The 107,189-nt window shown below is 39.2% G+C and overlaps 3 protein-coding genes and 1 long non-coding RNA gene across 4 annotated transcripts; 2 read left to right on the top strand and 2 right to left on the bottom strand.

The window, feature by feature from the left end:
• The first annotated feature begins 30,335 nt into the window (after positions 1-30,335).
• LOC135468774 (uncharacterized) lies at positions 30,336-40,692 on the top strand. The gene is made up of 4 exons (XM_064747194.1): positions 30,336-30,452; positions 36,988-37,243; positions 38,242-38,388; positions 39,202-40,692. Exons 2-4 carry the CDS (start codon positions 37,006-37,008, stop codon positions 39,351-39,353), a joined length of 537 nt encoding a protein of 178 aa, XP_064603264.1. The 5' UTR covers positions 30,336-30,452; positions 36,988-37,005; the 3' UTR covers positions 39,354-40,692.
• A 1,087-nt stretch (positions 40,693-41,779) lies between these two features.
• LOC135466869 (centromere/kinetochore protein zw10 homolog) lies at positions 41,780-52,295 on the bottom strand. The gene is made up of 7 exons (XM_064744621.1): positions 52,119-52,295; positions 50,456-50,658; positions 48,612-49,765; positions 46,916-47,091; positions 45,826-46,035; positions 45,062-45,196; positions 41,780-43,440 (listed from the first exon to the last, which is right to left on the bottom strand). Exons 1-7 carry the CDS (start codon positions 52,156-52,158, stop codon positions 43,070-43,072), a joined length of 2,289 nt encoding a protein of 762 aa, XP_064600691.1. The 5' UTR covers positions 52,159-52,295; the 3' UTR covers positions 41,780-43,069.
• A 338-nt stretch (positions 52,296-52,633) lies between these two features.
• Positions 52,634-101,382, top strand: LOC135466330 (sec1 family domain-containing protein 1-like). Its single transcript, XM_064743763.1, has 24 exons — positions 52,634-52,664; positions 54,249-54,319; positions 54,921-55,009; positions 55,637-55,727; positions 56,070-56,192; positions 56,658-56,745; positions 57,296-57,385; positions 58,419-58,560; positions 58,888-58,987; positions 61,287-61,423; positions 61,964-62,054; positions 62,335-62,408; positions 62,848-62,929; positions 63,220-63,279; positions 68,072-68,108; positions 73,447-73,514; positions 92,557-92,636; positions 92,927-92,989; positions 93,429-93,504; positions 95,047-95,150; positions 95,735-95,771; positions 98,297-98,362; positions 100,208-100,285; positions 100,876-101,382. Exons 1-24 carry the CDS (start codon positions 52,634-52,636, stop codon positions 100,900-100,902), a joined length of 1,905 nt encoding a protein of 634 aa, XP_064599833.1. The 3' UTR covers positions 100,903-101,382.
• LOC135468151 (uncharacterized) lies at positions 75,614-83,786 on the bottom strand. The gene is made up of 3 exons (XR_010444206.1): positions 83,578-83,786; positions 82,149-82,812; positions 75,614-77,700 (listed from the first exon to the last, which is right to left on the bottom strand). It is a non-coding gene; the product is annotated as an uncharacterized LOC135468151 (long non-coding RNA).
• Positions 101,383-107,189: the final 5,807 nt, after the last annotated feature.

Consider the following 107,189-nt stretch of genomic DNA (forward strand, 5'->3'; position numbering starts at 1 on the left):
ATGTGTTGCGTTTCGCTCTCAAGACAGAACTGGTCAACCCCACATGAGCTTTGGTACAATCGCGTTCTTTAAATTTTTTTCTATGATACCAACGCTTTTTCTTAACCGTTGCATTATATTCGTGATATGGTCACGTCTTTCCTGAAAGTATATGTACACCAATAAGGATTTGCTCAAGACTTTGAAATAAGGTGATTGTGTGAGTGAGTGAGTGAACTTCGGGTGAACTTCATGCTCAACAAGTTTTTCAGTCATGTGACGACGAAGGAATCTTTAGGGTGTATGGAATCCCGCAGGACGGATTTCCACCACTCTTTTATCTAGTGCTGTGCTGCTTCACTGAAATGCGGGGCGGGTCAACCAGTCGTTGCATTATCCCCTTCAAGCTGAAACGTGTGACTCGACCCAGGATTGATCCCGTATCTACCGCTCCCGAAGCGGGACGGTCTACCAACCGTGCTATCCGGGATGGCTGGTCCCTTTGAACTAACATTGTGTGCATGGTCAGCCGAGTGCCAGTAAACACCAATCGGTAGTTGTCACCATGAATGCATCTTCATAGTTTTACTGGTGCCCACCAGTATATAGATATTCATAAATTCACACATATTTGTGCTCGTTCATCTGTGAATTTTTATTCTACATTTTAAATTTTATTGTTAAAAAGATAATTATTGTTTATATTTCGGTTTTTTGCAGAATTCACCCGCAATTGCCCTGTGTCTGAAATGTTAGATGTAGTAAGTTAAAATCGTGAAGAATTCATCAAGATCAGTCTCAAGGGCTAAGCACGTGTGCTGGTATCCCACTTGTCGTCCTGAAACCTAGCACTCGCGTTCTTATTTGGTCAGGTGGACTAGTCACGAGATCATCGCAGTTACGCCGCGAGAATACTCCTAGTCACGTGGTCACTGAGGAATCCAAGTGAAAATTGTATGTGATGACGCCATAGCTCCTGGGTATGTCTGAACTTTTGTGTGTCAACGAGTATAAAGTTTACAATAAAAAACACAAATTTGAACCGTGTGAGAGATTTCTCAATGACTCAGTGACTGTGTTGCCATTGTGTTTGTCATGACCCAGTATATGTGTGCGACACCTGAAGGCTGCTGCAATCACTAATGAGACAGACCGTTGCACGGCCCGCTGTGTAGTTTCGTCTGGCTGGATGTTACCGTGACACAAATGCGATTGTATGTTTGTTCGTTTGGATGAGGTTTAACATAACTTTTCAGATCACTTCTATATGTAAATATCACGACGTCCGTACAGTCTAATGCGTTAGTAACGTCCACACCCGGTCAAAAATATACTGACATCGGGCGGTTTAGCGATTGGTCAGATAAAGCAGCGGCAGGCATACTGTAGGCAAAGGTTCAATATCCGGTCGTGGACAAGACATTTTTACATTCCCCCGCTCTCATTGTTGGCGACAATATAAAGTACTCGGCGGTGCTCCTATAGCTATTGGATCAGTTGTACGTTCGTTCATGAACACTTATGTTTTGTCTGAAAACATCCATCAATATATACAGCTGAAATCGGAAAATACACATATTTTCTCTCAAGGCACTCGTTCATGCATTGTCGTCTATACTTAATGTTCCACTGAAACAATATGTCTCTGTTGTCATTTTAAGGGTTAACCGTATATCATATAAACGTTGAAAACAAAGGACAAGATACATCATATGTTTCTCAGCTTCGCCGAAAAGTGAGCTAAAAACCACAGAAAAGGAAACTGACCAATAGATTGAGACTGAATGTACAGAGCAGTAGAATAGAGCGAATAAATTCTGTTATCGGACGTGGTTAATCCCCGTTCACCGGCACACGGATTGAATCATTGTCTTGGACAAGGGCTTTTTATATTCCCCCCGGCCTGTAATTGTTCTTGGACGTTGCTGACAAAAGGCGGTCGACTACGAACTTATCACCATCATAATAAATCAAATAATTAAATATAGACAAATAAAGAATTATTTTTTTTTAACAAAATAATCTAGCCGTAGTCGAAAGAAACACAAGAAATGTATCCGTTTAAAATAAAAATGAATAACCGCATTCATACTCACATATGGACAGTAACTAAGATGTATAGCTACGTACATGCCGATTTAGAGAAATTATTAGATATTTTTAGATGCATTGTTTCCTTATGTAAGTTGTCAAGACATAAGAAACCGTACCAACGTCACTGAAGCTCATTAGGCCTGTTTGAATGAATGAATGAAAGATTATGGCTTAACGCCACATCGGCAGTATCTCAGCCATATCGTGGCGAAGCCTGTTTGACAACAGGTGAATCAGTCATTCAATAACCCAGTTAGGCGAGCATGTAACTTGTCATCCAATCATCCAGCGCACACACAAATCATACATCTAACTTGGCATATCCCCATCCAATCTTCAGTGCACGCAGAACCATATGTCTAACTTGACATATAGCCATCCAATCATCCAGCGCACACACAAACGAGACGCCTAATTTGGCATATAGCTACCCGATCATCTAGCGCACACACAAACGAGACGCCTAATTTGGCACATACCCAACCGATCATCCAGTCTACTCACAAACTAGAGGTCTAACTTGGCATATGACATCCAATCATCCAGCGCACGCACAAACCTTGGCACATAACCACCCAATCATCCAGCGTATTCACAAATTAGAGGTCTAACTTGGCATATGACATCCAATCATCCAGCGCACACACAAATCAGACGTCTAACTTGCCATATCAAATCAAACCATCCAGCGCACACACAAACCACACGTCTAGCTGAATTTAATTGGCATATAACCTTCCAATCATCTAGCAAACGCACAAACCAGACGTCAAACCTGTCATATAACCTTCCAAACATCCAGCGCACGCACAAACCAGACATTTAACCTGGAATATAACCATCCAAACATCCAGCGCACGCACAAACCAGACATCTAACCTGGCATATAACCACCGAAACATCCACCGCACGCACAAACTAAACGTTTAACTTGTCATATATCCATCTAATAATCCAGGGCACACAAAAGTCAAACGTCTAATTTGACATATAATCGTCCAATCACCCAGCGCATGCAGTAACCAGCGCGTCTAAAGCTTGTCACGTAGCTATCGAATGCATGTAGAATCCAGTCGTCTAACTGGTCACATATCATCCATTCATAGTACAACGACCCCAGCCGTCAAACATGCCATGTCGCAATCCAATCATCCAGCGCACAGCGACACCAGCCGTCTAGTATGTTATGTCGCCATCCAATCATCCAGCACACACTGAAACCAGACGTCACATAGCCATTCACATTACTCAGCGCATACAGTCAGCCGTCTAGCTTGTCACATATCCATCTCCTCATCCGGCACACACAGAAGCAATGCGTCTAACCTGTTATCTATGGAGCCATTCAGTCATCCAGCGGTTTAAATTGCTTAATGTTTGGATCGAATAAATGAGATACATAGAAACTTATATTATGTATTTTTTGCTTTGTATCTTTGTACAGCTGTATGCATCGATCAGTGTTTCACCATCGCATGAACTTCTGTATAGCTACACTCGAAGCAGTTTAGCTAACAAACCAAATGAGAATGCCTGTCGACCGAGTGATCAAGTGTGTGTCAATTGACAAACCCATCCTATGATCACATCCATCCTATGATCACATCTATCCTATGATCACATCTATCCTATGATCACATCCATCCTATGATCACATCTATCCTATGATCACATTTATCCTATGATCACATCCATCCTATGATCACATCTATCCTATGATCACATTTATCCTATGATCACATCCATCCTATGATCACATCCATCCTATGATCAAACGGGAATTTGTTCGTGAAATTCATCAGGTATTTGATGGAGGTACGCTCCACGTCCCCGTTTCATTTTCCGGATGGTTTGGTCTCCTTCGGATGATTTGGTGGCGTCAATGCACAGCCTTTTGATGCCGCCACCATTCCACCGATACATAACAAAGAACACGTTAGTTTGAACACGCATCACCGCATAATCCATAATAACTAATTATGGACTGAGAACATCCTTGTTTGGCTTTGACAGTGGTGCCATGTGATAGCATGCAAACACCGGCTTTTTTTATATTGACTTTATAGTATTCATTTGCCTTTCCATATAATTGCTTTCCTTCATCCACTTAAACTTGTAAAGGCATTGTGTGAATGCAGGATGCAGTTAAAAGTTGTGATAGCGGTGTAAACTATCATCAGTTGATTAAATTACACTTTCATACCACTAGTTTTATTTCAAAGTTAACGCGGAAGATACAAACCGGGGTAGTTTACGTGTTGACGAAGTGTGGAGGTTTTCTCCAATGTCTGATCTACCAGGATTCATCCGAACATAAACCTAACCGCCAACATATCAGTGATATATTCTTGAGAACGGCGTAAAACACAAATCAAATAGAGAAACAAAGCAATGAATGGAGTAATAAGCACGTTTACTTTCAGGACAGATAGATTGAATTTTCCGCCTTGTTACATAGGCAGATGTTTCGCTCCGATATCACTGATATTGTTATGTCGCAAAACACGTACTGGTGTGACCTTTCTATCATCTCAATATTGTTGAAACTGGTGTTAAATTGTGAAATATAATGAATTATTGGCGCCAAAGAATGTTATTTTCGTCATTAAATAGAAAGGAAGGAGGGCCATTAAGCACAATGCTGTGTGGGATACCGTGCAAGCTGTGTTCAGTAGCCAGGACAATATTGCTTGCATCCGGAGCTCGTCGAGCTAAATTGGCTAGAAATGCAATTACCAGAATTACATGCACACTCAATATGCGGTTCGCTATACAGCCTCACAAATGTTCCCTGTTTGTCCTTTTCCATCAGTATGTTATGCAACCAAACCCAGTTAAAGAACAGGATATCAAAGGACATGTTTCCACAAAAACCAAAAATAAATAAAAAGACATTTTTAATGCTATCCATTTTATTGTCATCGAATCGGATGTGTTTTCCTGTTCAAAATATTGCTGCTGGTGCTTCCTCATTACTGCCCGTCTCTTTAACCCAAACAGAGACAAAATGCTCAACCCATATTGTGGCCATGATGTTCAAAACACAGAAAAATGTCCAACTCACTTTAGGGCCGTGTTGCTGGAACATGCAAAATACTCAATAAACACTGGGGCCATGTTGCTAAAACAGACACAAAATGCTAAATCCACATTGTGGGCATGTTGCTGGAACAGAGACAAAATGCTAAATCCATATTGTGGGCATGTTGCTGGAACAGAGACAAAATGCTAAATCCACATTGTGGGCATGTTGCTGGAACAGAGACAAAATGCTAAATCCACCATTGTGGCATGTTGCTGGAACAGAGACAAAATGCTCAACTCATATATGGCCATCTTGCTAGAACAGACACAAAATGTCCAACTCACATTGTGACCATGTTGCTAGAACACAGTTTTAAGATAAACATCACCATGTGTTGATGTTGCTCGAACGAAGGATTAATATTCAACCCACATTTTGGTTTATGTTGCTCAAACAGAGGCTTTGTACTCAACCCATACTTGGTTCATGTTGCTCGAACGAAGGATTTATACTCAACCCACATTTTGGTTTATGTTGCTCAAACAGAGAGTTTATACTCAACCCATATTTGGTTCATGTTGCTCGAACGAAGGATTTATGCTCAACCCACATTTTGGTATATGTTGCTCAAACAGAGAGTTTATACTCAACCCATATTTGGTTCATGTTGCTCGAACAGAGGTTTTATGCTCAACCCGCATTTTGGTTCATGCCGTGACATTGGATGAACGAATGGTCGTTTTCTTTTACCTGTCCACTAAAGGTAAGTGGTCTCAAATTTGCGAACTGGACACTTTTTGCTTCTGCATTTTATGTAGTTTCCTGGCCCTATCAATTGCTCGTTTTACATAGATATTTGTCATTGTAACACAGTTATCAACGCACGAGAGGAAAGTTATAGAAAATCAATTCCTTATTATAGGCGATTGTAGCATCATACCAAAGAATGCATTTTTTTTGTTCATTTTGATCATTAATAAATAGCTCGTGTCGTGTGATTTTATAGGAATTGTTATTCAGCTTATTCAACTTGGTTGTGAAATGTACGTTTCATAAGAGGCTTTATCGCACATGTATGTCATATTACCAATATTAAAGCACAGCTGTAAACATATAGGCTATACTAATAGTCTGCATAGCCCATGGACCCGAAGCTACACGCAATATGAAAATATGAAAAAAATTATTTGACTGATGAAAGATTGTGAATAAATCCAATTGTGGCAGCTGCACTACTTATCTTTTCAGTCTAAAAGAACGCAGAGCATATGACACTATGCCAATTTGGCATTTCTATACGTAGTACTTTTATTCAATTTCCAGCCACTTTTTCACCTGTTGGCTGCTTCTGTGAAAACTCAAACCTTGTGACCATGTGTTGTTGCAACCTTCAACGAAACATAGTAGAGGTATTTAGGCAAAACCTCACTAAAAGGTTTAATTATCATGAAAGCCATACCATATGCTTTCTTACTTTTTGGTGTTTTACATTAAAAGTTGCTTCGGAAATTGGTCTTACGATTATTGACGCACTATGTCTGACGGCTGGTATACGAGTGTCTGATTTGACGCCTAAATTCAGGAATATGATTGTTATATTTTCCATGTTACTGAATGGAGTACTAAAATGCAGCGGATAGCAGCGTTGTCCTGATTATACACGTTCATACCACACATGGGATGGTATAAACATGCTCATTATTAAATCTACATACCCCAGGAACCATCTTGTTCTTGTCTCCCTGAAAAGAGTCATTTAACGCGTAAGTATATGCAATATTCGTTGTCCGAACACAGTATTAATGCCAACCCACATTATGTCCCTGTTTCCCAAGCACAATTTTAATGCCAACGCACATTATGTCCCTATTTCCCGAACACAATTTTAATGCCAACCCACATTATGTCCCTATTTCCCGAACACAGTTTTGATGCCAACACACATTATGTCCCTGTTTCCCAAGCACAATTTTAATGCCAACCCACATTATGTCCCTATTTCCCGAACACAGTTTTGATGCCAACACACATTATGTCCCTGTTTCCCAAGCACAATTTTAATGCCAACGCACATTATGCCCCTATTTCCCGAACACAGTTTTGATGCCAACACACATTATGTCCCTGTTTCCCGAACACAGTTTTAATGTCAACCCACATTATCTCCCTCTTTCCCGAGCACAGGTTTAATGCCAACCCACATTATGTCCCAGTTTCACGAGCACAGGTTTAATGCCAACCCATATTATGTCCCTATTTCCCAAACACTGTTTAAATGTTAACTCACAGTATGTTCCTGTTTCACGAACACAGGTATATTGGATAACTTTAATCTACGTCAAAAGTGTTCGACTCAGAAAACTGCTTGTCGTGGATGTTCCATCAAATGCCTTCAGTTAACTGCCTTAACTTTTACAATTAGTAGAACACAATCTTTTGGAAATAAATAAATAAATAAATAAAAGTGTTGTAAGGGTATTTTCGTTCTTCTTCAAGTATTCTAATTTAATCATATCTAATACAGTTATGTACCTGATTAAAATGGGAACACGAAGTTATTAAAGCATCACTGAATTTTGCACGCTTTTTACGATTAATGTATTTATGGGAGCAGTTGCACGTATGGTTGGAATCTATTTTCGATATCGTGACAAAAAGATCCATCCACAAGTCATTTCTAGCATCGTTTAAAGCCCATGAATGCTTCTGAATCAGTATGCATTTATAGCTTAATTTTAACTGATATTTGATGGGCTGTGAGTCTTTAGATTATTGATTTTAAACGGTATTTAACGGCTCAGACGTGGTGCAGGATTTTCGAATTTGACATTTAAATGTAATGTAGACTAAAACTGTCCCTATACAAAGGCTGTGGGGTCGATTCTTTCTATAGACATTATGTGTTCTTAACGTTTAGTTCTGAAAAAGTCATGGCAATAAGTACACGGTTTGGATACTGATTTAATTTATTCGCCTAATGTCTTACTTTATATACGTCTTTAGTTCTTACCTGCTTTACGTTGAATATTGTTTTGGAAAATGGTCTGGCGATTGTTGACCAGGAACGTCAAAATTAATATATTGATGTCCGCTTCAACGCCAAGATGGCTACTGGTAAATTTATGTTTTCTGTGTTCTGTGAAGGCCGTGGTACTCGGTTTTACTATACACATTTTGTGTTTCTCTTCGCTTGGTTCAACAAAGGTCGTGGTATTGGGTTTTACTATACACATTTTGTGTTTCTCTTCGCTTGGTTCAACAAAGGTCGTGGTATTGGGTTTTACTATACACATTTTGTGTTTCTCTACGCTTGGTTCTGCGAAGGTCGTGGTATTGGGTTTTACTATACACGTTTTGTGTTTCTCAACGCTTGGTTCTGCGAAGGTCGTGGTATTGGGTTTTACCATACACGTTTTGTGTTTCTCAACGCTTGGTTCTACGAAGGTCGTGGAATAGGTGTTCACAATACACATTTTGTGTTTCTGTACGCTTATTTTTGTGAAGGTCGTGGTATTGGGTTTTACTATACACATTTTGTGTTTCTCTACGCTTGGTTCTGCAATGGTCGTGGTATTGGGTTTTACTATACACAATTTTTGTTTCTCTACGATTGGTTCTGCGAAGGTCGTGGAATAGGGGTTTACAATACACATTTTGTGTTTCTCTACGCTTATTTTTGTGAAGGTCGTGGTATTGGGTTTTATTATATACATTTTGTGTTTCTCTACGCTTGCTTCTGTGAACGTCGTGGCATTGTGACAATAAACATTTTGTTTCACTACGTTTTTTCCTAGAAAAGTCGATTTTCCTGTCATCGGATGTTTTCGCATGTTCTTTTTACATGGTTTTACTTCAGCTGAATCAATACTATGTTAATTTACCGGTACAAAAACTTGGCTTTTCTTTGTTTTGGCGTGTTCAAATTGCATAATCTGTAGTACTCTCGCTACAAAAGGACAACAGCTCATAGGCTGATAAACTAACAAATAGCCTTTGACACCAGCGTTTTCAAATGTACCCAGTGTCAGGTGACCATCGAGGTGCGCTGATTTCCATTACCTATCAAGTTGATCTTTTCACCCAGCAAATAGATCAATTTTAAATATTCTTTGGTTCTGTGGTACACTTGGTATAGAGACGTAGCTATGGATGATGGTCTTAAATTTACGGTAGGCCTACTTGCTAATCAGTGCACCTGAATTGTTAGCTGGAGTAGGCCTAAACGACTTCTTTGTGTTTTTCTCCGTCTAATTTTAAACACAGATACTTGTGATTGTATACATTTCACGCCGCGATGGGTTCACATTTAAACATATAATATTGATGTATTGTGTTTCTGTCAGTTTTATCCTTTTTATTTCACGGCAGAGTAATTGGTGAATTAATGGAAGAGCAGAGAGCGCTTTTGGCACACCTGTTACCTTAAATGGACGCATGTTGTACATGAAATGTAATGTCTTCAAACGCTGCTTGCCTGTTCTCAGTGCTGCACAGATACTCATGTGTATACTAGCCGTAGTTATCAGCTGATATTTACCGTTAACCGTAACAAGTAACTGATTATGAACAAACCCTTCTAACTGATGACGGTTAATAGGTGACACCCAGGACGCTGCCAGGGTGCGTGAGTTATTGTGGTCTCCTGGGGAAGCGAAGCTACAGGGCTGCCCCCGGCGTTAATATCAATCAGTTTCCGAACCAACACGGAAGACACCCAGTAGCACCGTGTTCCACTCAATTCCGACAACTCACGATGTTGTAACTCGGCATTGCGCCTGCTGACACTGTCGTGAAACTATTAGCATATCTGCTCGCCTTCTGCACGGCCCGTCACTCTCTGGGATACCGGAACCAGCAACAGACTCTCGTATACAACCTCTAAGATGGCCCGAATCACGGCCGTTATCGCCTTGTGTCTTCTTGTCGTCGCGTTTGTGGTCTTCCTGGTAGGATTCGTCACCCCTCTGTGGCTGTGGTCACGCACTCACACTAACGTCCGCCTGGGACTGTGGCAGGCTTGTACCATTGATTGCTTTGGTTTACCTCTGGATTATGGTAAGTTGCAATTCATTATAAACCTCATTAAACCTCTTTATAAAAGTATAACTTTAAAATATTTCATTGTATCAGATTGCATTTTTCCTAAAAGGCCTTTATAATAACCATTTTCATATTCCACCATGATAATATAAAATGTATTAAAGCTTAAGGATTAACCTGTGAATAATAAATAATTGTAATAAATAATTAGTAATAAATATATATATATATTCACATTTGCATTTTGCATATATATATATATATATATATATATATATATATATATATATATATATATATATATATATATATATATATATATATATATGGCCTTTGTTAACTTAAACGCGTGTGAGATATTGTCTTTAGTGTGGCAATGTCTAGAGCTGACTATTTGATATGGAAAAGTTGCTGTGTTCTGAGAACCTCATATACAAGCATTAAGACAAGATCTAGGGATGTAGGCAGCTTCCGCTGCAGCTCGTATGGTAGCAGCAACCTGATACGCACAATGTTATAGTGGGAACACCTGGCTTGTCCTCAGACTGGCCTAGTATACCTCAAACTGGCCTAGTATACAGGCTCGGTATAAAAATAAAACAACAATTGCAAATCAGTGCAATTTTTATAGGTATTCATAAAATCAATGTCGGTATGTGTGACACCTGGCGGCAACATCAAACTACAACGGTGTGTACAGATCGTATTTTTGCGTTCCGGCGGTATTAACATAGGGCTGTTCATCTCGGCAGAATATAGGCCTACATATGCCTTCGTGTATAGCCCTCTGGCGCATAATTTACGATCACGGCAAAACGAAACCTTCCATTATGATGTTACGCAACGGTTATATGCATGAAACATTATTTGCCTCACGAACTGATATTTCTGTGCGCATATCGATTAAGTAACTGTAGCGTAACACTTTGCTGTGACCGTCTGTCAGTTATGTGTAGTGACCCAGACTAAGAAGACTCGTGGAACAAGCAGAAGTGTTCTGAATGGATGACTATGCTCAAACTTTTCTCAGATCTAGAAATCACACTTACTCTTCTTCGCTTATCGACATGAGCGCCAATTATTAAAACTTTAGGTTTGACTGATTCATTGCCTAGAGTTGAACGTCGCTTTCAGCATCATTTCGTTCACACCTGTCTCATTACCGACATGTAGGCATGTTATGTTCTTAAGAAGTAAATATCTACTGTCTTGTGCACGTGTACTTTTAAAGAGTAGGTACACAAATGTGGTTATGCAAGATGCACTTTATAACGTGTGTATGCAAATTTGTTACAGTGAATGTGTAACTGTTGTACACAGCTTGCGTATGTTTTCTCTAACTGCCTTTGGAGAGTTTAAGACACCAAACCCAGGTCTTACCCAGTGGAAGTATAACTGGTGGCCCGCTCCCTTACAGTTTATGAAGTCTTCGGTATGGTTCGAGTCAGTTTTGAACTTGCGTCTCCAGCCTCGGGAGCTCTAACTCAGATAACAGACCCCGGACAAACTATATACATATAATGCCAGACAGAGAATTTCGGCGGAGGCAAATGTTTGTGGTCGCTGTTACCCGCATCGCAACCTTGGCATATCACGAGCTGAACCTATCTATGTAATTTTTTCAAGTGGTGTATGGTTGCGAATTTTAGCTTTATTACTTGCATGCATGCACATGTATTCGCATGTGATTGTATGGTTAGTGTATAAGCGAGATCACGATATGGTCATTTGAGTGGTTCCGTCTCCATTAGATGTACATCTTTTATATTTCACTTAAATCTGGACATCGTGACAGATGATCGTAGATATGAATCAGAAGCTTTTATAGAGACGTTTTAGGTTATTAATCACAAGACAAATTTCTAAAACAACATTTAAAAAAAAACCACCAGTGAGCTAAGAAAGTATATAAAATAAGTAAAGAAATTAGAACGGAGTCATGTGAAGAGAAGCTGTCAACAGTTTACAATGATGCTGAGAAAACTTAAGGAATGTTCTAATCGCATGGATTTAACCATATCTAAACCATGCACCAACCTAGTTTATCAGTTGTCCTTAACTGAAAACATGTATCTCACTTGCACTTTGATTGCAAATGTTTACATGTCCAGCGTGGATGTTTTATTCAACACGATGCATAGACACCTCCTATCCCGCAGAATTAAACACAGCATTATGGTTAAAGGACAATTATTTAGCATTCATTCATGAATATTAACTCTGGCATTGGAAATGGATTTAGAATTTCTTATTCACCATTTATTGACACATTTGACGTGTATTGCTCCTCTTTCCATGAATCCATCCTAAAGTCTTATTGTCAACACTTACACTTTTTTAGCCTTTGGAGGTTTGTCTTGAACGTTGTTTTTGAAGCTGGTCTTGTGATTACTGACTTGCGTGGAACGTTCATTATTATTGATGATTAGCATATGAATGGCCGTGTTCACGCATAGTGTCTTGATGAATGCCACTATAAATGAGATCAACTGCATTATAAAAATGCAGTATAGAGAGTGAAACCAGAACAGCCACAACTGTAATAGCAAATGGTCACAGTTAACGGGGCATATATCGGCATATGCGTTTTGGTAACTTATCAATCAGTAAATCAAACATTCCCTCATAATGGTAACTTATCAATCAGTAAATCAAACATTCCCTCGTAATGGTAACTAATCAATCAGTAAATCAAACATTCCCTCATAATGGTAACTTATCAATCAGTAAATCAAACATTCCCTCATAATGGTAACTTATCAATCAGTAAATCAAACATTCCCTCGTAATGGTAACTAATGGATCAGTAAATCAATCATTCCCTCATAATGGTAACTAATCAATCAGTAAATCAAACATTCCCTCATAATGGTAACTAATCAATCAGTAAATCAAACATTCCCTCATAATGGTAACTTATCAATCAGTAAATCAAACATTCCCTCGTAATGGTAACTAATGGATCAGTAAATCAATCATTCCCTCATAATGGTAACTTATCAATCAGTAAATCAATCATTCCCTCATAATGGTAACTAATCAATCAGTAAATCAAACAATCCCTCGTAATGGTAACTAATCAATCAGTAAATTAAACATTCCCTCGTAATGGTAACTAATCAATCAGTAAATCAAACATTCCCTCACCGCCCCGGATAGCACAGTTGGTAGAGCGTCCGCTTCGGGACCGGTAGATCCAGGATCAATCCTTGGTCGAGTCACACGTAAGACTTTAAAAGAGGAAGTTGTAACTTCCTCGCTTGGCGTTCAGCATGAAGGGGATAGTGCAACGACTGGTTGACCCGTATCAGTATAATGGCTGGGGCGGGGCGGCTTACTTGCCTTCGGTAAGTCGTCTCAGTGATGCAGCACTAAATAAAAGAGCGGTGGAAATCCGTCCTGCTACAAAGGAGGCACATTACACGTGCATGCACCCTAATGATTCCTTCGTCGTCATATGACTGAAAAATTGTTGAGTACGACGTTAAACCCCACTCACTCACTCACTCAAACATTCCCTCATAAGTATTATTGTATACCTCTTTCTCTCCCTCAGGTTTTTACAAGGCCACCCAGGCCATGGAGACCCTGGGCCTGCTGTGTGTGTTCGGAGCTATCCCTAGTTTCATTCTCTACCTGTATTATTCCAATAAAGAAGAGAAGAGGGCGAATCGCAACCTCACCTGGCTGTTTAGCTTCCTCTTCACACTAATCTCATGTAAGTCTCTACGATCATCTCACACCGTGTGTAACATTTATGTCAAATAAATTTGCACACTTATTCGATGTTCTTTGTAACATGTACCTCAGGTAAATTTGCACACTAATACCATGGCCACTGTAACATTTATCTCATGTGAATCTGCACACTTATTCTATGCCATGTGCCTATCTCTTTTATACCTGCGCGTATATGCTTTTACAGGTATATTGCTGGCTGAATACAGGTTTAGTGTATCTCACTACAGTTATTAGAAGCGCATGTCATGCAGGTGTGTTGTTTGTTGTTACAGGCGTGTTTATCATTATCGGTGTGATCTCGTTCGGTGCTCGCTATCACGAGGTGGTGTTTTCCACAGAGGACAGTTCCGGCCCGTACGTCGCTACAGACTTCCAGCTTTCCTGGTCGTTTGGTCTTACTACAGGCGCTGGCATTCTCTTCCTCTGCTCCGGCATTCTGCTTACCGCCGATAGGTTTTTCAATTAAATAGACAAACACAATCGTTGGTTCATGTGGACAATTATGAAAATTGACTATAGTAATTAAGTAAAACAGACATGAGAATTTAGCCATTGCGTGTACGTCGGATGGGATATGTGTGTCTAACACTAATCAATACAATACATTCCAACCCCTGGGGATACGAGAGTGTCACGACAGCACAGTGATAACGTTATGATATCCTGCGGCCTATCTGCACGACACACGGCTGGAGTTATCTCCCTTACTGCGCAAAGACTAAATGGCTCCAAAAACGAGACTAAATCAACGAAGTTATAAAACAAAACCAGCAGACAGAAGATGCGTTTTGTGTGGAAAAGATGTCAAAGATGTAACATCAAATACTGGATATGAAAATTTTTGTATTGCCTTTTTGGTGTAGCTAATAAACAGAACTCCGTTCTTTGTACACAAGAATAAGAAGTGTAATCTCATATTTTGGAGTTTGGCTGAATTGTATAAAAACAACTGTTCGCCCAAATAGTCGAAATTGTATACGTTTGAGGAAAGTAATGAGTCTACGTTTATCACATCTTTATATTATAATTATGTAAATTTTAAGTAGTAATGTAATTATTACACTGCAGTAAATGATTTGTAATTTAGGGGTGAATCTGTCATATAACCAGGGTTTTATTTGTAAACTAACGATCCCTCAAACATATTTACTGAGCTCATACATATTTAAAGTGGACTGATCACACCTAAGATTATGTAATTGTCACTATAGACGCCTTTTTGTGCCCTCCTCAGCAATAACATCAACACAGATGTAGCTGTCGGTATCGTCTCATGCGTTTTGCACATTTCCCCACCAGTTGTTGCTTATTTTATACTGTTTCCAGTGAATCAGTGTTATTATTATGTAAGGTTTTGGGTCTCACAAATTCCCCGTTATCCACTACGTACCTCTGGGGGGTCGTACCATACGTCCTACACACTTCTCCATTAAGTGTTACTTATTAAGATGTTTTCTCTACAATAAATGTCATTATTTTAAACGACGTTTGTGTCCAACTGGTCCTTATCCAATATATTTATGGTTCCATGCATTGTGTACTGTGTATGCTCTATAGACTTCACTATTACTTTTTTGCTTATTTATATTTAGTGTACAACTCGGCACCAGCTACAGGATGACCATCTGCCCCTCCCATGGGTCGTACTCTGTAATCTGCACACTTCTTTATTACAACGCACTGCTTCTATTTGGCCACGATATGGCTGACAAATCTACTGACGTAAAGCCAGCGCGAGCTGGATTCGAGCACTCGACCTCACTCGTAAAGAAATGGTCGTCTTTCAGTTGAGATGTATTTATTCATTTATTTATTTATTTATTTGAATGGTGTTTTATGCCCTACTCAAGAATATTTCACTTATACGACAGCGGGCAGCATTATGATTGGAGGAAGTCGAGCAGAGCACGGAGGAAACCCACGACCATCTGCTGGTTGCTGCCAGGCCTCAGTAGAGACTGTAGCGAGTGTCGTCATGTGTTCAGAATGGATTCTGTTTGATCAGTCTCACAATGTGTAGCGTTTTTAGCTGACTCTTCGTGAACTTCAGTGTACACGTAGCTCTTTTCACTATTGCTATATATTAAGTGTTTTAGATTTTAACTTCAATAACAATATTCAATCTATACTACAAGAACTGAGCAATGTCACAGAGCAAAGTTACAGCAACAAATCAATCCAAATTAGAGTAGAGAATTCCGCGTTGTTGACTGAATCTTGCGTCTCCATTGGAATCTTGCGTCTTTGCACGAAAAAACTGGGTCGAATCTCGACGAAATTCTTTTCGAAAATGCTAAGGGTTTATTTTGTTAACCACACCAGAATATTGTTTTTCCAAATAAATACCCAACTTTAACACTGACCATAGCGTAAATCTCGAACTTCAAGATGGGGAGGACAAAACAAGATCAGTATTCTTCTATTGAACATCGTTGCAATTTTGTTAGAATTTCTGTAAAAGTCAGAAGCCAGACCGTGACCAAATCTTGTTTTCACAACCAAACATCACCATAACTACCAAAGAAGATTTTGAGTTTGCTTTCAAATTACACCGCTTCAAACATAAACAGCTACTGACTGCAGTTGATATATCTGGCTCACTTCGATAGATATACAGGCATAAATTGAGAAATCTCTGTGAGCGGAAAAAACGCCTTAGGCTCTGTAATCAAAAGAATTACAATTCGGAGCTTACTGGAGACAATATTGGACAGATAAACATATCAATCCAACGGCTCATACGGTTTTATTGTTATCTAGTCCGACTCAAGATTGGAAAACATGATCCTTCGTTAACATCTAACAATCGACCAAATGTGACGAGTCTATCCAATACATAGACAGTCAAACAGGTGAACCCATGATGGGTGAAATTCAAATGCCCACTGGGACAATCAAATTTGTGGGAAGGATGAGGCGACTTGCGATTTTCAAGGTAATTTGTTGGATGGCTCAGATCACATGCGATTTTCAATGTCATTTATCTGTCATCATTTTTGCCGCACAACGCCGTATAAAGTCTTTTATATATCAGAATCATATATTCTGTAGCACTTTATTAGTGTTGTTTTGCTGCTAACAGTATCTGCTGCTACCATAAGTACTTAATATCAGACTTTTATCTAATTTATGGAAAGACTTTGCGTCTCTGGACAGGCTTATACAGCCAATGATAGTAAGGTTCAATGCGTCAGCACTTCAGTTGCTGCTCCATAAACGTGATATGTATAGCGATGCGATACAGCAACATGTGCGCTTAAAATGAACGTGTAGATTGTAATACAACGGAGAATATGCTTGTAGTTTTTATACTTCATTCCGTGTTCTCTGAACAAGAAGCTCATATAGCACGCATATGGCACCTCTATACATACAGCTGTTACCTGCCATAATGGCATTCTGTAGAATGGATATACGATGTTAGATATGTCATGTTTGATATCGTGCATAGCGGTAGCCCAAGTGCAGCCTTTTTTCCTTCACGAAGACATGCATACATTCGGTAATGTAATGTTACTACATACTGTGTCGCTGTGAGTTCAAGTCCGGTTCATGTTGGCGTCCTCTCCGGTCATATGTGGGAAGGTCGCGCAACAACCTGCGGATGGTCGTGGGCTTCATGCAGACTTTGCTTGGTTTGAACGGATGTCAGCTATCTGGACGGAGGAAAGCTCTTGACTTAAAGCCATGTTTTTAGCATTAATATAATATAAGCCAAAAAGCCTATAGGCTAGGGGAGAGAATTTGAAAAGAGATCGCTCATGAATTTGGAAAGTAAATATTTACGTTGACTATACTTTCCTAAGGATATCTGGATGGAGATAGGCCTGTACACAATACAGACAGAAAACGACGACACGGCAAACAGAGGTATTTCTCAGCTTTCTCCACGCCGTGATCCATCTAGTAGTTTACGAACAATAGGCTATGTTTACCACAAATTTGCTATATTCAACATATATATTAACATATAGACCGTTTCAGACGCCTAAAAGTTAGATCGTCCGCTTCGAAATCGGAATGAGAGAGAGGTGGGGGGCCCGTGGTCGAGGTGGTTAGCGTGCCAGAGCGGCGCAATGACCCAGGGGTCCCTCATCAACTCAGGCTGGCTTCCTCTCCGGCGGTATTCTTGCGGTGGTGGGTTTCCCCCTGGCTTTGCCCGGTTTCCTCCCACCATAAAACTGGCCGCCGTCGTATAAGTGAAATATAGCAAAGACTTTAAAAATGGCACTTGTTGCCGCCTCGTTTGGCGCTCAGCACTGACAGATTAGAGCAAGGAAATAGGACTGTTTGGCCTGGTGTCAGTATATGTGACTGGACAGGGTGTCTGGTGTTTTCGGCAGGATACTTCAGTGACAGCAGCAATTTGACGGCACACATTCGCACTGCCACAAAAAGACACAATATATGTGTACACACCTAACGTCATATGATTTATATAATTGTTAAGTACGACGTGAAACCCCGATCACACACACATATATGTGAACATGCAAACATTTCCAGTTATATAACAATTCCTTATTACCTCCATACGTACATTGGGTATGATTAAACTTATATTTTAATATAAGTATAGCGTAATGACCCAGCAGCCTCCCACCAATGCGGTTGCTGTGAGTTCAAGTTCAGCCGTACATGGGAAGGTCTCGCGGCAACCTGCGGATGGTCATGGCTCTACCCGGTTTCTTCCATCATAATGCTTGCCGCCATGGTATGAGGGTAACATTCCTGAGTTCCGCGTAAAACACCAATCAAATCAATAAATGAAATAAATAATATGAGCATCGATATAAAAAGACTACTGCATGTAGAACAACTAGGGTAACCAGAGCAACCGGTTGTGATAGTGTGATAGTTTGTCACATGTGTTAAATGGTCACATGTAACCGGTAATTTATTTATTTACTTGGTGTTTTACGCCGTACTCACGCATATTTCACTTATACGACGGGCAGAGCCCGGAGGAAACCCACCATCATCCGCAGGTTGCTAGCAGACCTTCCCATTTACGGCCGGAGAGGAAGTCAGAATGAGCTGGACCTGAGCTCACAGCGACCGCATTGGTGAGAGGCTCCTGGGTCATGACGCTGCGCTAGCGCGCTAACCAACTGAGAGCCCCCTGTAACCAATGATATTCTTGGTTATCAGTTATCAGTTTATTTCAACTGGAGTTTTATTGTAACTGTTCATGTAAATACTTAAATAATAAAAACTTGCATGGCTTAATCACAAAAAGGTCAAAAAATGCATTGGCGTTGATTACAATTCATTGTTCTTCACTGTTCCAAAATGACTCAGATTTTGTGTTAAGACATTTAATAAACAATAACATGAAATGCGGAACGTGAATGCGAGAGGTGGAGGAACCAAGAAAAAACGTGGGGGAGGAGAATAATTCTTTCGCCTCCTCACCATCACTGAAGAAATAGTGGAATATTACATCGGATTATCGGTCTGTAAATATTAGACCTTAAGGTCAACCTTCTGAATGTTCAGTAGTAGGCCTATATCGTCAGTCCTTAGAGAGCATGTAATGTGCCTCCTTGATGCAGGACGGATTTTCCGCTCTTTTATCTTGTGCTGCTTCACTTACACGACTTACCCAAGGTAAGTAAGGCGCCCCGCCAGAGCCATTATACTGACCCGGGTTAACCAGTCGTTGCACTATCCCCTAGTTACTAGTTACAACTTTCTCTTTTTTAAGGTCTTAGGTGTGACACGACCCGGGGTTGGCCCTGGATCTACCGCTCCCAAAGCGGACGCTCTGTCAACTGTGCTATCCGAGCCGATTATTGAGGTATATACATGCTACAGTGTACAGCCAAAATCCAGTGTCTCATCCTTTGAAGAATACCTTCAGATGTAGATTTTCATTAGTAACAGTACCGTCGAAACTTGTATATAGAATATTTGCCACATTAAAGAAAGCAAGTCATTTCAGAAGTTAAAATAAAATTTTAACGTTATTTTCACTCCAAAAATTGAATTTATTTATTAAAATGTTATCTTAGGTCAAATATGTATCAATTTCCAGTATCAAATATTGAGCATTAAAATAATAGATTTTACGATCTAAAATATTATCGTTCAAAGGCCCGGATAATTTTTTGAAATCTGCCCAAGTGTGAGAACAATACATGATTTCTTTTATATATAAAAATACAATGAAAGATACAATGTTACATTTATCCAAATAACATTTCACTTTTATATAATCGGAACTGTAAAATACAGGTACTTTATGGCAGTAGAAAATGTATACAGACAGTACTTAATATCACGCAAGCAAGACTAGATTTTTCCATTTTCTGTACACTCGAACACTCGACCTTAACTGAGCACCGTGAATGAAGTACAAGGTCATATGCAAATACAGGTGTATGGCCGTGCACACAGCACCATTGTGAGAATGATAAAATAAACAGTCTTGTCTGCCCTGGAATAGGGATAGAAACGCTCGCTTTTGCCAAATATATTTCTGTCGGGTAAATCGATCAGCCATCCTGATAGGCAGATACACACGCATCTGTTTTACATATATATACTTGTGTATTTCTAAATTTTAGTCATGTATATTTTACATCTATAAAATGAATTATCTACCTCGTGCCTAATATTGTGTAGAACATCTGCCCTCTTGCACAGCTGGGCGATTTCATTTCCATACAAAGTAATCATATACCAAAATACACTCTAAACTATAACAGAATTACAGTTATAATAAGTGCAAAATTTAATGACATTCTTATTAAATTCTCTATTTAAGAGAAATTTAATTCTCTTAAAGAAAGGGTATTTTGCAGAATTAGGAATAATGCATATAGATAGCCAGCGCCAGAAGACCGGCTACTAATCCCCCTCCCGAAATACACGTGACAACATAGCACCAGTCCAGATCATACCGAATAGTGTTACCGAAGATGTCTTTTTTTCCGCCCAGCGTGTGGTAACTGGCCCCAAGAATGATGACACCAGTGATTATAAAAATAACTGAAAAGCAAGCCAAAACCATTACGTTAAACTTTGCGCACTTCCCCACATCCATTTGCTTGGTTTACGGTCATAAAAGTAACGTTTAGCATTTTACCAAAACTACACGTGTCTCGCCAAGATGCAAGGATAGGCGTGAAATACGGAAACCCGGGCAGATCCACCATCTTATCAGGTACGTGACAAACCTCTGAACTGAGCCTTGCGGCAGAGGCGATGGTGCTGGATTCGAAGCCGCAACCTTAAGGGCTACATAGTGGTCTGAGATAAAAATGACATCCTGATATTTCTTATCTACTTTCCGTATGAGGATCAAGAAAGCAACGTCCTGATGTTCCTTATCTACTTTCTGTATGAGGATCAAGAAAAATTACCACCTGATATCACTTATCTATTTTCTGTATGAGGACCAAGAAAGCAACGTCCTGATATTCCGTATCCACTTTCTGTATGAGGATCAAGAAAAATTACCACCTGATATCACTTATCTGTTTTCTGTATGAGGACCAAGAAGGCAACGTCCTGATATTCCTTATCTATTTTCTGTATAAGGGCAAAGAAAAACGACATCCTGATATCTCTTATCTATTTTCTGTATGAGGGCAAAGAAAAACGACATCCTGATATCTCTTATCTATTTTCTGTATGAGGGCAAAGAAAATAACGTCCTGATATTCCTTATCTGTTTTCTGTATGAGGGCAAAGAAAACAACGTCCTGATATTCCTTATCTGTTTTCTGTATGAGGGCAAAGAAAACAACGTCCTGATATTCCTTATCTGTTTTCTGTATGAGGGCAAAGAAAACAACGTCCTGATATTCCTTATCTGTTTTCTGTATGAGGGCAAAGAAAATAACGTCCTGATATTCCTTATCTGTTTTCTGTATGACGGCAAAGAAAAACGACATCCTGATATCTCTTATCTGTTTTCTGTATGAGGGCAAAGAAAACAACGTCCTGATATTCCTTATCTGTTTTCTGTATGAGGGCAAAGAAAACAACGTCCTGATATTCCTTATCTGTTTTCTGTATGAGGGCAAAGAAAACAACGTCCTGATATTCCTTATCTGTTTTCTGTATGAGGGCAAAGAAAACAACGTCCTGATATTCCTAATCTACTGTGTTTATAGGAAAAAGACAACACCATGCACAGCGGTGAGGATTCTTCACGGCGAGAATGTATGTACAGATGACGAGAATGTATGAACAGGCATGTATGAACAGGTGTTGTATGAACAGGTATGTATGAACAGGCGTTCGAGGAACAGGTATGTGTGAACAGGCTTTGCAGGAGTAGAAGATTCATGTATGGGTGTTGTATCAAATATCAGTATATTCATCAGTAAATTATTAAAGGTACACCCAACTGAGATGAGTACAGTGTTACACAATAAAATCAATTAATCAATCAGTCTCTTAATCGATAGTTAAATCAAGATTGAAAACCAAATATATAACTACACGAATATATTTTCATGAAAGGAAGAGATTTTCGTGAGAGAAATATTTTGCAATAATCTGCAATACCTTTAAACTTCTCTGTCAGTCGTATCTTACCTGAGGCTATAGCAGACACCACAGAAGCTAGCAGCACCCACCGTTTGACATAGTCAGGAATTGTTCTGGCGAAGACATACGTCAAGAATATCATCACGTTTAGAGCACAACAGGCAAAGGCCAGTGTCTCGAATACCACGAAGGCAACGTACCAGTCTGTGAAACCAAAAAAAAAAAAAAAAAAAAAAAAAAAAAAAAAAAAGAGAGAGAAACAACTATACACCAGCTAGTAATATTTAGCGATACCGATGACATGTTTAAACCTGAAGCTTGTAATTTGGACATATTTATTTACTTTATTTGTCTTTAACGCCGTACTCCAGAAGTTTTCATTTGTGTGGCATTGGTCATCTTTAAGGGCGAAGGAACCAGAGTGCCTGTAGTAAACCACAGCCCTCAATGACAAATCTCCTGACGTAAAGCTGCAGTGGAACCAGCCAGATGTAGATTCGAACAAGCGATCTCGTTCAATGGTCTGACAGCGAGTCTATTAAGTTTGAGGCGAATTTCGTTTGAAAATGAACAGTAAATGTAAAATGTATACATAATATGTAAACATTTTTGGTTCAAAACAATAACCATGAGTCATGGGGAACCATTCGTGTTCAGATAATAACAGTTTTCGCCGGTGTTTCTAAAGCTCCAACATGACTCAACTTTTGTTGACTCAACAAGAGTCAACATCAAGTTGAATGCTGTTGATGTAAGTTGAGTGTCCCATCCACACTACAAATCAGATGGGTCAACTTTGTCCAACACTACTGACGTGAGTTGAACGGTGTTGAGCTGTGCTTTTTTTTTCGATAAATTGGACGGAAATCTCCATATTTTCTCTCCAATGCATGAGACACAAAGGCGAGCAGCCGGAAGAATCGTGTCGTGGGTTTATAGGCTGTGCTTATTGCCACGGCTGTTCGGCGTAGACGTCCCATCATGAGACCAGTTTCTCTCTTTTGTCGCCCTTTTCCCCAGGTCGTGTGCTTTACGACGGTCACGTTATGTCTACACGCCCGCTGAATGGCTACTTTCACTCAACTTCACTCAACTTGTTGACAAAAAATACACATACACATTTCCGATTCAACCGTCATGGATAGTGTTGAGTGTTGTTGAACGAAATTGAGAAACCCGTCCAGACTACTCAACACGTCTCAACTTGTTCACTCTTGTTGAGTCAACAAAAGTTGAGTGATGTTGGATAGTCTGGACGGGGCTTTACACTACCATCATGTACAAATAGATGTGTAAGTATGTATGCTTGAGGTTTAACGTCGTACTTAACACTTTTTCAGTCACATCGCGACGGGAAGTCATTAGGTGTGTACATATACTGTGTCTTCTTGTGACATGGCGAGTTCATGCCGTCCAAGTGGTGTTGCCTTTGAAGTATCATTCCGAAGACACCAGATATGGCACCCTACCCAGTCAGGTTATACTGACACCGGGTGAACAAGTAATGTTTCCCTGTTCTAACCTCTCAGTGCTGAGCGTCAATAGAAAGTATCATTTTTTGCGATGACCCGACCAGGGTTTGATCTCGGTGTCTCCGGACTTCGAGTGAATGAGTGAGTGCTTTGGGTTTAACCTCGTACTTAAGAATTTTTCAGTCATATGACGACGAAGGAATCATTAGAGTGGATGTAAAGTGCCTCCTTGATGCAGGGCGGATTTCCACCGCTCTTTTATCTAGTGCTGCTTCACTGAGACGACTTACCGAAGGCAAGTAAGCCGCCCCGCCCGGGCAATTATACTCATACGGGTAAACCAGTCGTTGCACTATCCCTTTCATGCTGAACGCCGAGAGAGGAAGTTACAACTTCCTCTTTTAAAGTCTTAGGTGTGACTCCACCCAGGATTGACCCTGGATCTACCGCTCCCAAAACGGGCGAACTGTGCTATCGGGGTCGGTCTGTCCCGACTTCGAGGCAGACGCTCGACAAATTGATGTGGAATGGTTGCAAAAACTACTGCGTCTCTATAGAACAATATTTGAAAATATTGATGGTATGCATCAGCACTTGCAAAACAAAATTTGTCTGTAGAGAACTATAACATTAACAATTGTCTGTAGAGAACTATAACATTAACAATTGTCTGTAGAGAACTATAACATTAACAATTGTCTTTAGAGAACTATAACATTAACAATTGTCTGTAGAGAACTATAACATTAACAATTGTCTGTGGAGAACTATAACATTAACAATTGTCTGTAGAGAACTATAACAGTAACAATTGTCTGTGTAGAACTATAAAATTAGCAATTGTCTGTAGAGAACTATAATGTTAACAAATGTCTATAGAGAACTAAAACATTAACAATTCTCTGTGGAGAACTATAACATTAACAATTATCCGTGGAGAATTATAACAGTAACAATTGTCTGTGGAGAACTAAAACATTAACAATTATCTGTGGAGAACTATAACAGTAACAATTGTCTGTGGAGAACTATAACATTAACAATTATCCGTGGAGAACTATAACAGTAACAATTCTCTGTGGAGAACTATAACATTAACAATTGTTTGTAGAGAACTATAACATTAACAATTATCTGTGGAGAACTATAACAGTAACAATTGTCTGTGAATAACTATAACATTAACAACTGTATGAGAGAAATGACCTAGGATGAAAAATACTCATGTGGTATACGTCATACAAAACGACCATTTTATGAATTTTACAGCCTTCACATTCACCTCGTAGGCCTACCCGTCCCTTATTACCTGCATGGTATGCTTATACCTGAATGGTGTGTTTATACCTGCACTTACCTTTCTGCGGGTTAACCCGCGTACAAAGGCTAAACTCACATTCCTGCCACAGTCCCCAGGTATCATCATCATGACGACTGCGTACCCAGTTCGGGGAAACGAACGCCGTTAACAACAAAAGAAATGACGAACAGAACAAAATATTAGCTACTTTCAAAGGCAGTTCTTTCGCTGCCATGACATTTGCATGCCGTTTCAATAATCACAGTTGAGGAGTCAAAGACGACTTACAGACGACTCCGATGTCATCTGAGTTCGCCTTATGTGACTTATCCCGTCCCATGCAGCATGTGCAGCTCGGTAAAGCACATGGCGACTTCCTGATGGAACTCGGTCATTCGCCTGAGTGTTTGGCATGGCATGACACAGCTGGGTCGTGTTTTCATTTGGCAACATCTTTTCAGCTTTAGCTTCCGCGGTTCTGTTTCAAACATTGGAGAAGTGAAATCTGTGTTACCTTACTGAACCGATCAGTATGGCCCTTTGAAAAACACAATAAGTTAACCTAGAACCGTGGCACACATTTTACAGCATCGTATATCTGTCGTCTGCTCTAAGTACATGTACCAGCTGTCGCCTCGCGCTGTCTTGCCATATTTTATATAACAGGAATGTATAGGTAACACAAGAGTGTTAGGATCCTTCGAAATTTCCACAAAAATGTATGTCTGTTCAGTTAAACTTTGCTTTTTTATTAATTTTTTTGTTTGCTTGTTTGATGGAGGTTAAGTTTCAGTCAAATCAAGCAGGCAGGTCCCAATGACATTATTAAACTTTTAAGTTCTAAATAGAAATAATGATCGTTTGAATTTCGTTCCTGGCGATTCAATTGGAATTCTTCACAGCATCAAAAAGGCTGGATGAGAATTTACATTTTACATCAGGCTTTCGTTCAAAAACACGTGTTTGTTACGGGTATACATTAAGACATTTGTAAAGTACTATATTCGTCTTTTAAAACGGGTCTCCGAAATGTTGATAATTTGACAGCTCTCTCAGTCTCATCACATATATTTGTCAGCTACCTGACAGCCAGTTTAAAAAGATACTGATAAATTTACCGCATACATGCCACTGAACGCCACTATCTTTTCGGCAATTTCTTTTTATCAAATAATGTCGGCCGCCGTCGTATGTGAAATATTCCGGAGTATGGCGTAAAACACCAACCAAACAAATAAATATTTTTATCAAATTTACTCCCCTTAATCAGAGGACCAGGGCCTTAATTGGGGCTACTTAGAGTGGAACTCGAATGGCCTGTCGTGGAGAGAGTGTGACACATTGCCCAAGCGTGAAGGTTTTGGAAGAGGCATGTTTAAATCCACGATAACTTTATCAATTACAAACGTCATGGCGGTTCAGTGCACGTGATTATATTCAACACTATCCTGAATGGTAATTCAATTCTGCACGTGCAAGACAAATCCGTCCAATGATGTTTGAGACAAAATACGAGAGGAAAAAAATTCTCAGCCCACACCAGGTACGTGACAAACCATTTGACGTAAAATTATACGTCCTATCATGGGAGAAATCTTTACTTGAGCGAGTGTCTATAGGGTTAGTGGTCGCTTGTGAGGCAGCGTTGACAACTGTTAGGCCTATGCCTTGATTTTATTGCAGCTATTTAACTGCTTGAATCCGTCCTAATTTCTCAGTTTTAACATTGTTTTGGAAATTCATCTTGAAATTATTGGCCTAAAACGTTCATAAACATCCCATTCTGAAGTGTGTTAGGTATCATCGTTAAATCAAATCTCAACAGACATATATAACGGAAGACTGAGTCAAAATACATTCATTTACTCTAGTTTACATTTTGAAGACAGTTAAATAGACTTGTATTGTTGGAATTCTGTCGTGGACTTTATCCACCATACATAGCCAGTGTGTAGGCAATCTGATTTCGAAAAAGTTTTTTTCCCAGTTTTAGCACAAATGTAAATATTTGAATAGCTCATATAACCCACAAGTAAAATGTGACTGTGATAATGCTCAAAAAAATTCATCAGTATAGGTTAATATGAAGAAAACTAATGTTATGTGACGTCATAGGCTGGTAGGACGGTCCATAAATCCCACATTAAAATTCAAACATTTGAATGTTTTCAATCATTTTAACACGTCTATTTGAATATGAGTAAAAGTTAGATTTAGTCTTCAACAATCTATTCGGTGCTGCTTACTTCACTTTTGGGTTTTCCATCAGCCTGCGGATGGTCGTGGGGACCGCCCTCTTACAAGTGAAATATTCTCGAGTGCGGCGTAAAGCACCGATCAAATAAATAAATACTTCAATTTTGAGCTGCATTTCCTTTAAAGCTACTCGCAGGATTGTGGGAGTTATGCTTATCGAAGTGTGCTGTATGAGGCCCATTTTACACTATACAGCTCTTCTCCCTGTGATGTTACAGCCTGTGTGAAGCGAAACAAATCCAAACTCTTATATAACACGTGCAGACCTTCAGGCTGGTTGAGCGGTGCTCTGTTAACGCCTGAAGAGGTAATATAAATAGACGACCTGTGCAAGGACTCCAATTACTGAGTTGAGGGCGATGCGACTGCTGTCTGCGGTCTTCTGCATAAGGTATTTGACTGTAAACATAAATCAGTTTAGTACATAGCATATTGAAAGGAAATGTTATAGTATACTTATCCATCAAGCATCGCTCTGGCCATCATATCACTAAGTTATGCTCGGTAAACTGGGGACCACACTACCGGCTGGGGTGGAGTAGCGGATAAAGTGTCTATCGGAAGACGCGGGGTTCAGTCCAGAGTCGAGTATTACCTTAAATATCGGTAATCTTAGTACTACCTCTCTTGTCGCTTAGCATAAGAGGAATCAGTTAAGTACTGGTCGGCCCGGCATTGATATAATGTGACTGAGTTGGGTGTCCTGGTGTCTACGCCTTGCGTTCCAGTGAGGTAGCACTTTAAATATATCCCGCTTGCTGAAAGTAGACACCGTCGTGATATTACCGAAATGTTGTTAAAAGCGATGTAAAACCCCAATCAAAGAAACGGAGAACCACATCGACAGTTTTATTTTATTCTTATTTCTTGATAAATTGTGACGATACGGTCGATGCGGCATCAAAATTAGGTATCTGTTATTTCTACACCTACCAACCAAGACCATGAAATGACTTCGTCTGAATGATTTCAAAGGCATAGATCTGTTACGTCGTTTGCTAAATTGAATGGGATTTCTCATGCACGCCCACCACGAAACATAATACATAAGATTAAAGCGTGGGAAGTAGAAAAGTATCGCAATGTGATATGGCTGGCAAACGATCACACGTATGAAACCGGTGAAATCTCTTGTTAATTTAACTAAGTTACGGGTAATTTTATTCCCGTTGTTGTTTAAATACATGTAGTAGCATCATAAATGCCCTTTATCACCACGCCAGGAGAAGGATTAGAGGAAACAAAATGTTGTGATGTTAAGTGCTGTTTGTTACACGTCACTAGCTTATGATCATCGCTCAAGTCGCTTTGATGTCATCTCGTTTACTATATACTTACATACAAAAAACAATGCATAGACCAGGCCACATGGATGCTTATACAGTCCACAAGAAGAATTATTATTTATGTAGGAATATAAAATAAAAAATTATAGTATGTAGAGAGTAAAATCATGCAGAGAAGCGCCGACAGTGTGATACTTGGCAAATCATTTATAATGAAAGTTACACGGTACCTGTTGAAACAAATATTATTATTTATTTATTATTATTAAACCATTTTAAAAAGATTGGTATTGCTTTCGAGCATACAACTATACGACACTGTCTATACGGACTATTGTACATCTGTGTCACAAAAGATTGTCCATGCTTCACACACGAACAACAACAGCACAGGTAGTATAGCCAGCATAGCGACGACAGTGTGATAGTTGAGAAATGGTGACGTCTAAGTAGTGACATAATTAGGGTTTTATTCTAACGCGTGTGTGCATGTATTAATAAACATAGTAGCAACTTATACATCCCCGAAACGTTTGGTGGGGGCTAGCTGTGTATCAGCTTAGAGTCAGTTTCAGTTTCTTCATCTGTCCATGTATATAAAACGGGTCCAATGAGTAAATGACATTGGGCGCGAAAAAAAGAAGAAATATCTGCAGGTTTATTATAAGAAGTATAAATCGGAAATGTGTCGTGAAATTAAACAAATATTGGAATGCAGAAACTTTCAATTGATGTTGGAAAAGACAGTGATAGGGAAAGTGTGTAGCAAAAGTTTAACTAGAATCCTGTCAGTGTGACGATTTGTATACGGGGCATAATTAGACAGCCTTTATCTACGTGCCATTGTTGACAAACGGCACGGATAGAGGAAAACGTGGGAAACAACTTCGTGTAAAGCTTAGATAAATCTATAGACACAGGAGCATTGTCAGTTTTCACTTTTACAAATAGTGCACCTTTCAATCAGTATAGCAGGAAACTTTGCAGTTCGTTCAAGATGTATCCGGAGGGAAGATGCGGCATCTCAAGCCAGTCTGTGTTCCTGCATGTACCGTGAAATAAGCAGAAATACGTGCATCGGTGCGAATGTGCTAACCATATAGTGTTGAATGCGGCGTGCCTCAAAATACAGATCACTGGCGGGATATACACAGGCCCCTCGCACATCGGACTTTAGGTCAGGGCAGATGGGGAAAGACTAAAATCATGTCTGCTAAATTACTGATGTGTGGTTTTCTTAAGCCTGTTGTAGTAATACTAGGACCTACGATCGCATCTCACAAGGAACTGTCTCTACTGTAGAGCCGATCTCAAGTTTTACAGCGGATTCACTTGTGGCAAATTCAACTTAATCGTAACATACTGGCTATACATTTTCCGGGGTTTTCACTAATTTTAGGACATTGGGGCTAGGCTATCGTTTTATTATACGCTTCATTCAACTAAATTTAGTACCAGTATATGGATTGGAAGTCTCATGGACTAAATCACATCTTTTGGAGACATGATATCGACGTATTCTACTTGAACCCTATCACCCCCCATCAACTGTAATGTACCCTACAGAAAACTAGCTCTCGTTTCCATGGTGACCTGGTTAACATTCCTGTAGTTGTGGTGCTGAGGCCCTGGCGCGGAGTGTAGGAACATCACTAGTTGGCCTGCCTTTCGGACAGTCGTAGGTTCTCAGAGCCAGACCGGACAGCCGCGAGAAGTTATTCACCGTCTAACCTCAACGTCGTCGCTCAAACTGACCGGTAAGTTTGTAGCTCGACGAGACCCAAGGCTTTTGGGGCGAGACAAGAACAACCATTTCCAAATATGTGCTGGTAACCGTTATTGCTGTGATAGACATACAGGTTGGGTGTTCATTAAATCCTAGAATGCATACTGAAAAGTAACTTGTACTTATAATGTATCCGGTATGAGTCAGTATAATGCTAGCCAAGAGTTCATAAATTCCTCACCGTTGTAGGCTAAATACTGGTAGCTTATTACTTAAAAAGATAGTTTAAGATGGCGCACATCTTTACAGTGTTGAGTGCCTATGATTGTTTGTGCGTGGTAAAGTAACAGAACACCCCAGCCGACCCATCCACTCTAGTTCCCACCCCTGAGTATCCCTTGCCCCTCAACAGGTGACCCGCTGACTAACCCAGAGTGTACAGCCCACGCCCCATCCTGTTGAGGAAGCTCTCGTAAGAGTTCTCGTAAGCAGTAGTTGGCTTCGTTTCTCTTCAACTGACGGTGGCATCAGGTTTAAGCGAAGTCGCCCACTCTGCATCCGTTATAGGTAGGCTTATACTTTGTGCCGTGTACAAATAACTTGTACGCTGCGAGCGTGGGACCACAAGGTATTGCAAGTGTTGCAAGAGTGCAAATTGTCGATGAGTTGGAGATATACCTGGGTATCTCTAAATGGGACACTTAAAATTCCACTGTTTTTTTGTTGAATATTATCACGGTGCTGGTGCACTGTAGACACCACAGCCTGTATATAGGTCTCTCAGTGCAGGCCTATTCCAAATATATGACAATAAATATTTGTACCTCATATAACACACAGAAGGAAAATTCACGAGAATAGTCCAACATAATACTTAATTTTTGCTTTGCTGATGATTCTGGCAGCATTTATAAGTATCAACTAATTACAGCCGTAATTACAAAAAAAAGCGGTGCCTGTTTTCTGCAGTAACCTATGGAATACCTCTTATACAGAAGCCACAATGACGAGTTCAAAATCCACTGTGAGGTTGGGTTAGGTCGGAAGAATAGAAAACGTTCGTGCTCTAACCGTTTTTTCATGGACACAGCCAGGTGCTTAAGCTGATCGCAGAAATACAACAGCGCTTAATTGACAGATTATCCTATCAGTAACTTGGATTTGTTTTCAACAGTGATAATACAGAAACAGTAACTTCCCTTGGTTAAGTCAGTTTTGTCCTATAGATAATTTAACAGCATGGTCAACTGCAATTGACTGGCAGCTCCAGGAGACCCGTCTTCTCGCATTTTGGACAGGTAATTTCTAAGTTAGGCAGGCTTCGACGATCCTATTTTACTATTCGGCTTTAGTGGAATGTCATTTTTTGCAACCACTACCTTTTCCACCGTCGATCTAACGAAGTAGCGTGAAGTCTCAAAAGATGTGACAATGGTGTATGCTAGTTCAGAGAGGATTAGGTTTAGAATCGAGAAAGAAAGTTCCTCGGAGGCACAGCAACTGATGTGAAAATGGATAGCAGGTAGGGCGTATATAGTGGAAAAATCTTCTAGCGACTGTAAAAAGTGAAAAGATTATTATATTTTCCCTAAAACACAAGATCAGAAAGAATTATAATTTTCCTGTCCACTTCACTTGGGATCAGTTCATTGGATAGTTGATGCTTAAATTGTGCCAGGATAACTGCAATGTCATAATTAGCATTACGATTCGACGTCCATGATAATTAAACAAACTTAATTTTTTACCTCAGGCTCTCTTTCGGAAAACTAACTTTTTTCGGATTGACCAATTGCCTGATACAGTTTATGTAAGCACGAGAAAAACGATAAGTTACAAAACTATCCACAACGAAGAACCGTTTTAAATGCAGTTGAACCATAGTGTTGTTTGTGTCGATGCCAGGGCACAGCTCTTACAGATTCGAGGATTGTGTATCACCTGTAACGGTACCGGTGTAGGAGCTAATCAGCACCTTAACCACCATGCGCTATTTCTCGTGGCTGACTAGTCAAAAACGCCCCAGCCACCTAGTAGCACCGGAGTTGTTGTGAAGGATTGTTTTTCTTCCACTCTTTACCCTTATTTCCTCAAAGTCTTCTGGAAGATATAAATCTGTTGCCATGGAAACGCACCATGTTTTTTCCCTGCACCATTAGACAGCCTGTGTATTTCAGCATGATGAACTTCGGAAACACCCGCCCCATGCATCATCTGCCAAACATGACTGAGTGCTTGGCTCTTGAGATCGCTTATATAAATGCTGTGTTGGCAGAATACAGATATGGCTCTCATTTTCCTTAATATAAAATCTCGCTAAGGAAACTAATTATTTACAATATACAAACTGGCTTAATTTGTTTTAGTTTTATTTTCCCGGTAAGAATATTAGCTCTTGTGTAAAGGACTTTAGTATTAAGAAGACTGTCGACACTATTTATAGAATATGTGGTGTGTATATATAAATAGCTTTCTTCATAAAGGAACGGCATGGTTTAATACTGGAAGGAACGGCATGGTTTTATGTTGGAAGGAACGGCATGGTTTTGTGTGTAAAAGAACGGCATGGTTTTACGTAAAAAGGAATGGCGTGCTTTTATGTAAAAGGAATGGCGTGCTTTTCTGCATAAACGAACAGTTTGTATTTGTGTGTAAAGGATCGCCGAGTGTTTTTTGTATGTAAAGGAACGGCTTTCTTTCCTGTATATAGAAACGAAGGTTACAGCAAAGGCTCATGTACCACTACCCGCAGTCGTGGAGAATGACTACTGCGATATTTGTATTTGTGACATTCCCAAGTGTTTGCAATGAAGAAGATGTGGCAAGGGCTAAAAAATGGTCATTTGGCTTACTATACAACAAGTTCTGCTACTGTACTGCTTTAAATCATCATAATATCGCTCCCAACGTATGGTTTTAATTCTCCAACGTGTATATGTATCGGTAATTTCTGAGGAGAGAAGCTAATGCAATGAAATACAACTATCACGACAACAACTAGTCTTCAGAAATACTTTAGATTTATACCATATACTGTCAATAAATAAAGTACAAATAATTAGTTTTGTCTTCTAATGTAGCATTTAGATTTAACGTAACAAGCGTATCATGTTTTGATCCCAAAGCAGCAGTTGTTCGTGTATACAGAAATGTTTAGGCAGGTAAAAAAAATTTACCAGTCGGATTTAGGCAAGTTACCATAGAATGAAATAATACTGCTACCCCTGCTATCAAAACAAATTGAAAGAGTAAAATTGTCAGTGAGTGAGTTATTGGAATAAACCCAGTAGGCCTACAGGTTGTGGTGTAACAAATAACTGTAGAACTATATGAGAGATTCAGATTCCTTCCTCGTGAGGAGGCGTTGAAGTAATTAATTTATTCTAGAATGTTATGACAAGTCGTAATTCTGGGCAGTCGACATGTACATACATATACTTGTAGTCCTAAATATAACTGCAAGAATCTCTGTACTGGTAGGTCTATGTGGGCTTATGTAGGCCTATACATGTATGCACATGTACGCACATGTATGTCTTTCGATTTTCTCAATCCCACTTCAGTCAACTTCACACTTTCCAGGTGTATTGCTGGGGACCAAAAATAGTGAAGTGTTGAGTATTTTCAAAAAATGTGTACTGCGGTAGGCTTACTCAGTACTCCCTTTCTTGGAAAAGTAGAGAGTACCGCACTACATCTGAAAATTAACTGTAGAAGTGCTTGACCCCTTGGGATACTGCCCAGTAGTTATTTCGTCAATGCCAACAAACTAATTATACGAAGTTTTCATGGTCCATTGAAGAAGTTATATATTAAATTGTGGAATGAGCTGTTAATTATGTTTGCTATATGTGATGAACATTTGGATATAATCCTGAAAATATCGAAAGAAAGGTTGACAGATTGTACATGTATTTTATGTGTCCTTGCCATACTTGTACTGTTGACATACAACTATACAATGTAAGGACCAAAACATGTATTGTATTACGATATGTTGTCTTCATACGTTGCCTTGATCTGTTGCCACGTAGGGCAGTGGGACAGATATTGAAGATTTTCATGCCCACACTAACCGAACAAACAGAAATGGTAACGACTTGGTTGCAAAACAAATTTCGGGAAAATGGCTACAATCTTACAATATATCATAATATGACGTTCTTCTGTAATACATTCTCTTTAAAGTCATGTCATAATGAGGTGGGCCGGGTCCTCCATTACAGAGAGAATAACTGGTAAGCCCTTTGTGGGTGGAGGAAACCAATGAATTGTACTAGAAGGGTGAGTGAGTGAGTACTAGAGGTTTAACGTCGTACTTAACAATTTTTCAGTCATATGACAACGAAGGAATCCTTAGAGTGCATGTAATATGCCTCCTTGTTGCAAGATGTGCTGGAAGACAACTGGTCATTAGTTACAAGAAAAACAAAAACAGAAGAGGAGCAATAGACCCATTTCACAGTCCTTGGGCTCTAGTCATTAAACAGGAATATTTTGTCTTTTTGCAGATTCTAGTGGAATTTCGTTGAAACTTCATTCATTGAGATTTTAAGTAAAAAGCGATTTCAATTCAACTCAATTCAATTTCAATTTCAATTTCAACTAAAATTCGCCAAATTCCTTTCTACCGATATAAAACTATGAATCTTTACAGAGCCAACACTTTTCAATTAGAAAACATGCCTGTGTTTTCTTTACAGCAAAGTAGCACAGTTTCCAGAGAATTTCCACGCAGATTTCTCTAAGTAAGAATGACGACTGTCTAGAAAGATGAACATTAATTTTTTTCAATCGTTTCTTCTACCAAGAACTTTAGCGTGACTTTCATAGCTACAACGGAATTTTCGAGTCTTGTAGAACATATATCTGCACCCAGCATCACTTGAGCTTTGGAACTCTTCCTTTGTAAATTTGTAGACAAAGTTCATCTGGGGCCCGAGTCCACAAAGCCATTTCAGACATACTCAAACTTTAAAATGCAATCTTAAAGCTTACCTTTCAGCTTTAGAAATTAAAATTTTGTCGACCTCATCATTGTTACCTTAAGACAAATGTGTCTAAGTTTTAACTTCAAGTTTTTATTTTGAAGAGGTTTTAAATTTTGACTGAACTTAAAATCGGTTTTGCGGAATCGGCCCCTGGTTTGCATAAGTATCGGACCAAAATGTGGAATGCACCGAATGCACAATTTTGCGATATTTCTGTTGTGGTTGACGTATATAGTTCATCAACAAAAACGCCACGCACATATATAATGTCACGCACGTCATTAAGGTATTATCTATTTATTTATTTATTTGTTTGTTTGTTTTCGTTGGATTTACGTCTTCTGTCCGTGCATAATGCTTTTAGCTTTTCGTCGGTGAAGTTTTGCGTTTTATATGTATATATAGAAAACATGTTAACATGTATCTGCTTTGTTCTCGGAGGAATAGGAAGGACATGTCATTAACCCTACACGTATTGCGGGAGAAATCACGACCATCCGCAGGTTGCTAGCAGACATTCCTCCACGGATGGTCAGAGAGGAATATTTCCTTTAAAGATGACAATTAATGACATGATATGTGTATGTATATATACTGTCAGAGTGTTAAAACTCGTTCAACCACATAAGCAAACACCAAAGGTGCAAAGCTTTAAACGTCAAGCTTTTGACCTATGTCGTATCAGCGATCAATATGTGAGTTGTTGCATTTTTCCTGATGTTTACAAGTGAGGAGACAGAGAAGCACGTCTGGTTTAAAACTGAAATTAGTGGAAAGATAGACGTGTGTGTGTAATGTCTGAGCGATAAATATCGTGGAACTATATCAATAAACATTAATCAAACAGGGCTTTGAACACCTTCCCACTTAAGATTGTCGGAAAAATTGTCGTTGCATGGAAACCGGAATCACTTCTACTTTCATATGTTTTATCCGTAATTTGCAAACATGTGGGTAGGGTGCCCTGGAGGGATTCATAAGGCTTGTTTTGTGCCATAGTCTGGATCATTAAGTTGAAAATTTAAACTCCTAAGCGTGTTCTAGTCCATATGCCATTGTCTTGCAAGATAATGACATATAGTTAAAACAGATTTATTTAGTGCATAGTTTTGATATGGCCTGTATATTCTTTGTTGATTATTTTGATCGGTCGGTTGTTGTGCTGTGTAAAATAGGGTCAAAGATACAGTCAAATAAAGATATACACATTTTCTAATAAATGTCACATCAGGAGAGCCTTAAGGGCCTTGGTTTGTCAAGTACTTGGCTTGGTGCGTTGGTTTCGTATAAGGGCAATATTATTATGTTTAAAATATATTAGAATAAATTGAGTTGTATTTTTATATATGTATATTTTTTGCTTATGTTTTTACCAGGTATAAGTGTTCTTTGTGTTTAAAATTTAAATAAATAAATCAAGAAAATAAGGTAAACATATGAATTGCACCTTTTAGCAACCATGTATCAGATAAATTACAAACGTAAAGTACATTGTGTTTTAAATAAATAATCGCACTTTTTACAAAGCTTGTACCAGGTACAACACAAATGTACGGTACTTTTAATGTTTTGAAGATCTGACCAGTTGATAAGATGGCGGGACTACGCACAGCGTCTACGTGGCTGCGGATCTCGCTGGTGATGTTAATACTCGCCATTATCCTGTTTGTCGTCGGCTTCGCCACCGTCTATTGGATCGAGGCGGAATGGTACAAGCACGACCCCAGGCTACGGGGCAAGAGCTTTTGGTCGTACGGCCTCTGGGAACAGAGAATTTGCATGAAGCAAAACTTCATCGGTTGCTATAATGCCAAAAATTCTAATCAACCCGGTAAGTATATATGGACTCCAGTTATCCAACAAAGGGTAACCAACACTGTAAGAAGTGTCCAGGATATGTTGTCTACAATGGAGAAATGATGGTGAGACAAAGGTGGAATTTAAATGGTATTTGATCAGATAAAGATGGTGAACGGTGACATTTACCTGTCATGTGACCATGAAAACTGCATGATAACGTTGACTAAAGACAGAGACAACCTTAACACTAGTGTTAAATTCATTTTATTTGATTGTATTTTCAGCCGATTAAATTGCATTTATATGGTGACATTTTCCGACAAGATTTATTTGTTTATTTGACTGGTGTTTTATGCCATACTCAAGAATGTTTCACTTGTACACGGCGGCCTGCATTATGGTGGGAGGAAAACGTGCAAATTCTGCGAGAAATCCGATCAGGGTTTTGCCACTAAACCCAAATAGACTGCTAGCTAGACTTCTGCATTCAAGCTGCTTATGTATCACAGAGATATATGAATGAATTCACCAAAAGAATCTAGAACTATTTCAGGTAAAGAATATATGGATATGGCGTGATTGATACCCATTTGGTCCCAAAGAACAATGTAGAATTCGATGTTTAAAAAATATCTATACCGGTACTGAACTGAAAATTTTAGAGAACTAAATCAGACTAATTTATTGGATAGTGTTTAATGTCTTTTCTCTGGCATACTTCATCTTCATACTTTCCTGGTACGGCCGGAGAGGAAGCCAGCATGAGCTGGACTTGAACTCACAGCGACCGCATTGCTGAGTTGCTCCTGGGTCATTGCGCCGCGCTGGCACGCTAACCACCTCGGTGCTGTGTTTGTAATCGAGAGACACGTGACATCATAGCAATATAGTCAGTCATACTGGAGCACTGTGACTATACGAGCCCATATTAACAGGTCTGCCAGGAGTAGGTCGCGCCACAACTGGATTGTATAATCTTCAAAACGGTAATTGATAATAACTGACTCTTTCCCTCCATTCTCTCTGCAGCTTGGTTCCATGCCGCTCAGGCCATGGAGTGTCTTGGACTGATCTGTTTGGTCCTCGCCTTCATTATCTTGATCCTCTACACCTGTGTGACATCCATGAGGCGACGAAACCCGCTCATCCTGGCTATCATCCTCACCTTCTTAGCGGGTAACAAAACATTCTTCAGTTGCGATTTTAGTTGTCTTTTATTTATTTATTGAATTTCTTACTTGATTAATAGTCAAGACTTTTTTTACCCCTATGACGGCTATCGGATTTGTCACTGAAGAAAGCTACAGCACCCTTCATCAAGTACCTGTCAAACCTTTTAACAAGCCGCAGCCGAACCATAGCTGGATTCGAACAGGCGACCTCATTCGTCGTTTGACAGTGGTAGCGAACGAGGGTTTTAACCGTCGGAGCGTTTTATCTTATCTAGAACAGTCTTTAATGTGTGCGTTTTCATATGGTTATAATGAAAATTTATTATGTATTTGTTTATTTGATTGGTGCTTATTGCCGTTCTCAAGAATTTATCACTTATATAACGGTAGTCTGTTTTATAAGGTGACAGAACCGTACCTTCGCGAAGTGGCAAAATTCCCTGACTTACAGCCGCATTCCAAACGGCGAGAGCTGGATTTTTTTTTTACCTCATTGTGAACGTTTTCATTTAGGCAATTCATTTATTAATTTTATTGGTATTTAACGCCGTGCTCAGTACTGTTTCACTTGTACAACGGCGGAGCAGGTCTTTGAGTCGAAGAACCGGAGAGACCCACGTCGTGGCTTGAGGCCGGAGTCAAGGCCCCCTTATAACAACAAAACCAACCCGTTGTACCGTGAATGTATATCATGATGTAGTTTGCGATTAACGCTCATGCTATGGGACATAATGTCAGCATATCAGGGTCAGCATTCAAACAATTTTCATTTTTATTGATGTTCATTTTTATTAAGTCAGATTTTTTTATTTTTCAGTTGCGTTTATCGTGATCGGTGTGGCTATCTTCGTCACTAAGTTCGACACGATTTACTTTGACGTGGGCTGGTCTCTCGCCTTAGCAATCGCTGCCGCCGTCTGTACCTTCGTCTCTGGAATTTTGTCCCTTCTGGAACTCTGCACAAAATAAGCCAATTGTCTCAATAACTAGCAGGCTGACAGAAATGCAAAATCGTCGCTTGGAGAAAACATGCTTTTCAGGTCATGATAACTGGCCGATTGCATGATTCCCTCATCCCGCTGGGGATTGTGGGTTTTGAAGTGGATTGTAGGTTTTAAAGTGGGGTATAGGAGACCTGATTAGAGATGTGAGATACTGCTAGGAAGATAGGGGTACTGCAAGCAAGAGGTCATTCTGAAGTTATTCTCTGAGCCACTGTCCTGTTTGAGAATTAGATTGATCAACGGGTGCTCACCTAATTCCCAGACGTACACATGGACTGATATCTTCGTGATTGTGTTCTACTTAAGAAATGCAAAGTGCGCATGACATAGCTATAACTCTCTCAGTCTAACTTTTGAACTCCTGGTACTCAGTAATGCACGGTTTTCTAACCTTTATAGCGCTGAACGTTTCATGGAAGTCTGAATTAAGTAGGCCTCCAAAAATAACTACCAAAGAGGCTCTTCATATATGTCAAATCTGTTTACATAATGTATTATACTCCACTTCAAATCCCGAAATGCTTTGCAAATCCTATAATACATTGCAAATCCCACAATGCATGGCGTGGGTTCAAGCGCTTAAACCATCAAGCTGCTTGGTATGGGATAGCGGTTGGGACAGAAGGCCCTACGTCAGATTCTTGGTCAGGTACTGTGGCGTTGTTATCAGGGATACCCACAGTCACTGAAGTATATGTGACTGTGCGTATGCTCTTCACAAGTCTGAAGCACTGGTACGTGGACGTCATCCCCAGAGACCAGACACGACCCACAGGCCGATACGATCGTTCTACCCACCTGTGGATCATCTACACTATACGGGATACACTCTATCTACTTTCTCATTCTTACTTTCTCATTTCATTCCCTTAAAATACCGCTAAAGCACTCTAAATAAGATTGGGTCTTCATTTACAGTACCTATATACTTCAGGAAACGGAATATACTTTACGGACGGATAACGGGATATTGTTACGAGAAATGAGTCTATAAATATATTGTTTTTGTCAATGTCGAATATATAGTAGAACATACAGTATTTAAACGTGGCAGTGAAGCAGACAGTTCGTATTAATTAGATTTGTAGTGAAATAGGTAACTGAAGTTGATTTTATTCTAGCGTGTTAATAGATGTCTCCATGTTGCTTTAACTTTCTAGAGTGAGCCAGCAGGTGTTTGTAGCAATACGTATGAGATTTTTAGCAGCAGTTTTGTTTACTAAGCTTGGAGGCCTATACCTTACACGTTTATATAGGATTTCTTGCTCAAGTACATTTGTAACAATGATCGGAATGAAATAAAGGAGAGTTTCTAATATGGTTTGGTTATAGTATTATTATTTGGTTAAACGCCACAGGCAAGAAGTTTCACATATTTTAGTTTTGCAGTGATGTTCTGAGCCAATCATCAGCACACTTTTTGGTCATGTGGTTACAGTACTGGAGGCGAAAACAAATTGAATTTAATCCATGAGACAGGCGTTGAACAACTTTTTAGCATAAAAAAATGATAGCTTTTGGGTAAGAAATTCTCTCTCGAAATGAAATCCGAATTATGTATCTAGCCATAAGATATGATAGTTTCAATGTCCTGTAGTACTTTAAACGTTAAGAATCGTCAAATATCAGCATTTCGCCCATTTAGCTCTATCCTGTTTATCTCATCCTGCTCCTTGCGAGGAACTCGGGTGCTTTAAAATATGAATACCATTCAAGGTGTGTTGGCGAGTATTTCCAGGTCAAACTGATAGAAGGTAAGTGACCTCCAGCGATATGTAATTAACAATCAATGTCCACCATACTTTAACTGTGATGCAAATGGTAACCGAGGAAATCTCGGCATCTGGCCTCTTGTCTGTTTACCTTGGTTACGGTTTTTTTATCACTGTTCGAGTAAATGCTTAAATACATGCAGCAGCATCTTACACACCCTCTAGCACCTTAAATTAAGTACAACGAGGTACAAAAAATTTTGGTGATGTTAACTGCATTTCATAGACTTCACTGGTCTACAATTGCTCAAAGATGTCATCACATTTAATAAACACTTGAAATCAATAAGTCACTTCACATACACTGTATTTACAAAGTTTCCAACAGAGGGAGAAATTTAAATTTCTATAGTAAATTTGCTTTCTGTCACATTTTGGCTGAAATGGTCACAAAATGTTACAAGGTTTTAATGCCACAAGGAAATACAGTTACCTAAGACAACGAAACATGTGACAAAAATTATAAATGCTTGTATAACATTAAGACTATTCACTAGAATCAAGGCAACAAAATAGAAACACAAATGAACAAGACAAATAGATATTAAGTTTTGTTAGAACTTTACTTTCATAATAGCACAAGGAAGCACTTTAATATCCCGGTAATCCAATGTATGGTTGATCCGTATGCGTCATACAGAAACATTTTTTTGCAAATTAAAATAATCTAAACACTGAATCAAACCCAATAAATTCATTGTATTTTGTAACTCCAGAAGATTAAGGGTAGTAGAGGGCAATGTGAAAGAAATGTGGGTCTCACTCATAATGCACTGACAGGATTTAATGTTGATTGACAGGATTTAAAGTTGATTGACAGGATTTAATGTTGACTGACAGGATTTAATGTTGATTGAGTGATCTGCACTTTACGTCATACCAAGAATTGTGGCTGGACAATTTCAGAGGACTTGAAGTTAACTTTTATCTCATGTATACTCAATGTTTATGACATGTTGCTGGAAGGCAAGTGATTTGAGAAAAAAAATAGCTAATTGTCACCATGGATACAGAATTCCTCATCCAAAGTTTGGATTGATTCAACACCTTGTATGTCTGGTGACAGAAACACCAGCATCTTAACCCTGTGATGAAGAAAACCACTTTGAGCGTTTATGAGATTTATGTGAGACAAGCAAACTTCTTCATTCTATACGAGACAACTGATCAAGCAAACACCACAGATCTACAATTTGTTACTGATCACACTAGTGTTGGAAAAGCAGTGAGACATTGTAGTGATAAGGTTAGTGTTTTACAGTATACAATGTGTGTACATGTACCTGCCGTCAAAGATAAACAGCCGTTCATCAAGAATGCCACCTGGGTGCATCACAAAGCCACTTTGTTCTGATGTCCGAAACTTAATATCTTTACAAAACAAAATATATGAAGCTGGATGTTCACATCTTCACTGAAACTGCACTACCACAGAACAGAATTGTACCACCACAGCACAGAATTAGCAGTCAAAATTTAATAAATTAAATTTTTTTAAGTTATATAATTAAGAGTTTAATTTTCATTACAATTTTAGGCTAATGTCTGAAAGATCTTTGTTAAACGGCCCACAGTGAGGGTTATTCAAGTCAGCAGGGAAGACAAAGTATTTAAATTTCTGGTACTAGAGAGAAAAGGATTCGGCATTTTGGCACTGAATAAAATTGATTTTATAAAATGCATAGTATCAAATGTACAGTATTACACATTACATTAACCAGCTTATTGGTCAACACATTACTATTCTAGATCAGAAGATATACTGTAATCAAGAGGTGTCCTGTACACAATAAATAAGGATGAAGACTTCAAATATCCAGATACCAGTTACCTGTGAAAAGATGCACAATACCACACCTTACCATGTACTGTTTCTTGTGACAAATAGCAAAATAAAACCAACAACAATTTAGTGGATCCTGGCTAAGACAGCTGCCCGACGATCAGTGTTCTGGAACAGTGCCCTTATTAAAGACTTCACCTCGTTACTGTTGAACTCGGCAGCAAGGGGTCCTTTACCGTCCACCCAGCGGTCAGCAATGTCCTGCAGGCCAGCGTTCAACATGAGCAGCAGCTCCTTGAACTTCCTCCACTTGCTGACATTCTTCAGTAGCTGGACTTCTGTGTTCACTTTGTTGTCTTGTACCTTGAAGAGCAGGGCCAGACTGGAGCTAAACTCGGACAGGAGGCCATGCAACTGCTTGGCGTCATCAGCTGAGATGTCTTCCAGGGCCACAATGTTACTTATGATTTCCACCACAACCGAATTCACCAGGGTTCCTGAAACAGAGATGTATTTTACCTGTTAGATACAGGAGTACAAGTGGGTAATTTTAATAAATGAACATTCATTACTGCAACCATGCTATGGGCTACATAAACATGTATAGCTTAAATTTCATAAATTCAGCTATAAATCTTTGACTGGCTTTTAGAACCTGGTTGTTGTCTCTGAATTGATTTTGAAACGTTGTTGAAACTAATAACTATAAAAGTTATTAAGCAATGTGTTATTCCCCAGGGGTTCAAAGAAGTCATTTTTCCACATACCAACCACCACTTTCTGGGCAAAACTGAGTTTTACTTTCAACTGAAATTGATTTTTTTTTTATGCTTCAACCCACCATTTGAGATACTGAAACTGAATATTTTTGTACTTTACTATTCTTCATAGATAGAAGTAATTATCAGTGCCTATATATGAACTCAAGCTGGTCTCCTGGTTGATACTGCAAACTGATAATCAGTCTACATTGCAGTTATTGTTACATGTATTTCAGGATACCAGTACAGCGAAGCATAAGACCTGCACAGTAAGCTTACAACCTTTGGCATCTGAAGTCTTGTCTCCTTGTTCAGTCTTCGAACAAAAAAACAATCTTTATAGTGAATTGATGTCGCTGGTAAACGTTCATATCTGGCAAAGTAGGTTTTAATTTCGCTGCTGTATGTTATTTATCAAACTTCAGGCTCCTGAAAACAAAACCTGGAGGCAAACTGCGTGCTTGCCTAGAAAGGAGCTGAAGATATTATCGCCACTGACGCCAAGGGGCGGAAACCAGTCAGACAGAGTGCGCTCTGATGCAGTCTCCTACCCTAAGCTAAAGTCAAAAACAGAACGATCGGAAGACGAAGTAGTTGAAATTATTCACTAGGCCCGATTTGGTAGCGACACGGAAGCTTACTATGTCATTTCATACGCCCTTTCGCTTCCAAAAATTGCCTCCTTAAACCTAATCAACGCAGAGGGTCATGGAGATTTCCGTAGAAGGGAGATAACTTGTAACATGAACCAGTTGCTTTGCTGAACTCTGAATATCTCCAAACTGAATTTATGTAAAATTTTTAATATTTCTTTCTAAAAACAACCTCAAATTGAATAAATACAACCTGAGTTTTTATTCAATCGACGGATCAAATACCAGCTCGTCCAGATGACTTCTATGAACCCCTGTTCCTCTAAATCTTTGGAGTTTCATATGACTAATTTTTCTTTTATTTTTAAGTAAGAAACCATGGTGAAGTTTCCAGCAACACTGCTTGACAAAGGTACTCATGTACTTTTATATACTGAGACTCTCAGCCATACCAAGTAATAAATTTTGACAGGGCTCAAGTCAAAAAATTGTTTACAAGACAAAACATTTTAAGCTGGAAGCCTAAACTTGCTTGAAAATCTACCACCACAATATGGGAATTTGTCAATTTGATGCATAAATGCAAGAGTTTATTATGCATTACAACTTTAGGAAAACGCCTGAAATCACCATGTGAAACAGGTCCATGATCTAACTATATCAGTTGGACCCCTGGTTCATATTTGACACATTCCAAAGTGCATATAGTGTTAAGTTTTGATCAGCTATGTCCTAGCCAGGACAAGTAAGCCGCTGTGACTGACCCATGGCTTTGCTGTAGATGTTCGGAGGCAACACTTCCTGCCACACCCTTTGCAGATGTCCCAGCTGATGGAGAACCTGTTTGACAGCCTTCTGGGTGGACAGGTAGTTCTCTTCCTCAGAGACACTAGAAAATCCTACAAAATGCCCAAGTCAAGAATAACGTCATCTTGTAATTATCACTGAATGATGACCTGACAAGTCAGGTAGCACTTTATGCAGTGTTTTATTGGGGGAAGGTGGCCGTTTACTTCGGCCAATCTACTTTTCCATCCATGAAATTGATCATCATGGTATAGTGAAAAATTCTGAAGCACAACACTAAATACCACCCAAAAATAAATCAGGTAGTGATTATGAGCATATTTATTTATTTTATTTATTTGATTGATGTTTTATGCCGTACTCAAGGATATATCACTTATATGACAGTGACCAGCATTATGATGGGAGAAAACCACACGGAAACCGCAAACATCCGCAACTTGCTGGCAGACCATCCCATGTACAGCCGGAAAGGAAGCCAGCATGAGCTGGAATTGAACTATATTTAAATACAAATACATTATGAGATTATTATTTGACTGGTGTTGTAGATTATACTTAAGGTTATTCCCCTTAACCTTTAGGATTTAATGGAGAAGTGAAAATGTTCCACAAGAAGGTTGTCACTGCATCAGGATCTCATATCTGATCCACTTGCCTTTCTGGCCTCACAAAAATTATGCTGCTAAAAACTCAATATGAAAAGATGACTTCCTCTCACCTTGGGCGCCCTGTAGGTATTCCAGCAGCTGAGACTTCTGTATGCTTATCTGCTCCAGGAAGCAGTCTGTGCCTAGTCTGCGAATATGACTGACCATGTCCACAAATGTGCCACTGCCATCTTTGAGTGGGGAGGGCAGCTTCTGAGAGAATTGGTGGCCCAATGTCATCAGGTGGTGGGCGATGAAGAAACAGTTATTGTGGTGAATAGCTGAAAGACAAAGCTCAGTATCCTGTTACATGTATCCTGGACACGCCCTAGTTTGTAGGAGAATGTTTGATAGGCCCACACTACTTGTTCTAAAGAAAAAGAATTATTAATATGATTCATAAAATAATGAAGACATTTACAATCTGAAATTACTCAATGAGAGCTTTGGAATATTATCAGAACCTCCCATTTGGCACGTGGGTGATAGTCGGTGAGCCAGGACTCTCAAGGTAAAACAGAAACAATTTTTTCAGTTTCGCTCATAATTCAGTTTGCAACTATAAAGAAATTTCCTGTCCCTAAGAACTGCTGAATTCCAATCCCGATACTGCAAATAAACATCAAACATACACCAGTATTACATTGCACTTTTTTTTTTAAGGCAAATGATTAATTTTCATACCAATCCATGTTGGTTTACACACAGGATACCTTTTTTGATATCGAACAGTGTCAAGTGGGTTACTATTTCCACATCTCACAAAAAAAAATATTTATGGTATTCAGCCTTCACTGTGCATTTTATTTATTATTTATACTTTGACAATATCATCATTTTGTGTATTTGAACAAATTTACGCAATGCTTTTAGCCGGTTGCCTTTACAGACTTGCCTTGTAGTGTTATAGTTGACTAAACTATTAAAGTATTATCGAAAACAAGATGTTCCTTTTTTGACATCATTGTGTCTGGGTGTGAACTATCAAAATGTAATAACAAAAATTATATCTAACTGAGTGAAATATCACTTTTGTCAGTGAAGGAAATCCTGAGCTTTCCCCTCCATATAAATAATAAATTCATGCAATCATTTATACAATGAAGATGCCATGATAAACAACAACTTTTTCCATCACTTTCGCATAAAAACCATACAAACCTGCCAACTGTGGTAACATTGCCAAACTCTGTTTATGATATCGAGGAAAAGCACTGCAGAATAACTCAAATATGCTGCGGACAGCATAGAAAAGCTGGATGGCACACTGCTCTGAGCTATCCACAGCTTCCTGAAGTGTTTCATACGCAAGGCTCATCATACTCTGAATGGATGTACTGAAATGGGAAAATCAACAAAATGTACTGAAATGGGAAAATCAACAAGATGTACTGAAATGGGATAACCAACAAGATGTACTGAAATGGGAAAATCAACAAGATATACTGGAATGGGATAATCAACAAATGTACTGAAATGGGATAACCAACAAGATGTACTGAAATGGGAAAATCAACAAGATATACTGAAATGGGATAATCAACAAGATGTACTGAAATGGGAAAATCAACAAGATGTACTGAAGGGGTATAACCAAAAAGATGTACTGAAATGGGAAAATCAACAAAATGTACTGAAATGGGAAAATCAACAAGATATACTGAAATGGGATAATCAACAAGTTGTACTGAAATGGGATAACCAACAAGATGTACTGAAATGGGATAACCAACAAGATGTACTGAAATGGGATAATCAACAAGATGTACTGAAATGGGATAACCAACCAGATGTACTGCAATGAGATAACCAACAAGATGTACTGAAATGAGATAACCAACAAGATGTACTGAAATGGGAAAATCAACAAGATATACTGAAATGGGATAATCAACAAGATATACTGAAATGGGATAATCAACAAGATGTACTGAAATGGGAAAATCAACAAGATGTACTGAAATGGGATAACCAACAAGATGAACTAAAATGAGATGCATTGAAATGGGATAACCAACAAGATGTACTGAAATGGGAAAATCAACAAGATGTACTGAAATGGGAAAATCAACAAGATGTACTTAAATGGGATAACCAACAAAATGTACTGAAGGGGGATAACCAAAAAGATGTACTGAAATGGGATAATCAACAAGATGTACTGAAATGGGAAAATCAACAAGATGTACTGAAATGGGATAACCAACAAGATGTACTGAAATGGGATAACCAACAAGATGTACTGAAACGGGATAACCAAAAAAGTGTACTGAAATGGGATAATCAACAAGATATACTGAAATGGGATAATCAACAAGATGTACTGCAATGGGATAACCAACAAGATGTACTGAAATGGGATAACCAGCAAAATATACTGTAGTACTTGATGATGGTAAGACACTGTATTGATTTTGGTTGTTACGACTGAAATCCTGAAATAAAGATATTATTTGACTAGTAATTCCTAAAAATTTTACCATGCACATAGATCTGAACTTCTTGCATTTGCAGAATTGGTTTTTGATTTTGGACATATGTGATGACATGCCCTAAGCCTTGTTTTGACTCCTGGGAATATTTCATCACTTAGAAGAATTCAGGAGGATAAACAGGAGTTTCTGAATGAGTTTATTTTGTAGGCTATTATTTCTAAGATGAAAAAGGTTTAATGGAACTTTTCTTGTGTACTCTTTTATCAATGATGTATTTATTTATTTACTTGACTGATACTTTCACCATAATCAAGAATATTTTGTTTATACGATGGCGTCCAACACTATGATGGCAGGAAACCAGGCAGAGCCGATCACAGATATGAAGCGCACTATGAAACAATTTACTGAGTTCCCCTTACCTGATGTGACAGACAGGTAGCCTGGTAATGTTCTCACTCAGCTGAACATCTGCAGCAAGTTTTTCTGCTATTTTCTGTCTCTTCAAAGCTGGAGCCTCAGGATCAAGGGGTGGTAACTCCCCTATGGGTTTCACAGGGGAGATAACCACGGTATTATGAATCTCTGAGGTAATCAAGTTGCGAGCATATTCGAAGATCTCCTGACACTTTTTGTTGGCAAATAACACCTTGACATTACCTACAAAATCTAGAAGGCCTTGGTTTGACTCTGACAAGAAATGCATAGATAAGAGCTTGGAGTGGAATTTCTCTGTCTGAATGACAACTTCACGAAACTTCTCCAATTCTGCTTTACTGGAGGGGATGGCATTCACCAGACATTCCTTGACTATCATGTCTATAACCTTATCTGCAGAGAGAAGACCTAACCTCTCCATAAGAGTAGCTTCCTTGTCACCCTTAGAATCTGTCACTGTTCCAGAAGGCACATTCAAGAGATACTTGAACAGAAAATCAAACAATTTCTCTAGCTTCTTGAAGGCCACATCTGGTTTTGGGGCCACGATTTTGTCCTCTGCTTTGCAAATCAGTTTTAGCTTCTTCTCACCCCTGCTTTCTGTGAGCTCAATTCTAGCTGTATCATCTGACACCAACAGTTTGACTAGATTTGCCACAAGTCGATCACTGAACAGTTTTAATTTCTTTTCCAGAATGTTTGTTTTCTCCATGGCAAGAACAGCCTCTTCAATGGCTGCCTTCCCTCTCCCAGAATGCACCAGTGTCAGCTCTACGAGTGTAGAAGGCAATGAGCCAGATTTATCCTGGGGGATTTTCCACACAACATGCGTCTTCCAAAACTCACCGAGGTCCACGACAAACTTCTCTTTCAGAACACTATACTCTGTGCGGAGATTCTGCATGACATTGATTTCTTCTTCTCCATCAACCACTGGGAATGACAACAGTGTGTTGATGTTTAACAAACAGCTGGCTGCCGTGGAGAATTCCTCTTCACTTGTTGCCTTGGCAACAGACTTAAACAATTCATCTATTTTCATGAGTTTTTCGGCAATGGCTAAAGTAGCATTTGTTTCCTGAAGCTGGGTGGACAGAGTTTGAAATTCTCCAGTTGACATGTTCAACTGAGACTTGATCTACATGTTTGAAAGAAACAACGACTTCATTAAAGCAGCAATCCGAACAAACAAATCCAGGCTTTGATTGCTTCTTAATAATGAATAATATCACCAGATGTACAAAAAAAATCTGCCTAAATAATAAAGTAAAAACATCCAGTCGCTGATGTCACTTAGTCATCTGCAACATGTTCAGAACTTGAAAAGTGACTTTGAAGCTTATTTTTGGACCATTAGAGTTAAAACTATGAAGACATAATAAGGGCTAGTATGAGACAAGGATATCACAATCTGAGCTATGCATTACATATTCTTAATTTTATATTTCCTTGACAGGGGTCAAAATTAACTACTATATATTGCCAGATATACTGGTATTTCTCTATTTTACTTTTAAATAAAGGAAAACATCATTAAACTATTCAATAATCCGTCTTAATTTTAACTGTATGGCATGACTGTTTCATCATACTGGTGAGTCCAAAGTTCCATTAGCTTTGAACCAGCAGACAAGTGTAACAATTGTGCCCTGCTTGTTCCACTGGTTGCAAATTTTAGACCATTTCTCTGAATAAATGCTGCAAATGTAATGTACAGAAATGTGCTTTTAAATATATGTTCCCTCAAGACCTTGATGATGCAAAATCCCCCCCCCCCCCAACACACACACACGCCGACACCCATGTCTCCACCTTTCAGGTTACTTACCTCTTGCTCTATGGTGTTGCTCACCCCTTCCATCTGGGAGGACAACTGCTGGACTCTATTAGATAGCTCCTCAGCCTGGCTCAGACTTGGCACAAAGTCATTATACTGGTTCTTGGTCAGCTCGTACACATCCAGCTTAATCTCATTAACACGCTTTGTTAGTCTGCCTAGTTTGGTAAGGATCTCTTCCTTCTCCAGCTGACCTACAGAAAACAGAACATATACTGTGTACATGATCTTAACACAATGGCTTATCAAACCACATCTACAACTGTGGGATGCCAGGTGTCACTATTTTTAACTTTTCACCTTCACTTTTTCATTTTCTTCACAAATCTGATGGAATTTGGCCTACAAATGTTACCATCTTAAAATAAATATAAATTGCATAGCTAGAAGAAAGCACGTTTGGTATACATCAATATGTATAAATCCTTCCATTCGCCGTTCTTCAGATATATATATGTCAAAGTGGATAACTACATATATATATGTCTTCTGCGCAACAGTTACATTTATGAATCTGGTTGTCCACGTGTTTCACTTGATTTATTTGACTGGTTATTTGTATATAATTTAAAGACAAAGGCAATAGCTAACAAATGTAGGCGTTTACAAATTGCCAGTAACTACTCTTCAACATATACAAATACCGGCAGTCATAAGTCTCAGTTTGTCCAATTTATATATCAGAGAATCAATCGTAGGCTGATGGCCTGATTTACATATCAGAGAATCTGTCTTCCACATATCAAACTTACATGCTAATCAGATCACAGGAAGTGGAGAAGAAGGAAAGTTGGCGTGCCTACTTGCGATTTTCGTTAGTACCTGAACTGGTGCTGTCATCTGATGCAGTCTCACATTTAGCTGTGAGCCCACATGGTCATATTTCTATTACCAACAACTTCAGCTAAGTTTGATTGAAAATCATGGCCTTCCATGTAGGCTCACCTGACCAACAGCCCAGATGAAAGTTCCAACAATTTCCCACCATGCAGGCGCACATGCAGTACCAGTAGTGTACGTCACAACTTTGTGTGATCAAGTCTGATATGTGGAAGACAGATTCTCTGACATATAACTCGGGCCTACAGCCTAGGATAGATTCTCTGATACATAAATCAGATAGACTGAGGCTTACGAGTGAGTGAGTGCTTGGGGTTTAACGTCGTACTCAACAATTTTTCAGTCATATGACGACGAAGGGTGTATGTAATGTGCCTCCTTGTTGCAGGGCGGATTTCCACCGTTCTTTTATCTAGTGCTGCTTCACTGAAATGACTTACCGAAGGCAAGTAAGCTGAAATCTGAAGCCGGATGCTCTACCAACTGTGCTATCCGGGCTGGTCTGAGGCTTACAACTGTGTGTACATGTACATGGTGAAGAGTAGTGACAGGCGATATATAAATGCCTGCATGAGCTGTTGCCTTCTGTTTTTATACAAATTGTATACAAATAATCATGTGGAGAACCATACAAGATGGACACTTCAATCGGCCGGAAGCTATACCCCTCGGCCAAGCTTCTGTGTTTTAGGTCGATTTGCAGCATAAAACTAACAAACGTTATCTGCCGTGATCTTACTCTTAATCTTTATCTACACATAGAATTATTTTTTAGTACTTTATGTGTTTCACTCTGCAGAGGTATATTTTTTACCCGCTGATGTTAGAATTTCGGCGACGAGTGAGGTAGCCATTTTCGCAGATTCTTCCACTTTAATTTGCTGTGAGGACAGATAAACCACTGTCTAGAAAAGTTTCAACAATCCAGAGCCTCTTATCCGGAGGAAAACATCCCCGTGTCACTTCTTCATAACCTTTTAACGTCCATGAGCATTCTCCCGCGCAGGAAGTGCCAGCAAGGCCAACCTTGTTCCCAGTGACATGCAGGCTGTAAACAGAAAGCACATAGGTGCAAAGTGATGTTGAAAAAAAACTACAACTGGTAATAAGTACGGATGAAACAAAATCGCTTTACAAACTTGATAATAATTTAAGTCCATATCTTTACAATTAACACATGTAAATTTATCACAAAAGCCAATATGATATATATTTGCCAATCGCTATGAACTGAATGAAGCAAGGTTTGAAATTCTCATTCATCCGTCCTCTGTTTGTGTATGCTAGTTCCAGATATTGTACTCTAACTGCCACATCGGATTTTCCAACATGGCAGCTTCCTTAAGAGAAAAACAAACAGGTGAACATGACATCTGTATTTAGAACTTTTAGAGTTCAAATTTGGAAGCCAGAGAGCGTTCTGATGGTTCCTTTAAAGCACCGAATTTAATATCTGTGGTTGATTCCTATGTACCTAAATAAGCGTAAATTTGTTAAAATGACAGATATGCAATGCTGTTGTTGTTGTTGCTGTAACTGAAGCGGTTCATTCGTAAGTGTAATGCGTTCCCATATTGGAATGCATTGAAAACCATTGACGGGTTTTTAGCATTGACAAGCCGCTATGTGGGTTTGTGGGTTAGGTGGGCAAATTGTTTATTCTTTTTTTTTTTAGTGTATCGTTCAGTAAAATTTTGACAATTTTCCTGTCCTGCAACAAAAGCCATTCACGTAATGAGAGGGACCAGAGTGCAAGATGGCTTGACTGTTTGCAGGATATCACAGTAGATCAAAAACATTAAACATTGAGTGTGGTCATAGTTGACAATTTGGTAGTTAGCATCCAAACTGACATTTAATAAAGCCACATTGTACTTCCAAACCTAATTCGCGACATCCAGACACATCTCTCTTATGAGGCAGCGGCAAGCAGACGACGAGGTGAAAGATAACATGGAGAGGTATAGGGAAATGAACAACATTGGACGATATAAGTCACTTTCGCCTTTCACACTGGCACCATTTTTTTAACAGGAATGTCATGAGATCTCGCATTACACGGGAACTGGGAGCTAATTTTCACTCAACAGCGTATACTTTATCCTAGCAGCTGCATACTTACTACATTAAATATCAATTTCATTGAAATTCTGCATGGGAAATCGTGTCCCCATTGGCAGAAACTTACAGTACAAACAATGGAGAATCTGAAAATGCTAAGGAGAAAGTGTTATTTTGAAATTTTGCCGTTTTATTGGCCATGAAAAGCAGCTGCAACCTCAGACTTCAAAGTCACTGTCTGTGACTGGGTGCTAATTTGACCACAGCTGCTCTGTTGTGGCGAGTGTAGTGCCACGCATCCTGAAATGCCAAAATCGCTTATTCAGAGAAGTACGGCTGATAACCCGAAATTATTGTGCGTAAGAGAACAGAACAATTTACACAGCATATATAAATTGTGAATGTCAACAAAACCTAGTTTTGGATTTCACAAGCAGCCCCATTGACTTCTTAATGTACTTTTTATTTGCACCATTATTTAGTGTGAAAGAAAGTAGTTGAAATGAGTAATTCAGAAGCTCCTTGTCCTCTTTCTTATCCAACAGCAGTCGGTTGGATTATTCAGTGCAGGATGAAATCATCATAAGCAAAGCAGATACAGAGTTTGCAGAAAAAAAGTTAAAAAGTCATAGTGGCAGCATGTAAAAGTGGTATTTTGAGCTGATTTCTTTGAGATTCTTACTGCCTCCCACCAATGCGGTCACTGTAATGTCAGACCATATGTGGAAGGTCTGCCAGCAAGCTGTGGATGGCCATGGGTTTCCCCCGGGCTCTGCCCACTTTCTTCCTACCATAATTCTGGCCACTGTCCTATAAGTAAAATATTCTTGAGTACAGCATAAACACCAATCAAATAAATAAATACTGTTTTCATTTATTATAGCTTCCTTGAAGCGTATGTTGAATTTCAACTCACCGCCATCACTATCAAGTTCTGTTGAACCACAATGGAAGGTAAGTTTTAGTACATACACCCTCTGCAGAATGAAATGCTTTCAGTGAAGTAGATAGGAAGAGCAGCTTTCATGGACACATTGTTTTCTGTGCAGCTGTGTATGTTGCTTTTGTATCTGTTAAAAACACTTTCATTGTTAATCTGAAGTTATATTTTTACCGTTCTATCATACATGTACAATGTAGTTTATTTTTAAGGATGCCTATTATACACATAATATATGGATATTGTTGGTTTGACTAAAATCCACAATCAGTGATATAATTTCCATTGCAGAATAGTGTATGATTCATTGTTCTATAATAGATGATTGTAGAGATATATGTGTGTTGACAGATTGTGATGACTTTGATTTGTGACGATATTTCTGTCTCAGGTACTAGTGTTGACAGATTGTGATGACTTTGATTTGTGACGATATTTCTGTCTCAGGTACTAGTGTTGACAGATTGTGATGACTTTGATTTGTGACGATATTTCTGTCTCAGGTACTAGTATTGACAGATTGTGATGACTTTGATTTGTGACGATATTTCTGTCTCAGGTACTAGTGTTGACAGATTGTGATGACTTTGATTTGTGACGATATTTCTGTCTCAGGTACTAGTGTATGATCGATTTGGACAGGACATTATCTCCCCTTTGTTAACAGTCAAAGAATTACGTGACATGGGTGTGACCCTGCATCTGTAAGTCTATTTGTTATTTGGCATTCACTATGGATAAACAGCAGCTCGATATATTTATGAAATTTGCATATAAAACTGCACATTTAAATTTAAAGCAAAGAAAACCTATTTAAATAACCATTGTCTGAAAAATATAAAGAAAAGCCTTATTTGAAATCCCCTGCTCTGACTGTTATTGGGCCCTTGGTGATAGGAAACAGTCAACGACACATACTACATTGAAGACCATTGATCTGACTCCAGTATGGTGTGCATGTCTTTCTGGGCACTTAGGTTTGATCCACCCATAAAACTGAATGGTATAAGTGGTGGTGACATTCTATGACAGGGAAAACAGTGTTCAAGAAATTACCAAATTCACCACTAGTTCTTTATGTATTGAGCTGTAGTTTTGAATTCATGTGTCTCTCACAGGCCAGCTCTTTGGTACCCATGCTACTAGATCTAAGTTTATTTATTGGAATTGGAATATTTTTAATTTGTTGCATTTAAAAGATTTCATTTACAATTCATGTAATTTCATTTTCAAATCTAGTCCGTCCTCTAAAAAATTCCCCAGAATTAATGAAATAGGCTTAGGAACATTTATATGTGCTAACACTGCATTCATGTCTTTGTTGTTGAAAGCCTGCTTCACTCTGACCGGGATCCCATCCCTGATGTTCCTGCCATTTACTTTGTTATGCCATCAGAGGAAAATGTGCAAAGGATTTGTAGAGTAAGTCATGTAGAATTTTTCAAAAAATGAAATCACTCGTGTAGATGTAAATGCTACATAACAAGAAAGAAACTGTTGAAACTTAAGAAAGTAAGTAATTGATGACGACATACGTCATACAATGAAAACATTTGACTGCTTTTAAAATATAAAAAGTAAGTAAAAATATTTTCATATTCAGTTTTCAAGGATCCTTTCTCTGGTGATTAAATCATATTTTAAGTGTTTTAATTTTATAGGCAAGAACATTTCAGTGTTTTCCTTTTATAAGCGAGAACATATTTGGACACTTTTGATAGTTTAGGGTGTATAGGATGACATGTATTCTCGTGTGTGTTGTAGGATCTTCAGAACCAGTTGTATGACAGTTATTATCTCAACTTCATATCAGCTGTATCCAGACAGAAGCTGGAGGATATTGCCAGCGCAGCTATCCAACAAAATTGCGCCCTGCAAGTCTCAAAGGTAATGCCAAGTTAACAAGAGCAACCTGCGAATGATCGTGTCTCCTCTAGTTTTCTCCCACCACCGGCTGCCGTCGTATAAATATTTTTGTATAAGGCTTAAAATATCAATCAAATAAATAAATAAATACATCCATTAGCACTATTAGATTCAGCAAAATTAGTTGTAGTCATTTATATGATCAAAAGTTTGTAATTCAAAGTACGGTATTTCATCTGATTTTAGATTTTTCCAGCGACATATTTTGCTGAAGTTTGATTACTTTTTTATCTGAAAAGTTTAAGTTATGGCATCAAAATATAGTGTTTATAAAACATTCATGAGCCTCTGAAACTTCGCAACATCCATGTTTGATTTCGTTTATTCTGATTTCATAATTGTTGTGTCCTACAAAACTCATTGAATTCCGTCAAACTTTGAATCCAGTTTTGCATGAGTCTCAGAGGCTGTTGATTTTCGTCACAGGTGTTTGATCAGTACCTCAACTTTATCTCATTGGAGGATGATATGTTCACTCTCAGGCATCAAGATAGGGATTCTATATCATACTACGGTGAGTCTTAGTTCCACAAATCTCTCCACCTTTGCTAACACGATGACGTAGAGCTACACAATGTCCAGTTTGACTTTCTTGGAGTAGTGGCAGAGTTCTGATATCTGACACTTCAGGCACTTTTCTCATGTTGAGGTATGTGGAGCTAGGTGAGTCTAGACCTATATCTCGATAGGAGAAGTCCACATGTATGTATTATCATACTGCATGAATAAGTGTGTGAAAAGTGAGGGGGAAAAGTACATATATAGTGTGTAGGAAGATACATGTTTCACAACCAGCATCATGAGAACTGAGCAAAACAGTTTTCGGAAAGGATATTAATTTTGAAAGGGAAGAATTTTCCTGACAAGTTTGGCTTCAGTCATATTTTGACTCCCCTGATCACTTTGAAAACCGTCTACTGTCTCCTGTTTTAAGCATGTTTTCACCATGACATGGCTGAAGTATTGCTGAAATGGCATTAGATCAAAGTCATTCATTCATTCATTCAGTCATATTTCGGCCCTGTTCTCATGTGACTTGTAATATGTGATATTTTTGTTTCCAGCTATAAACCGTGGAGATGTCAAGGACACTGAGATTGAGGCCACCATGGATATTATAGTGGACAGTCTCTTCTCTGTATTTGTTACTCTTGGTAGGTTCGCATGTCACCCGCTGTAATGTTGACTTCCCAGGATTTAATATAACCTCTGCTTGGATTTGATTGCTGTCCTGATGAATATTTCACTAATACCAGGGTAGGGGGCCTCCGTGGCCGATTGGGTTAGCATGCCAGTAGGGCACAATGACCAAGGAGCCTTCCATCATTGTGGGCAGTGTGAGTTCATGTCCAGACCTTACTGAATTCCTCTTCGTCCGTGCATGGGAAGGTCTGGCAACAACCTGAGGATGGTCGTGGATTTCCCCTGGGCTCTGCCTGGTTTCGTCCCACCGCCTAGCGGCTATTGTAAAAGTCAAATATTCTTGAGTACTGCTTAAAACACCAATCAAATAAATAAATAAATATACCAGGGTAGTGAGATATTTGGGTGAATTAACCTGGTCTGTTTAGAAACATTCACTGTACCTTAACAAAGACGTACCCATTCACCTGATCTAAAGCTGCAGCCATGTCAGTAACAGCTGGGTTCAACCACTTTATCTCAAGCAGTCCTTGTAACGGATAACCCAACAGACTGCAAACTAAGCCACCTCCTATTTGATGATTTGTAACATTAGACAGTTAACAAGCTTGGGCACCCACCCACCTCATATTTGATGATTTGTAACATTAGACAGCAAGCTAAGACACCCACCCACCTCATATTTGATGATTTGTAACATTAGACAGCAAGCTAAGAGTCCCACTCACCTTATATGTGATGATTTGTAACATTAGACAGCAAGCTAAGACACACAATCACCTTACATTTGATGACTTGTTTAACTATTATAACAACTATTAAGCTAGGACACCTACCCAGGTCATGTTTCTGGATTTATATGTTAACATTAGACAGCTAGCTAGCAGGCTAGGAAACCCACACTAACACTGTCATATAAATGAGAAACTGAGTAAGTGTCATAATTTCTGATTTTTTTATTCCTGATAGCATAAGAAATTTAAATTGCAACAGTCCTTTCTCTTGAGGAGTGACTCATTTAACCTATGCTCTCCCCCTTTACAGGTACGGTTCCTCTTATACAATGTCCACGTGGAAATGCTGCAGAAATGGTTGCCCAAAAACTAGACAAGAAATTACGTGAAAACTTGCGAGATGCCAGAAATAGTTTATTTACCACAGATAGTGTACAGGCTGGTCAATTTAGGTAAGAGTGATATAAAAAACAATTTGGTCAAACATTTTGGTGAATATTTTTACTGTGTTACATGTTATAAAAATTAAGAATCATGTATTTGTTTTACGTATTTATTTGTCTATAATATACACATGTTGAAGCTAAAATCATTTGATATTTTCCGTATATGTTTCTGTTTGATTTTACCAAATTATTATTGAAGTTTCTATTCTTATGAAAGGTTTTAAATGATGTTGAGTCGTTAAAATATCAAAATGTTTGACGCTGTTTTACTAGAAGTTTATTTTGATTTTAATTCTGGCAGTGAATCACATTTGCCTTTTTTTTCGGTTTCAGTTTCCAGAGACCATTGCTTGTGATATTAGACAGAAACCTTGACTTGGCGACTCTACTTCACCACACCTGGACATACCAGGCTTTGTCACATGATGTGTTGGTGAGCTCATGTATCAGTGACATCATTTTTTATGTATGACTGGATTGTTAGTTTCCAGTTGCAGTCCTTTAGGATTACAACAGAAGACAGTCAGATATATATATCTTTCAAGGGGGATAACTCTGAAGGGAATATGAACATTCGAGAATTTAATTTCCTCACATCACTACATGTAATGTGTCTACGGTAAATGATCTAAAGTTTTGCACTGAGACTTGGAAAGCTTTCCCAGGATTCATTGCGGTGATCATGGTTTTTACTGACTAGGCGCTGCTGGAGAGTTTTGGGGGTGGTCAGGGGATTATATGGACAGTCCTTGAACGTAATAAAAAAGTTCAAAACAAATAGACTGAGCAATCAGTCTATCCTCCTGCCACCAACGGTTCATGTTTTCCTCAGTTTTAATCATAATGAATTTAGTGCACAAAGGTTTACTTCACAAAAGGGGCTCCTTGATTGTTTTATGATCACCATTCTATGATGAAAGGGAATTCAGTAGAAAACTCCCTGGAGATTGATGAGCATGACCACCCAGCACCATTACACATGTGGAGTGGCATGTCAGATATCTGTTTATATGCATGCAGAACTCTTCATGTACAATGCTGTAGAACTTAGCACCCTGCAAATCCTTACTTGCCAATTACCAGCAGATGATGACTCAAACTGCGTTTAAAGAGAGGGCTCGAAATCTCCACATGTCCATTATGCTTGCTAATTTCTTCCAACGAAGGGTAAAAAAGTCACGGGAGATACCTGGGCATATTTGCTGCTGGTAATCATAAAACATGCACTTTATATTTTGATATATAGCCAGTCAATGTTGTGCAAACTTCTAATACGTCAACAACAACTTATGTGACTCCCGATATGCCAGAGTTCTGATAACTGACACTTCAGGCACTTTTCTCATGTTGAGATATGTGGAGCTTGGTGAGTCTAGACCTATATCTGTATGTATGTGGTATACGGCATGAATGAGTGTGTGAAAAGTGACAACAACTTATGTGACTCCCGATATGCCAGAGTTCTGATAATTGACACTTCAGGCACTTTTCTCATGTTGAGGTATGTGGAGCTTGGTGAGTCTAGACCTATATCTCGATAGGAGAAGTCCACATGTATGTAGTATACGGCATGAATGAGTGTGTGAAAAGTGACAACAACTTATGTGACTCCCGATATGCCAGAGTTCTGATAACTGACACTTCATGCACTTTTCTCATGTTGAGGTATGTGGAGCTTGGTGAGTCTAGACCTATATCTGTATGTATGTGGTATACGGCATGAATGAGTGTGTGAAAAGTGACAACAACTTATGTGACTCCCGATATGCCAGAGTTCTGATAATTGACACTTCATGCACTTTTCTCATGTTGAGGTATGTGGAGCTAGGTGAGTCTAGACCTATATCTCGATAGGAGAAGTCCACATGTATGTAGTATACGGCATGAATAAGTGTGTGAAAAGTGACAACAACTTATGTGACTCCCGATATGCCAGACTCGCACACAGTGCTACCGAAAAGAGGTCAAATTTATTCAAGGTTGTTTTCTGTGTTTAATGAGGGGTTTCCGATTTCAAAACGCAGAAAAAGTAACTCTTCTGCAATAGGAGGACAGTTGTGATTGTAATGAAACAAGTGTAGACTGACATGCCGATACTAAATTAGAATTACATGGACACAGGAAGCTGATGACAGATATTTCTCAGTGAAATTCAGTTGAATTTCATTTGTACATATATTCGTTACATAATGAGAGCTCTCAGCTGACAACCGTTCACCAGATAACGGTGTGGGGTGACTTCCACATAGGCCTATCCCGAATAATTTGACATCTGCAGTGTACATTGTGCATGTACATTCCTTCTTAGGCTTGAACATGAGACAGTTTTTTGAATTTAAAGCTTTGTAATAGACATCGCATGTCTTGATATTTTATTCGATTTCATTCATGGATATATTTAGAGATGTAGGCCTATAAGTTGGGAGACCTGCACACCTCACTGTCAGTGACTTGACCCCAGTTGGCGAGGATTAGCAATCAGATCTGCCAAGTGCTATGCAAGGTAGTGAAAGGGGTGGTCGCTAATCATTCTCTTCTGTCATCTTGCCGCCTACTCAGATCCTGCGAAAGTAAATGACAGTAACTCACGTGTGGAACTTTAGGTCATTTATCGTATCTCATAAGCATGGAGACCTTGGGTTGTATCCAGAGCTGGGTCATGTCTTACACTTAACGATCTTAGTGTTTTTCCTGATATGTGCTCAGGATATGAGGACAAATTGTTTTTGTAGGATTTAAAGTTGAACAGAGTAGAGATTGAGGAATCTGTGGATGTCAAATCACCAGGGGGTGTAGCCAGACCTAAGAAGAAGAAGCGATCTTACGATTTAAGTTTTCTTGACAAGTTTTGGCAGAACCATAAAGGAAGGTTTGTATTGTGCTTTTCTGTATATTGTTTTCTTTTTTTAGAACAAAATGTATTACTATGGAATGCATATAGTTTAAAAATCAGTTTCAGAAAATGTTTTCTGTTTGGGAAGTTCTGCCGGCAGATGGCCGTGGAATTCCCCTGGTTCTGCCTGGTTTCCTCCCGCCATAATGCTGCCTACTGTTGTGTTAGTGAAATATGGCAAGAAAGACTAATCAATAAATAAATAAGTCAATGAATGATTTTATTAGGTTACTTCCTATATCATGTCTGGGGGCTCCCTGTGGCTGAGGGGACTAGCATGCCAGTGCGGTTCAATGACTCAGGAGCCTCCCAGCAATGTGGTCTTTAGTGAGTTCAAGTCCTGATCATGCTGGCTTTCTCTCCGGCCATACGTGGGAAGGTCTGGCAGCAACCTTTGGATGGTCATGGGTTTACCACTGGCTCTGCCCAGTTTCCTTCCACCAAAATTCTGGCTGCATAAAACAACAATCAAATAAATAATAAATACATCGTGTCTGTATCATTCTTTGTTTGTAGTCCATTCCCCACAGTGGCAGAGGCCGTACAAGAGGAGCTGGATGCTTACAGAGCCAGTGAGGATGAAGTCAAGCAACTTAAAGCTGCCATGGTAACTCCTACATTTAACTTGTTATCCCTTTGAAGTGCATTTGAAAGGTTTCTTTGTCAGGTTTGTAATAATTCAGTTCCACATTGGCGAGTGGGCGAATCAGAAATTGGAAGTTGTTTCATGATGACCATATATGTACTGCTGTTTTTTATCATGTGACAGACCAACATTTAGAAAATTTAAGTTTCAGTTTATTTGCTGCAATCTTTAGTAATATCTGAAGCATGCTTGGATCATTGTAATTGTTGTATTGTGATATGTTGCTTGATTTTATTTTCAGGGATTAGAAGGAGAAGATGACTCGGCTATTAGTATGTTGTCTGACAACACAGCAAAGCTAACCTCAGCAGTCAGGTAAGAGTATAGTATTTACTGTAATTCTTCAACCTTTTGGCATTTTTGTAAAGTGTTTATTAAAGCATTTTCTGAAGGCTTTATTCTATGCAGACTGATGCAGACTTAGTGTTTTAATGTTTAAACTTGGGCATTGACGCCTTCCTGGCTTCTCTGTTTGTATCCCCTTATATTCAAAATGTCTGTATAATGTTCTTAGACACTGAACTCCTAACAGGTTCTCTTTCTGGCTGTGTATTCTTCACCTGAGGTCAGTCACAGTTGGCATAGGTACCTGGGCCCCGTTTCACGAAGCACACCTAGTTCAATGTTCTCATAACTACGATGGCGAAGTAATTCTTACCTGTACAATACCATGGAAGATACATGCAAGTAAAGCGTTCACGTGCGCTTTGTGAAACATGCCCCTGACTGTATGGTTCTCTCCCCTTGTTTATAGTTCTCTTCCCGAGCTTCTGGAGAAGAAGAGGTTAATTGACATGCATATGAATCTGGCCACGGCGCTTCTCGACCATATCAAGGTGCGTCAGGTGTCACTGCCTCGCCCTGTCAGGACAAGATGACTGTTTACTGCCGGATTAATTTGGTATCTTACGAAGAGTATTTGGTCTGAGCTGACAGTATTACAGTTGTGTAAATGATTGGGAGCTATTACGATACAAAGCAGTTTTAAACACTCATGCGTGTTTAAGCATCTAAACATTTGAAACATTTTTACAATGAAATCCATGGCACAAAAGTGACAGTATTCTTGACTTTTTTGCTCCTGTTAAATCAGTATACATTTAACTGACATGTTTTCCTTTGACAGTCACGGAAATTAGACATATACTTTGAGATGGAAGAGAAAATGATGAGCAAATCACAACTGGTAGGTATTTACTTTGCTATGTCAAAAAAGATACATGTGTTGAGAATATCACTCAGTTATAATCAAAATGAGTTTGTTATGGCTGCTGGAAAATAATTACTATTAAAAATGATACCAAATATTGAGATATTAAATTCCTTGAAGAGGTTATACTGGAGGTTTTTGGCAGGATATCTATTTGCTTATTAAATCAAATTTTCTGTATTTACCAGGAATAGCTGAAAATATTGTCTTTCAGTAAAATGATTTTAAAGTTGGAAAAAGTTATAATGCGACCCTCTTCATAAAGTTTAGGAACTTTATCACTGATTTTGAACAGTAACACATGTAAAGACAAGGGTTATATTTTATGAAAGGTATTGATTTATTCTAAAGTAATAGCAGAACTTTGATTGGATTTGCACTGACCAACATCTTTTGTCAAAATCTTCAGTATAGCCTATTTAGTCATTGCTGGTGATGTTTCATTATAGATTCTAACGTTTTCAAACCAATAAATTATTAAACGCAATAACTTTGGAATTTTTAGACTCTTAAATGCCTCTAGAAGAAGTTAAAGAAATTAGATGTAAAAGATGATAAATTTTGCTGCATGCTTTGAGCTTGTCTGATTTTGATTACCACAGGACATGTACTTACATGTAGATGTAACTGCCATTCTCGGGGTTGTAGGTATTTTCAGTAGAGCAAGTAAGAACAGTCAAACACCAGGGTTCTCGGACTAGTTTTCTGATGTAATTATCATTACACTAGTATCACACATTGTTATTATACCTCATGAATATTCATAAAGCTGTTCAGATATTCAATTGTGATGGGTCATTATTTTTCACATATTGACCTGCCCATCGTATGCGATACATTATTGAGTGAATATTTTGATCATGTGATCTCTTCTGCTTGTTCATTCATTTCGCTGATGAGGAACTGCCAGGCATGGAATTGAATATCAGCACTTCATTGATTTGATTTCATTATTGTGAGGATGTGCATCACAGGTGCACTTCCTAGCTTCACACAATATCCAAATCTTAGTGTAGTCTGGTTCACAGATTCGAGTTTAACACTCTGATTGACTTTTGTAATGTACATCTATTTTAATGCGCACCCAGGAAACACCCGGCTGCAGGACTTTTATTTATGTCAAATATTCTTTTCCCAACTCATCATAATGACATCACATTAAAGACAAAAAGATAGGGCCAAAAGTAAAATATTGTATGTTTGATGTTACACGACCAACCCTTCAAAATGGCCCCAATGGAAGATCTTTTTTGTGTTTTTATAGATGCCAAATTTTTGTATTTTATTTCATTTAATTTTTTTTTTTTGCCAATCGTTTGAAGTGTCACTGTGTTTATACAGGTTCAAGATATATAATTTCCTTACGCCGAAAATCTGGTCTAAGGATGGCTTATATTTACTGATATGCAGAGATTACTGCAGAGATCATGACATTGTGTCTGTATTCAGCTACCCCATCAGCAAAGCTTGCTGCATACCGCAATATTTAATGTCCAGATTCACATAATACATAGTCTGTATACAAGCTAAGACATTTATGCATCTTTTGCAACCATTGACATTGACTGTTATTTGATATTTCTTCAGAAAATCTCAGTCAAATTCAAAAATAAGGTCTGCTTTGAGCTACTCACCACGTAATGCTGCCGGATGCTTTTAACATGACTAGAAGTTGACGCTGTGACTGCGAGGTAATTTTTTTGTACCACCTAAGCAACAACCACATGTGCGCATGTGGCGCGTGCAAAAACAACAGCTGCACGTGTGTGAGGAGGGCCCAGAAAGTGAGATATTGTGGAATTCCTACTCATATATGCCATGGAATGAGATAAAATTTGTCCAAAAGACTACAGAGCTGGTGGTGAATATAGGCCTAATTCACTTGACTTCTGCAGATGATACGCTGCTATTTTCTCGTATTTTCATTCCACCGAGAAAGTTTGGTGGAAGGCTCTGTTCCCAAATACATATTTTACTATGGATAGCTTCTTGGCTGTGAACTAGACCTTACCCAATATTAAAAGTTCACAGCCAATTTTTTAGCTAATAATTTCCTCTCCCGCTGGTGAACAAAGCCAGCCTCATAGTATGACGGGTATACATATTTGATACCCGAAGATTGAAATAGGGGCCTACCTGTGAAGTGTTTTCACCCGTATCCATATGGATACCTGTAAAATAGTGTAGCCATATTTTTGGGAGGGGATATATACATTACTGAATTGATGACCAGTGTCCTTGTGTTTCCATAGGGAGTCAAGATTTCAAATTAATAACTCATTTTGTGAGATAATCATTGTAAGATGTTCAAGGAAATCTTGTAAACATTGCTGCTGAGCAGTGTCTTTTGACGGCAAGATATAAAATTACCCGCGATCCAATTCTTTGCCACGCTATCCCTTAAAACACAACTAATCTCATGAAATTGAATTGCTGAGCATTGTGGCTCTGGTTATAACTGACGTGAAATGCTTACAAACTCTGACGAAACTTGGACACTATACCTCCAAGGACAAGTGGCTCAAGCTATAGCTGAGGTTCTATGCACAGCCCAGTTACATAAATCCCTTAATTTATTTTTTGTCAGTTAAATTAATTCAGTCATTGATTGGTATAATCATGTTGACAAATTGAGACTTTACACCATAATATCTGCTGAAACATGATCAAAATGGAAGATTTTTGTTTTAAACCTACTTTATCAAAGAATCCCCAACAGAGCCCCATTTATGTTGGCATCCACCATTGCGTTACTCTAATTTCACTTGTATCAGAGGCCACCACATGAGCCCCTTCTCTTGGCATGGAAAGGTACAGTTCGGGAGATCTCAAAATTTAAAAAAGGGTTAGTCAGGTGTGTGGATACCTTTTCTCCCTGTCAAAACTCTGCTAGGGAGGATGTAGCTGGGAATGTATTGATATAATGTCCTGAACTGTCATTGAGATCACCAACACCAGATACTGAGAAAACTTTGGTTAATAGAAACTGTGTCTGCTTACTGATAAATTGTTGTGAAGTCGAAACTATGGTAGTGACACTAGAAAGGACAGGTGCATTTCTAAATGAACACAGGGAAGTTCACATACAAAGATAAAACTGGTTTGTTCCATCCTTAAATCTTCATGCAACATAACATGATTTTGGCTCTCCTCTTCCTCATGTATAAAAGTTTTGACAGTGTAAATTAGGTCAAAGCTTATGAGCTGAGGCTCACTTGGGTGCTTACACTCTTCATACTTTAAGACAAGCGTGTACATTGAATGATGTATTTAGGACAGAATAAATGTTTGATCCTTCACATGATGGAAGAATCCCCTAAATCTCACAAAGTTTAATTAAAATTAGGAAATTTAGGAAAATGGAAACAGAGTATGGATTTCAGTATGGATTTCATTTTACTAAGTTGTGAGGTTCTGCTTCACTCCATCAAATGTATCAGGTGGACAGGATTTTGGTTATATTTTCACATGCTCGCCCCCTCTGTACAGAACCTGAAAATGCTAGCACAAACTGTTGACTTAAATGATGTCATAGAACTCATGAAAATTTTTAACCAATGTTTACCTATTAGTTTTATTGTCAAGATCTAAGAATATTTATTTTGAGAATTGCCAAATATTGGGTAATATAATTTACTACTGTGTTCTAATCAATGGTGAGGAAGTTTAGTTGCGATCAATCATTTGAAGAAGATTCTACAATTGTTCTTCCCTTCTGCGTCCCCCCCACTCCCAACTACCTACCCTTTTTTGTTATAAAGGGCTTATAACAACAAACAAACAGTGTTTTAATTTTGGCCTGGTACAGTAGCAGCTGGCCATTGTAACATCGTAGATGCTGTGCTGCAATTACTGTTTGAGGTGACAGTAACTAGGAGCCTAACATGTGCAACTCTATGGGATTACAAAAAATATGCCACCTTCCCTGACACAACCTGCGTGAAAGTGAAGTCATTATAAGAAACCACTACTGAACTTTTGACAATGTCAGCACCATTAATCTGTTACCATCAGCGAGACTCGACCAAGCTGACGGGACAGGTCAGATTCATTGATTGACTCAGCCACAAGTTAATAAGTGTATATGATAATCCCATTCGTCCTGCTTGTACCACTTGTCAGTCACCACCGGGAGGCCGCCTTCTAGGTGCCCCAGGGTGGGCTCAATTTTTTTTATCCCTATGGACATGTTAAAAGGTTGAAGGGCTAATTTGGTCAATTTTGGCCCCAAAAGTGCACTATTTGCAATATTTGGAAGAGAAATCAAGTGAGGAAGCACTTTGTACCTACATGTAGATTAGGTCCTGACCAGGTCAATCAGTGAGTAGAATCATCAGACTGATATCACACACCCATGGGAATACTATTTATTGTGCATTGTAAGCCAGTTGTGCTGTAGAAACACTCGCCAATCAGCAACAAGGGGTAAGTCAATCAGTCAGTACTTCAGTAGAACATCTGTACTCAATTCCTGTTGGGGCCTCCGTGGCTCAGTTGGTTAGCGCGCTAGCGCAGCGTAATGACCCAGGAGTCTCTCACCAATGCGGTCGCTGTGAGTTCAAGTCCAGCTCATGCTGGCTTCCTCTCCGGCCGTACGTGGGAAGGTCTGCCAGCAACCTGCGGATGGTCGTGGGTTTCCCCCGGGCTGTGCCCGGTTTCCACCCACCATAATGCTGGCCGCCGTCGTATAAGTGAAATATTCTTGAGTACGGCGTAAAACACCAATGAAAAAAAAAAAAAATCAATTCCTGTTGTTTTCTGTTCACAGGACAAATCTCTCATGGACATCATCACCAATCCAGAAGGTCAGTTCTTTACTCATTTCTCATGGGTATTTTTTTTTTGGAATTATTTTGAGATAGAATACGAATATTTCTATCTTTTAATAAAGGTATCTGTAAAGGTGTGCATATATTAAACTAGCACAGTACTTTTTAAAGATATGTCATCTGTTATCTCTTCAGACAGTATTTATAGGAGACAACCATGGATGCGATTTAATGCACTTTTTGATAAATTAATCAAACATCACAAAATGTCACATAAATGGCCCTATGAGGTTGATAACTCAGTCAGATTCGAGCAAAATGTGTCACTTGAAAGGAGGTTAATAACTTTAGTTGAAATACAGTTTTTGTGATGGCACTCCTGGATTCAGAGTGAGTGAGTGAGTGCTTTTGATTTAACATCGTGCTCAACAATTTTTCAGTCATATGACGAGGAAGGAATCCTTAGGGTGTATGTGTATGTCATGTCATGGGCCTGTCTTATGAGACAGTCATATCATGGGCCTGTCTTATGAGTCAGTCATACCATGGGCCTGTCTGTGAGGCAGTCACACCGTGGGCCTGTCTTATGAGGCAGTCATATCGTGGGCCTGTCTTATGAGGCAGTCACATCATGGCCCTGGCTTCTGAGTCAGTCATACCATAGGCATGTCTTATGAGGCAGTCATATCGTGGGCCTGTCCTATGAGGCAGTCACACCATGGGCATGTCTTATGAGGCAGTCATATCGTGGGCCTGTCCTATGAGGCAGTCACACCATGGGCATGTCTTATGAGGTAGTCATATCATGGGCATGTCTTATGAGGCAGTCATATCATGGGCCTGTCCTATGAGGCAGTCATATCATGGGCCTGTCCTATGAGGCAGTCACACCATGGGCCTGTCTTATGAGGCAGTCACATCATGGGCCTGTCTTATGAGGCAGTCATATCATGGGCATGTCCTATGAGGCAGTCACACCATGGGCCTGTCTTATGAGGTAGTCACATCGTGGGCCTGTCCTATGAGGCAGTCACACCATGGGCATATGAGGCAGTCACATCATGGGCCTGTCTTATGAGGCAGTCTTATCATGGGCCTGTCCTGTGAGGCAGTCATATCATGGGCCTGTCTTATGAGGCAGTCATGTCATGGGCCTGTCTCATGAGTCAGTCACACCATGGGCCTGTCTTATGAGGCAGTCTTATCATGGGCCTGTCTTATGAGGCAGTCACATCATGGGCCTGTCTTATGAGGCAGTCTTATCATGGGCCTGTCCTGTGAGGCAGTCATATCATGGGCCTGTCTTATGAGGCAGTCATATCATGGGCCTGTCTTATGAGGCAGTCATGTCATGGGCCTGTCTCATGAGTCAGTCACACCATGGGCCTGTCTTATGAGGCAGTCTTATCATGGGCCTGTCTTATGAGGCAGTCACATCATGGGCCTGTCTTATGAGGCAGTCTTATCATGGGCCTGTCCTGTGAGGCAGTCATATCATGGGCCTGTCTTATGAGGCAGTCATATCATGGGCCTGTCTTATGAGGCAGTCATGTCATGGGCCCTTCTTATGAGGCAGTCATGTCATGTAACATCCATGGTAGAATACAGCAAAGGGATATGGCACCATGATAAAACAGGCCAATTCAACATTTTCAAATGTGTGCTTGTTTTAGCTCATTTTTATACTAACAACTTTCCTGTGTTCTACTTTATGTTCCCAGCTGCTGACATATACCTCTTTGTATAAATACAACCTCCATTGTTATTTCTGTGCAAGAATTCTCACTACATTGACTTTATAAATTTCTCTTTCCACTTCCAACTTCATACACATGTTTTGTGTTTTGGATTTAATCATTCTAATTAAGTGGTTACCATGACAGAAATATTCATGCCAGAGGAAAAGAATCAATCAACCCTGCTCCGTTATTGCTTTCTTCCCTGGCTTCATCTAGTGTATTATTCTTCCAAATGACAGCACGCAGACTTTACAGATGTTTTTGTTCTTGACTTGTTAGTAGTTTTTATTGGCTATTGATTCTCCATTAGCTTTAATCCCCTGCAATCTTCTGACATAACCCACACGGGATTGCCAGCACATCGATTACCTGTCATGCTGTGCAGAGGCATCCTCGTAGCTCTAGACTTCCTTAAATTGAAACACAGATTTTTATTTTAATGGGTTTCACTGAGGGTAAAGTGAAAGGCTCAGCTTGAATCAGGTAGTTACTGCTGAAATTTCCCACCAGATTCTGTGCTGTTCATTTCCAATGTTCTGGTTGACATGAAATGGGCATGACCTCATTATCTTCTATTTCCTTTGCCCCAGCCTCTCGGTATTAAAAAAAAAAAAAGTAAATTGTAAGAGAAAAGCTTTAGGTACTTCATTCAGTTTTTAGAAAAAAACAATCTAGGCAGGGAATGGCAATAAATCTCTATTATAGGAAGATCTCATCAGTTTACCTCACTGGAAGCAGCTTAATTATGATCAATACTTGTGCGCAGAAATCCATACAGAGATGCTAGTACTTTGATGTTCTCATGTGAGAGGATTTTTGCAAATTCAATACATTTTTTTGTTTTTTGTCCATTTAAGAACGCCAAAGTCCCTCACCTAAATTTACCCACCGCTCATCTCTACCCTTGTTGCAAAAGTGTTATGAGGTTTGTCAAGCATCTGGTTATGTGCAGTGGTTTTTCCTGGCCTCATGGCATTTATCAGGTACCTGATGAGGCACAGTGGCTTCCCCTGGACAAGTGAGGTTTTGTGCGGCACCTGGTGAGGTACCGTGATTTCCCCTGACCTCACAGGATGTGTTAGGTACCTGGTGAGGGACAGTGGTTTACATGGCCTATGTACCTGGTCAGGTGTTTCCCCTGATCTCCTTAGATTTGTCAGACACCTGGTGAGATGGGGTGTTTTCTCGTGGTCTGATGAGGTTTGTAAGGTACCTGGTGAGATATAGTAGTTTCCATGACCTCATTAGGTTTGTCAGGTATTTGGCAAGGTTTTGTTTTTTTGTTGTTGCTCTTGGGGTTTTTTTCCGTCAGACTTCCATTTTATTAAATCTTATAAAGAGTATGAAAGAGTTGAATATCTCTGTTTCTCTGCTATATGCAGTTTAAGATGATTTAAATTAAGTTATTTTTTTTTACTCAAAATTTCCTGATAGTCTAAGTGGTGAAAATGTCTTTGCCCTTAAGTGGAATGATTTTTCCAAATTCTCTTCTAACAGTTTAACAAGCAAAAGTTGGTATTCTTGACACATTTGTATGGCCTTGTTAAGTCGAGCCAATCAGCCGGTTTGTGTAAAATTGTATTTATTGTCATAAGTACCGACTCTTTGAATGTGATTGTCTGTTAGACTAATGGCTATCTCTATAATTTTAACTTGACAGTTGCAAGCTTCTCATTAACATTAAACGATGAGGCTAGTTGTCCACTATTCAGCCTTTTAAAAATAATTTTTACCCATTCAGACCAGAAAAAAATAAAGAGCGGCTTTGATTTCACACCACAAGATAGCCTAATCATTGGGGATTTATTTCACACCCAGAGTTAGGTACCTGATTATATTTCATGGCCACTAGTATACTGTAAATCTTCAACTTCAGTGGAATTGATGCAAATAATTATTAGGAAAATGATTTGTTTGTGTGACGTAACATGCAGTCTTCAAAAAACTGTGCAAATTACTTCTCTACACCACATAGTTCTATCAGAATGTTCCAAAATACTGGTCGCAGAGACAGTTGAAAAGGTTGAAGAATTATTGTAATCAAGCCAGCAGACATTGCATTAGATTAGTTTTTTCCCTTATGTATAACAAAACATGAGTGGCAAGACATTTTGCCAATGGCAACCTAGGTTTTGACTGTTTTCCTCCCACCATATACAATGCTGGCCACCGTAAAACACCAATCAAATAAATAAATCACAGCAACTGGTCAATAACATGTGTAACAACAAGATAATTAATTCAGAGTACAAAGTACAAGTATGAGATGTGCCAAGAAAACAAAAACTGAAATGTTTGAAAAAAATTTTTGCAAGCTCCTTTCACAGCCTTCATTTGTTGGAAGATAGAAAATATTTTGCTGCAGACATAATGTGTCTTTGTATACATGGCATTGACCTGTCATTAGTTAGATTTAATACCTGCTGTCAAGGCTGAGCTTGTGTGGGCATGCTTCTATCATTGTTATCTGTAAATCATAAACTGCCAGACCACATTGTCCTTTTTTTCTCATTGTAACATTGTCATCAGACTGTTGTCAAAAACAAGCGTCTCTCCGGCTGTACATGGGAAGCTCTACCAGCAACCTTCAGATGGTCAGGGTTTTGCCAGGCTCTGCCCAGTTTCTTCCCGCCATAATGCTGGCCGTCATTGCATAAGTGAAATACTCTTGAGTACAGCATAAAACTCCAATCAAATAAAGAGATACACATCAATAAATCAAACTTCAGAAAGTAACAGACATGTTTCTCCAGATCTTCGGAGGTAGGCCTACTGGTACATGTATTCATGTTGTTCAGCATAGTGATTCGGATCAGCCACCTTTATAGCACTGGGGTAAAGTGTTGCCAGTGTTAATAACTCAACAGAAGGAGCAAATGTTGTGTGAAGTACGGTGTGGTGGTGGGCTTATTAGATGCTCATACAGAGTAGCAGGGGTCTGTCTTATGTACTGTACATGTATGTTAAACAGCCGTTGTCATTTTGGGATTTTTTGCCTGAGCTGTTTCACTTCCGACATGAAATGATTACATTGATCTGCTGCATTTGGCAATATTCCATAATGTAAAAATCAATTATTAAATGAAACTTTGCACTTGGATATATGTTATTCCGAAAACAACTAAACCCAGCCAGTTTATAAGATAAAACTTTACATGATTTGCTTTAACACTCGAAACCTCACCAGTGCGGTCACTGTGAGTTCAAGCCCAGCTGGCTTCCTTTCTGGCCATGTGTGGGAAGGTCTGTCAGCAATCAGCAGATGGAAGTGGCTTTTCCCTAGACTCTTCTTAGTTTTCTACCACCATAATGCTAGCCACCATTGTATCTGTGAAATATTCTTGAGTACAGAATAAATGAATACTTAAAACCTTATCCAAAGGGTGTAGTTGTGAAATTTAAGTTTTTAGCTGGTTTTCTGAAGTTCCTCCCCACTGATACATGTACCTACATGCAACATTGATTTAAATGTGAACAGAAAGTTTTGATTTCTTAGGTTGTATGAAGATTTCATACTGATATACCCATATACATACCAGATGCATTTTATTTAATGCAGAATACATGCATTGCAGGAGGAAGCATTGGTTGGAAATATCTTTGATGTCAAACTGTGTTTCTGTTTACATTTTTAGCCGGAACTCCTGAAGACAAAGTGCGACTGTTTATTATTGCCATCATTTGTGGTCCGCCAATGACTGAGGTAAGTCTTTCACTTGTTGCTGCCAATTCATGGAACGCCTTAATTTATGCAGCCATCAGCTGTCAGACTAAAAACAGGAGAATAACTACCCTCATGAAGTACCGTTGAGGTGGCTTACTTTTCAGTGAACCTGGAGGGTTTTGTTTTTAGTGAGTGTCTGAGGAAGTGTGGAGCATATTGAGGCAATTTATTTTGGCTCTCTGTAAAACTTTGAGGTTTGAAGGAAGCAGACGGAGTATCTAACATCTGGATTTGTGAGGAGATTTCAGTAACTTTTTGGGGGTGTTTCAACTCATTATTTCCTGTTAACAAGGTTGTTTCCTGTAGTGTTCACAGGTACATTTAGCAGACAGACATAAGGCAGCAGTTGTAGGCAGTCATCATGTTCATGACCAGAGGCAAAATTCTCAGGTGTCAGGTGATGTCACTTAGATATAACCATGACAACACACGTCAATCATTGCCTCATTACATTAATTAACAGCTGTAATTGCTGTAAATGATGAGCAGCCATAACTGTCACAGTTGCCACCAAGTGAAGATATCTCTGGCCCGTTCAAAACTGATTCAGTATCTGATGACTCACAGTGGTTAATACAGCTAACAAGTGCAAGGAGATCAGTGAATGAAAATTAATTGCTCATCAGCTAAATACTATGTAATTGCAATTTCATTTTTGGGTGCCTTTTATGTCTAAAACTAATTTGTACTCAACATGGAATACACAGAACACAGTATCATACATGTAGCATTTGAGAAAATTTGGCCAGATTTTGCACTGGCATATTAATGTCTGTGACGTTCTTATATAACCATATATGTGGACTTTATAGTACTTGTGAAAGAAATCAAGTTATTAGCAACAAAACTTGATACTCTTTGTAAAGAAGCAAACATGATCGTATTTCTGTGTATTTTACATGAGGAATGATATTTTTTTAGGTAAAGGAAAAAAACTAGCAGATATTTAGGATTTAGATTCCTTCTTACTTGTGGTGACTTCTTAGCTCACTTTCAAAGACCACAAACTCTTTTTGGAACCATGCCAGGACCTGTTATTATTTTCTCATCTGTATCAGCCTAGGCTGTGGCAAGCTGTGTGTGGATTTTCTTGTGTTTTTGTCTACTGACTAAGTCCTTAGATAACTGTATAGTATGGAAACTGCAGACAGACAAATGAGACCGTGCCCAGAGTCTTGAAATTACAGCTGGCCTGTCAGGACTGATGTGTTGTGGTTTGTGATGCTATCCAGAAATAGAATACGGAAAAATCCACATGAAAGCTGGCAGATTTCTGTATATGACGTGAGGTAGAGCAGTTACGGGAAAGAATTCCAGCTTTTCTTTGCCAGATCACTTTAGCAGAAATAGGCGATGAGAATGAAAATTATCATTTAAGGAAATGGTCTGCATCAGCAGTAATGACTTCTGTGTATTGATATGGACTTATGTATGAAGCTGTTTGATCATCGGCCAGCTGCAGAACAACAAAGATCAGCAGAACTCTTGCTGGATTCTGTGATAGCCATCTCATGTTTCACAGACGCCAGCTTATTTTCTGATTTCTCATTACCCACACTCCCGGTGATTAGTCAGCTCAGAGATCTGATTATAAAAAATATTACCATAAATTTGCCATAAATTTGTCTGCCCTTTAATTCCCGGGCAATAACGCCGATATACAATGTGTGTCATCTGCTGAATTATCCAGTTACATGTATTTGTGTTAAACCTCCTATGCCTTCTGAAAAAAACCATTAAAACTTACTTAATCATGCAAACATTTTGTTACGTCCAACAGTTATTTTTTTCTTGGTAACTTTTTTTGTTGGCGGAGTTATAGCTTTGTTAAGTTCTAAACCTGTAGAAGGCTCTTGGACAAGCCTCTGGTGGCTTTTCCTTTCCTTGTAGATGTTTACTTAAAAGCCATTTCCAAGCATTTGTAAGAACATCATGATGGTCATGAGTGGAGTATGTTACTTTGGTTAGTTAAATTAGTTAACTCTTTGTCATGTTTTTGTCCCATGCTTATGCAAGAATAGAGCAAGGAATGTTAATTTGTGTCTGTCCTTCTGTCTCTCTGTCACCCTTTAGTTTTGGTGCAATCACTGCTCTAGTATTGTTAGATTTTCAGAACATTTTATGTACTAGTTAGCTTTGTTGAACCTTGAATCAGACTTGAAAACAGTTCAATCTGTTAATATTTTATTAATTCCATGCGATTCTCAGTGGTCAATGGTTTCCAAACAATAACTGCTTTAAATATTGTTGATAAAATTTTTATGCATATTTTGGCCGTTCAGTTCAAATTTAAACTCCGCAGAACATTTGTCCAAGTGTCCCGACGCTGAAATCAGCTAAAATTATTTTTCAGTGTTCACAGGTCACTAATACACATACTTTACATTCCTTTCCATGATGCGTCACTAGGACATATTCTTAATTTCATTCGAAAATCTGCAAATGTCTTAAAATTTGATGCATGGCATAGACAACGGTAATGAACGATTCCATTCGCTCCACCAACCCCAAAACTCATAAGGATGTTTTATGTATTAAAAAGTCTTTGTACAGAGACAGGAGGCTATTGTAGACAGTATTAATGTGGCTACGTACAGGTGTACTGATACGCCCATGAACTATGTACTGTATTTGGCCAGAAATTTTGTCCATGAATGTATTATTCTCTCATTGCCCGAGCCCTATTGATCGAGGAAAGGTGTTTCAAGGTTTGTTTGGTAGGTAGGATAATATCCTATTAGAAAAAAACTTTCATCACCAAAAGTGATAGCTTTATTTGGACAAAGTTTTAGGGCAAGTACAGTATATCTTAATGAAATGAAATACATAGGACAGGAAGAGTATAAAGTGGTAAAACCCCCCTAGTTGAATGAAGAGAGATAAGGAGGTGACAGATATGGTTGGTTGTCACATTTATTCTTATTTCTTGCTTTTTTCTTTTAACCATAATAAATAAGAGTTTGCCAGATGACATCCTTTTATCATTGTAAAATTCATGAAGTTTTGCTTGCATCGTACAAATTTTCCACACAGTAACAAAAGAACAACAAGAGGTGTATCCTTCATAGTGACATTTCCCTTTTATCTGCTTTTTGATTATTTCCCATCGTACGTGGACTTCATGTAGACTTTTTGCTTCCGCTGTCAGAAGACCTGACAGACACTTGTGAAGTAATGTGGAGCTAACACACTCTTTTTGTATGGTGCCTAAAACTGGTTTCATAAACTCCACTTCAGTGTGCTAACAAACTCTTGCATGGATAAGCTTACATTTACTGTCATAAAACTATCCCAGAGTCATTAACTTCTGGTGGCCGCTCTATAGAAACAAGCTAAGATCTGCTCTAGGGCTATCATGTACAAACTATGAGTTCCTTTTGTGCTGCATGTGGTTACAGTATACTCCAGACACAACCTCTCCAGTCAGGGCGGTATGTGATTGAAGCTAGCATTAATCCCATGGTCCTCTCATTGGAGGGGCCCACCCACTGTCTTCTCATTACCTCTGTCCACATAACAGGATGTGTTTGATACCATACTCCATCATTGGGGCTGTTGTGCTACATTACCACTATAAGACTTCAACCATTACTCCTTTTTTTATTGCAGGCTCTGTTCACCGGACCAGATTATAACTTTCTATCTTTACTGGTGTTAGTTTCAGCCATTTGCAACCCAACTGCATGCCTGTATATCTACTGATTTTTTGTTCAGAAATTTACTACAGTTAAGGGCATAATCTCTGGTTTTTCTTTGTTCAGCCATTTACTTCAAAACTGGAAACCTGTGTATATAGATTCTATGTTCAGCCTTCTACCACAGAACTGTGGGCGTACATATGCCTCTATTGATCCTGTGTTCAGCCTTTTACCGCAGAACTGTGGGCGTACATATGCCTCTATTGATCCTATGTTCAGCCTTTTACCGCAGAACTGTGGGCGTACATATATCTCTGTTGGATCTTTGTTCAGCCATTTGCCACGGAACTACAGGTGCATACATCTCCACTGGTTCCTTGTTGAGCTACAGAATGTTCAGCATTTTGCCACAAAATGGCATTCATCTCCATGTGACACAGTTGTCTGGTAAACACAATATTAATTTTACCAGTTTTACCACCATCTTCTCATCCATCCTATCTCACAAGCAGAAACCGAAGCTGAGCCTGAAAGTAGAAATAAATATGTTTCCAGTGCATGTATGTAAAGTTGTTGAATCTTAATTTTCACACGGGCTGCTGGTTATTGTTTCACCTCATTAAGAGTCTTTTTGTGAATAGACATTTCCTTCCCCAAAATGTAACACAGCTAATTACATTTGGGTTTATTGTCCTCCCTGTAACACCCACAACAAATGTTCTCCCGTCATCAAAGTGACAAGTTGAATTAAAAGTATGAAATTTTATGTCAAGAAAGCTTTAAAGAAAGAAAAAAAAAAACAATATTATAAATTACAAACTTCCGGAAGCTGTTAACCTGTTTTGTTTTTGCCTGAGCACTACGACACAGCTTAATGTTTATCTCTATAGACAGTAAATTTGATTAACAGTCTGCTTTATGAGACATTCGTTGAAGCATAACAATCTAACTACAGACGAGGTGGAGACAGAATGCTAGGAATTACCTACGGATCACAAGTCTATGATTGTTAATAAATACAATGTAATCATTTGACCAGAGGTAAACAGATTTTATTGGCAGATCATAACCTATCCTAAAGGTAATGTTAATCAGACTTGGAGACTATTTCACTACTTACCACAGACCCAGAGCCATAAAAAAGCTATAACTCGCTTTCTGATTTCAGCTTTTTAATTAGATTCAAACATTGTTAATTAACTAGAGAAGTCCGCATAGAACGACATGAATTTCTCATTGTTTTCTTTGTGCAATTTAGTTAATTGTAGTTTACATGTGACAGCTATACCGTGCTTTGTTGTGTTATTGTAATTGTGTCATTTTTGTTTAACACGGCTTATAAACAATGTAATAAGTGATGCTGATCATCCCCTAGCCTTGTGAGGTAAGTAATTGTGCTGTCAGCATTGAGATTGCGAGTTCAATCCTGGCCTGAGGACATTCACTTCTCCCAGGTAGAGAAGAGATAATTGTGCTGTTGTCTGAGGCAGTCAGCCACACATTTGCATTATGAATGTATCTGTTGGTCCTGCCGATTGCTGGTGGCCATTTTCTCTAGATTTTGTGAGCAATCTCAGAGATAGTGCGTGAACTTAGCGCGTAGGGCAGTGATAGCACATTGTGATGAAGGAGGCGGTATGGGGGGGGGGGGGGGGGGGTATGGGTGGCGGGTGTAGTTGCCCCAGCTGCCAGTTTGTCTGATAAATGGTCAGGATGATTAAGCCTGCTGAGGCAAACCCACCTCAAAGAAAGCGTCTATATTTACAAACTGAGCTGTCATTGTGCTGCTTGTATGAGGAGTCTATCAATGCAGCGTCATGCTTGATTTAGTGTTGACTTCAGCTCACTCGATCCCCTCTTCCCAAACACCTTTTATTTAACCTGATAGATCACTGATGGCCTGTCCAGCTATTAGCTTTATTTTCTGTTATTAGACTAGAATCAGCTATGTCCTCTGAGACTGAGATGTTCAAGTCTTGGCTTTTGTGAAGCTCATTTCCCTTTAAGCGGACTCTGCAAGATCGAGTCTTCACATACAAAGAAAGATAATAAATTTATTTTCCCATAATGTGGTTTTATATGGTAGCTATCTTCTTCCTGTCCCCAGTGCTGGATGATAGGTTGGCCCTTGTCAGACAGAGATGGTTATAGCCCTCTTTGTGCTAGGACTCTACGCTTGGCTGAGTTCAATTCATTCAAAGTTTTAAGAGCTTTCAAAGTGTGATGATACGAGTCCTTTCTTTTTTCACTCCACACTTTACATCTGTTTTATTCCCTGTTATTCCCTGTGCAGCAGGGCTTTGCTACTCACTTCATTGAGTATGCTAGATTAAAGGTTTACCTTAAACACAAAACATTTAACACCTACCCCATGATCTCACATAGGTGAGCTGGTGGGATGTGCTTATAAAACTACCCAGGCTGAGATGCCTTCTAATCATTTAAACTCCCAAGTCTTACTTAAGGGATGGTACACCCTAGTAAAGCTCTCAGACAGTCAGAGTGAGGAGAAAAAGAGCTCTTCATCCTGTTCAAATATTGTATATATAGTTGTTACAAAATGTCAGCATTCCCTACTCTCTCAAGCATAGAGTGAAAAATTCATATATTATATAGGCTTTCAAGACCATGTAGTAGACAGTCCCTTTTTTTCTTCAAAATCAGATCGTGCATTTAAATTATTTCAAGCAAAAGAAAGCTAGAATATGAAGTAAGGTTCATCATACAGACAATTGAAAACTATGTGTAAAAATGCTTTCTTTTATTTTTTTTTCAGATTTTTTTGAAGAGTATTGAAAAGCATTCAAATATTTGAGTACTATGGTGGGCTTTATGAGACCATAATGGTGGTATCTAGGAGCTCTGATGTCACGTCACCTCTTTTTAATGAGTTTCACCAGAAGGAAGGAATTTTTGGGAACATTATTTCAGCAATTTTTCACTCATAGGTAAAACAAGATATTTCAACACTCAGTGTTGTGATTAGATTTGGATAAACTTCCTGTGATGTCAAAATTCCTAACCTCTGATAGTATGGTCCATAAAGCCTACCTTAGAAGTCAAATGTTTGTGCGCGTTTAACTCTTTTTCACAAAACTCTTAAAAAGTTAATGAAAGTATATTTATGCATAGTTTTAGGTGGTCTAGTCAGTGATGCCTACTTCGATTTTGAGAGGCCTTTTCCTTTAAAACTGATGCCGCAGCAATGGAGCATGTTTAAAAATTGTTTAAATGGTGCTTTTACTAAGAAATTTGTAATTGTAAGTTAACTAACAGTATCTCTTACCACTACATTCAGTGTCTGTGAGAATTCTGCTAATATGGAGGTCTGCTAGAGACACAATGTCTGTGCATCCCTGCTGAATCCAGTTTCTATATAACCTGTAATTAAGGTGTAATCTACAAGTTTCATTACGATCTGGTAGAGTGTTTCTTGAATTGATGCTATTTAGAAAGCTGGAAAACACTCTGTTACACATTTTTAGTTGCTCATTTGTTGTAAATTGCCCAGGTGAGTGTTATGCCCCAGCGTGTTCCTAAAGCAGCCCTTTTGTGACAGCTCATTTATCAGCACCCAGCACCCCCGATCAGGCCTTCCCTTACCCCTGTAGTACTCAATTGATGGGTTTAATTTTCTGTCCCCCCTGTAATCACATCGAGTAGGCTGAGGGCGGGAATAGAACTGATGTGAGATCTTAGCGTGTTACCGTGCCTTTTGAAGTCTTTAACCTATGTAGCATTCCTGTGCCTTTTACATTGAGCATGCCTCAGTTAGTAAATGATAGTTATTTTCTCTGGCTCTCAGCATGAACGTTTAGACTCTATGATCATTTCCACTTAATCAGTTCAGCTAATGGGTTGCTTGGCTGAAGTCTGATCCGAATTTGTGCAGCATGGTCATAATTCTTAAGCCTGTTGTTAGCATTCTTTGAGCTGAGACTCGCAACAAGCTGTTGTCCTCATTTGTGGCTTGGAAATGATTAACATCTCACCAGGCTGAATATTTAGGCATTTTATTGTTCTGTAGAAATGTAGTCTACTTTGAAATGTAAACTGTGAAGGAGACTGGGGACTTTATAGCATGTAAACTGATTGTGGAGGAGACTGGAGACTTTATAGCATGTAAACTGATTGTGTAGGGGACTGGGGGGCTATACCATGTAAACTGATTGTGGAGGAGACTGGGGACTTTATACCATGTAAACTGATTGTGGAGGAGACTGGGAACTTTATACCATGTAAACTGATTGTGGAGGGGACTGGGGGGACTATACCATGTAAACTGATTGTGGAGGAGATTGGGGACTTTATAGCATGTAAACTGATTGTGGAGGAGACTGGGGACTTTATACCATGTAAACTGATTGTGGAGGAGACTGGGGACTTTAACACCATGTAAACTGATTGTGGAGGAGACCGGGGGACTATACCACGTAAACTGAATGTGGAGGAGACCGAGGGATTATACCCATGTAACCTGATTGAGGAGGGGACTGGGGACTTTATAGCATGTAAACTGATTGTGGAGGAGACTGGGGGACTATACCATGTAAACTGATTGAGGAGGGGACTGGGGGACTATACCATGTAAACTGATTGTGGAAGGGATGGAGGGACTATACCATGTAAACTGATTGTAGAGGAGACTGGGGGACTATACCATGTAAACTGATTGTAGAGGAGACTGCGGGACTACACCATGTAACTGATTGTAGAGGAGACTGCGGGACTACACCATGTAACCTGATTGTAGAGGAGACTGGGGGACTATACCATGTAAACTGACTGTTGAGGAGACGAGGGGGACTTTATATCATGTAAACTGATTGTATAGGAGGCTTGGGGGTTTTATACTTCATTACGCTGATTGTGGAAGGGACTTGGGACTATATGGTATGTAAACTGATTGTGGGGGAGACTGGGAGACTTTATATTGTGTGAAATGACTGAGGGATTGTGAGACTGATTGACTTACCATGTGAAGCGATGGCAGTTGTTGTTGCAGCAGTTACTGTCCCGGTAGCATGACTGATATTTGGAGAAACACCCGGGCCACCTGTCCTCAAATGTCTTCTTTCTCTTGCGTGAAGTGCCTTTTGAACCGTAGCCATGACGATTAGAATCCATATTCTTTCTCCAGCGTTTCTTATGGTGATGATTTGCGATGTCTTTTCGTGGCAGATCTTGATGACCATTTTGGTAACTGTTCCTTCTGACATGATGGTCTTGCTTGCTGTTCTTTCACATTTTCTCCCTTTAGGGTGACTGATGACTTTGACTGAGCTAGATTCAGAATTTTAGCAATTTTGCTTGGTCTTTCTCAAGAGTTTCTTTTTTCTTTTGATATTCTTATCAATTTTTTTGTCTTTTCTTGAAGACTCTGCTTTTCGCTGTTTCGATGATTTCTTACGTTGACTTAATCCCTGTGAGTCTTTGACTGACTGAGACATACTGTTAACTGGCTTCAGATGTATAGTGTCACTTGTTAATTTCACTGAGTTTTTCCCTGTGGGTTTGCTGGGAATCTCCTGATCCACAGGTAATGTCAGGTCTATCACCTTGCCATCTTGGCTACTGACATGCGACTGTCTGATTGAGTTGTCTTCATGACTCTGTCCGTCTCCAGATCCGCTGAAATCCTGATGTGACAAACACAGTACGTGTTAGACAATAAACCTACAGCTAAAACTCACAAATTGTTTTACTGATACACTTGAAGTTTAAGTGTTCACTTACTCCACTAACCTCTTTCTGAAGGACTCCATAAATTACCTTTCATCATTTCCTGGCCCTTTATTGCAATACAAGGAGAGATCTTCACAAGTTCTCTGTTTATTGGTTTGTATAGCTCACTTCCATAATCTGTCAAATTTGATATCCCTGCTTGCCTTCAGCAAAGTGTTCCAAGCATACATGTATCTACTTTTTTGTTGTATTCTGTGGTCCATTATAGTCTTTGGTTTATATACAGTGTATGCTCATAAACACTTAGGTACTACACTAGCACTGGAGCATTATAGTAGAAAGTAAATCATTCTTACTGCTGTTGGAATCTCTTTGTATAGCTTGATACACACAAATGTACACATTTCCCACAGGTCTCTCTTGGCATCATTGCAGGAATTGGTATATGTAATTTTTAATATTAGTTCTTTATCATTTTAACATGATTTCATCATCAAATAAGCATTATTTTTTATGAAATCAGCATGAAGTCTTCACCCCTTTTTCTGGATTTTGTTGTTGTCCTTTTATTGACATAATTCCCCCCCCCCCCCCCCCGCATTTTGGTATGATTTCTTTCAATGGAAAAACCATATATTTATGAATACTCATAAATCAGTGTATCACTAAAACATTGAAAATGGTCAGAACGAAGAATAACAGTATTTATAAAGACTTACTGCCTCCGCCCAGTCCTCATCATCATGGTAGGGTGAGGGACGCTGAATTAGGATCCCCTGACAGACAGGGATTTAGTGGGATCAGAGAGATGGCCAGGATCAGACAGACCCATGTTGATGTGTTACCAGCCATGTCCACCTGTGAGACTCCGAGTGGCTGAAGGTGTCAATGTGTGGTTCATCACCTGGTCAGAGTGGTGACTGACCCATCTGCCCTCTCACTCGCATCATTATCACCACTCCCTGCATCTGCTAATTCGGGTGTTGATTTGGTGCACACGCTACTAGTATGTCGACAAGTAACACCTGAAATGTTGTAGGAGTTTGTCTGACCACAAACTGCAGCTCTGGAATAGTTAGCTTTGATCAAAAATGTTTTGGTCAGTTGTTAAAACCTAGGGTTTCTGTGTGTCTGTTACAGTGAAGGCCTTAGTACTATAACACTGCATGCGTATCCTCTGTCAGACTCGAAAAAGATATAAATCCACTTTGTGACGCTATTAGTTTTTTTTCTGCAAAATGCCTCCAAGTGCCTTCTGTGAGCTTATTGTATGTGCTGCTGTGGGGTGGAGAAACTTTGCCATTTCTCTTGGTAATCCTTGACGTGTATCACCTTCCTGTGTGTAAAATTCCCATGAACTTCTCCTGCTCGTACTTGGTGTTATTAGAAGTCTTTAAGTGCAGTCCTCTGTAGTCTATAGGCAGGATCATTTACATCGTAGTTAGTGCACTGTTGCACTGCAATCTTCTCTGTACCTGTTTTCTTTGATGTGTGCCCCACCTGTTGTTGAGACTTATGTGAGTGATGAACAGAGGCCTTTCAGGTGGGTTCAGTTGTAAGCTCAGAAAGCCTAGCCGGCTCTTTGATCACTGCGCCACTGTCCACTGATAAAGGTGTGTCGCACAGGTGCAATGGGCTGTCTGTCCAAGTTGTGGTACTCTCCTGTAAACACAGTCCTCAGCGCACTCTTGACCGCTGACTTTAACGGCTTCTTAATAGTAATCTTGAATAACACCTCAGTGGCGTTTATGGCCAGCACTTGTTAGAAATGCTTCAGAACTCTCCTACATAAGTAAACAAGATCTTTTGGAGGAGTGCAACAAGCAGTACTAATGGGACTTGTGAGTGTTGGTCCTATCGCTGAGTTTTCAGAGACGACACACACTCCCTCTCTTCCTCGCTCAGCCAAGCTTGCAGGCCGGCCAGCCAGGCGTCAGTATGCTATCCACCTGACAGCAGGCTTGGGGCTCGATGGAGGCTGACAGCGGACTGGCACAGACAGACTTGGCAGCTCAGAGACACAGGGTAGAGACCAGGCACACTCCTTCATCATCCCACCTCCCTGCTGGCTGATCAGTCAGGCTGATTAGTAGGGCGGTCCCCTTATTAAGGGGTGAAATATTGTTTGGCTGTTAAATCAGGGCTAACCTCTTCTCATATATCACCCGGCACCTAATGGGTAGGCTACCCTGGTACTGGCTCTGAAGAGCCACCAATAACCAAGCTGACCTTACATACAAAATTTTCCCTTAATATGATGAAGGCTATAATTGTGTTGGCCTGCCATGTTTTCTAGGGGCTGCTTTCAAAATTGGAGCCCTTTGTCCTTCACACTATATATCATGCCCCACTCACCTTGGCATTGCTGTGCCCCAGAGCTCGGCAGATTTTCATGTCACAGTAATTAATGGGAGATTGTTCTCTGCTCTTTAAGCTTGAACTCCCTATTGTTTCTGCTGGCATATTGTACCTACATGTAGCTGCTGTCGGAGGGGAGTACATATAGATCAGAACATAAGGTGTTGTGTTACACAGAAGTCTGACAGTGTTGCACAGGTTAATATACATATATGTATATTGGACTCTCATGATATTTATTTACACACCTACATGTATGCTAAGTTATCTGGCTGGAGATATTAAAGTACATATAAGTCTTCATAAATGTAAAGTGTGAGAGCTTTTAATTTAGATTCACGCATAAACTGGCTACCTTATAGCTTCCCGGATTCAGTCATGTTTGCTCTAACTTGTGGTGAAGGGAATTCCCCTTCAGTAAATGGTGAGTATGCATGTTTGAAATCGACCTTTCAGCTAGTCTGAGATTTAACTGGACACAGAGCCAGTTAAAGATTTTAGTTAGTACATTTGCAGTCAAACATGATTTTAGTGATTGAATGTAGTAGATTGAATGAGTGTAGTGATTGAAACCAAGCTTTGCTTGGTTAGATATTTAGGAAACCAGCTACATGTTCAGAGAAATACCCTACTACATGTACACTCCAACCAGTTTCTTACTGGTCACATGCAGGTATAAGGTCAGTTGCAATCAATCTGTTCTGGCTTGACACAATTAACTGCAATTAATCTATTCTTGTTGGATACTTTGAACATTATAGTGAGTGAGTGTGTGAGTACTTGGGATTTGACATCATACTCAACAATTTTTCAGTGATATCGACGAAGTAGTCCTTAGAGTGCATGTATTGTGCCTCCTTGTTTCAGGACAGATTTCCAGCGTTCTTTTATCTAGTGCTGCTTCACTGAGATGACTTACTGAAGGCAAGTAATTCACCTCACCAGAGCCATTATACTGATACGCATCAAGCAGTCGTTGTGCATTTCCTTATTGCTGAATGCAAAAGGAGGAAGCTACAACTTTCTATTTTCAGGTCTCATTTGTGACCTGACCCAGGATTGAACCTTGATCTACCTTGAGCATTATAATGTACAACCCATCTTTTGGACACCCTAATTTTTGATTGTAAGTCTCTTGTTTGATTTTTTTTTTTTTTTTGATTGTTGTTTTACGCCGTACTCAAGAATGTTTCACTTATACGACGGCGGTCAGCATTATGGTGGGTGGAAACCGGGCAGAACCCGGGGGAAACCCACGACCATCCGCAGGTTGCTGACAGACCTTCCCACATTCGGCCGGAGAGGAAGCCAGCATAGGCTGGTCTTGAACTCACAGCGACCGCATTGGTGAGAGGCTTCTAGGTCACTACACTGCGCTAGCGCGCTAACCAACTGAGTCACGGAGGCCCCCTCTTGTTTGATACTTGGACATTAGCTGCCAGCCTTTTATTACTGCACACTGTAAACATCTGCTCTAACCAATTTTTTCCTGCTGGACACATCAGCCACAGCATACATTGTATCTTTTCCTGCAGCATACATCACCATCAGCCACAGTCTACATTGTATCTTTTCTTGCTGGACACATCAGCCATAGCCTACATTGTATCTTTTCCTGCTGGGTACATCACCATCAGCCACAGCCTACATTGTATCTTTTCCTGCTGGACACATCGCAATCAGCCACAGCCTACATTGTATCATTTCCTGCTAGACACATCATCATCAGCCACAGCCTACATTGTATCTTTTCTTGCTGGGTACATCACCATCAGCCACAGCCTACATTGTATCTTTTCCTGCTGGACACATCACCATCAGCCACAGCCTACATTGTATCTTTTCCTGCTGGACACATCACCATCAGCCACAGCATACATTGTATCATTTCCTGCTAGACACATCATCATCAGCCACAGCCTACATTGTATCTTTTCCTGCTGGACACATCACCATCAGCCACAGCTTACATTATGTCTTTTCGGGCTGGACACATCACCATCAGCCACAGCCTACATTGTATCTTTTCCTGCTGGACACATCACCATCAGCCACAGCATACATTGTATCTTTTCCTTCTGGACACATCACCATCAGTCACAGCCTACATTGTATCTTTTCCTGCTGGACACATCACCATCAGCCACAGCATACATTGTATCTTTTCCTTCTGGACACATCACCATCAGCCACAGCATACATTGTATCTTTTCCTTCAGGACACATCACCATCAGCCACAGCCTACATTGTATCTTTTCCTGCTGGACACATCACCATCAGCCACAGCCTACATTGTGTCTTTTCCTGCTGGACACATCACCATCCGCCACAGCATACATTGTATCTTTTCCTGCTGGACACATCACCATCAGCCACAGCCTACATTGTATCTTTTCCTGCTGGACACATCACCATCAGCCACAGCCTACATTGTGTCTTTTCCTGCTGGACACATCACCATCAGCCACAGCATACATTGTATCTTTTCCTGCTGGACACATCACCATCAGCCACAGCATACATTGTATCTTTTCCTGCTGGACACATCAGCCACAGCCTACATTGTATCTTTTCCTGCTGGGCAAATCACCATCAGCCACAGCCTACATTGTATCTTTTCCTTCTGGACACATCACCATCAGCCACAGCTTACATTGTATCTTTTCCTGCTGGACACAGCAGCGACAGCCTACATTGTATCTTTTCCTGCTGGGCAAATCACCATCAGCCACAGCCTACATTGTATCTTTTCCTGCTGGGCAAATCACCATCAGCCACAGCCTACATTGTATCTTTTCCTGCTGGACACATCATCATCAGCCACAGCCTACATTGTATCTTTTCTTGCTGGAAACATTAAGCATTTGATAAAACCAATCTTTTCTTGCTGGAAACATTAAGCATTCAATAAAACCAATCTTTTCTTGCTGGGCACATTGAGCATTAGCTCTAAAACTAATCTTTCCTGGCTGGCACATTGAACATTACCTCTAAAACTAATCTTTCCTGGCTGGCACATTGAACATTACCTCTAAAACCAATCTTTTCTGGCTGGTCACATTGAACATCACTTCTAAAACCAATCTTTTCTTGCTGGGCACATTGAGCATTAGCCACAATCAAGACTCGAAGCATCAAATCGTGTACAGTATGGTTTCCGCTACACCCAGGCACACAAAGAATAACAAATCACACCCCCTTTGACCAACAGTACGAGCTATAGCCAATGCCTCTCCACTGGACACCTTCGATACAATTTAAGCCACGATAACCCTATGACTAGACACTTAAGGCTCACTTTAGAGATACAAATCAAGTCTAATTTTGTAGACATTTATATAGGTCATTTATCTCGATTGCTTAAAGAAGAAGAAAACATAAAAATAATGCCAAGATCAAATAACAGATTGTCAAAACTTATTTGCACCAAAAGGTGGTTCCAAATACCCACCATACAAAAATTATTTTTAAGTGTCCTTTTCCCTGTAAAGAAAATTTGAAGAAAGTATTGAAGACCACATTTACAACTAACTTTTCTCTTTCATTGGAACTTTGTGTAATTTTTATGTTTTTTCCACCTTTAAGGTCCTTATTACAGATCTAGTAATGTCCATTTATCAAGTTAAGACTGGTTTAGATGTGTTAATGTGTGTTAAGGTGTGTGGTAGCTCGCCTCTGGCAGACTTTGTTAGGGCTGTGGCAGCTGTTGTGTGACAGGGGATGCCTGAGTGGGCATAATTCTCCATACTAGCATTAATCAATCCCAGTTCCTGGATATTCAGCACCTATATCCTCACCTCGTCTATCTGCTGAAGGAAGCCTCATTTATCTGCTAAGGAAAAACTGCTTCTACAAGTTTTTGTTTAACATCTTCTTTTAGAGGTAATTCAGTATTTAGTGTTCAATGATGCACCAAGATGATCATGTACACATGTATGCGGGCAGTGCTCTGGCTGAGGGGTAGTGGTGTGGCTGAGGGTCAGTGCTCTGGCTGAGGGGTAGTGGTGTGGCTGAGGGGCAGTGCTCTGGCTGAGGGGTAGTGGTGTGGCTGGGGGGCAGTGCTCTGGCTGAGGGGTAGTGGTGTGGCTGAGGGGCAGTGCTCTGGCTGAGGGGTAGTGGTGTGGCTAAGGGGGGAGTGCTTTAGCTGAGGGGTATTGCTCTTGCTGAGGGGTCAGAGTGTCTGAAGTTCTGCCCTTGATGCTCAGCATTAGGTGATAGGTCAAACGTGCCTTGGCCTTCTGTGTGCAGTACAAAGTAATATAATGATTTGGATGGTCAAATGATGTGGATGGATGAGTGATGTAGATGGGTGAATGATTTGGATGGGTGAGTGATGTGAATGGATTGATGAATGGCAGCACAAAGTCACTATGTTTTTTTCACACTTTGAAATTAGATTTAACCCCCTCATTTATATTAATCCAAGTACATTGTAGATAGATGTGTTTCCTACGGATGGTTGTGGGCTTCCCCCTGGCTCTGACCAGTTTCTGCTCACCATAATGCTGGCTGCCGTAGTATAAGTGAAATATTCTTGAGTACGGCATAAAACACTAATGAAATAAATAAATAAATCTGAATGAAATCTGTCACAATTCAAATATCCAGTACCAACAGTATAGTTATGGTTTTGTGGAATTGGACGCCATAGTGGCATGAATATTAAATCAGGCTATAAGACTTCTCAGATATGTTCACCTCCTAAGCCTAAGTTTATAGATGTAACAGTTCAGGCAGAAACCAAGTTCTCTTTAGGAACATCCTTTTTTGCATGGTCGAGTACCTTTGTAGAGTCTGAACAATAAATCAGAAATATGATCCATCAGCTGTTGACATGTCTTTGAAGTTTTTTGCCAGCTCTTCTTTTAGGTGCTTGTTCCATGCAGCAGCACGTTCAACGTAATCCTTTAATGACCTTCACTGTTGTAAAGCAAAAGAGTCAGCGCGCACCATGGATAATATATGGTGTTAATGAGCTCCTTCTGAACTCTCTATTATCAGTCATGTCAATTAGACCTGGGCAGCATACCTCCAGGTAACTTACGTTAAGAGATTTGTAGTGGGAATTTTTTGTCTTCATTCTTCTCCATGAATGTCTTTGAAGTTTTGGTACCATGAATGCATGCTTGTTTTCCGCCCTTTTTTTTTTTTTTTTTTTTTTTTTTTTGCGTGATATGCTGAGCAGGCTATTGTTGTACAACTACAGCTATTTAGAACTGCAGGGAAGTGATGTAACATTTGACATCTAGGTTTGGAACGTATTAATGCTCAAAGGATAGAAGATCGTGTGTGTTAAGGCCGTACAATCTTAATGTATTACACAGATAGTATTCCATTGTGGAACGTTGATTTAACAATTTTTCTGCTCAAGAGAGCTGCTTTACTACGAGACTGAAGACTGAGTCTAACATATAAATTCTCTCGGTTTCATTTCTTTAAATGAAAAAAAAAACAGAATAATTTCAACTAATTGTTTGCATAAAAGAAGGACAATGTTTTTAATGCCAAAGAATTGCATGCCATCAGTGACATTGAAATTGAAATTTAACATTTTCACTTCAGGAGGAGAATTCATTAAAATTTAACAATTTGTTATTTTCTTGAGTTCTCTACAACAATACAGCATGAAATGGAATACAAAAGAAAAAAATGTTTGTAATTATCCCACCGCTTAGCATTTCTTTGCATTGTTCTGTGCCCGGCTTTGAAGTGTCTTAGTATTACATGTGCGATACTGTACCTGTGTGTGTCTGTAAACCCTTGACACTCACAGGTTGTACTGACTATGTCAGGTCAGAAAGAGCCTGTCACCTGGGTAGAAAGGGGAGGGCGGTATTCCTTAACTCTTCCCTGCACCCATTCACTTAACCAAGCAAGCTTCAGGGATTTACCTAATGACTAGTGTGGTTTTATTGTCAATTGGCTGTCATTCTCAGGCTGCTATGTTAATGTTAAGAACAGTGCTGTCCCTGTGCCCAGCAGTTTACTGCCCAAAAAGAAACCCTTCCCGAGTTTAACAGAGATAATACAGTGTCTGTCTTTGATCTATTCATCTGACTTGATAGATGTAAGAGAAATGCTAAAATGTGTTAAATGACCACACATTAAAGTGGACAGACAATTTCACCTGTCAGTTACGCTGAGTCGTCCATGTGTTGGTATGAAGCGTACTCTGTCACCCACCCGGCGAGCCCTGTGGCGTGGATTCACACTCTGCTGGCTTCACCATATGGCTACATTCTTAAACTCCTCAGTACTTTCTGATTTATCATGGACTTAACTACCTGTGTCTGTGGGTCAACAATGTGCATCCTAAACCTTCAATTTACTTTATCATTCAAGCTGTTACACCAGGTGTGTTTGTTCAGAAATTCACGCCATGTTACACTTCCACATGGTTTTGCTTATTTTACACTTCAGTTATTTTTTTGAAAATAAGTGAAAATCGATCGTGGAATTTGCTGCTGACTACTACTTGCTTATCCCTATTGATTTAAAATAGCTCGCCAGTGATAGACACACTGGCACTTTTGGAGCTCATGCTGTTTCATAAAACTTTCTACATGAACTTTTCTTAAAAGATAAGTTTACAATAAAGTAAAAGAAAGCTAAAAGATGAAGTAAGGTTTCATTATACAGACAACTGTGAACTACATGTATGGGACAGGTTTCTTTTTTGGCAGGAAAAGCATACTATTTTCAGTGGTATTTGACTGATATTTAAATTTTCTTCTCCTTTAAGGTTTACTGCCATTTTCAAATTCAACTGGTACGCACAAGTACCCACCTGAGCATATGTAACATAAGTACACACATAGTACCAGTACATACTAGTATATACTCTTCAAAGCAAGTACACTGTAGGGGATATTCCATTGCATTTGCAAGTTCTCAAAAATATATTTGCATAGATGCGAATGAGTAATGAATGCAGTTAGACTGCTGAGGACATCTCATTATGAACATCATTACACATTCAATACACGGCAGATTCTAGCTGGGGTGCATTTTGAAATTTGCATTCAAACTTGTCTGTCATTTTCTATACATTTGAATGATTAAACAATGGCTAACATTGTCATATCCTTCATTAGGTATCTCAGCGTTGTTTATAAACTGGTGTTGAACGTTAAATGACTGTGGTTCATTTTAGTATATAGAATATCCCCTATTTTGGGGGATAAATATATATAGCTGTCGATAATAATAATAATCATTATAAATACTACATGACAACAAAATTGGTGTTATTGATCGTAAGTAAGATGATGTTGATGACTTTAGTGGAGATGATTTTGCATAGCAGGCCTGTGTAATGATATCTGTGCCGTTGTTTCAGGCTGAGATGGACCAGTACTGCGTGGCTTTACAGGGAGCTAACTGCGATGTCACGCCCATACAGTACATCAGGAGATGGAGGTACTCATCATCATACACATTGTCATCAGCGTAGTCAGAACAAAATTATTGTTACCTCATACATGTAATGCTGCTCATGGCGATTGAATGTTGTCAGGTGTAAAACGTGGATTTTTCAAGACAACTTCACTTTTAATGCACAAATTCAATATGTATGTGTGCAAATGTCTCTATCAAATCAAATCATGTTGGTTTACAGAACAATAAACTTGCATGACATGATTTGAACTACTGTATTAAAACCATAAGTGGAAACCTGGATTGTTAACAAAATTTTTTCGTTCTTGAAGGGCTTACGCCAAAATGGCTGCCATGCCGAGTCAGTACACAGGAGGTGGCACAACCACTGTCAGGTAAGCAACTGTGAATCATGCACGTCTCAGAATACAGTTGTATTTCACTGGAAGATTCCAAAGATTTGACCCTAGGTGAAAAAGAACAAAAACCTGGCGAAAATTGCCAGGTTTATGCGAAGATGGCTGCCATGCCAAGTCAGTACACAGGAGGTGGCACAGTCATTGTCATTTAAACAACTTTTGTGAATCATGCTAGAAGGTTCCAAGATTTGACCCTGAATGAAAAAGAACAGGAACCGGGTGAAATTTGTCAGGTTTTCTTTATTTTTGTTTTTTCAATGCACGCTATTCCGACTATGACAGCTTCACTGGCCTAATGGTCGGAGTGTCTGCCTCAAAGATGATAAGCCTTTTTGATTTGCTATTTCCTGTGTGCTTTTCACACTTAGATATTTTCCGTATCAGATCTCTTATTTTGTTCTCCTCTCTGTTTCAGCATGTTCTCCAAGCTTGTGTCCCAGGGTTCTCAGTTTGTGATGGAGGGGGTGAAGAACCTGGTAGTCAAGAAACATGTAGGTGCAGTTCTGGCCTAGTTATCAAACACCACCTGTACACTTCATATACAGCCTCTTGTGTACTGTACATCTTCAACCTTTTCAACCACTAAAGAACCTTTTCCCAGTGGAATTTATGCATAACATTATTATGAAAATAACTCTAGAAATGATTGTGTCATTGAAGTTGGAACCATCATAAACAGTAGGAAATGTTTCTCTAGATCCCTTAGTTCCCTCAGAAAGGTTCAAAATATTGGTTGAAAAGGTTGAAGAATTCAGGTTTGTCAGACTTTCAGCACAAGGATATTGCGTATGGATGTGTGTAGTGCAACCACACATACTGTGAGAGATGATATACAATGTAAAATACAAATCATAATTTAAAATTGAAAGATTTAGACTATTTTTAAGAAATAACATTTGATTTTGTTTTAAATTTTACTTCACAATCCAAGAAAATACTCTGCTGTAAAATGTCACTTAAGACAATAGATAAATGCATAATAAAGTAGTATTTAAAAAAAGTGTTCATAAACAACTGTTCATTTTTCTGCTTTATTGCCTTTATTTCTGATCATGATCTTCTGACACGATTTGTACATAAAAACTTCTACGCTAGTTCTCCCAAAATGTCCTGCAAAATATTATGCGGCAGAGATGAATGGGTCACCTGTAGTCATGAGTATTTGCACTGATGTAGGTAAAACCAGAAAGGTAACTTTCTTGATCTGTCAAGTGTCACACTGCCCTGAACTGATCAAAACTTCTGACCTCTCCAAAACTCATTACGCCTTTTGTTTTTCAATAGTTGAGTTTTTTTGTAATCTGTCGAGCCTTTTTCTCAAGCTTGCGATCAAAGGTTGTTGTTGTTTTGCCAGTTTTACAGCCTAATCAAATGAGTTTAGTACTGATACAAAATCCTACAAAATACCAGTCATAGGTTTCTTTGTAAATTACCAACAAAGCTTTGTTGTCTTGTGAGAGTGTTTCATAATACTGTGACTCAGTGTTTATTTTCTTCCTTAAGAGGCATATAGAAGTTGACAGAGTAACATCACAAAGTTTCTATATGAATGACAACTTCTGATTTATTTTCACCTATGTTCCGAGGTACAGTCTAAATTATCAGGCATGTATATCAAAATGTCGATAAAATAAATCAGAAGTTCGTAGCCATAGAGAAACTTTGTGATGTTAGTGTTTATTTTCTTGCCTTGGCTGCCAATTGACCTGGCATGTCACTGGACTTAGCAAAGACTGCCCTCACAATTTCCTTATGTTTACACTTTATCACAAGCAAAATGACTTCATTTAATACAAGAGGCATGAATAACTATCACACATATATAAACAGTCTGATGTTGATTCGTCAGGCAGTTTATAGACATGGCCTACTTTATGTGACTTTGTTGTTGTAATGTGATAACTGGAAAACCCAGTATTTGAATGATTTACACTTATTTACAGTTTCAGAATTTGCCCAAATGTGAACTCATCCATCATTGGATGTCAGAAGTAAAGTAGGATTGATTATAATGCTCTTTTTCTTCCTTTTAGAAATTACCAGCCACACGCATTGTGGACGCTTTGATGGAGTTTAAATCTCACCAAGATGTTGAGGACTACAAGTACTTTGACCCCAAATTACTACGTGGAGACAGGTTTGCATCTTCAAGACTTTACACACAACAGTCAATGTCAGCGAAATGGCAACGTAAAAACTTTGACTTTTCTGTCAAAGTCTGACAGCCACATTTGTGTCCATTGAATGGATAGCAGTAGTGGTACAGATTCTCAAGGGAAATGTATATACATGTACCCATAACCCATTACAGTGGTGTAATAATATCACTTCCTAAATCCATGATACAGGCTGACAAAATGCTCAAATACTACAGTACATAGGGATTACACTAAATGTCATTAAATTTGGCCAAATCAGTGCATTAATGTCATAAAATATTACCTTACATGCTGAAATTTACATATTCCCAGTAAGACATCATATTTCCTAATCTCCAGAGCTCCTCTCTAAGGTCAATAGAACCCTCAGAATAGGGCAAAATGTGCAACTTCGTAATGGGCTAAATTTTGGGTCATTTACTGCATTGGTTGGATTTAATAGAAACTATAATGGTTTTGCCACGCAGTGTTAAATGTTCTGGTTTGATGGGTAAAAGCAATTGTACATGTAAGGTATGACTTTATTTGGCAACTCATTATTCTTGATTCTTTGATTCAACAGCTCATCTATTCCAAGAAACAAAACACCTTTCCAGGAAGTAAGTATAAGCAGCAATGTAACCCTCTGGTCATCCTACATATGTGTACGGAAGGCAAGTTTTAGAGACTTCACATACATACAAGTCTGATGTTTGGTTTGGTATCTAGATACATTTGATACAAAAATTTTAAAACTGTTATTTTATCTTTATAAATCTGTACATGTACTTCAGTAGGAATTGAGCAGGCCAGTATTAGAGTTGGGAGTTCAAATTCTTATATTGTTGAAGGTAGAAAAAGTTTGAGTGGACTAATGATGGAAAAATTCAGAAGCTGAATTGGAAAGCTGTTGGAAAGAGGTGTCATTTGTGCCTGTGGAAAAGGGTGAGAGAGGTGAACGTTTCTATGGGAAAGAGGTGTCATTTGTGCCTGTGGAAAAGGGTGAGAGAGGTGAACGTTTCTATTGGAAAGAGGTGTCATTTGTGCCCGTGGAAAAGGGTGAGAGAGGTGAACGTTTCTATGGGAAAGAGGTGTCATTTGTGCCCGTGGAAAAGGGTGAGAGAGGTGAACGTTTCTATTGGAAAGAGGTGTCATTTGTGCCCGTGGAAAAGGGTGAGAGAGGTGAACGTTTCTATGGGAAAGAGGTGTCATTTGTGCCCGTGGAAAAGGGTGAGAGAGGTGAACGTTTCTATGGGAAAGAGGTGTCATTTGTGCCCGTGGAAAAGGGTGAGAGAGGTGAACGTTTCTATGGAAAGAGGTGTCATTTGTGCCCGTGGAAAAGGGTGAGAGAGGTGAACGTTTCTATGGGAAAGAGGTGTCATTTGAGCCCGTGGAAAAGGGTGAGAGAGGTGAACGTTTCTATGGGAAAGAGGTGTCATTTGTGCCTGTGGAAAAGGGTGAGAGAGGTGAACGTTTCTATTGGAAAGAGGTGTCATTTGTGCCTGTGGAAAAGGGTGAGAGAGGTGAACGTTTCTGTTGGAAAGAGGTGTCATTTGTGCCTGTGGAAAAGGGTGAGAGAGGTGAACGTTTCTGTGGGAAAGAGGTGTCATTTGTGCCCGTGGAAAAGGGTGAGAGAGGTGAACGTTTCTATTGGAAAGAGGTGTCATTTGTGCCCGTGGAAAAGGGTGAGAGAGGTGAACGTTTCTATGGGAAAGAGGTGTCATTTGTGCCCGTGGAAAAGGGTGAGAGAGGTGAACGTTTCTATGGGAAAGAGGTGTCATTTGTGCCCGTGGAAAAGGGTGAGAGAGGTGAACGTTTCTATGGGAAAGAGGTGTCATTTGTGCCCGTGGAAAAGGGTGAGAGAGGTGAACGTTTCTATGGGAAAGAGGTGTCATTTGAGCCCGTGGAAAAGGGTGAGAGAGGTGAACGTTTCTGTTGGAAAGAGGTGTCATTTGTGCCCGTGGAAAAGGGTGAGAGAGGTGAACGTTTCTGTTGGAAAGAGGTGTCATTTGTGCCCGTGGAAAAGGGTGAGAGAGGTGAACGTTTCTATGGGAAAGAGGTGTCATTTGTGCCTGTGGAAAAGGGTGAGAGAGGTGAACGTTTCTATTGGAAAGAGGTGTCATTTGTGCCTGTGGAAAAGGGTGAGACAGGTGAACGTTTCTATTGGAAAGAGGTGTCATTTGTTCCTGTGGAAAAGGGTGAGACAGGTGAACGTTTCTGTGGGAAAGAGGTGTCATTTGTGCCTGTGGAAAAGGGTGAGAGAGGTGAACGTTTCTATTGGAAAGAGGTGTCATTTGTGCCTGTGGAAAAGGGTGAGACAGGTGAACGTTTCTGTTGGAAAGAGGTGTCATTTGTGCCCGTGGAAAAGGGTGAGAGAGGTGAACGTTTCTGTTGGAAAGAGGTGTCATTTGTGCCCGTGGAAAAGGGTGAGAGAGGTGAACGTTTCTATGGGAAAGAGGTGTCATTTGTGCCTGTGGAAAAGGGTGAGAGAGGTGAACGTTTCTGTTGGAAAGAGGTGTCATTTGTGCCTGTGGAAAAGGGTGAGAGAGGTGAACGTTTCTGTTGGAAAGAGGTGTCATTTGTGCCCGTGGAAAAGGGTGAGAGAGGTGAACGTTTCTGTTGGAAAGAGGTGTCATTTGTGCCCGTGGAAAAGGGTGAGAGAGGTGAACGTTTCTGTTGGAAAGAGGTGTCATTTGTGCCCGTGGAAAAGGGTGAGAGAGGTGAACGTTTCTGTTGGAAAGAGGTGTCATTTGTGCCTATGGAAAAGGATGAGAGAGGTGATCAGTAAGCAAATTTTTAACAAAGGTTGCCTGACATTTTTCACCAGTCAAATGACATAGTAGGACTGTTTTCACCTTTGATGACAACAGATTTCCAACTTGAAACTCCCCTACTGAGGAAGTTTATGTACACGTACATGTAGTTGTTGGTTCTAGCAGTAAGTAAAAAATTAAAACACCGCATTCCCCACTAGTGGATGTGAGCCTCTCATTAGAAGCTGTCTAAATTGCCCCGTTGTGGCCCGACAGTCCTACTGTCAGAATATTTACTGTAACACAAAGACGTACATGTACATATGCTTCACAGAAATTCATGCCAGAATTGAAGATTCACTTTCTGACCATAACATCATCTTTTCCTGCAGGCAATTGTGTTCATGGTTGGTGGAGGTAACTACATTGAGTACCAGAACCTGGTGGATTATGCTAAGGTTAGTATGAAGAGGCACCAAGGGAAGCATTTTTAGAGCAAGTAAAGGTTATAAAATGGCGTACATTTTTCCAGGGACCTTTGTAGTTAAGTGGTTAGCCTGCTAGGGAGAGGAGCCTCCCACCAATACAATCATATAAGTTTATCAAGTCTATTTCATGCTGACTTCCTTTTTGACCACACATGACAAGTTTGCCAGATGGTCATGGGTTTCGCCGTGGTTTTTCCTCCCACCATAATACTAGCTACCATCGTATAAGTGAAATATTCTTGAGCATGGCGTAAAACTACAATCAAGTAAATAAATAAATACATTTTTCGAGCAAAATATCATTCAAACCTCACAACACCTTTGCTAAGATCAACAGAACCCTCAAAATCAGGTAAAATGTGCAACTTAATTGTGGGTGAAATTTGGGTCGTTTATGGCACTTGATCATTGTGGTAATGTATTTGCGTCGAGAGCTTGCTGGCTCTTCAGCTGTTTCATGTTGGACAGCTGGCAAAGGGAGGTGGTTTCTATCATGTATATTGTTAAGCCAGAGTAAAGCATGAAGCTCCAGTCAAATGTCTAAATATAAAATCAGCCCTAGCTCTGTTCTGTGTACCAAGGATAGATTCTGATAATACAGTCTCGAAAAGTTGGAAGTGGAAAATAAGTCATTTCAGTTAAAATGTTAGACATCCATGTGTTCATGTATTAAGTGTAGGTATGGTTAATTGTCTTTCAATATGAACAACGTGGAATGAGAACAAAACACTGCAGTGAACTTATAGATTTTGAATGAAGTCAGACTTGCTTGTTGTCTCAGAAATTAAGTGTTAGCTGTGTACTTAGATTGGTGGTCACACTGCCCATACCCTCTTTGATAAGTCACAATAGATGATGGGTAGGTGACTGGTAATGAGGGATCAGTTAACTGCTCAGGTGTTAAGAGAGGAAAGTCCTGATGTTTTACCTGTTCTGCATCACATCATAGTTACACCCCGACCTCCAGACAGGAGTTCACTCATATGGCAGCGGGATCAGTTAACTGCTCAGGTCTTAAGAGCGGAAAATCCTGGTGGTTTACCTGTTCTACATCACATCATAGTTACACCCCGACTTCCAGACGAGTTCACTCATATGGTGGCGGGGTGATAAGATTTCCGGGTGGAGGAAACTGGAGTGCCCAGAGATAACTACATGTACCGAATTTCTCCCTACAGAATATGTTGTTCATACAAGTGTTTTTTTTTTCATGCAGCACGCTGCCGCTGTTATTAAATTATAAATTCTGCTATGAAGCCATTAGCATATCATGTGAGTTCCCTCCAGGATTCTGGTGGTAATCAGTGAGTATGACACACCAGTATACCATATGTGTTTAATCCCCTTAGTAACTTGTGGGAGTACATGCATATGGCCAAATTATGACTGTAAGGCAGCTCTGTTTGACAGATTTCTCTATTTGGGGAGACTTTGCGCTGAGATGTGCTGGTATTAGGTATTTTGGAAACTAGGCTTTCTCCTCAGTACATGGCACAGTCTGGTTTGTAGGTATCCCTGTTATGACTAAGGCTTCAAAGGGATAAGGAATTGACACTTGATTAGCTGATATTAAACATAGAGCATCCTTGTGTAAAGTGACTAATTTTGAAATCAGGAGAATGATTTATCTATCTGCTGCTAGACAGATACATGATCTACAGATTTAAAAACCAATCAGATACCGCATATTCAGGTTACAATGGACATTTTTCCAGAATGTCTCCTTTTGATTGGATAACTAGTCCCTAGCACACTCAGACAGGTCATCACTTTGTCCTTATACCATTGTTCTGTACTTTAACTTTATGTTTTCAGAGCAAGTCCAGCACAATTCCAAAGAGAGTAGTATATGGTTGTAGTGACCTGGTGAACGCCAACCAGTTCCTCAAGCAGGTAAGTCTTCGAGAGCTTGTAAAGTGTATCAGAAGTGAGACAGTTTGGGATTGTGAATGTTTTGTCACGATATATGTTTGGACAACTGATTAAGGCCTATTACAGTGTTATGTTTGGATTAACAATGAGAGGAACAATGGTCAGCAAATGTTAAGCATTCAAATAATGCTCGAGAAAGGTATTTCATTCCATTTCACTGCCAAATAAACACTGTAAACCTTCAACCTTTTCAACCACTAAAGTACTTTTTTCAGTGGAATTTTTGCGTACAATTATTATGAAAATGATGCTAAAATTGATTTTGTTCATGTCATTAAAGATGCAATCTTCAAAGAACTGTGCAAATTATTTTTCTGCATTCCATAGTTCTCTCAGAATGTTTCAAAATATTGGTTGCAGAGGCAGTTAAAAAGGTTAAAGAATCAGGATATATCCTGTATAAATGAAAAAAAAAGTGTAGATGTAAGCTTTTATAATAGCCAGATGATTACAGCTGGTAAATTTAAATACACACAAGAGTAAAGAAAAGAAAAAGACTGTACCCATCATTGACCTGTCACTTCTCAAACAAAACATGCCTTTGATTTCAGCTCTCCAAGCTGGGACAGGAGATGTAGACAGGAGTTGATGGCATCCTTGTTTCATCTGTCCGTCATCGTTAACTCCTCCTACACAAGTCCTCTTACAAAGAAAGACAAATACATTGCTGTACATACAGCTGTACACAAACAACCGTAGCAGATTCATCTGTCCATCATCGTTAGCTCCTCCTACACAAGTCCTCATACAGAGAAAGACAAATACATTGCTGTACATACAGCTGTACACAAACAACCTTAGCAGATTCATCTTTCTGTCATCGTTAGCTCCTCCTACACAAGCTTTCGCACAGAGAAAGACAAATACATTGCTGTACATACAACTGTACACAAACAACCTTAGCAGTTTCATCTGTATGTCATTGTTAAGACCTGCTATATAATTCCCCAAGCCAGGCCCTTCTGTATAACTGACCTGCACTGATCATGTGGGTATTTTTTGTTCTTGGAGCAGCGGCCATTTTGGTGTTATCCATGCTCTGCTCGCTCCATTACCCATAAACCTGTCCGCTGTGGTGTGGGTGAGTGTAAAATAAATAAATATGTTATTATCAAACTTTTCCTCATACATACATGTCTGTGCATCCTCACTCTACCCCCATTTGGTCATCTTAATCCAGTGCAATAGAGTTTATACAGTAAACATGGAAGTGACCAACACCTTAACAAAAGGACGATAGTTCTCTTTGTTTTTTTGTATTATGGGGGGTTGGGGGGGTTCATGCCAACACATTTACACATTTTATCTAGTGTAGTAGAAATACATGTGGTGTTACATGAAGTCTAGGAAGATGTTCATTAGCACATTGGTATAATGGTCCTATTTCTGGAAAACCACAAGCTAATACAACCAATGAGCTGTGCATTTTAACCCAGTACTGGTGGTTAGTATGTCTTTTTATTGTTTTTTATTGGTGAAGACATGTGGTCAACAATGTTTGTGTCAGTTTGCATAGTGTTACATTCGTTGAAGATCATTTGGACTTTCATCAATAAGGTGTGCATATCTTTGGGTCACATGGGAAAGTTCATCAGCAATTTGACATTGGACGGTGGTTTACATTAGGCACCCCATTTTCCACCACAAGTAATATTGAATGCCAGCATAACTTCTTACCTGAGTACCTGATACCATATTAAGAAAAAGAGAAAAATAAAAGTAGGTACAGTGGAATTCTTCAGGCTATGTCGAGGTTTCTCCAAACAGTAAAGTTTAATACTGCCATTGTTAAAATACAAATATTTAACATGAAACACCAATCAGATAAATGAATGATGATTCGCCTGGCACAATTATTATGTACATTTTATGAGACAAACTTAGCTGTTATGCCACATTTTATTGATAAACCACAACATCATCCATTTGTAATCAATGTCATTGCCATTATCCTCTTGCCTCCAAGAAATTACTGGTTGTTTCGTGGGAAAGATTGATTTTCTTTTGCATTTCTGTTGTATGTTCAAAAGATGTACCAACAAATTAGAATTAGTTAAAAATTAAAATGAAATGTGCCAGTTAAATGGAGAACTACATGTATATAGGTGTTAATGTACAAATATAAAAGACAAGGGTGATTCATGTCATGGTTAACAAAGGATAGTTTAGGGTTGTGTATATTGGATGAGTGGAATGTACAGTAGGAATATTAGGACCAGGTTAGGGTCTTAAATAAAATTGTGAACGGGATGGTCACCGTCATTTGTCTTCATTGCATGTCTAACATAGGTAGGAAAACTCTCCAAGGCATTCTCAGTTAACAACAGGCATTTATTACACATAACAACATGGGAGTGACCAGACTCTGAGGTCCTTACAGGTCAACCCCCAAACCCATTTTCCTTCCCCTCTCTACTTGAGAAACAATCATATTTATACTTACATTGTTTGTTTACTTAAGTATTAGTAACAGTTGCTGGTTTCAGGTATAAACTTGTTCTTTAGTTACAAACACTGACTGATTAGTCAGATGCACCTGGATGCATCTGGAAAGTTAATCCCCACACTTAATCTACTTAACTCTGCATGTTAACAGATTCAGCTTTTGTTGTTTTCTTATATTCAAATGTGCGACATTATCTGTTGACAGACTTTATGTCCAAGTGTTTTGCATGTGCTGTTTTAATTTTCTTGTGGATAAAAAGATGAAGAGATAATGGGAGACTTTAGGATGAGCCACACAGAAGGTCCAATTGACAGCAGAACACATTGTTTTCTTCAGTGACATTGCAGTGCGTGTGTATTTCATATATGTTTTATGAACACACATATACCAATAATTGTGACGTAATAAAGGAAAGAACAGATGAGTTCTCTTCTTACAGGCAGGTAGGAGTTTTGTGACTTCCCCATAATGTGGCACGCCTCACCTTTGTCCATTACCACATTTGTCATGGTAACCAAAATGCAATTTTCCCTTTATCTACTGTATAAGTATGTACTTTTATTACTTTGTGTTCAGGCTTCAACTCCAGTCATTTTATATATGCTGTTTTCATTTTTGGTGGATACATAGATACAGAGACACTTTTTCAGACCTCTCTGTGTTTGCCATGGTAACTACCATATATATATATATATATTCATATATTCATTTTGAATTTACCTGAAATCTTGTTTATAATACATCTGAGAAATGTTTGTATATATATATACTTGTATATATGTGAGATAATGAGGCTGCCTGTACAAAGATGGTACAGTCTACTGATACAGTCAGGTAGATCTGGTTATCACTTTCGATATCTGACAAGGTATTTTGAGTCTTCATTGCTCTCACCCTACACATGATTTACAATTCTGTATTTAAACTCAAAAAGAAAACCTGTCACATATTCAAAATTTGTTTACACATCAAAGTGTGTTAGCGCATGAAAGAATAAATAAATAAATATTTATATGAAAATTAAATTATGACAGTCTGTAGTATTGGTTTGTGCATGGCTTTGTTTTAATGAAAGCAGTTATATGGTCTGACTTTGAACATGAAGCTAATTTTCCAACACTGAAATAAAAGTTTTCTCTAAAGCCAAGTAATTTTGGTTTTGAATAATGATTTTTTGCTCGCCGGTACAAAATATAGGCGTAGCTTATAATGTACCCTGAGCGTCGACGTCCAATAACAGGGAAATCAATGTTAAAGTGTCACTCTGGTCAGAATACAAATTGTGTAGAAATATTAAAGTGATATGAAAGAAATCCTACAGAGTATGCCTAACACTATGTTTCAATAGGATTTTGATGAATAACACTATTTAACCCATATAACTGAAGATTCCTTGAAAAACAAAATCTTCGGCAGTGTCCGTAAAATTTTCCTGATGTGACATAATAATATTCCCTGTATGACGTCGGATCAGGCAGATGTGACGTTGAGTAAGGCATTTATGCTGGGATGACGTCAAGAACGTTTGAAAGGGCAGCGTCATTTGTGGATATACATCAGCGATTGATGACGTCATGTGTTCGTGGGTGACGTCACACCAGGCAAAGTGGAAGGGACAGAAATATTTTGTTTCCGTATACTCTTACGAAACGTATAATATCGGTTTTAATTCACTGCAATATTTTCACAATTTAGGAAATCAGTTCAGACTATCCCAGTCTTTATCAATTTATTTTGCTTCTAAGACACAGATGTTTTTGACACCAAAGTAGCTCTTTGAACAAATGTTAGGGGTGGTATCTTAAAAAGTACTAGAGATGTTGAAATCAGGGTTTGCGCATATGTAGAGCACAATAACAAAAGGGGGATATTCCATTGCTGATTCGATGTGTACAGAATAAATGTTAGGGATGGAGATGTATTGAGCTCAGAATTTGCAAATATGAAGAGCACAATAATGCGAGGGGAATATTCCATTGTTGGTTGGATGTGTACCTATAAAATATAAATTACCGAATTCCTGACTTAGTATATTGTGTATTAGAATCAAAGTTATACAAAATGTTAGCAGTGGTATCTCAAAAAGTACAGTATGTATTGACCTTAAGATTTACATGCATATAAAGCACAATGACACAAGGGGAATGTCCTATCGCTGATGCTCTGTGTGCATATCAATTACCGTAAATTACCAAATGCACAATTGCAGTACTTTATGTATTGAGCTGGAGTTTTGCGTTCATGTGTCTCCTACACGCGAGCTGGCCAGCAAATTTAAATTTTTTCTTCATTTACTGGGGGTTAAAACATTAAATCACAGACTTTGAAAATGGTACTTGTCGCCGCCTTGCTTGGAGCTCAGCATCGATGAGTTAGAGCAAGGAAAGAGGACTGGTTGGCCTGATGTCCAGTGTAATGTCACTCGGTAGGGTGTTGTCTCTGGTATGACTTCGGCATGGTACTTAAGTACAAAGCACAAACTTTTCAAGGAGTAAGTGCATAAATTTAGCAACATTTGGCTCCTAAAATGCCCTTGTTTCAGCCTCTGTTTACATGGTGTGCTTGTGTGAAATTGATTGATTTAGTGACGAGTTCCTGATGATCTGTGAGGTTGAAACTGATTTATTGTTAAGGTCAGTAAACCACTGACATTTGGCATATGTCACATTGGTGGAAGGTACGTGGTATCAAGCGAACTTCATGCAAAACTAAATAAAAAAGTGTCATCAACCATTTGCTGTCCCCCGCCCCTCCTCTCCCAGACCAATGACAGCACGGGACTCCTGAGAATGGAAGGGAAGCGCCTTAGTGTTGTACTTGACTAATTAGGGGGACACCTACACTTATGTGAACAGCATAAATTGCCTTACAAACTGCATACTTCATTCCATTTCTCCAGGCTGTTTCTGTAACAGAGCACATGAAGTCATACATAAGTTATTTCCCCTGAATCTACCCACTAATGACTACCATGTTTGAATGAATGAATGATTATGGCTTAATGGCCACATCAGCAATTTTCCAGCCAATGTACATGTTTGACAATGTAAATGTTTTTCATACTGGTTTATAATGACCATCACCATAGTTACAGCTCAAGGTACCTTTGTGAATAGGTTAATGCCAACAACAATTATAAACTGATTCTTTGGCAAAAGGTTGCTTCTGGTTATGAGGTTTTGATTCAGGCCCTTTTTCTACACAGTATGAATTTTAATGATGCAGGCAAGCAGTTCTAGCTTCCTTTCTTGCAAGTCAGAGTCTGGATTCATTTTCTGAGGCCATTTTCAAAAGTGTATTAAGTTTACTCCAGAATATAGTCCAATTGATTTTGTATGAGAACAAAACCGGTATTAAGATTGGATATGACAAAAGTTTATGTCCAATTGTATAGTCAAATTTGTACTCCCGGTAGAGCTGTTTGAACTGTAACATGCCCTTCTGCTGTTTTACATGGTAAGTTGCATACCATATTGAAAATACATAATGGTGGAAAGCAATTTGAGCTTTTTGGAATTTATCCCCAAGTCAATAATTTAGTACCTAGAATACATCTAAAAAAAAATCAACTCAACTCATTGTTACATACTTTTTCCTAACATTGTTTATTTCGGCTGAAAATATAGTTCACATGCCGTTAAACATTATGCATCCATCTGCTCACATTTTGGAGGTATCTTGACCATTGAGCATCTTTTGCCATGCATTATCATAATATGCTTTCAGTATTTCATGACATAAGCTTTTTAAATGTTTTAACATATCCTGGGTAAACAGTACAAATTTTTTATTACACTTTTGGTATTACACAGGTCACTATAATGCAAAATATCTTAACATTATGAAGAACTGAGCCAGATGGTTTTAATTCTGCTTCTTGTCCACCACATTCTCATCAATCCTAAAACATTCAGCAACAGTACTTATTGCCTGTTTTGATTTTAATTTGATTTTAGGAAGGGATGTAATAACCCCAGAAAGAAAAACACCAAAAGAATCTATATCTGTAATAAAAAACCATATGTCCTAAATGACCTTAAATTTCACCTCCAAAAGTGCATTTATAGGGGCATATGTTGTCACAAAATATTACTTTTGGTGCTGAAGCTTAAAATTTTTCAGTAGAATATCATCCCATGTTCCAAGCAAACCTCAAACACCTTTCCAAACACAACAGAACTGTCAGAAAAATGGACAAGTCTGTCATGGACGAAATTTAAGGTCATTTAGTGTATATAGCACATTATTAAGTTATTTTTGTGCATGAAAATAGTCATTTTTCACAGATCTTATTTACATGTATTATCCCATTTATTAACCCTTACAAATGTGCGAGGCCACCTCTCCATTTCATTTCACCAAGTTATGTTTTTGTACACAGAAAGGAACCACATGGACTTCCACAAAAATGTACAGAAC

This window comes from Liolophura sinensis, chromosome 6, assembly GCF_032854445.1.
Source record: "Liolophura sinensis isolate JHLJ2023 chromosome 6, CUHK_Ljap_v2, whole genome shotgun sequence".
NCBI lineage: Eukaryota > Metazoa > Mollusca > Polyplacophora > Chitonida > Chitonidae > Liolophura > Liolophura sinensis.

Bases quoted from the DNA above. Each gene is read 5' to 3' on its own strand.
- LOC135466330 (XM_064743763.1), top strand. From the start codon at position 52,634: ATGGCAGCTTCCTTAAGAGAAAAACAAACAG. The intron at 61,424-61,963 runs GTTTGTATTGTG...CTTTGTTTGTAG, and splicing joins TGGCAGAACCATAAAGGAAG to TCCATTCCCCACAGTGGCAG. The intron at 100,286-100,875 runs GTAAGTCTTCGA...CTTTGATTTCAG, and splicing joins CCAACCAGTTCCTCAAGCAG to CTCTCCAAGCTGGGACAGGA.
- LOC135466869 (XM_064744621.1), bottom strand. From the start codon at position 52,158: ATGGCTACCTCACTCGTCGCCGAAATTCTAACATCAGCGG. The intron at 50,659-52,118 runs GTAAAAAATATA...TGTTTTCTGTAG, and splicing joins CGAAATTCTAACATCAGCGG to GTCAGCTGGAGAAGGAAGAG. The intron at 43,441-45,061 runs GTCAGTCACAGC...TCTCTGTTTCAG, and splicing joins CATCTACAGCAAAGCCATGG to GAACCCTGGTGAATTCGGTT.
- LOC135468774 (XM_064747194.1), top strand. From the start codon at position 37,006: ATGGCGGGACTACGCACAGCGTCTACGTGGCTGCGGATCTCGCTGGTG. The intron at 37,244-38,241 runs GTAAGTATATAT...TTCTCTCTGCAG, and splicing joins CAAAAATTCTAATCAACCCG to CTTGGTTCCATGCCGCTCAG. The intron at 38,389-39,201 runs GTAACAAAACAT...TTTATTTTTCAG, and splicing joins CATCCTCACCTTCTTAGCGG to TTGCGTTTATCGTGATCGGT.